The 121,896-nt window shown below is 32.8% G+C and overlaps 6 protein-coding genes, 1 long non-coding RNA gene and 7 other non-coding genes across 19 annotated transcripts in view; 8 read left to right on the top strand and 6 right to left on the bottom strand.

The window, feature by feature from the left end:
• The first annotated feature begins 754 nt into the window (after positions 1 to 754).
• On the top strand, positions 755 to 55,671 carry LOC132757054 (chromodomain-helicase-DNA-binding protein 8-like). Of its 6 annotated transcripts, none has more exons than XM_060748235.1 (44): positions 755 to 877; positions 4,491 to 4,640; positions 4,856 to 6,549; positions 6,821 to 7,129; positions 14,080 to 14,789; positions 15,187 to 15,295; positions 15,954 to 16,073; positions 20,017 to 20,091; positions 22,219 to 22,271; positions 23,153 to 23,261; positions 24,162 to 24,389; positions 24,996 to 25,123; positions 25,667 to 25,855; positions 26,566 to 26,797; positions 27,510 to 27,671; positions 28,201 to 28,281; positions 31,030 to 31,186; positions 31,598 to 31,802; positions 32,228 to 32,423; positions 32,891 to 33,052; positions 33,739 to 33,918; positions 34,187 to 34,294; positions 34,847 to 34,973; positions 35,360 to 35,495; positions 35,750 to 35,837; positions 36,230 to 36,332; positions 38,036 to 38,201; positions 38,873 to 38,962; positions 40,230 to 40,448; positions 41,258 to 41,507; positions 42,055 to 42,331; positions 42,682 to 42,895; positions 43,312 to 43,451; positions 44,228 to 44,784; positions 45,151 to 45,237; positions 45,955 to 46,188; positions 47,195 to 47,273; positions 47,767 to 47,930; positions 51,120 to 51,191; positions 51,843 to 51,978; positions 52,393 to 52,541; positions 53,477 to 53,599; positions 53,754 to 53,858; positions 54,300 to 55,671. In XM_060748235.1, exons 2-44 carry the CDS (start codon positions 4,571 to 4,573, stop codon positions 55,569 to 55,571), a joined length of 10,065 nt encoding a protein of 3,354 aa, XP_060604218.1. In that variant the 5' UTR covers positions 755 to 877; positions 4,491 to 4,570; the 3' UTR covers positions 55,572 to 55,671. The 6 variants fall into 6 exon arrangements, with proteins under 6 accessions (XP_060604218.1, XP_060604217.1, XP_060604219.1 ...); XM_060748234.1 differs by having other exon boundaries at positions 15,954 to 16,082; XM_060748236.1 differs by having other exon boundaries at positions 15,954 to 16,094; positions 47,767 to 47,864.
• LOC132757068 (small nucleolar RNA U6-53/MBII-28) lies at positions 40,547 to 40,651 on the top strand. Its single transcript, XR_009629400.1, has one exon. It is a non-coding gene; the product is annotated as a small nucleolar RNA U6-53/MBII-28 (small nucleolar RNA).
• Positions 40,756 to 40,860, top strand: LOC132757070 (small nucleolar RNA U6-53/MBII-28). The gene has a single exon (XR_009629402.1). It is a non-coding gene; the product is annotated as a small nucleolar RNA U6-53/MBII-28 (small nucleolar RNA).
• On the top strand, positions 40,996 to 41,099 carry LOC132757072 (small nucleolar RNA U6-53/MBII-28). The gene has a single exon (XR_009629404.1). It is a non-coding gene; the product is annotated as a small nucleolar RNA U6-53/MBII-28 (small nucleolar RNA).
• LOC132757069 (small nucleolar RNA U6-53/MBII-28) lies at positions 49,275 to 49,379 on the top strand. Its single transcript, XR_009629401.1, has one exon. It is a non-coding gene; the product is annotated as a small nucleolar RNA U6-53/MBII-28 (small nucleolar RNA).
• On the top strand, positions 49,513 to 49,617 carry LOC132757071 (small nucleolar RNA U6-53/MBII-28). Its single transcript, XR_009629403.1, has one exon. It is a non-coding gene; the product is annotated as a small nucleolar RNA U6-53/MBII-28 (small nucleolar RNA).
• Positions 49,712 to 49,816, top strand: LOC132757073 (small nucleolar RNA U6-53/MBII-28). Its single transcript, XR_009629405.1, has one exon. It is a non-coding gene; the product is annotated as a small nucleolar RNA U6-53/MBII-28 (small nucleolar RNA).
• Positions 49,911 to 50,015, top strand: LOC132757074 (small nucleolar RNA U6-53/MBII-28). The gene has a single exon (XR_009629406.1). It is a non-coding gene; the product is annotated as a small nucleolar RNA U6-53/MBII-28 (small nucleolar RNA).
• Positions 55,672 to 60,106: 4,435 nt separating the features above from the next.
• On the bottom strand, positions 60,107 to 79,219 carry LOC132757053 (pseudouridylate synthase RPUSD2-like). The gene is made up of 11 exons (XM_060748231.1): positions 79,017 to 79,219; positions 74,187 to 74,286; positions 68,937 to 69,055; positions 68,172 to 68,272; positions 67,176 to 67,342; positions 65,334 to 65,475; positions 64,039 to 64,175; positions 63,186 to 63,239; positions 62,390 to 62,481; positions 61,431 to 62,072; positions 60,107 to 60,245 (listed from the first exon to the last, which is right to left on the bottom strand). The coding sequence occupies exons 1-11, from the start codon at positions 79,152 to 79,154 to the stop codon at positions 60,171 to 60,173; spliced, it is 1,767 nt and encodes a 588-aa protein (XP_060604214.1). The 5' UTR covers positions 79,155 to 79,219; the 3' UTR covers positions 60,107 to 60,170.
• Positions 79,220 to 81,420: 2,201 nt separating this feature from the next.
• Positions 81,421 to 85,607, bottom strand: LOC132757052 (perlucin-like protein). Its single transcript, XM_060748230.1, has 5 exons — positions 85,049 to 85,607; positions 83,388 to 83,485; positions 82,528 to 82,618; positions 81,900 to 82,110; positions 81,421 to 81,560 (listed from the first exon to the last, which is right to left on the bottom strand). The coding sequence occupies exons 1-5, from the start codon at positions 85,092 to 85,094 to the stop codon at positions 81,533 to 81,535; spliced, it is 474 nt and encodes a 157-aa protein (XP_060604213.1). The 5' UTR covers positions 85,095 to 85,607; the 3' UTR covers positions 81,421 to 81,532.
• An 8,450-nt stretch (positions 85,608 to 94,057) lies between these two features.
• On the bottom strand, positions 94,058 to 101,276 carry LOC132757065 (C-type lectin domain family 4 member E-like). The gene is made up of 6 exons (XM_060748253.1): positions 100,362 to 101,276; positions 97,890 to 97,974; positions 97,310 to 97,477; positions 96,745 to 96,830; positions 95,581 to 95,671; positions 94,058 to 94,512 (listed from the first exon to the last, which is right to left on the bottom strand). Exons 1-6 carry the CDS (start codon positions 100,680 to 100,682, stop codon positions 94,286 to 94,288), a joined length of 978 nt encoding a protein of 325 aa, XP_060604236.1. The 5' UTR covers positions 100,683 to 101,276; the 3' UTR covers positions 94,058 to 94,285.
• A 4,278-nt stretch (positions 101,277 to 105,554) lies between these two features.
• LOC132757051 (uncharacterized) lies at positions 105,555 to 111,097 on the bottom strand. Its single transcript, XR_009629399.1, has 4 exons — positions 109,008 to 111,097; positions 107,336 to 107,433; positions 106,487 to 106,577; positions 105,555 to 106,084 (listed from the first exon to the last, which is right to left on the bottom strand). It is a non-coding gene; the product is annotated as an uncharacterized LOC132757051 (long non-coding RNA).
• A 5,401-nt stretch (positions 111,098 to 116,498) lies between these two features.
• Positions 116,499 to 119,243, bottom strand: LOC132757061 (C-type lectin domain family 4 member C-like). The gene is made up of 3 exons (XM_060748249.1): positions 119,229 to 119,243; positions 117,766 to 117,856; positions 116,499 to 117,204 (listed from the first exon to the last, which is right to left on the bottom strand). The coding sequence occupies exons 1-3, from the start codon at positions 119,241 to 119,243 to the stop codon at positions 116,978 to 116,980; spliced, it is 333 nt and encodes a 110-aa protein (XP_060604232.1). The 3' UTR covers positions 116,499 to 116,977.
• The window catches only part of LOC132757064 (uncharacterized), a 4,701-nt gene continuing 1,965 nt past the window's right edge, over positions 119,161 to 121,896 (bottom strand). Inside the window, exons 2-3 of the mRNA XM_060748252.1 lie at positions 119,971 to 120,055; positions 119,161 to 119,539 (exon numbers count right to left, since the gene is read on the bottom strand). Of these exons, the coding sequence (XP_060604235.1) occupies positions 119,286 to 119,539; positions 119,971 to 120,055 (339 nt within the window). The 3' untranslated portion in view covers positions 119,161 to 119,285. The remainder of the gene's footprint in view (positions 119,540 to 119,970; positions 120,056 to 121,896) is intronic.

Below are 121,896 nucleotides of genomic sequence, written 5' to 3'. Positions count from 1 at the left end.
ATCTAATGTGGGACTTATCTAGATCTACTCATACTTTTTCTCAGTACTTGTACTGTAGATCTTTATGCTAAATGATAATATATACCGGTGTCGTTTATTTTAAAAATGACTCATTTACATGCATCCTCTATTGCTACGCCGTTTAAAAATATATCCGAGTTACCCGTGCTCTGCTCTGATAACTTCCGGGATCCACCGGGAATGACCTACTATCTTTGCTTAGTAACAGGGGAAATCCGAAAAATACCTACTTAGTGCGATGGAAATCCCAGGAAAATCTATAAACAGAGCTTGATGAACTGACACTGTGACTAAAGAAGTTGTGCCAGTAGCAAAAAGTTATTAATTACTGTTTAAAATGATAGCATATTTATTGTAAAATGCCTTTGTTCAACTTGTTGTTGTTGTTTAGATCTCAGTTAAGATTTTGCTATTTTTAGTAACGCCGCTCTCAATTTAGTAATTACATACGGGCATTTGTTCATGACCCCGACTCTGATTGGCCAGAGTGCATGATTAGCACTGAAATATTCAATAAAAAATGAATTTTGTTAAACACACTCTGATTGGACAAAAGTGAATGCTTGTATTTTTTAATTTTGTAAGAATAATTAATTGTTTTATGTTGTTCTTTGTCTTTTCATTACGCTTTGATATCAAAAAATATTTCTTATGGTGTTAAGCAGCTAATATCAGTGGAACTTTATGATATTATAGGTTAAACCCTACATTTAATTCTGTTACGGCGTCCCCATATTGACCAATCAAAAATAAGCTTTCAAATGCGGTAATTGTCGATACATGATGTTGAGAATTAGCGGTGTGATCTACAAAGTCATTCTTTGAAAATTACCAAATTATTTAACTTATTTAACAGGTAAAACTTTTTATTTTCTTTTGTTTATTGTTGTGAATACAAAAATGAGACATTATATTATTGTTATATGACAAAAAATGCCGAGTCTGTAAGAGTTTCACCCAGTTTTGATTGAGCTTCTGTTTTGATAATTTTGTCCAAAAAATCGACCGAAATGGCGATCAAATCACACTTTTTGCATAATGCACATTTTGCATTTGAGAAAATATGGTCATAGGATGGTGGCATCTTTGAAAATACTGTTCGTTTTGACTTTATATCCAATATGATAGACTTTCAATGCGAGTTGCACGTGTTTCGGATGGAAACAAACACAGTTTTCAATGTTTTGATTGGGCCAAGAAGTTTGACTCCGTGAGGGCACTCGTTCCGCATGAATGAATTTATGAAAATGACCAATTTTTTTCTTTGTTAATGATTGAAATTTTAAGTTGGTTGCCTGTTTGTCACCGTTACTGTGCTAGACAATAGAGTTGTAGTGAAATATAGAGAATTTCAATTAAAATGAAACAGAAATGTTTCCATGTGCCATTATTTCACAATTTTTTAAGAAAAAACAACTAAAAACCTGGTCATCCATATCAACCTGTAAATTATTGTACAATGCAAATGGTAAATGTATGTTATAATCATCATTGCGGTACGTTATCAACTATTTATATTCAGCAAATTTCAGAAATTCATCTATTAAACAGTGGAAAGAATTGAAAGATAGAACCCCACAGCCAACTGGCAATAAATATATATATATCAATTTTGGAAAACAAATGATTTAAGACAATATGATTATCAAGTATAATATATCTACTCTCGGGCCCATCATCACAACTTTGTGGTTTGTGCGGCCAATTCGGCGGTTTTAGAGGGGGTATGGGGGCATGCTCCCCCAGAATTTTTTTTATTCTAGGATGTTCTTGTGAGCATTTTCCCATGTAAGTGGCACAGTTTACAGTCTGTTACTAGCACATATTATTTCGGCATATGTCACTGATTTTTTTACAAAGATCTGTGCATCGTAAATTTAAATTGTAAGAGGTTGACTACTGATCGCATAACGGACAGACAGTTGTACATACAAAATAATATGAATAATTAATATTTGACAAATGGAAAATAAACAATAATTAATGTTGTTATTATTCTTCATTTTTATCTGATAATTATCATAATTATATATATACGAACCCATCTCGATATCCATTAATGACATTTAAGACAACTTCACACTTGACTTCGTAATACCCGTTCATGTAGCTGGTCAATTAACAGTATCCAGTTGTTTAGCGTCATGTTTGTATATTAATTAATGCGCCTTGCATAAGGGGCCAGTAAAGTGTCAAATTGCTAATCAGCAATGCATGTTTTTGTTTTTGATGTTTTTTGTTATTTTGTTGTTGTTTTTCCGCTAAGAACCAGACTTTTTTTGCCAAAATATTGGTCCGGACCATCGACGACAGCCCTGCTTTCATACTAGTTTTAATGATTTTAGTAAAATACTTGTGATTCTATGAAATTATGAATGATGTGTATTGTTTGTACATATTTTATGCCATATGCGTGTTGTTTTCTTTTCTATATATCTATTGTCATCACTGCTTTGAAATATTACATGTCAATGTCTCTGCAAGTGGTTTGACATTAATAAAAGCTAGATAAATATAAAAGGCCTACCGGTAAATGAAAATACATTGGTGAGAATGTCTGCAATAAGGTTTAAAACTTGTGGCAGGATCACGTGGTTAAAGTATAGATTTGTCACTTGGAATTGGTAATAAAATTATTGTCTTTTGTAATTTTCATTTTGATACTATTGTTCCTTATCAAAAAGTAAAATTTGAAGGGTAAATTGTGACCATTGTTCCTTATCATGAAGTAATCTTTAAAGGGTGAATTGTTTTATATTTGATTATCATTAACTGTTTTTTCAAATCAAGACATTACAAAAGTAATATTTGTAACTGAATTGAAATTCCCTGTCATGCCATTTTGTTCACTTTGGCCGCTGTAGCCAAAAACTTAATTATTGTTAACAGCTGCCAAAAAAATCAAACTGTTTCATTTTATGAGAAAAATTAAATATTTTGACATGTTTCTTAAAAGAAGTAACAGGTTATATGATCATACTCATAAATAAAACTTGAAGGTGACAGGTCATGTAAAACTAAAAAGGGAGTTTTTCAACTTCTCATATGTCTCAATTGCCACAAATTTTTCCTAATATAAGTCGAGTGCCAGCCACCTTTCCCAATTTAGTTAGAAAAAACCCTGCTCTTTTTAACACTGTATGCACCAGCTATAGTATTTGAGTATTCATTCTCATCATTCTTAGACATTTTATACGGTTTTCAAAGTTTAACCTGCCTGATACCAAGTCTATTCACCAATGTGAGAAAATGTGTGAAATTTTCAGTTCCTGAGAATAATAACCTGAAATATGCAATTTCTAAAATAGAAGGTGAAACTTCACATGAATATTGTTGTCTTTAAACAAAAATCCTATAGAATGTCATAGGTGCACCCATACTTTCTAAAAATAGTAACAGGTGAGGCAAATGTACTTTGTAAGGCAGGCCATATGGTAGCTTATTAGTGATATATAATTTTGAAAAAAAAAATATTAACATGTGAAAATGCTTATAATAGCACTTCTTTACTTATCACTTGTAACTTATTTTACCTTCCTTGTTGTACCAAAATGGAAAGCTCTTGAATATGGAAAGATTTTCATTCCTTTATTTTAATTTATGCATACATTGTTGGTGGTGTTTTATAGCAACAATAATTTTGAAAAAAAAATAGTGTCATTTATAAGTTACAATGTATTTACATGTTAGTGTAATGGATATGAGCATTAATTTCAGTGTAGGTCAAACTTAACATTTCTCTTTGAAAATACTGTACATTATCCCCCTAAATTGTGAATGCGTTTGGTACCATGTAATGATGAAATTTGTGAAAATAAGCATTGCATTTTACAGAAGTGTGATTTGTTTTCTTGAACTATGAGTGATTGATAATAACCACTCTCAAGTGTTGTTCCCTTAACATCCTAATGTACATGTAAAGATGAGATTTTATTTTTGTCTTAAAGGAAGTTAGCTTGACGAATTGTGTCCAAAACTAAGCTATAATAAGTTTTCCAAAGAGATATACTATGGATAAGGCAATTTATGACAAACTATGGATAAGGCAATTTATGGAATTAAGAAAAACTCACACTGTGGTTACCCACTTTGAATCATTAACCCTCAAAAAGCTGAATTTTCTGTAATGGATTTGCTTAGCTTTGAATTCGGAACAGTCCATTTAAAATTTGAGGGATTTCAATATAAAGATTTAGCTACCAACAGTGTAGAGTCTAATTAGTGCACAAAGTGGCATCTGAGGTTTTCCTCTGCCAGAAAAGCTGGAATCTCATATCACCTATTCAATGTCAGTGTCACTTGAAACCCTAACAAATCAATAAATAAATTATCACAGATTGTTGTAATATATTTTGTGAGAGACAAATTTAATTATGTTTATTGTTATTGTTAATGTATTGTTGGTAGAATTTCCTTAAATTCTGCAGTACTGTCTGAAAAGTTGTAACTTTATTATTTGCTCTTTTCAGGACAGTTGTAGCTGTGTCCTGTATTTTAATGCTGAAAGCATGGCTTTGTGCCTTTGAGAAGGACAGAAAGTAATAACAGAATGGCCGACAATTTAGGCAGCTTGTTTGATTCAGATCCTGGGTTTCTGGAAGAGTTAGCCAGTGGGACAAGTAAGTGAAAAATTTATGCCAATAACTTACATTACTTTGGAATAATGTGAGATAATGATTCATAATGCATTGAAAAAGGGTTTTGGAAATGAATTCTTACTCTTTCTCTATAAATCTATTACAGGGTGGCTTTATGTTATGTGTTATTTTCATGAATTTAGTAAAATTTTGTCAAACCTTTCATATGAAATGTAATTTTATGTTTAATGTTATAGACGAGTCAGTCCCAAATGTACCTCAACAACAACAAATGGCTGGTATGATGTCTCAAAACTCTGGTCAAGTACCACAAGGCATGATGCAAGCTGGTCATCCCCACTCTAACTATAATATAGGTGGAATGCAGCAACAGCAGCAACAAGGGGCTGGTTACAACAGTATGCAGTTTCAGCAAACTCAGCAGCAAGCCCCTCAACAGTTTAATCAACAAAATTTCAATCAGTATAATAGCCAGCAGACTGTTTATAATCCCAATATGGTATCTACACCTAGTCAAAAACAGGGACACATAAACCCAAATCCAATGATGTCACCAACCCATACAAATCAGTTTGGAAGCCCTCCCTCTGGTATGATGCGTCAAGGACAGGTGATGTACCAGTACAATGCTGCTGCCGCTCAGCCGGGACCGAGACTGCCGAACCCAGCACAACAGCAGCAGATAAAGATGGCTCAGATGCAAGGATGGAACCAGAACACGCAGATGTTCAATCCTCAACAGCAGCAAGCCCAGTCGAAACAACAGCCTCAACAGCAGTACATACCACAGCACCAGTCTAAGGCTAATATACAGGGAATTAGAATGCAGGTTCCATTTTCTGCTGCCCAGCCTGGACAGAATCAGACATTGTATATGCAGAGAATGTCCTCGCCTGGTATACAGGTAAATAGAATGTCTACTGTGAATGCTAGTCAACCAAACTCTATGGGAATGTCCCAGCAGATGTATTCTCATGGCAATCAGAATTTTAACACTATGAATATGCCACATGCTAATACACCGACGAGTATGTCAAATGATCCTATGATAATACAGCAGCCTCAGCAGTATATACATCCACAACAGACCACTCAGCAGTTTCCTCAGCAGCAACAGCAGCAGCAGTATCAGTATCAACAGCCGATGCAACAACAAAGCATGACAGATAATTGCGTAAATACCCCTCAGCAACAACAGCAGAATATATTAAGATTTCCACAGACTAGTCCAACCCTGCCAAATGTTCAGCAACGACTGCCATTTAATAGTATGAACAACATGAATACCATGTCTCAGCCTAGAGCAAATGTGCCAATGCTTTCCCCTCGTCCAACCCCACCACCACAGTCTCCTTCCTTGACATCAGGGATGCTCTCGCCTACAGGATCTACCTCATCGCATCAAGGTGGCTTCAACTCTATGGAGCCTTCACCTAATCACCCACAGTCACAACAGAATAATACAAACATGTTCCAGCCAAGTGCAGAACTTAATGACAAACATAATTTCGGTCAGTTTAATAATCAGAACATGAATCAGATACAGTCACAGACTGTAAATCAGACAAATGGACCAAATTCTAACATGCATGTGTCTGTTAATACAAATACGAACAACTTACAAAATCAAAGTCAGTGTAGTCCAGTGAAGAAAGTTGTATCTCCGAGTAGTTCAGTTACCTCCCCTTCGAACACTAGCATGGATATACAGAGTCTAAACCAGCAGATACAGCAGTTGTATAGTATGCCCCAGACACCACAGACTCAGCAGAAGATCTTAGACTTACAGGAGAAGGTTCAGATGTTAAAATCTCAGCAGTTACAGCAATCTCCAAGACCCAGTCCACAACAACAGCAGTTTCAGTCACCAACTGGTCTACAAGGGATCTCCCAGCCACTGCCTAGTCCAAAACAGGCACAGTCTACAATAGTAAGCAAACTTTTTATTTCAAATATGAAGACGAAATTTAGTGTTTTTGGCTTAAGGAATACAGTTTCATTATCATTTTAATGAAAAGGTATTTTTCTTATGATTTAGAGAAATTCATGTTTATAGATACTATTTTTTTCAAACACAGAGAAGATTGACATTGTGGAACAATTTATTACCTTTTTACCTAAACACAAGTAATTTATTTGTCTTAAAATGTTTATCTTTACTTCTGTTTCATTTCCTTATTGAATGTATTTCATCATTTCAGACTTCCCAAGTCGTGACCTCACTTCCTCAGATGAGTAGTGGAACCAGCAATATACCCGCAAACCAAATGACTCAGTCTGGTTCCCAGGCTAATCCTCAGACAGGTACACAGATTATTCAGCCTGGGTCCCAGTCTGTCCAGCAAATAGTACAGATAGGTCAAAATGGATCACAGATGGTTCAGTCAGGAATGGCTGGCACTCAAATAGTTCATCAAAGACCGCCAGTCGTACAACCGGGTCAGATGGTACGATTGGTTCAAGCCGGGCCAGGGAACCAGAATAGCCAACAGAAGATTTTCATTATACAGGTATGTGTGTAATTGTTGTAAATGTAGCAAAGCTCCTTCTTTTTGTACTATCTCATATTAGTTATGAAGTATTAATTACTTGGGGAAATATTTATTTATTGGTCGGGTTAGGTCACAGACTCGATTTTCTTGTTAAATTCTTGAAAATCAATTTATTTAACACATATAAAAAGTGATAACTGCTTATTTGGAAAAAAAATAATGCATGGCATAATACTTATTCCAGATATGTTGCAACTTCATTTGCTTTGAGCATTAGCAATAACTTTACTTAAATTACTTTTTAGCAGCAATGTAACTTTCAAATAAGATACACTAAATCATGTTGATAGATTTATTTTGAACTTACCTTACAAGGGCTCATTACTTACCACAGAAAATGTGATCCAAAATGGTTTCAGTAAAGAATTTATCCCACAAGTAAAAAATAATTTGTAATATTCATTGAAAAGCAAAATTGTGCTGTTGGACTTAATTCAATGCTTTTAGGGCAGAAATTCACAAAAAGTATATTTACCCCTTTTCTGAATAAGATCCCATTTTACAAGATAAGAGGACTTATTATAAAGGTAGTTTACATTGATAATGATGTGTGTCATTATTTAACAGAAAGTCTGTGTTTTTCTACAAGAATAATCCCCTTTTGGCTGAGGAGCTGCCTTTAAGAGTTGAGGCATCAGAATTGCAGCCACTGTTTATCCCAACATGATCGTAAGAGGCGACTAAATGGGTTCAAATTACTGGAGACTATGCATCTCTTAGCTCCAGCAGGTCAGGTGGTTTTGACGCTGGTATTGCTTCAATTTTGTAACCAAGGTTAACCAAAATCATCTTTCCTGTTTCGGTGCCATATGACATAAATTTTGTTGGTGCGTTGTAAAACTGAACAATACAAACAATCTAAATTTTCACCTATACAATACAATTTCCCCCCTCTTTAAGCCCCTCCAAATTCCCTGAAGTAAAAGAAAATGGTAATGTCAGTAATTCAGATTTTGAATATATGTTAATCCAGTAGTATTGATTGCTGTTGGTTCATGTTTAATTAATTATTTCTGTATTGGATGGTATTAATTTTCCTGTATTTTAGAAATAATGTTACCTGTCTCAAAAAGGGAGACAAAAACTGCATGCCACTTTTGTGGAGTTTACATAAGAGTTAATGGCTGAATTATAATCAATAAAAAAATCATGTGTCTAGTCAGAGACATTCCTGTTATTGTTGTAGATTGATTGGTACATTTGTAGAGAGTTATTTATGGGGATATTTAAAGTACATGATTTCGTTTATTCCATTGTTAAAATTCCTTATTCTTATTTTCAATGCAGAATGATATATGTAATTCAGTGTTTCAAACTGGCATTACAAAATGGAACATTGACATACCAAATTCTATGTCTAGGGTTAATTAAAGGGTGGGTATAGATTATTCCTATTAATGAGTGACAAAAATACACAGGGCACTGCTTAATTTTGTACAAAAATGGGCATGACTTACACAAACCCATGGAAATTTCTGTATCAACTGGACAGTGCAATCATTATTTAACATTTGGGAGATTTGTTTTAAATGACATGTAAAAATGTTGCGGAAAGGTAAAGAAGTGATTGTTGGCAATTCTAGGCAGACTCAAAAGGCAAACAATGGCTCATGGTCAAACAACGTTATTGCCAAAGATCAACACTTTTGGTGTAAGTCATTGAGCCATATATGATACTTTAATTAACGAATTTAACAATGTGTGTTTGGTAAGTTTCTTGGCTGTTGCTAAGTGATAAAAAGATTAAAAGAGGTTCAGTTTCAAGAAAATTCTTGTTGGCGATTTTAGAGTAACAGCGAGAGATGCTTAGTGTGAATTATCACAATAAACAAGTCTCTGATCAGTTTATATAACCCAAAACTAAAAGAGAATTGATAGGTTCACTTTGGAAACTCTAGTCTTCTCTACCATCTTGGAAAGCAAAAGTAAACAAACAAGTCATTATAGAAGGTGACAAAGACTTAAAGTAAGACCAACATCATTATTATTATTGATGTCAAATCACGTTACAAAGTGCTCACCATGCATGTATATTGATAATGCTAGTAGAATTTAGGGTCAGGCCGAATAACTTTTAAGGGAATCTTGGTATTTTTGAAGTGAAGCAATGATAGTTTTAAACACTATAATACATGTATTACTATGAATTTCTAGTAAGCTAGTGTAATAATATTTAAGTCAGTGTAACATTACAAAGGATAGGCAGCCAGAGACATGATTTCATTCTTCAAAGCAATGATTTTCAAAAAAAAAAAGAGAGAAATTTTTGTTTATCATTCACATTTATTTACAAGTTTGCATTACTTGGATTGCCTTGATTTGCACTTTTGTAAATCTACTTGCTAAAATCAGATTATCTATTTAATGTAATAGAGTCTGTTGAGGCAAATGAAAGATTAAAGATAAAACATACACAACCGAAAAAATGGCTGTTATTATTTTTTAATAGTATGAAGAAAAAAAACACCACACATCATAGAGATGTGAAGTTATTTTTTATCTTTTGGATTTTACAGGGTCCTTAAAGATTAGGTTATTCATTATCTTTTAAAATGTGTTGAATTACTGGTATTCATTTACAAACTGCATGTATAGTTGAAGAAAAAAATGCTTTTTAAAAAGGTTAGATAAAAGTGCAGAATACTGATAAAATAGTATTTTTTTTAAAGCTTTTAGATAATGCTGAGAGTTCTTGTGGTACATGTAGGTCAAATGGAGTTAAAACAGAATGTTCGGGATGTTAATGGAGCCAGAGTGCCCTGTGCTTTAAGTATAGAGTCCGTCCATGCCAATCCAAACTGCTCTTAACCCTTATCCAGAAGAAAGTGATTAGCCTTCTTTGCAGGCTCTTTTGGTAGTTTTTATGCTTTCCACTTCTTAGCGAAGTGGGGTGACATATATTTGCCCCAGTTTGTCAGTCCACCTGTTTGTCCGTAGACTGAGGGAACTGGAATGTGGGGACATTTGTGTACTGAGGGAACTGTGAAATGAGGGGACATTGTGTTCTGAGGGAACTGTGGAATGTAGGGGACATCTATGTCATATTGAAACAGTTGTATTTTATATTAAAATCATTTTATCTTCGAATGGACTGTTCTAAAATTAAAGCAGGGTAAATCCACCAGGTAATGTTTTAAGACTGACTTCCCTTGATACTGTTTATAGTATTTCGGTGTCAAATTCCCTTGACAAAGAACATTTTCTTAATTAAAGCAGGACCAGTTCATTTATTAAAGTAGGGAGGGGGTAAGAGTGAAACAGAACAATGTAAAAAATGTTTTTATCAGTAATCCTAGTAAAAGGCTACATTATCAATTAGCTGAAAATGGTTTTATTTCTACATTTAAGATGTTTAAAGGGTGAGAAATTAGAAGATTTTACATTGTGTATGTATGAAACAACCTTCCTACGTTGAGTCATGCATCATTTTACATGTGTGGCTTTTATTATCTCGGTTTAAAAAAACACACACACACAAAATCATAACTCAAACTGAAAAAAAACATTTGAAACATTTGTATTCAGCCTGTCAGGAAATAAGAATCTTCATAGAAATTACTGAGATGGAATTTATTTATTGCTTTGCCTAGATCTAATGATACTGATTTTACAAAAAACCAATAACAGTGTTTTTTTTTATGGTAGTACGCATAAATTGCACACGTCTCAAAGCCAATGGAAGCTATTTGATATATCTTGTAACATTTTAATAATCAATATAATTATGACTGTGGGGAACAAAGATAGTTTGCACTCGACAGATGTACGAGGAAATATTGTGTACAATTTGACGGGGATTAAATGATGGTTGAGAATGTAAAAATGATGATAGGCAATCTCGTGTGATTTTTAATGTACTGATGAAGATTTGATACCAAGTGTCGTTTTCTTTTTAAATTACGGTATTAAGAAAAAAAGGAAATATAAAAATTTAGAGTGTTTTTCTTTTTGTCAAGTGTTGTGAATATGCCTTATGGTTTTAATTTCCTTGTTAAATTTGTTATTGTGTTTTGTAATAAGGAGGTAATTAAGTTTTTGTGTTGTGTACACAGGATATATGTTATGTAATGTCAGGGATTAATGGCGTGTTAACAAAAAAATTGATGCGTTGATTGAAGGATTGGCGTGCACTTTAAAGGGATAAAATTAGATTTTGTAAGTTTTAAATAGCTTTGTTATAGTGGCAGCAGCTGTTAGGTTGTGTACATTTTTCATCTCTCCGATTGATGTAAAAGTTTATTCATGGATTTAACAAAATGATAATTACAGCAACGACTGAATCCATTCACATGAATTTAAAGCTTGGTTTTGTAGGGAGTCAGGTAAAATATACAGTTATTGTTAGCCTTTTCACCCATTCAGTTAATGACATATTTTTATTTGTCAGTAACACTAAAAGTATCGTTATTGCACACAAAAGGACTGGAAATGATTTAGCATTTCTATTGTTGTTAGAAAAAGATGGCATTGAATGGAATTTGAATTTCTTAGCATGACTCAATCTTTTTTCTGAAAGTTTTTATTTTTGTTTTACTGAACTTTACAAATCCATTGTTGAAAGTGGAATAACTCTGGTTATTTATTTCGTTGTAGAACATGCAGTGGTTTTTTCATGCTTTAACAGATAAAAAAAAATATTTCTAAGAGAATGCCATAGAAATTAAAGCCTTGACAAAATATTGATGTTTTCAATGTTATTGGAAAAAAGCAGCTCAGTAAGGACTGGCTTTTATATTGGATATTTATTTTTAAAACAGATAAAGCTATATGGATCCTGATGTTAAACTCTCCAATGAATTAACTATGCAGTGTATTGGTTAATTCAACTTTATATTTTTCAATGGATTGTTCCAATATTGGGAAAGGGGGGATTTTTTTTGAACTGCTGTCAAATTACAGTATTCGAGCCATTTAGTAAATTGTTCTGGGGTAAAGAAAGAGAAAGTATTGATTTTTGTGAGGTTTTTTATGTTTAAATGAAGAAAACCTGAAATTAATCAGATGTTTTTTGTTAGGAATAGAATATTTATATTGGTAGAAGCTGCAGATAAAGTTTCTGGGGAATAAAAATTTATGAGGTTTTAGATGAGGTGGATAAACATGTTTTTGAAGGTTGTTGGTAGGAAAATAAGTGAGGTTGCTAGGTTACAAGTTCAATTTACTAATTAACATAAGTGTTTGGAGCATTAAAAAACTAAACAGATAAACTATAGGGAGGATGTGTGAAGATTCTGTGTTGGTTATATGTGAATTTTATATCTGTAAATTTCAGCTGAAATTATTTGCTAAATTTAATGTTTTTAATAAATTTTCATAACTTATACAGAATAGATTTTGAAAAAGTTGATTGTCCCCCCCCTCCAAAATGGATGCTTGTAGGGTCTTGATATAGTACAGAAGTGATGACTGTAGTTCAGCATTAACTTTAAAATGAAAAATAAAATTGATATTTTGCAATACAATATGTTTTCTGTGATTGATCACTTAAATGTAGTTGGAAGCATTTTGGTAGTAGATACATTTCAGTTTGTTTTCACGATGAAGATCTTATAAAGTGAAGACTAGTAGTTTTTATGCAATAAATGCAGTAAACAAACTCAATGTTGGTCATATGTTCTGCTTTTAGCTTGACTGTTTTTGAAGAATAGCGAGAACTAAGAACTATCGTATGCAGTTTTTGGGGGCAAGTGGGTATCTCCAAATATCAACTAAAAGGAATGGGTTAAAATTACACACTTACTTGAGAGCATAATAGGAGGTCACTGCCCAAGGCTGATAACTACAACATGAATTTTGGCAGAATGATCTACAATTTATCATGAAAATAGAAAAATTTTACATTATCAAAGTTCTTGTTTTACTATCATTCAAACACTGAGGATAGTGGAGCACATTGTCTAACTGAAAGCTCTTGTTATATTTCAGTCGATGAAAATATGTTGGGGTTAATTGAATTGGGTTATATTGTTGTATAGAATTTCATGTGCATGTAGAAAAATTGATTTTTATATGAATCATTTCACTTTTATTGTAAGTTGACACAATGAACTGAATATAGAATAGGAGAGCTTGTAGATTAAAACATTTTATCATGAATAATTTGTTAGGCTGCTCATGTTGTTTTTCCTGCCTCAATAGAAACAGTTGGCTTATCTGCTATATTTTATTGCCTAATTAGAAACAGAAACATAGCCTGTGGGTTATTTTATTCCACTGATAATTTTTTTTATGATATTAGAATGCAATATAGTTTCTCTATATTTTATTGCATTTATTTACATGTATTGTATATACATGTGTTTTGTGTGTAGGTCGGAGGGGGGGGGGGAGACAAGTATGAGTGTTTTTTTTAGTAAATTTTGGATCATTTATATTGATTTAAAAGTTAAAAGGCCCATTGTGCCTCAGAAGTCTTTATTTTTAGTGTTCTTTTATAATTTTCAAAAAGTTTCTCAATGACCTGACCAATTTCCTGAACCATCTTTTACATCTGTTGAGTTTAGGCATAGTGATTTAGTTTTTGAATGGAATTCAGAATATCACTTTGTTTACATTTTTCAACTTTTAGGTCAAATAATTTCACTTTCAGCGTTTCTTTCTTCAGACAATTTGCATGAAACATGCTCTTTATAAATCCATTTTCATTATAATATAAATATACAATAATAGTAAAATTAACATTGCCCTGTCTTAAAAAATATTTGTTTCTGAGGCATAATGTGCCATTTAATTTAGCTTGTTAAAGATTATGCTTATCTTTGCACAGCTTTGATTTATCATTTCATTGATATTTAGTTCATGTAGCAAAATTGAAATGTTTTCAGTGTTATCTTGTAGGGACGTTATTTCAGTAATGATAACATTGTTACTATTAACAGAAAATAATGATAACATTTTGTTTTATTCAGCAACAACCTGGTCAGAGAATGCCTAATCCATCACAACAGCAGCAGCCTCAGCAGCCTCTTATGTCTCAGTCACAGACAGTACAACCCACCCAAGTCCCCACCCTGACCTCTCTACCTCAGCCTGTATTGAATGGCAGCACCCAACCCAGTCAACAAATGTTGATCAAACCAAGCCAGGCAGGCACTGGCAACACACCATTGCTTGTACAGGGCAGCATGCCTATACAGCCTCAAACAAACAACGAAAATAGTTCTGAAAACTCTAGTCTGCAGCAGGAGAAGGCTAATAAAATAATTGCAGAAGCAATAGCTAAAGCTCAGAAATCTGGTAATTCAGCCATCCCTCGAGTTCTCCAACCACCAGAATTGCCTTCAACTTTAGGTGATTTAGATAATCCTGAGCCGGAGACACCAGATGGTAAAAAGGCTAAAAAGAAGCGGAAATATACCCCACGGAAAGAGAAAGGGGAAAAAGGTGAAAAGACTCCAAGGTCTAAAAAGAAGAAGGCAGAGAAAGTTGAAACTAATACAAGTGAGTTGATTCCCTCTGTGGCTGGTGATATAACTATGGATGGTGATTCAACTACTGAAGCAAAGACTGACTCTGATGTCAAAGAAGAAAAAGAGAAGAAGCCAAAGAAAAAGAAAGAAAAGGGTGAGAAGAAACCATCAGAAAAAACTCCCAGGACAGACAGAAAAAGACCTAAAAAGTAAGTTTTTTTATGGGGTTTTCATGCTTTGTTTGACATTGTTTATCTTTTCTATGCATTAAGGAGCAGCTGCATTTGAAAACATTATTTGGATGACTCTTCAAATGTTTATTTTTTATGTCATTTAAGTGGTTTTTATGTGTTAAACACAGTTCTATTTTATAAAAATGTTGATAAATAAATACACAGCGGTATTTCTTTTTATACCTAAAATTAACAATGAACAAAAATTTTACTCCCTAAAATTCAAGTGCACTCGCAACAAATGGTTTTCTTTGTGCAAATACATTAAAAAATATGCTGACAGTACATCAACTGTATAAAGCTGTAGTGAAGTTTTAATAGTCAGATCTGATTAGAAATGCTCAAATTTAACTGGAAAACTTTCCCTTTCCAGGCCACCAGCAACATTCTTGAAGAACAAGAAACGAAAGCGACGAGGTTCTTCTGATGGTTCAGATGTTGAAATTAAAGTTACCCCACCTCCTTCACCAGAAAATGATGAGGTAAAAAATTAAAATTATTATAAATTGTTTGATACTTAACTATTTTGTAAAATGAAGCTTATTCAGCCAAATAAGAAGCCCATCAGATTTGTTTAGTAAGTTTATGGACTTAAGAGTCAAAGGACATTCTTGCATTGAAGATTTGGTTAACCAGAAAATGGCTTATAAATAGTTACTCTACATATTTTGCAAATGATATATATGTGGATCCTTACATAAAAATGGGTTTGACTAACAGTCTGGAGTCTATGCATCTCTTATCTCAAGCAGGTGAGTTGGTTTTGACCCCTGGTGTTGCTTTGAAGTTTGTAATACCTGAGGTTACCCAAAATTATCGTCCCTGTTTTGGCGCCATATGACCTATAATGTGTTTGTGCGCCATAAAATCCCCCCTAACCAAACAAATATGCTTTTACTGCATAGACTGCACTGTTGTTACAGTGTATGACTGTAATGGTAGTTCATTGACACTAAACTGGACAAAAACAAACGGAAATATATTGCTTAAAAGAAGGGAGTGTAGAAGTGAATAGTTTATCACAAAGCATAATTTTATCTTAACTATCCACTGAATTATTTATGGGTTTCATTTTGAGAACAAATATTTGATCCTATAACAGTATCTTTTATGACATTTAAATTTTTGATTCATGAATAGTTTAAGAGAAGATCTGGTCGAAACGTCAAACGAAAAAAGTACATGGATGATGTGGATCTGAATCTCTCGGACGAGGACACGCTAGAGGCTCAAACCCTGGAGAACACGGAAGGAGCCGTGGTAAAACCGGTACTGTTTGTGGTATGCATGGTTGTTTTATACTAACCGGTAATAAAAACTTGTTTCCAGGCAGCATTTGGCATTATCAAAACTTGCCATTGCTAGAAATTTTAAATGTTCAGTAGAACAGGGAAAAATTTATATTTCAATATGTGTTTACAAATTTACTCGAACTACCATAATTTTGTTTGTCAGTAAAAGTAAATGGTTCTCACTGAAAATGTAAATGAAATTAACTGATATTGATTTATGTTTGTGTTTTATTAGTAATAAATAATTACAAGGGAAACAAGTTTTTGTTTTATAGATATTTGTCAGAAAGTCTCCATAGATTATTTATTGTAGTGATGATGAGATATTCTGTTAGTAATTAATTTTGTTACTTTATCTATCTGGTTTAAACTGGTTTTGATATTATTGAAAATTTACTGTACTGTATAGGATTTGAATTGTATTATGTTTGAAATTCTTTTCTTTCTACTTTTTTTGCTTAAAAGAATTTAAATATTAATTTAGAATTGTACTGAAAAGAAAATACATTTTGTATTTGATAAGTTAAAAGATTTTGTAATAATAAAAACATGGCTTTTTTTGTTTTTATTGGGTTTTTTTTTAATGCCCACTCAGTGATAAAGATAATTAAATAAAAAAATGCCTTTTTTTCATCGACATAAACATAATTTCCTATTTTTTAAATACATAGTATTTGGTGATTAAGATATTTAAATGAAGGTTTTTTCCTTCTTTTGGAAACATAACTTACTTCTTTTTTGTCTCTAATTTATAGTTAACTATATATTAATTATTAACAATGGTTTATATTTTCCTTTTGTAAGCAAGGTATCTGATAATTATTACCTGTTCATCAATCAGTCATTCATCATTACACTGCATGTATACCTGTACACCTTTCCCCCTCATTTACATATTAACATAATGCTTTAACTCACTGTTTCCTGGCTGTTCTAACTTATAGTATACCTGTAGTATAATACCTGTAGAGTTATGTATATTTAGATATAGTTATTAATTCTTAGCTAGAAGTTTTGTTTATATGTTATATAAATAATTATTTAACAACATGGTTTCTATAAATTTGAATGTGTTTTTTACTGACAATATAAAAGGACTCCTAGGAGTTTTTTTTTGACATGACGGGGCTGGAATATTTATGTCTAAACCTATTACTTATGTGCAAATTTCAGAACAATTGCCCATTTTATTGTTACAGAATAATCATTTTATGTGTGCAAAATGACCTACAAATGAAAAGCATTTTAGCAGTTTTTAAATCAAATGGGCTAAGAATGGCATTAAATATTGATTTTCAATTTAATTTGGAGTATATTTCTCTATTATCTTTTTCATATTTGTCCAATTAAGTACCCCAGAATGATGATCTTTGTAAGATTTTTCATTTTCATATTAAATGTCTTAAAGCTTTTTGACTTCTTAAGGCTTTTTGACTTCAGAAGAGCACCTAAATTATCGTCTTATTTGACTCTAAATTGTGAAAAGTCTCATAGAAAAGTTATGATTTTAGAATGTACCATTTGCAATACATTGTATGATACCCAGAAAGGGAGAATGAAATGGAAGACTGTGTGAAACAGTGTTGTGCTTTCCCTCTTTAATTTCATTCATATAAAAATACTAGGGCTGGGAACGAATAAGGAATTCGATGTTCGAATATTCGTTTTCCATATTCGAATATATTCGAATATTCGTTTTTACAACATTTGTTCCAATATTTCTCTTTGACGTATACGTATCCGAAATTGATTGCGTCGAATACTATACTACTTTAAAATGCTTGGAATAATCGGCGATTAAAAAGACCTTTATTGCTATGTCGAAGTTTTTTTAATTTATATATTGTAAATCGAGATATATGTTTACTTTTGAAATAAATTCATAATTTGATTGCCTTTTGTTCAGTAAACCCGACCGCTGTCTTATTAACGGGAGGTAACTCACGTGACTTGACTGACAGTAATATGAATCATCGTAGCCATTTATCCCCAAAGACACATAATGATATTGAAACTTAACTTGTATTAAATATTTTTTATTTATAATTTTAGATAAAGTTTAAAATATTCTTAAGATAAGTTTAGCTATAATGAGGTAAATATCACACGGAGTCTAATGTCTACGGAATAAATATATTCTGACAGAATTTAGACACTTCATATGCTTTCGTGTTCGCGCCGAATAATGCGTGCCAATTTATTCTTATTCACAACATTTAAGACAATTATTGATTAATCGGAAAGATTTTAACACAGAAAACAATAAATTAGATAATTAAAATCGGAAAAATTTACATTATAGGCTGTTCAAAAGGTAAATTGCAAACTGTGAAACGGGTGCCCTTTTGATCAACTATACCCCAAAGTTTTCACAGTTAATTGGCGATAATTGTTGACACGCGTCATACAAACATTTGAACACCTGGTGAAGGAAAGGGCAAGGTTTAATTTACGATCTGAATTGAAATTTGAAAGTAATGACAATAAATGAAACATTTCTCCTTTTTTTTCGAATATTCGTATTCGTTTTTCAATGTTCAAATATTCGGTAGTGTTTCGAATATTCGAATGTTCGAATATAATTCCCGGCCCTAAAAAATACAGCATGCTTGATATAATATACTTAGTAAAACTACTGCTTGCCATTTAATGTTTGATTTATAAGCAACCATGATCTAGTTATAACTGTATGAATGTTTTAAAGGCAACATCTAAAATCTGCTAACTTTTCAGCATAATTCTTAATATACGGTTTTAAAGGATTCAGCATGAAAGCATAATTGATGTTACTTTTGTAGGAGGATCTTATCTAATATTACTTAACAGCTTTGCTTAAGTTACACCAGGGCTTTTATATTTGAGCCGCGCCATGACAAAACCAACATAATGGGTTTGCGACCAGCATGGATTCAGACCATCCTGTGCATCCGCGCAGTCTGATCAGGATCCATGCTGTTCGCTTACAAACCTTATAACAAGTAGAGAAACTGATAGCAAACAGCATCGATCCTGATCAGACTGCGCGGATGCAAAAAATTAGCTACCAACAGTATAGAGCCTGGTCAGACAGCACAGAAGTGCCTGCTGGCTGGGCTCTATACTGGTGGCAAAGGCTTATATTTTTTTGGGGTTCCACAACAGGTTAAGTCTAGTTGGGGGTTAAAAAGTCTGAGCTTCCTTTCATGGAAGTTTTGGAGTCATTTACTCCTTGATTTTGGCTTGTTTCTTCCAAAATGCATTGCTTTTCCTTCTTTACCTATATAATTTGTCTTCCAGTTTCAGACATTTTGCAGTCTCTGACTTCCAAATTTTAGAGCTTAATTGAAGCCCTTACTGCTGTGTTGCTTATATTTCAATGCATGTCATATTCTGTATTTTGTAAATGTTTCTTTTTTGTTCTGATAAATAGTAATTAGTAGCATGTAAGAATATTGTGAATTATATATTGTTTGAATGATTATCTGCTCTAGTTTCACGAGGGTTTCTATGGTAATGTAATTACGGCTTTTATATCCCATTCTTTATATAGAAATCCAACCTGACTAGATGATTAAGAGAATAAATGTATCGTCATTTATGAAAAAAAGATTTATTACATAATTTTTTATGACAATGGTTAAAAATATTAAAAAAAATCAAGTTTATTATTTTCTTTGAAGATTCCAACTTGTTTGAATTTAGAATTTTATTTTAGAATGTTTGCATGTAAGATATAGAATGAATTATGGCCTTTGCTTTTCACCTATGCTTTATCAAAGCTTAGCATTGCCATCTTCATATCATAATCATTTATCATCATTGATCTCGTATTTTATTTTACTATTAAAATGATCTTGCGAGAAAAATTTCTGTTGAAAAAAGGCTGAAAAATGGGATCGTCATTATAAATTTATGTATTTAATAATTTGCAGGAAAACCCGGCTGAAGAAGATGCAGTGATTGTTGATAAAATCCTCGGCTCTAGAATAAGGAAACCAGATCCAGATGTAAGTTTTAGAAAATTTTTTATTTGAACCTTTTTATTCCGATGATGACTGGATAAGTTTGAAATTCTGTTTGAAAATTACGTCTTGCTAAACCAAAAGCCCTATTTTTTTACCAGTAATTATCTGATTACGCATGTCTTTGAAAATTTTATCTTTCTCATGTTACGTTCTTATGCCTTGTAATTAATTAGTCCCCTACCGGTTTACCGGAGGGGACTTTAGGTTTACCCTCCGTCTGTCTGTCCGTCTGTCCGTCCGTCAGTCAGTCCGTCCGTCTGTCCGTCCGTCAGTCCGTCCGTCCACAAAACTGGATCCCGCGATAACGCAAAAAGTACTGAAAATATTTTAATGAAACTTGATATATGGATAGATGGCAGTATGGAGATTATGCACGTCTTTTTCTTTTCTTCCTATGTTGAAAATTCTGGTTGCTATGGCAACAAATAGACTGAAAATATGGCAAATTTTACACATAACCTGGATCCCGCGATAACGCAAAAAGTACTGAAAATATTTTTATGAAACTTGATATATGGATAGATGGCAGTATGGAGATTATGCACATCCTTTTCTTTTCTTCCTATTATGAAAATTCTGGTTGCTATGGCAACAAATAGACTGAAAATATGGCAAATTTTACACATAACCTGGATCCAGTGATAACACAAAAAGTACTGAAAATATGTTTATGAAACTTGACATATGGGTAGATGGCAGTATGGAAATTATGCACATCCTTTTCTTATCTTCCTATGTTGAAAATTCTGGTTGCTATGGCAACAAAAAGACTGAATTTCAAGATTTCTGATTCTAGTTTTTAAGTTTTTTCACTATAAGTTCTTTATTTCTTAAGGTATTTTCTTCAAACTTTAAATATAAGTTGCTTGTCATCAACCACATCATATGTGACAAGGTTTACAACTCTAGCACAAAATTTATCAGAATTACCTCCCTTGAACTTAAAATTTTCATGAAAAAAACATTGTTTTTTTTAATAACTTCTTTTTTTGAATGTATCTACTTCAAACTTTATATAAATGTTTCTTATTATCACTCAACATTTGTGAGTGTTCAATACTCTAGCAAGACTATTTCCAGAATTATGCCCCTTTTGGACTTAGACTTTTTTTTTGAGAAATTGGTAATTTTTACTCCAACTTCTTCAATCATGATAGGATTTTAAAAATGTTATATTTTGATAACAGGGATGTTTAAAAAATAACTTTAGAGTGTCCTTCAGTCTGTCTGTCTGTACATAAAAACTGTTTCCTGTGATTACTTTTAAATAACTTTTTTAACAAATTTACTTAAAATAGGAACATAAGTGAATGGCCAATGGCCCTTCAGAATGTTGCTTGGGCTCATACCGGTAGGGGACTTATGGATTGCTTGCAATACTATGATAATTGCTTGTTTTATATGTCTTTTGTTATAAGAACATGAAACGTATGTTCACCAGTTCACTCAAGTTTGGAATTTTGCAGTATTTTGCATTTTTTTTTGCAATTTATGTTTTGAATGGAAGAGCATTTTGCCTATATTTTAATTCTTGTATTTAAGAATTTAGTTTGAAATATTTTTCTGCAGTAAGTTTAAAGGTAGTGTGTCAAAAATTATTCATTCTGTCATTATTAGGTAATAATGTCGAAAGAAACTTGTAAAGAAAGCTGGTTAGGACTTGCACATGTATAGAATCAGTGATTATTTTTGCATGGAATAGAGGCCCAATATAGGCTTTTATTGCAATTGACAGATCTGGTGTAAATTCTTAAGTTTTCTTGATAGTTCCTCAAAAGCTTCCCTCAACCAGCTCAACTTTAGTGAGTCCGTCTTATAATCGAATCTTATAGAATTCACATGAAAATTTACAAATTTCTTCCAATTGATAAATTGATGAATTTTCAACTGTTTTTGCATGGCAGAAGCAATGCTGGTTTAAGGTCTATCAGCAAAAATGTAACTCGTCTTATACGAGGGTGTACATAAAAATCCCCTGTGAGAGGACTGAAGTTGGGGGTGCGTCTTATAAGCCAGTGCGTCTTATAAGCAGGCATAGATACTAGGTAATCTCTGATACAAACAGGTAGTTGTGTTAGAAAGATATATACAAGATATTTGTGATTTCAGGAGGAGACGGACATGGAAGAATGTGAAGAATTCTTTGTCAAGTATAAGAACTTGTAAGTCAATTTTTGTACTATTGTGTTTGACAACTAAAAAAAAAAGGGAAAACAAGGGTAAAGAAATATAGATTTTGGAGGTTTTAAAATCCATCCAAATTTCACCATTTCTCATGTTTGTATTGTAAATTATCACAAAGGACAACAAATTTATTGATAAATCTAATTGCTACTATTGTATAGATGAAAACATAGCATTTGTCTGAAAAATGAGCACTTTACGCTGTGATAGCGGTATTTCCTTACAGTTGACCGTTAGACTGTCTGTCATCTATTGCATATATAGCATTTCCTTGTCTGGATTATTTCTATATTAATCTATATGTTTGTATATTATTGAATATATAATTGGAAATATTGATAAATAATCTAGTTGTTCATAAACTTCATTGATTTCCTCTGGTACTTTTTGTTTTGCGCAAAAGGCCTTTTGTACTATTGGTAGGCATATGCCAGGTATAGGGATGTGTATTGTCATAGATATATTGTATTGTTTTACACAGTTTAACTGGGAGAATTTTATAATGTTTAAAGAATGGTTTTACAGAATGTTAGATGCTTAATACCTGAAGAAAGTAGGGATAAATGTGAAATAATTTGTCATAAAAGTAGCAAAATGTAAACAAAGTGGTATTTTGACAGCCATACAGAAAACTGATTCACTTGAGCTGTATGTGTTTCCAAAAAGCAACACATAAAAAAGATAGTATGGATAATTGGCCAATGAGTAACTATAAAAGTACATCAAAATTAAAAAAGCTTTTGAGAAATAAAAGTAAAAGCATTTGTGGGGCATAATGGGCCTTTAATATAAGCATTAAAGAAATATTAATTAATGTTGAATTATCTAGGAATATTCACAATTTGCGGATATATTTCAGTTCATATCTACATTGTGAGTGGAGGACAGAAGCTGAGATACGAGACAAAAGAATACAGGGCAAAATAAAACGTTACAAGATGAAGCAGCTTTCCTCCAATGATGTATTTGTAAGTGTACTTATCGAAGCAAAAGTGTTGAGCCTTTGCCACCAGTATAGAGCCAGGCCAGCCTGCACATCCGTGCAGTCTGACCAGGCTCTATACTGTTGGCTGACTTACTTAAAATTTCAATCTTGATATCTAAATGGATAAAAGACAGTTCATAAAATTGTAGCTTGACAAGTCAATTTAGGAAATTCAGCAGGTTAAGGGTTAATTCTTATATAAATGATGGTGATATTAATTCACCTTTAGATGCCACTAGATTAGAGCCTGGCAAGTACATCCATGCAATCGGGCTTTATACTTTTGGCCTACAGTAGCTTAAATTTTTCACCTTGATATTTCTTAAGTTAAAATGAAAATGTAAAGTTATAAAAATGGAACTTGGACAAATTTATTTGGTAATGGGTTTACTGTTGTATAGTTAGTGGTGCTATAGATGCCACTTCTAAAGAGTCGAGCCAGGCTGTGCATTTCATGCAGTCGGTTTACCTTGTCAGTTCTAATATTTTGGAACTGAAGTTTGTTGATCAATTAGTTAACTATTTAGAATTCATAGTAGGGCAAAATCGTTATTTAAATTGAATAGGGTGAGTGTTAAAGTTAAGAAAAAAGAGAGCACAATTTCTACTAGAGGAGAGGCTACAAATGAACATTGATTTATCTTTGCTTATAGAAAGGTATTGAAATAAAGTATATATAGCCTATTTTACACTGACATTTAATCTGATACAATACAATATGGAAAGTTTGGCATTTAAATTGTAATCTGAGATTAATTGTGGTAACTTAATCTATGAAATTCCTCTTGTATAATGTGGAGTAGACTTTCATTATCATTATATATTTTAATACAAATGAACTATATAAAGCCATATTATTTTAACCATTTGTCATCTTTTGAAGAACATGGAGGATGAACTCTTCAATCCTGATTATGTGGAGGTAGATAGAGTGCTGGAGGAGTCGCACACCATAGACCCTAACACCCAAGAGGCGGTAACTCATTATCTTGTCAAATGGAGATCTCTGCCATATGAAGACAGTACATGGGAACTGCAACAAGATGTGGATCCTGAGAAGGTGAAACAGTTTAAGATATACAGAGAATTGCCACCAGAAGATGAAAGAGGGGTAAGAATTTGTGTATATCATTCGTATTGGCCAAAAAAACTTTCCCTTAAAATTTTTTCTTCATATTTCTAATGGTTGATTAAAAAAAAGAGCACAGTTTTGTTCTAAAGAAAATTTTAAAAAAAGGCAATATTCTTGTTAGGTTTAAGTGCATATTTTCAGTTTTACATTAATTTTTTTTCTTAGTGAAATAACATGCAATCTTTTGTTGCATAAGTGAATTGAATTTTTACAGTGTATCAGCCCTGTTACCTAGTGATGTGTGGCGGTGGTGGTAGGGAGTGTATATGTTAGCAAATAATTATATATAACAAAGTAACTGTCATGATCAATTGTTACCAGAATGGATATTGATTTCGATCAAGTAGGATTCATAACATAGAAATCAAGTAAATACCCAAGATTTAGTTTAAAGTAACAAAAATTTGCAGTGGCCTTCATTGCAGAGTGGATATAGTTGCTGACCTGGAAACTCTTGTTACTTGTACTTAACCAATGGGTTTAAATTTTGCTAGGAACTCTTTCATGTGAGCAAACAATTCAACATAATTTGCCATTTTTATACCATGATTATTTATGTTGTTCTTTTATATAATCAAATTTCAGTATGTTGACAGACCTAAGTCTTCTGAATGGAAAGCACTGAAGGAAACACACACCTACAAGAATGGTAATACTCTGAGAGAATATCAATTAGAGGGTGTTAATTGGCTTACCTTTAATTGGCACAAAAAGTAAGTTATTACTATCTATTAATATTTCTCTTTATCTTAAGGAAGTATTGGAATAATTTGAAATTGACAAAAGAATTTAAAAAAGTGTCTTGAATGAAGTTTTAATAGAGTGTAGAATTTTAGTTGTCTGTTTCAAAGAAAAAGCAAAGCTTTTATGATTGCTGCAGAGTAATTGACGTTCTTGTTGTTGTTGACGTGCAAAAACTTTAATGTATCCAATTTTTCAAAAGTTTTGTAGCTATCAACACGAAACTTAAATACTTGCTTATCATGACAATTTGAAGTTGTTAGACAAGGGGCATAATTCTGAAAGTAATATTTTTGGAGTTATGCCCCTTTTCAGAATTTTAACAGATTAGGGTTAACACCACATGCTGTGCTCTTGTTATATTTTTTTACTTGATATCTGGCATTTACTACAGAATAGTGTTTCAAATTATTTGTGTTTCAAATAAGTATCTAATTTAGGCGTACTTAAAACTGTATTTCCCTGATTAGTAGTATGCATGTAATGTACTTAATATCATGTCAATTTACTTCCAGGCAAAACTGTATATTAGCAGATGAAATGGGTCTTGGAAAAACCATTCAAAGTATTACTTTCCTTCAAGAGATCTTCTCGTATGGTATGAGAGGTCCATTCCTTGTTGTGGCCCCGTTGTCAACAATTGCTAATTGGCAGAGAGAGTTTGAGACTTGGACAGATATAAATGCTATTACATATCATGGAACGTAAGTTGTGAAAATAAGTAGTTTATCTGTATAGACCAGCCAATTCAGCAATGAGTTGTACCTATCAAACAAAACAAATAAGAGCTTTTTGTATTGCACATAAAACGTATCCCCCCATCTTTTTATGAACATGGATATCAAATGATTCTCATTGTTTAACAAGGAGAAGCTCTAATATGAAATCCGAACTCAATTTTAAGTGCAAACAGTTAAAACAATGTAATAATCATAATGATCCTGTCTTTTCTGCTTCAGCTGTCTGATATATAAAATGTAGAATTTACTGTGAATGTGTATATTTAAATACAGAGACTTTGACAGAATGGAGTAGATCTTTCTTATACTATGTTGTACTAATGATCAATTATTCTTCATGAATAAATTCTTTTGAGTGATGATTTAGAAAAAGAGTGCCAGAAGTGTTTTGTTAATAAAAGTTCTAATATAAATCAATAGAAGTAAAAAACTTGAGGCTGCAATATTTGGGTTACTTATAACTTAGTAACATAATCCGGTCCCCTATGTTTGAACCACAGATTAGGCCCGATAATAAGCAGTGTACATAAAAAGAACACAATTGCCTTAGAATTGCCAAGAGAACCTCACATTCTTAAATTTTAGAGGGTCAATTTTTCAATTGCCTATTCCATCTGGAAATTTGATGATTAAGTTATGTTCTAAACACTGATGTTAATAATAACACATTACAGGTCACCGAGTCGGTACATGTTACAAGAGTATGAGATGTACTATCGGGACGAGGAAGGCGGAAAGATTACCGATTGTTACAAATTTCACGCCCTTATCACGACATATGAAATCATCTTGACTGATCTGGAGTTGTTACGATCCATTGACTGGAGGTGTATTATTATAGATGAAGCTCATCGTCTGAAGAACAAAAACTGCAGTCTGATTAAGGGTCTTAGAATCTTTGATTTTGTAAGTACATTTAATACTGATCATAGATTTGTATACCATATTATCTATTCATCTCTATTGAGAAGTTTTTCAACATTGTGTTCCATTTTGAAAGGTAAAATGGGTCACTTGTTGGTGGTTCTACACAGGTGCCCTTTCGTGCCTGAAATAAGGCACAAAAGGGGCTCCTCCCAGTAAACCTGTAAAGCTTCTATATGACCTGTGCTGTGTTGGTGTGACGTACAAAACCCAACCTTCCTGTAGAAAACTTTTAAGTTAAACTGCTGTAATTTATTTCAGGAACATAAGGTGCTGTTTTATTTGATTTGCACTTGTAATTAGTATTAATTGTTGGTGAATGATTTGAATAAATTATGACCTCTACGTGGATTAAAGTCTTTGTAGGTTTTGAATTTATTACAACACAACTTTGTCTAAATTTGGGGTGTCTGTGGCTGAGTGGTGAAGGTTCTTGACTTTAAGCCACTTGCCCCTCACCACTGTGGGACTTTTTCTTTCTTGTGAGAAACCTATCCAACTAGCTTATGGAATGTTGGTGGTTCTAAACGGGTGCCTGTTCATAACTGAGATAATGCACGGAACGGCACCCGAGTTCTTCCTCCACAAGTAAAACTGGAAAGTCGCTATATGACTTATACTGTGTTGGTGCGATGTAAAAAATGCAACCTTTCTGTAGAAAAATTTTAAGTGAAATTGCTGTGATTTATTACAGGAACATAAGGTGCTGTTATCTGGTACTCCACTGCAGAACAATGTTGAGGAGTTGTTCAGTTTGTTAAACTTTCTTGAACCTAGTCAATTCTCATCATCAGATGCATTTCTTGCCGAATTTGGAAAACTTGAGACTGAAGAGCAAGTGGATAAACTGAAAGCTGTAAGTAGGAAGTCTGTATTCTTATGAATAAAAATAAAAAAGAAAAAGTCATAAACCCTTTTTCAGCATATATGTTTTAAATTGAAATACTGAGGATATTGTTAAAAAGTTGGGGTCAATCAACAGGAAATAAGGCCTGCACAGATTGTAAATATTGGTCCCATCACTATATGGGTAAAAGCACATGCATATAAGATATCTGGTGAATGCTAGCACATTTCAAAGATGATTTTCAATATTCTGTTTATCTCATGTATTTACATTGCTTGAAGTAAAGTCTTAAATTCTTATTTGCATAAGAAATTCCATTTATATATATAAAAGAATTCTTTAATATACATAATGCCATGATTTCTTAAATTCTATAATAAACTTTTTAAAATGCTTTTAAGAACACATGGACAATTTTTTTATCATGAAAATTTTGTGTACATGCACATTTACATTATAATCAATCCAACATGATCATTTAACATGTAACAGTCTTGATGACAAGTTTGCAAAGTTGATATTTATCTTCACCCATTAGATCCTCAAGCCAATGATGTTGAGACGTCTGAAGGAAGATGTGGAGAAAAATATTGCCAGGAAAGAGGAGACAATTATTGAGGTAAAAATTCTTTTCCTAAAATACATAAATTGGTCATCTTGATGTGATAAGCAATATAAACTGTACCTCATTATTTTGAAATTAAGCAGAAAGTTTTCTTCATTTGTTAAACAAAATATGCATGCACTCAAAATAATCATTTAGGGAAGCATAAAGGTTTGAATGGAGATTTTCTAGCCGTTTCAAAATGATGAAATAAGAGATCCAACTCTGACATTAAGTTGGAGATAATCTAAATAAATTTCTGATTTGAGAATTATGTACAGTCTTCCTCCACCATAAAAGCTGGAAAGTTGCCATATGACCTTTACAGCATTGGTACTACATAAAACACAACCAAAGATAGAAAGAACAACTCAAAATGATGAAATAAGAGATCCAACTCTGACAGCAAGTTGGAGATAACATTTGAAATTTCTGATTTGAGAATTATGTTGAATGTATTTTATTCTAATTCTAATTAATGAACATTTCAAAGATTCTGTTGATAGAACAAAGCATGTTGTTCTCACAAAATGATGAAATAAGAGATCCAACTCTGACATTAAATTGGAGATATAACACGTAAAATTTCTGATTTGAGAATTATGTCCTTGTATGTATTCTTATTAATGAATATTTCAAAGATTTTACTTAAGGTTTGAAGCATCCCGCTATAGACTTTGGATTCTGTCTTGTGAAAAAACTATCTGGCTAGCTTAAAGAAAGTCATTGGTTCTAAACGGGTGTCCTTTTGTGCCTGAAATAATGTTCAGAAGGGCACCTGAGGTCTTCTTCCACCATAAAAGATGGAATGTTACCATATGACCTTTATGGTATTGGTGCTAAAATAGAACACAACCAAAGATAGAAAGAACAAACATATTGTTCTCTCAAAATGATGAAATAAGAGATCCAACTCTGACATTAAGTTGGAGATAATCTAAATAATTTTCTGATTTGAGAATGGTCATTTGCTTATATAGTACTAAATTATTATTATCCGCCATTTATGATAAAATAGTGTATGTTAGCAGAAAATGATGAAATAAAGAGATCTAACTGTGTGCGAGAGGTGACTTCAGAAATTTCTGCTTTGAATATACAATGTACATGTACTTTGAATAGTTGAATAAAATATTTATTATTAAAATGTCTATGCAGTATGTGGGTAGTGCTAAATGATGCGATGTAATTATTCAATGGAATTAATGAAGCATTAATTTATGAATTATTCTCACAAAATGATGAAATAAGAGATCCAACTCTGATTGTATGTTGGAGATAACATTTAGAATTTCTGATTTGAGAATTGTGATGTTAAACTTATACACATAAAAATGAAGAAAATTATTCTAATAACTTTTATGAAACATATATAAATTGTTTTCTCACAAAATGATGAAATAAGAGATCCAACTCTGACAGTATCTTGGAGATAAAGTTCATATTTTCTGATTTGAGAATTAATTCTTTATATGAGAATAAAATAGTTTTAGATAACTCAAAATGATGAAATAAGAGATCCAACTCTGACAGTATCTTGGAGATATCATTATAAATTTCTGATTTGAGAAATAATGAATTATTTAACCATTTTTGGCCGGGTTGCACAGGTGCAAACCCGGGTTATAGTATGGTGAATGTCGGGCGGCGGGCGGGCGGGCAGGGAAAAAATTTTCGTAACAGTTTTCTCAGCAACTTCTTATCACAGCCTCTTGATATTTGGCATACAGCATTGACACATGGTCCCATACTGTGGGATTTGATTTCAGGTCTGTCGCTCATTCACTTCCTGTTTATCCACTTAGTGAAATTAGTTAGATTTTTCGACATTAATGGTCAATGGTAGGAAATTTTGGTAACAGTTTTCTCAGCAACTACTTATCACAGCCTCTTGATATTTGGCATACAGCATTGACACATGGTCCCATACTGTGGGATTTGATTTCAGGTCTGTCGCTCATTCACTTCCTGTTTATCCACTTAGTGAAATTAGTTAGATTTTTCGACATTAATGGTCAATGGTAGGAAATTTTGGTAACAGTTTTCTCAGCAACTACTTATCACAGCCTCTTGATATTTGGCATGCAGCATTGACACATGGTCCCATACTGTGGGATTCGATTTCAAGTCTGCGGCTCATCCACTTCCTGTTCACATTAATGGTCAATGGTAGGAAATTTTCGTAACATTTTTTTCAGAAACTACTAATCACAGCCTCTTGATATTTGGCATACAGCATTGACACATGGTCCCATACTGTGGGATTCGATTTTAGGTGTGTAGCTAATCCACTACCTGTTTACCTACTGAATTAAATTTTCTACATTAATGGGTCAATGGAAATTTTTTTTCGTAACATCACAGCCTCATGATATTTGGTGTACAAATGCAACCCGGCCTTTTCTGTCTTTGACCCATTTTTTTGTTTTGAGCAATATTTTATTTTCTTGATTTCAGATGAATTTAGTGTTTATCATTAAAAAATTATGTTTATGCATGGAAATATTGTAAATTTTTTCTGGTTTTACAGGGATTGCTTTGCTGTTTATTGTTATGAGACAAAAATCTGTTAAGAAATTAGCCATAGTCGTAGTTATTCTGAAAATAATACTATTTTGCAGAAATGTTCATAATGATGAGACAATGTGCAAAAAGGTGCAGGTTTGAACTTTCTTAAAAATAATATCAAGATGTATTGCTTCATTTGTAGAAATCATAGCTTTTGTAACTTTTATGTATGTGGTATGTCCTATATTATTACAGGTCGAGTTAACAAACATACAGAAGAAGTATTATCGTGCAATATTGGAGAAGAATTTCTCGTACCTATGTAAGGGAGCTAACTCTACAAATGTCCCTAGTCTTCTAAATACGATGATGGAATTAAGAAAATGTTGTAATCATCCGTACTTGCTCAATGGTAAGCTTATAGCATTTTTACATATCAAAACTTATCTGTAGTTTTGAATGAAGTAAAATACAGGTGTCCCTAGCTGAGTGGTTAAGGCCGTTGACTTCAAACTTCTTGCCTGTCACCGCTGTAGGTTCATATCCTGGCAGAGACTTTGGATTCTTTCATTTTATCCAGTTAGCTTACAGAATTTTGGTGGTTCTACTCAGATGCCTGTTTGTGCCTGAAATAATGCATCTTGGTCTTCCTCCTTCAGTAAAGTCGCCATCTGGCCTTCGTTGTTTTGATGTGACACAAATTCCGAAGAACAACAATGAAAATGAATTTTATCTGATAAATAATGTACTTTTATTTTGTTACATCATAGTGGAGATGAGTTATAAGTTTTGAATATTAATAAATTGGCTACATTTTTTACAGGTGCTGAGGAGAATATTTTATCTGAGCTACGAATGAAGGAGGGCAGAGAGCCGGAACATATCCAAGCCCTGGTGCATGCATCGGGAAAGTTTGTATTGCTGGACAAACTGTTGCCGAGACTGAAACAAGGCGGACATAGAGTTCTCATCTTCTCTCAGATGATCCGAGTGCTAGATATCATTGAAGACTACCTCATTAATAAAAAGTAAGGCTGAAGATATTAATGATATATTTTAACCTTTTGCTATAGGAGAGCAAGAATTTAATGTCATTTTTAAAAAAGATTTGGTAAAGACGGTAATAAATTATGTTATTTTGGAACCAGAAAAATGACAAACAAGGGCACCTTTGTACTTGTACCTTGCTATGATTGTCCTGTATTGCAAGACGACTGATAAAATACATCACTTCTTTGTGATGCATGAGTTTTGTTCTTTTTCAAATGCTATCTAATAATATCTTCAGCTTATGTTTTTGTTATGTTTGTCAAAAAAAAAAATGTTGATTGTATTGCATTGGAGTTTAGCTGTTGTGTAATATTTCAATGTTTAATGTATTGCATTGAAGTTTACCTATTGCTGAATATATTGTTCATTTGCTCATGAATGAAAGTTGTTTATTTGTCTGCAGGTACCTATATGAGAGATTAGATGGGCGTATCCGAGGAAATCTCCGTCAAGAGGCCATTGACAGGTACTCTAAGCCTGATTCAGACAGGTTCGTTTTCCTCATCTGTACTAAGGCAGGAGGACTGGGCATCAATTTGACCGCTGCCGATACTGTCATTATATACGACTCTGACTGGAATCCACAGAACGATTTACAGGTAAATATTGTATGATTAACTTTTCCTCGTACCATTTGTTGTTGGTTTTTTTTGCATGAGCCATTTTAAGCTTGAGAAGATACATTATACTTTAACTGTTTTACAGTTTTTGTTTGACTTTATAACATATTTTTCTCAGAATGATGAAATAAGAGATCCAACTCTGACAGCATTTTGGAGATACTCTTTTTATTTTCACTGACTGAGACCCATATATACTTTCTGATGGACTGTTTTATATATCAGAAAAATCATTTTGTTAATTCATACTTTTTAAATGGGAAACTTTGTTAAGTCTATTTCTACATTTATGCATTAAATGGGAAATTTACTTTGTTAAGTGTATCAATTTTTTTTTTCAAAGAAATATTAATGTTAATTTTTGATATGTAATACCCTGAATATTGAGTTATTTGAATGTATCTGTTTTTGTGAGTTGATGATATAATACAATGTTTTTGTAACAGGCTCAGGCCCGATGTCATCGTATAGGACAGAGTAAGATGGTACAGGTATATAGATTAATCACGCGTAACTCGTATGAGAGAGAGATGTTTAACAGAGCCAGTATGAAACTTGGTCTAGACAAAGCTGTCCTGCAGTCAATGGGTGGCGAGAAACTCAGCCCTGTAAGTTTTATTTAAAGTTTTCCTGATTTTGTTTTGATGCTTGTATTTTAATGACATTTTTGAAGTTAACACTGTATCTTGGTTGGTTGTGTTTGAATGTAAAAATTAATACACAAATAAATTAAATATGAAAATCAGTTCTTTTGTATGAATGTAAAGGGAAAAGAAAGATAATCTGGGCAAATAAGTGAAAGTTTATTGAGCGAACAAATGTTTTGGTTTTAATTTGGTCTATTTAAAATTATTATTTAACAAGTTGAATTAATGGACAAAAGTGATAGCTTTGAAGGATCAGATGATGAAATAAGAGATCCAACTCTGACTAAATATTAGGTTGGAGATAAACTTAACTATTTCTGATGTTTTAAGACTATAATGTGAACTTTTCATTGCTGTAAAATCTCAATGGGAGGGGGTTTTGTCAAACTGTTTGACTGATCATAAAATGATCATGTTGCTTATTCAGGCCCGGCAAAATCTGATTTTGACTAGCTTGTCCGTTTTAATCTGAAGCATTTCTAAATTTGTCTATGATATTTATATATTAAAGTCTAGAAAATTTTTACTTGTCTGCACAGGCTGTGGGACAACCTGAGCAATACCGACAATTAATTTTGTAGCCCCTATTATTGTATATAAAATAACTGGAGAAAATTTAAGTTAATCGTATTTTTTGGTTACTATAGCAACAAGCATTGACAAAGCGTGAGATTGAGGATTTGTTACGTAAAGGAGCCTATGGTGCTTTAATGGACGACGACAGCGCAGGTGACAAGTTCTGTGAGGAAGATATCGAGCAGATTTTGAAAGGCAGAACTCAAGTTATACAGATAGAAAGTGAAGGAAAAGGCTCTACTTTCTCAAAGGTAAACTGTTAATAACAAGCTTTTGAAATGATTAACTGAATATTGTTTTAAGGCCATTTTAACAAAAAGATATTATTTCATTTTGATATATACAGTCATGTTAAGGGGCAAAATAGTAAATCTTCCAGTGTTCCTTGAAGTCTATATAGGTTCATCCTTGATCCTATATACGTACATAAAATCATAGAACTTGAAGCATTTTGGAGATAATTTTTAGTAAATTTTTAGAGTTTATAGGGTAAATAACTGTTTTTTTGTTTTTTTTCAGGCAAGTTTCTCAGTGACATCGAATAGAGATGATATTGATATCAATGACCCTGAATTCTGGCAGAAATGGGCGAAGAAAGCTGATGTTGATACAGAAATGCTTGATACTGTAAGTGCTCAACATAATACTGTATGCCAAAAAAAGTTTTTATTTTATTTTAAAACAGATTTTGAAATAATTTGAGAATTTAAAAGAATGATTAAGTTAAAACAAGAATTTTAAGATGCAAGGTGAATTTGAATATAACCATGCTAACATGGGTTTTTTTTTTAAAAAACAGATGACATATCATTTGATTTAAAAACAATAATGAAAAATGAAAAAAAAAAGGGTCTGGCTAAGCTATATCACTTGCACAGTGATTAGTATGCTGCAAGTGTTATCAATTTAATTTTATGGATAGAACGCATTATTTCACTTAAAAAGATCACATAAAATAAAAAGCTATAAAAAAACTATAGTGCATAAACAAACATTTAAACAGTTATTTTGCAATGATGATAAGAGTTATGCTGATTTAACTTCTGTGTCTGTGTATTATATCTTCTCCCAGTTCTGGAAAATGTTAAAATTGTCAAGTAAGAAACACTGACGTTGGATATATTTTGCAAAAACATGCTGCAGGTGTATTAAGATTATATATATATTCTGGTTTTACAGCGAGAGTTAATTGTTGACGAGCCTCGTGTACGTAAGCGAACAGCTCGCTATGGTAACAATGACAGCTTAGCCAACATGTCAGATCTCGGCTCTGAAAGTGACTCAGATGAGGACGGTAGTAATAAAGGTAAATGTTTTCTGTTTTATATTTCTACATCTGTTCTACAAGATTTCAAAATTACGCAGGAAAATAAATAAAATTGAAAAACTACTTTTAAAAAAGTTTATGAATCGAAAATACATTGATACCTTGTAAAGATTTTGTTAATATCATTGGTGTGAAAGAAAGACTTCAAATATCTACTGATGGAAAGATCAAAATGGAAAGATCAAAAGTTCCAGGTTATATAACACTTTACTATAACTGTAGATGTTATGAGGATTTTATGCTTGATTAACTTGGTTGAATTAATGTAAAAATATAAGTTGAATTAAAAAATAAGATGGACTTATTAATAGAATTATCAGTCCCAATAAAACAGTTGTTATCTTTCAATTTGTATATTTACGTAGGTAAGAAAGGTCGACGAGGAAGAAGAGGGGATGATGATGAAGACTTTGAGAAGGAACGGCACCGTGCCAAACCTGCCGGTACCGGGTATGGTCGATCGGAACTGTTCAAAGTTGAGAAAGGATTGTTGCATTATGGGTAAGTCAAAATATGTCTGTTATTTCCTAACTGCATTTATTGGTATCTGACTTTGATGCTAGTCATTTGCTGCAAGTGTTACTGATTAAAATGATGGAATCTCAAGTAAAGTGCCAATGTTGCTTGTTTTCTTGATAAATCTACTATTGTTTAAATAAATTTGTTGCCCAATTTCACCCAAGTTATGATATGTTTTATATCTTTATCTTAATTATGAATTTCCAGTGTTTTAGTATGTTGTCATTTGTTTTCAGTTGGGGTAGATGGTCGGATATTTTGGCTCATTCAAGATTTAAGCGACCAATGGAGGAGAAGGATGTGGAGAATGTTGCCAAGGCGATTGTAAGTTTTTGACACTTGTCAGCCATCTTTTTACAAAAGTATTATTTGTTATAAAAACATAAATCATGTTCCAGTAATTTTGTTAAATTCACAAACTTCAAATTTTATGTTAATTTGAATAAACAAATACACCTCTATGTTTTATTAGAAAGTACAGATTTAGAATATCTAACGAGATACAATACTTTGTGATTGCTTTTAAAAGAAGTCTTGCTTGTGCATATTATATTGTAAGCATGACATTATGCAGGTATTTACTTAATACTATTACTTTTAATGAAATTGTCAAAGAAAAAACAAGCAGTTACGGTATATTATATTGTTTGTCACGTAGTAACCAATGTATGATTAAATTAGAATTGAGATAAATTACTGTAATTTGTATGTTTTAGTTGCTTTATGGACTACAGTATTACAAAGGAGATGAAAGAATCAAAGAATTCATATCTGATCTCATATCACAGGAAAAAGAGGGTGGACTTAAAAACCATTCAGGTTAGTTTCTTGTACATTGGTAAACATATATAAGTGTATAAACTTATTGTCAGTAGTGAAAAATCATCTGATATTTACCTCATGCAACAATCTACATTTCATTCAGGAAGTTTCATTTTTGCCTTGATTCTTCTGTTCATTGTTTGAAATTAGACAAAATTCTGCAACTAGGGAATAATGAGATTTTTAGTTGGACTATTTTTCTAAGAATAGGGAAAGCTATTGTACTCACAAAGTGTTGGCAGGACACTTTGGTTAAGTTTTTACATGTCAGTTTGTATCTCTAAAATTACTGAAGGGAATGGGTTGAAATTTCACACACTTGAGGGCATAATAGGTCACTGTCCAAGGCCGATAACTCTCATAGATTTTGACAGAATAATGGTCCTTTTTAAACTTAGACAATTCTACATTATCCAGGCTCTTGGCTTACTATCAAGTACTGAGAATAGTTAAACATTCTGTCATTAGCAAGCTGTGCTACCGACAGCTATTGTTTTTTGTACAGTTGTATTTTTACCAAATCCTTCACTTTTAGCTCGACTATTCGATAAGAATAAGTAGAGCTATTGCAGTCACCCGAGCGTCGGCGTCGGCGTAACCACTTATGTTAAAGTTTTTGTAATAGTTCAAATATTTTCAAAGTCCATTGACATATGGCTTTGAAACTTTGCACACTTGTTCACCATCATGACCCCAACCTGTAGACAGGAGGAGGTAACTCTATCAAGCATTTTGACAGAATTATGCCCCTTTTTCGACTTACAATTTACGTTAAAGTTTTTGTAATAGTTCAAATATTTTCAAAGTCCATTGACATATGGCTTTGAAACTTTGCACACTTGTTCACCATCATGACCCCAACCTGTAGACAGGAGGAGGTAACTCTATCAAGTATTTTGACAGAATTATGCCCCTTTTTCGACTTAGAATTTACGTTAAAGTTTTTGTAATAGTTCAAATATTTGCAAAGTCCATTGACATATGGCTTTGAAACTTTGCACACTTGTTCACCATCATGACCCCAACCTGTAGACAGGAGGAGGTAACTCTATCAAGCATTTTGACAGAATTATGCCCCTTTTTCGACTTAGAATTTACGTTAAAGTTTTTGTAATAGTTCAAATATTTTGAAAGTCCATTGACATATGGCTTTGAAACTTTGCACACTTGTTCAACATCATGACCCCAACCTGTAGACAGCAGGAGGTAACTCTATTAAGCATTTTGACAGAATTATGCCCCTTTTTCGACTTAGAATTTACGTTAAAGTTTTTGTAATAGTTCAAATATTTTTAAAGTCCATTGACATATGGCTTTGAAACTTTGCACACTTGTTCAACATCATGACCCCAACCTGTAAACAGGAGGAGGTAACTCTATCAAGCATTTTGACAGAATTATGCCCCTTTTTCGACTTACAATTTACGTTAAAGTTTTTGTAATAGTTCAAATATTTTCAAAGTCCACTGACATATGGCTTTGAAACTTTGCACACTTGTTCACCATCATGACCCCAACCTGTAAACAGGAGGAGGTAACTGTATCAGGCATTTTTTTACTATCAAGCACTAAGAATAGTCGAGCATGCTGTCCTACCGACAGCTCTTGTTGATGTCCTAGATGAATTTCTGCAAAGGCAAAACTATACAAGATTTTTGTTAACTATGTTTATTATAGACATTGATATGTTTATTTTAAAGGATTATCTGCCCCTGTACCACGAGGAAGGAAAGGAAAGAAAGCTCGGGATCAGGAGGTACATTTTGATGCTAATGAGGAGATAGAAAAGGCAGGGATCAAAATGGACAGAGATATTGTTTACAATAAAAATGCCTATAAAAGACATATACATAGACATTCCAATAAGTAAGTTTTATTTTGTTTTTGTATAAAGGTGTTTAGTTATGGAGAAGTTTGAACTTTGAACATCAGTGGAAGTTTTAGGCTTTATATAGAAATGTTGACTTTTAGAACACATGAAGGTTCTGATTGTTATTTTTAAAGACCATAGAATATGAAAAGATGTAAATTTTTTTGTAACAGTATGCATGTTTAAATGATATACAAATGTATTGCCTTAAGAGTGGCAGTGTGGCCCGAGTGGTTAACATGTTGGACTAGTTATCTAAGGATTACTGGCTCTGTGGGTTCAAACCCAACAAAGGACAAGTTGTTCTCTGAGCAAGAATCTTTACACTCATTCCATAGTACTGGTCGGTTCCAGGAATTGATTTTAAGTGTTTCAATAAGCTCATAGCATCCGACACATCAAACTAAAATAAATTGGTATAAATTAAGTACACTGCCTTTATCCCTTCTTGATTTAAATTCCTAAAAATTAGTTTATAAAAAGATTTTGCTTAGATTTATTACTTTCCTTTTGTAACATGATCCTTTGGGTTCTTAGAGTGAGGACAGTGACATGTATAACACCCAATGAATGTGATAAAATGTATAAACATGTATTAGATGTCCAAAGTTTTCTGTGGAATGTCTTTGTATTTGTTATAATGTATGAGTTTATTTTTGCTATTCAGGGTATTACTGAGGGTTCGAACTTTGTTTTACCTGAAGCATGAAGTATTGGGTGATGCTGTGGACCAGATTGATCAGGGAAAACATGTCAGGTATGTTGAATACATCATTATTTTACTGATAAGTTTGCTCCTTATTGTGTCGCCTCTACGGAGTAGTGGCGACATATAGGGATCACTTCTCCGTCGTCTGTCGTCTGTCTGTCTGTCCGTCCGTCCGTCACAAAACTTGTCCGGACTACTGCTCATAAACTACTGGTGCAATTTCATGCAAACTTTACAGGAATGATCAGTACCAAGTCTAGTTGTGCATATTGTCAGCATTTTCCAGTTCAATGATTTTTGTCAGAGTTATGGCCCTTTAATAATTTTTAATTTTAAAGTTTGTCCGGACTACTTCTCTTATACCACTAATGCAATTTCAATGAAACTTCACAGGATTGATCTGTAGCTCAAGTCCTTGCGCATATTGCACGGGTTTTCCGGTTGAATGATTTTTGGCCGAGTTATGGCCCTTTGACAAAAAGGTGTTTTTTTCTGTGTGTTGCCAGATACACAAAAGCTTGTCCGGACTACTCCTCATAAACTACTGGTGCAATTTCATCCAAACTTTACAGGAATGATCAGTACCAAGTCTAGTTGTGCATATTGTCAGCATTTTCCGGTTCAATGATTTTTGTCAGAGTTATGGCCCTTTAATAATTTTTAATTTTAAAGTTTGTCCGGACTACTTCTCTTATACCACTAATGCAATTTCAATGAAACTTTACAGGATTGATCTGTAGCTCAAGTCCTTGCGCATATTGCACGGGTTTTCCGGTTGAATGATTTTTGGCCGAGTTATGGCCCTTTGATAAAAAGGTGTTTTTTTCTTTGTGTTGCCAGATACGCAAAAGCTTGTCCGGACTACTCCTCATAAACTACTGGTGCAATTTTATCCAAACTTTACAGGAATGATCAGTACCAAGTCTAGTTGTGCACTGTCCGTCTGTCTGTCCGTCTGTCACAAAATTTGTCCCAACATGAAATTGGCCATCATGAGGCGACACATGTGATTACTGATCGCTCTTGTATTATTTATGCTTGATCTTTGCTTGAACACGAAATATGACCATTTCTTTTTTGCTAGCATATGATAGATTTATGACACTATTTTTGCGTATTCGACTGGTGTTTCTGTTCGTTTAACCCATGCCAGAAATTTTATCTAGGAGCTTGGCAATGGGCGGATAACTTTAAAACAGTATTCAGATCTGAACCGCAGCATATGACATATTAAGATGGGTTATGTGTTGTTTAAAACCAGGTCAGGGATAATTTTTGGCTATTTCTGATTAGAAAACTAATTGTTTTATTACAGGGATATATCATTATCGGCACCTATTGCCGACAGTGAACCGCCGGCATTCTGGTGGGACGAACTTTCTGACAAGTCTCTTCTTGTTGGAGTATACAAGCACGGGTATGAGAAGTATAACTTGATGAGACAGGATCCCATGCTGGTCTTCCTCGAGAGATGTGGACCCCCTGACAATGCTGCCCTTGCGGCAGAAATGAAAGATGATGACGATAATGATGTGTAAGTGTAATTTACAGATTGCTCTCATGTTATTGATAAGTTTTTATACATGTTTATTACTAAATTTTATGAAAATTTTCTGATATCGGAAATCGGCATTCCAGTGATGAGGTACCATGCTAATACTGAGAGTGTGTCGCTGGTAGACTTAATTGTCCCAGCCTCTCTTTGAGTACAAAATATTCTCATTATCCCTGAGGAATGTTGAAAATTTAAACTGTGAAATGAATTGGAGAGTTGGTTTATTTCATATCTCTATGTTAACAAGCCTATTAACGAGATGGCAGTATGTAAAGAATTGTTTTTATTCCAATGATGAGGTACCATGCTAATACTGAGAGTGTGTCGCTGGTAGACTTAATTGTCCCAGCCGCTCTTTGAGTACAGAACGTTCTCATTATCCCTGAGGAATGTTGAAAACATAAATATAAAACAGTATAATTAATAGACCTTATTACTTGCATTTAGTTAAAAGATTTCATTTCTCCGCTTCTTAGAGCTAGTTAGTGAATTAACAAGATGGCAGTATGTAAAGAAATTGTTTATATTCCAATGATGAGGTACCATGCTAATACTGAGAGTGTGTAGCTGGTAGACTTAATTGTCCCAGCCGCTTTATGAGTACAAAATGTTCTCATATCCCTGAGGAATATAAAGAAAGATAGCAATATAGCTGACAAAGCAATAATGAAAAAAAATATTTTCATATAGATTTCTAGAAATGTTTTGTTTAGATTACATATATGATGTTATATGAACTGAATGAGCATGTTAATTGGTGTTGATTGATATTATATTTTGGTTGACAGTGATGACATGGATGAGTCGAGTATATTGAAAGATGATGAGGACGATGAATCTCTATTGTGCGCTTCTGACGCAGCTTCCACGCCGAAACGTATGACACCTGCGACGGTGGCTAAAGACGGTCAGGAGACAGAAGATGGAAAATTACCTTTCCCAACTGTATCCGAGATGAACACTCGTTTGAGACGTATAATTACCTCATATCAGAGAGACTTCAAGAAACAACAGCTGAAGAAAGAGCAACAAGCTAAGGTATGTATACAGATGAAATTGTATATGAAATTTTTACTGGCTAATGTTGTGTTATGTTGCCCACCTTTGAATTGAGAATTGTCTGTTGTTAAATTTTCTTTGAAATCACATTACTTTAAAAAAAAACAGGTAAAGTTTCAGTATCTGAGTCATTTTAACAAAATGTACTGTCTGAAAGTATTGACCATTATCAACTCAATCATTATTTTAGGATTAAGAAACTAGCTTTGATTTAAATTAATGTAACCAGGATTTGCTTGGGAAGACTGGTCATGTATAGTGTTTCAATGATTTTTGTTTAGGTTTTTAATGTCAGCATTTGAAGTGGGTGGGGGATATAGAGATTTCCTTCTCTGTCCATCAGGTTGTCTATCCATAGACTGACATGTTTTGAATGTGGGGGCATCTGTATCTAGTTTTTAGTATCTTCCAAAAAGTCTCTACTTCACTAATAAGTTGACGTAAACTAAATTAGTTTGGTATAAAGTTCATGCATTAAGGAAATGAGCTAATATACCTTTCAAATTACATGTATTTTGTATTATAGAAAATGGAAAAGAGAGAGAAGCTGGATGCAGTCTTCCGAGAAAGAGAAGCAAGGAGACGACAGACTCAGATGAAGTGGACACGTAGAGAGGAGACAGATTTCTACAGAATTGTCTCGACGTACGGCATCGAGTTTGATCGTCACAAGGGTCGTTATATCTGGGACAAGTTCCGAATTATGGCTCGCCTGGATAAGAAGACTGACGAGCAGCTTACTGAATATTTCATATCATTTTATCATATGTGTCTCCGAGTGTGCCGTAAAATCAAAGAAGAAGGTATAGTAGAAAGCTATATTACATTGTGTGATAGTAAATAAATAACAGAAGTGACAGATATAATTCGGTTTGAACATTTGCATATAGTGAAGCTTTTTGTATGTTTTAGGGATAAGCACATAACATTTTGATTGAAAAGTAGCAGAAATTTTCACATAGTATAATATATTTATTTGTGACCATGTGTGAAATAATGACATTCATTAACATGAAGAGTTTTAGTCACATATAGATAGATATTCTTTATTTTGTCCCAATTTTTCAAATTTGTCTGCTTAAACATTTTAGCCCATTTTAATAGAAATACCTTTAGATTGTATATTTAGATTGGAATTTGTTATCTCTTCCAGCATATCCCCCAACTCCTGTTTACATTGAACCAATCACTGAAGAGCGTGCCAATAGGTGTATAGCTCGTATAGACTTGCTGAGCAAGATCCGTGAGGAAATCATCGTTCATCCAAAGATGGACCAACGAATCAAGTTGTGCCAGAAGTCCCTTGATCTCCCGTCATGGTGGAAAAACGGCAAACATGACAGAGAACTTCTTGTTGGTGCTGCAAAGTAAGTTATTAATTTCATGCCAGTTTTCAGAAAATACTAGATTTGTCTTGGATATTTTAGTCTAGGTAATTACCTCCTGCCTCTTCACATGTAAGCCTGATTTCAGTTATTTTAATCTTTGGTGGATAATGTATTTGAAATGAAGAATTCTCAAAAGGCATTTCTGCCCTTTTACTTAGAGATTTATGTTTCTGAACTGGTTTAGAGTAATTGTTACTTTCTCTTGATGATTTCAGTTCTATTGTGTTTAGGAGCACATATAAGCTAAAAGTTTTCATTTTGAATTATGATTTCATGCTTAATAGACATGTTATGTTTCTTATCTCCTGTTGAGCTTATGTTAAACTGGATTTTATGAGACATTGAAATGACAATTGTCTATGAAATATTAACACAACATTGTATATGTTTTTCAGACATGGTCTTGCTAGAACAGACTATTATATCATGAATGATGAGAAGCTGACATTCCTTGATACCATTAAATCATTTATCAAGACACATTCCAACTCTCCCGTAGACTTCAAACTCTTTGGTAAAGATCTCAATGATAAAGGTACCCTGTTTCTGTAGTTTCTTAACCTAGTATATCCTGCTGGAACCAAATGTGATTTTGCCTTTGCCACCAGTATAGAGCCTGGCCAGCCTGCACTTTTGTGCAGTCTGACCAGGCTCTATACTGTTGGTTGAACAACTTTTAATTTTCATCTTGATACCCGCAGATTTGATAATAGCCAGTTCCATAAATGGAAGCTTGAAAAGTCCATTTATGACATTCAGAAGGTAATGGGTTAAACCATTATCATGCTGTATTTTTGTGATGGGTTTGCCTTATTTTGAATTCCAGAACTGCCTTGCGTATTGAAGTAAGAGCTCAAATTGAACAATCTGTGATATAGAGCCCAATCATACTACATGGATGTACAGGCTGCCATGACTGTAAAATTGTTGCATAGGCCTTAAATAAATTCTGTTAAATACATTTATTGAAATTTTATATAAATCAAAGTAAACTATAACTTTAAAGCATGACTTTTTAAATGGTTTATATGTCAATTGATAAATGTAATTCTTAATTTTGTCTTTCTATTTTGCTCTATAAGCTAAGTATAAGGTCTATAAAATTTCAGTTTGAAAGTTTGAGCCTTGGACACGATGATTTACTAGAACACTATATTTCCAATTTCAGTGGCCCTCTACTGCTTAATTATATGTTTGTAAAGGTGAAAAGTAGACTTGTAAATTTAAATTTTATAGTGAATATAGCTGATCCTCTTTAACAAAGGAACAAACCCTTCACATGAGAATAATATTGTCTTACTTTTACTTTAGATACCAAGGTTGTTAAAGATGAAAAGGTAAAGGACAAAGATGAAAAAGAAAAGACTGAGGAGAAAAATGAAGAAAAAGATGAAAAAGTTAAAGAGGAAGAAGTGACTTGTGATAGTGCTGATGTTGATGCTAAGAAAGATGCCAAAGAACCAAGTAAAAAATCTAGTCCGAAAAAAGATAACAAAAGTGCTAAATCATCTGAGAAAGGCGACGAATATGATTCTGACACTGACACAGAAACTGGTGCTGATGTTGATGATATGGAGAAGAAATCTGACAAAGTGAAAACTGAAGAAAATGAGGATGAAGAAAATATGGATGTAAGTGAAGAAAAGGAAGATAAAAATGAGGAAAAAGACAAAAATGAGGAAAAAGAGGATGACGTTGAAGAAAAGGTTGATAAAAGTGAAAATGTGAAAGTTAAAAAGGAAGATAGTGAATCTGCTGATGCAATAAAGGCTGAGGATGTAAAAACCGAGAAAGTTAAGGCAGAATCATCTGAAGTAAAGAAAGAAGTGAAAGATGAAACTCCTGATGTAAAAGATGACCCTGATGAGGTAATGTATTCAGTTATATTTTTTAGAGAAAATGTACTTTATATTGGTCAGTGATGAAAAAAAAAATGAGAGAAAGCATAGTAGTTTTGACCCTGATTTTTTTTCTGAATACTTGGTCATTTAATGAAAGCTAAGACATTAGCCTTAAGTTTTCATCTTGTAAGATGTTGAGTTTTTATTTTTCGATAAATTTTCTTCAGTAATGAAGAAATTGTAGATGGATATGCTTTTCCCTTTACATGTATTTTGTTTCTGGGCTAATTGTACTACTAGTGAAAGATCTTAATAATAATAAGATGGGGAAATAGGGTATGACAGCAATTTGTCCTACTGCTGTTAATGATAAGAAATGATGTATAATTTTAGGAGGTGAGACAAACTTTAGAAGGGGAGGAGTCCCAGTCTGATCTACTAAATAGTGTATCACAGACCCTGCTGGCTCAATGGCCAAAGGTATGCTAGATACTGTTCTGATACTGTTCTGTATTGACTTAAAACCCAGCCCAAAATAAGTGGTGGTCTTGATGACATGTTGGTGCCACCAGTAAGGAGCTTTGAGCTTTGTCCAGTTTACAATTGTTAAAAGGCTTACTTCTCTTGGCTGCAACTTATTTAATAGTTTAATTGAAAAATTATATACCTTATATTAGTTTCTGACTCTTCCAAAGTCAAAGAGAAGTATATAAGCAGGTCGAAAGTTAAAATAGCATTGTCTTTTGTGTAAAATTATCAAGAAGAAAGGGGTGTCCGTGGCTGAGTGGTTAAGGTCTGCAACTTCTAACCACTTGACACTCACTACTGTGAGCAAAGGGACATCAGATTCTTTCATGAGCTGACTTATGGAAAGTCAGTGGTTGTACACAGTAAAGCTGGAAAGGTGCCATATGACCTATACAATGCAACGTAAAACTCAAACCAAAAATAAAAGTGTTAAAAAAAGTAAAAATCAAGATGAAAGTAACAGATCTATGAGTGAGTTTTGTTTGTGTTATCTCCTCATAAAAATTTTGTTAGTTAAAACTATCTGACACTTGCTGTTGAGATGAGCATTCAAACCGTAACTAGCACTTTTGGTAGGGATCTAGGCAAATAAGTCATCAAATATTACAGGTTTTCAATGTCATCGACTTATTTATTTAACTGAAAAAGAAATATTTTGATCTCATTTAGGATCGTATAGTATTCCATAGACTGGAGCAGATCTGTTATTGTGTGGAGACAGGTGACTGGCCATTCCCACCGAAGATGAAGAATGTACATATCCTTGGTATAGACTCGAGCAGTAACACACCCACCAGGTCTCTGACCCCACACACCCCCAAACTGGAAGAGGAGAGTAAAGACAATACTGCCAGTGATAAACCTGCCAAGAAGGAGAAAGATTTTGAAGTACAAATGGCAGAGGTATGTTTTGATTCTGCTCTATAGTATTTGATATATTGGATCAAATATACAGTCAAACCTGTGTTAGGTGACTTTTGTTCACAGGGTTTACTGTATTCATGATACTATTGAAAGTGTCATTTTAGAATAATAAGAAATGTCAGGGTACTGAAATCTAACCAGGATTGGATGGAAAATGTAATTAATGTCGGTTGTCATACGATCTTTAATAACTTTTTTCAAACCTTTGAAATGATAAAGGTGGAATAAACTTTTAACAAATGTTTGTTTTTACATTGCAATTTGTATGTTGAAAATCATTGTTCTCCTATATTATTAATTTATTTATGCATAATTAACTTATACCAGTAATTATTTAATTTTACCCATGAAATATGGTGCTATATCAGTCAAATATATTTCATATTTTTTAAAAATAAATATGAAATATAAATATGAAAGTAGGCGGAGTCAAAACTCATATTTATTTTAACGGACTTCTTTTGACATTCTGTTTGCAAAATCTGAAAATACAAAACAACTTTTTGTTGAATTTTGTTTTGAAAACTATCTAGAATGATACAAAATGGTCTAACTAAGAAAATAAATCCGAACACCAATATCTTTAATTCAGTCATTAACGCTGTACAGACGTTTAAAGAGTTGTTTACGTGACGTCACAATGTAGCGCTAAATATCGCGCGCAAAACAAGACAATAATTTTATTACTGCGCGCTGTACAATTGCAGTTGCGTAGCAAGCAAGGGGGTTCGTAACCATTTTCTTTGATAATGAGATTAAATAAAAAGGTTATTTTTTCGTTTTTCGTGAAATATGGTATATATTTTCACTCAACATGATAAAATGCCACATATTTTCACTCGCCGTCCCGGCTCGTGAAAATATGTGGCATTTTATCATGTTTCGTGAAAATATATTCCATATTTCACTCAAACGAAAAAATATCCTCTTAGTATTGAAATAGATGATATAAAGGTAAATACAATGTGAATGTTTTTACGTACAGGGTGAAGGTCTCAAGATGACATTCCATAAGAAAGCTGAGAAGAACAAGAGGTCAATAGATGCTTTAGAAGCAGAGAAAGGTATTTATATATTATATTTATATATTCTCTGTTTATTTGTTCATGAATAGTATACATGTTTATGTACATTTTGTTGATAGGTTAAGTATTTGATAGATTTTACACATTCTTTGGTAAAGTATTTGTAAGATTTTATATTTTGTTAAGAAAAAGGAAAGAAAAATGAATTAAATTTGCCAGCAATTTATTTTATGTGCAAAGTAATATTTGCAGGCAGTTACTTAAAATTTAGAATATAGAATCTGTAATAGCATTATTGCAATATTAAATGTCACATCTCTGTACATAACACAAGGTTATGTTAGCCTCTATTCTTTCAATTTATAAAGATCTAAAATTGTTTATTTAGTATATCTACCTTTCCTTAGTTGTTTATGTGGAAAAAAAAATAAATGCAATGATTTTACAAAAAATAATGAGGAAAATGGATAAATTTGATTTTGTTCCTATTTTTCATAGAAAATAATTAATAAATAAACTTCTCATATTTTAGCGGCAAGAATCCAGGCCATTCTAGCACAGAGCATAGCAGCATCACAGGCGTCGAGTGACGACAGCCAGCAAGATTCTATCTTATCATCTACGTCTCAGGTATCATGGCCGCCCCCATGGCTGCCTTCCCCTCCTCAATTCCAAATGATGGTGCCGCCCCCTCAGGTTGGTGACGTTGACAACAGTCTGCATGACATCAGCCTTCGCTTTGACTTCCTCTGCGCTTTGTCTTCCTTCGGAGGGCTCATTGCGAAATCAGCATAACTATGATAATTAATAGAGAAACAAATCGCTATCTTCGCATTAAGCCCTTGCCAAAATTATTATTATATTAGGTTTTATAGAAGTTTCTTGGTTTTTGTTTGAGTTTAGTTTATTTTTGTATTTTGCTTAAACTTTCATTTGAAAAATGGCTTGTAAAAACTGAATTTTCAACAAAAATATAAATAGCAAGGTTAAGTATAGTAAAGAAAGAATTGGGTTAAGAATGAAAATGAATGATTTGTCAATTTTTAGTCACTATTCTGTTAAAGTAGGAAAACACTGTGTTTATAATGGGGAAAGTAGGGCAGGGTAATGCTTATAAGGTTTGAAGAGTATATTTTTAAAGAGGCTAGTAACAGTGAAACAAATTTTTGCTTGCAATTCTCTATGCAATATTATTAAAATAGGCTAGTGTCATGTGGTTAGAGCAGAAGACGATGCATGGAACGATAGAAACTAGTAGTAACATCAGTGCATTACTTCTCTTTGCATGGCTTATTTTAGATCATTACATGTGAAAATATTATACCTTTCCTTTCTTGCTTACAAGATTGGCTATATGTGTTTTATATTCCTTAACATATATCTTTTTATGCCTTAGTGGGGTGGGGGAAATAGAATTGTCCTCGTCAATCTGTCCCAGTGCCGCGCTGTCTCAAAATGGTAGAATGACTGTGTATCTGTGTCTTGTGGATACATTTCTAGCTTTATGTGATGTTAGTGCTTCAGTTTCACCAATTTGGTTTGTTCTCAATAGATTTGTCTTAAGATGCTTGTATTTATTGGCTTCCAAGGATTGAAAATGCGATGTCTGGATTCTTGTTGGCACTTAACAACTTCCTTTTGACTAATGCAATAGTGTCTACATAATTTGTATTACATTCTTACTTTTTACTCGAAATTGTTATGTGCTTCTTACTTCATGGTCCTAATCTTTCTTAGGTTGTAATGATGTCAAATCTTTTAAGTGAGGTTATTTTGTCGTGCTTGGATGAGATATTAATTTGATGTTGATGTAACTTGATAGTTGTAATACATCTTTAGCTTGGTATCTCTGTAAAAGCCTCGACTTATGTTAGTAACACCCCAGGTTAGCAGAAATCATATTTATTGTTTCTACCCCATGTGACCTTTAATTGTGTTGGTGTGCCGTAAAACAAAAAGAATATAAACAAAACATTGACATGAGATAAAATATTGACAGTCCAAAACTGTCAAGGCAAATGTTAAGTCATTAAATCAGCATTCCAGTGATGAGGTACCATGCTAATACTGAGAGTGTGTCGCTGGTAGACTTAATTGTCCCAGCCGCTCTATGAGTACAAAATGTTCTCATTGTCCCTGAGGAATGTTGAACACATAAATATAAAACAGTGACATGAATAGGCCCTATTGCTAGCATTTCGTTCAGAGATTTTCAATTCTGTATTTCTTAGAGCTGATAAATGAAGTAAAAAGATGGCAGTGTGTAAAGAATTGTTTATTCCAATGATGAGGTACCATGCTAATACTGAGAGTGTGTTGCTGGTAGACTTAATTGTCCCAGCCGCTCTTTGAGTACAAAATGTTCTCATTATCCCTGAGGAATATTGAAAGTTTCAATTGTCAAATGAATGGGCGAGATGGTTTATTTCATTTCTCCAAGGGAATATAGAAGATGGCAGTGTGTAAAAAATTATTTATTCCAATGATGAGGTACCATGCTAATACTGAGAGTGTGTAGCTGGTAGACTTAATTGTCCCAGCCGCTCTTTGAGTACATAATATTTTCATTATCCCTGAGGAATGTTGAAAGTTTCAATTGTCAAATGAATGGGCGAGATGGTTTATTTCACTTCTCCAAGGGAATATAGAAGATGGCAGTGTGTAAAAAATTATTTATTCCAATGATGAGGTACCATGCTAATACTGAGAGTGTGTAGCTGGTAGACTTAATTGTCCCAGCCGCTCTTTGAGTACAAAATGTTCTCATTGTCCCTGAGGAATATTAGTTCCGAGTTTCTGTTAGTGCTTACGACTACTACTACTTAATTCTGAAAAACTGTTTCAAGTAGTTTAAACTTTATGTAGTATATATATTGTAGTAATGAATGCAACTTGAGGGTTTTTAAAAAGAGATGCAAGATTTTCATGATGATTTTGTTGAATAAGTTGATGAAAATTAATTTAAATTGGTAATTTGTATTAACTTGTTTATAATATAGTAAATCAATGAGAAGTCTTGTGAGAATAGCTGTTGGGGGCAGCTAAAGTAAAAGAAGTAAGGGCAGATAAAATGCCTGGTATTGGGGTAGAAATGAGTAGGAAAAAAGTGCAATGTTCTGTTGAGCTCTGCTTTTATTGTTGTCAAGAGTCCCCAAACCCGAGCATACATTTGTTTCACAGTTAAGCTGCATTTTTATACTTAGTTATTTAGAAAATTGCCAAAATTTATAGAAATTTAAAATGAAAGAGTAGTACAGCAAAAAAAAAATTTAGTTTATTAAAAAAAAAGCTTTTTTGTCAGTTTTGCTCAGTAAATGAACTTTTTGTAAATAAGTCAGGCAGCTAAATTGTGAAACACAGCTTTAACTTTGTCTTAGAAATTTTAATTATAGCATGATATCTGGCAATCAGGGGAGATAAATTTAGCAAAAGGTTTCTAAGGATACAGATGCATTCAAATTTTAGGATTTAATGGTTTTTGTGAAGGAAGAAGTCTTATTTTGTCTCATTAATTTTGCTAGTAAATTCATTCTTTTGTCCACTGATTGTCAGAGTCTTGTTTAATTTATTTTATAGTTATAATTTGTTTTCTATATAAATATTAAATTTTCTTCAGTACATCTAGAATTTGCATTTTTAACATAAAAAATTCTAAATAATGAAGATTTTAATAACTATAAATATTGTGATTTATTATTTTCTTTCAAAAATCGTTCTTACAACAATGTAAATGAACTTTTTGTTCACAAATTTGTAAAACAATGTCTTTTTATAGAGTGATTTTGAATGATAAAATAATCTTATTTTGAACAAATTGACAAGTTATATTGTAGTGATGTGATCAGAGGTTATTTTTAGATTAACAAACTTAATTTTATTGTATAGGGAGGTGCTGAGAGTCCATTCCTCAATGGTAGCCACATGTCAGAGGAGGAACTCCTGATGAACAGACATCTTGTAAGTATGACATAATGACCTAGTGAGGCTCCCAGGGGGGTTTCATTATGACCTGGTCTAGTAAGATACCCAAAAACTTGTTATGAACTACATGCCTACTTTTGGTAAATTCTTTTTAACTTCTTTTCTGGCAGTTACAGTCTAGTAAGACCCCGCAACATGTTATCCATAGGCTGCACTGCCTTTTGGTTATTTCTTTATTAATTATTTTCTGGCAGAAACCCTACTCCAGCTTCTTTTAAATGTAATAAAACCCAAGGGAACAATAATGATAATATAGTTTAAGAAGTTAGTTCTGAGAATGAGTTAGTTTAAAAGTGATTATCAGTTTGGTGCTCACTTTGTCAATCTGGCCTTTAAATTGTATGGCCTGTGTGATTCTTTACAAAGAAAAAAAGAAAGAAAAAAAAACAAAACGAAAAGAAAAAAAAATTCATATAAAACACATTTAGGGTTAGAAATTTTGATTATGAATAATGGTCACTTCAACTTGCTATTTAGAATGAACAAGATGTTAACATTTATTCAGAGACCACATGAATTCTGTTATAATATTCAATTCAATTATCTGGACAGGAATCTTGCATTATTGATATTCTTGTTTTACATTTTTGTTGTGAGATATACAAGTTATAAACATTGTATTTACAGCTAGAACAAGGGCTCTTGTTCCCAAGACAGGGTCGTCGTGGTCGCAAGAGAAAGGAAGAAAAAATGGCCGAGATCGCCATGGCTGAAGCTTTAGCTAGAAGACAGACTGCAAGAGCTTTAGCCACACTAGAATCTGGTAACTTTTTATTATGCTACATATTCTTTCTGTACAAGACTTTTGTTACTAGTATAACGGTATTATTAGGAATATTGTAAAGAAATTTAATTTTGATAAAAATAAATTTTTCAACAACAAAATCAGTAGTTAAAGTAAGTTTCAGGATTTTAAGATGATTTTGAATCTGATGAGAATTTAAGCATAATGATTGGGATGAAATTTTATATGTACAGTCAATGTTGAAGGGTAAATTTATGTTTTGATTGAAATTCATAATCTGTAAAAGGCGATGTAGATTCTAGACAATTTAATGAAAACAAAGGTGTTGTCAATGTAAATTTTATGATTATTTTACTACTAACAAACAAGTGTTTAGATCTAATTTTGATTTAGTATATGAATTTCTATAATTGTTTTAATTTTATCGTTCAGATTCTCGTGTTCCGGTGATCAACCTCGAGGACGGAAGTAGATTGTCGGGAGACGAGGCTCCACTGAAAAAGAATCTGGAGACCTGGCTAGAGAAACATCCTGGTTATATGGTAGACAGTCGAGTAGAGGAGCTGGAAGAGGGAGAAATTGTAAGTGTACCAGTCTAACAGTGGAAGATTCTGATTGGATGATATAAAATTTATTTTGTTGAAATGACCAATCAGTTGTTAGATAACAAAGACTGGTGTGTGTGTATTTGCGTTTATTTATACTCGCCACCGGTTGCCCATATGGGCGAGTCCTCCAGAAGAGTATTAGTCATTTTAGATTTTTGGAGGATAGTGCAATTACAGATACAGAAAGATGCCCCAATTCCAGAAGCTTCTCCTGGTTCTTTAGCGTGCCAAGTGTTTAAGCACCCATACACGGGACCTCGATTTAAAGTCTCATCCGAAAGACTGATTAGTAATTTTAGTTGGCCAGCCCGGGAATCGAACCCACAATGTCGAGATTACAAGTCTCGCGCTCTAACCGATTGAGCTATGCGGGCTGGTTGAAAGACTGGTCTAAATTTACTAACTTATGTTATGAAGTCAGACGGAAAGTATTTTTACGTCAACCTTAGATTGCACAAATTATTAAGTATTAATATGTAATGTATAGAATTCTGATTCAGGATTTTAATGACAAGTGTAGTAAATTTAGCTTGAAAAGATTTTGATGAATGAACTGATAAAAAAATACAAAAAGAATCAGTTCATAGGTAACATGCCTTATAAGTAGTAAACTACTATGTCCCTATATACCTGTACATCATCTTTATTTCGATCATTATTTTGGTTTGGTTTTTAATTTGCATCAACACTGTAAAGGTCATACTATGCCTTTTCAGTTTTACTGATGGTGGGAGACCATTGCTGGCTTTCCATGCATTATTTCTCGGTCACAAGTGTCACCAATATGAAAAAAATGTAAATAAGGTCAATGTTGTGATAATGTGATTTATTTCTTCAACAAAATATTGATGTGTTCCTCTCATATTATTTACTGTAATAAAATATTAAAATATTGACTTGTCTTACAGGTATCTGACTACCCAGAGAGAAGGAAAGGACGTAAACCAAAGTTTGATCCGGCCTTCCTAGAGGTGGATAAACTTACAGGGGAGGAGAATGTATCGGTGATTAATCGGCTGACTGGTAAAAAGGTAAGTTTTCAAATGTTTTGAGACGGGATAAATTCTAGATTATTGTACAAGTTATTTCTACAACTGGATGGTAAGAACAGGATAAATTCTACATTAATTGTATAAATTATTTTTGGTAGGAACAGTTTTAAAAACTATTATTCATACTTTGCAGATAACCGGAGCAAAAGCACCTCCATTAAGATACCTGGCCGAGTGGTTGGAACAAAACCCGATGTGGGATGTTGATCCAAAGTGGTCGGACCTAGTCAGAGCAAAGGTATGGCATCTGTTTGTGTGGTTAAAATGGTTAGATGAGTTGGTTCAAACATAGAATTGCCATGATGCATACAAAATGTAAAAAAACATGTGAAAAAGTGAATAATAATAAAATAAAATAATAAAAGTGAATAGATCTCTACTCTGACCGTTAATTAGATTAACAATAGATTTAACCACAAACATTGACATGTGCTCCTTACTTAACAAATTTGTTGTGGTGAAATTCTTATTCAGTTAATGTAATCCTGTAATCAGATAATTAAGATTATACAGGTTAGAAATCTATGCATTGCAAATGGGTTCAAAGTGTCTTATATGTGAAAATTAGTGTAACATTTTCTACAATTCATTTAATTCACTTATCTCATTTGTTTTATATGCGAACCAAAACGAGTTTATATAAATTTATTAAATATGTTTGTTATTCCTGTTTTTTTAGGGTTCATTACCAAAGACCTTACTGCCAAGAATAGTGACACCTTCAAGACGCGGCCGAAAACCACGAGACAGTCCATTGTCACATCCTATGCTTGGAACCAGTGATCCTCACCAAGCTGCGGCCATTGCTGCCTCCATGGAAGCCATGAATGCTGCCCAGCTTATGGCAGCAGGCTTCGGGAAACTACCTCTTCCATTTGGTTCAATACCAGGTCTAGGACTTAATCCTATGCTCGGACTTCAGGGTTTCGGTTTTCCGGGTTTGTCTGGCTCCCCAGTTCATGAAAAGTCTGAATCTAAACATAAGGACTCTAAAGGATCGAAAGAAGATGGTGAAAAGTCAAAGGAGGATGAAAAGAGTTCAAGTCCACACCCATCTTTCCCTCTCATGTACAATCCTTTATTGTTTAATCCTGCGTTGTTAGCTGCTCAAGGAATGGCAAACTTTTCTTTGCCAACTAGTCTGGCTGGTATGGAATCAAGTCTTATCAACGGTCACACTCCGTCGTCTAAAGAGGAGACTGCTAGTAGCAGTAGTGGAAGTAGTAGAAAATCTCGTCATCTGTCCGAATATTCTGAACAAAATGTCGTTGAAGATCTCAGTGTTAAGAGTAAATCGAAACCATCTAAACCAGTTGTAGAAAATACAATCGCAGCTCACAGTAGTGGGATATCTAAAAAATTTGACAAAACTGTAGATAATGATGATATGCCTTGTGACCTGTCCATGAAGCCGAAGGCAAAAGAGGAAAAGTCCAAACAAAAGATCTGCAGTTCAGATAAACTGAGTAGAATTGTTGATACTTTGAAATTCAGAGTGAACAAAATGGACGAAAAGCCACAGAAAAGTGAAAGTGATAAAGATAGTAAAAGACACAGTATAGATGCTGTATTGAATCTGTCAGATAAAAGTAGTGCTAAAGAACAATCGGAGAGTGGTTCTTCTAGAAAAGACTCCTTGAATTCACTTTCCTTGAAACATTCAACCTCATCATCGAAATCATCGTCATCATCAAAGTCGTCATCATCATCATCAAACCATTCTAAAGAACCAGTACCAAAAATTGTCCAAGAACTGTTGGCGGCCAAAGAACAACGCGAGAGGGAAGAGTTGATGGTTGCTAAGCAGCAGAAGTTAGATGCTATCGCAGCAAAGCAACAGAGATTGCTAGAGGCTGCAGCGATCAAGTCGAAGTCATTGTCGAGTTCTCAGGGATCGGAAGTCGGTGGTGGGTCGGACAAAGATACTGAAAATGACAGTGAAAAATCTTAGCGAGTGTAATCAGTCATCCCCATGACATTTAGACATTATTCATAACATGAACTGTGGTTGTGAAGTGTGAAAATTATACTGGAGTATTTGAATTATATACGATTTGATGTGCTGTGGGAAGTATGTGTGAAAATTCATTTAAAAACGAATGATTTTTTTTTTTTGAAGAAGAAGTTGCTGTTTGATGTATATTGAAAGCATGCTGCTGATTTTCAACAGGGGGCATTATAATTCTGAAATACAGCTGCATAGAAATGGAATTGATCAGCTTGATTGAGTAAACTTTTATATTTGCCGATGTTGTACGTAAAATTTCAGCAATTTAAAGTGAATATAATGTAGATTGTGTTGATATGACTGGAAGATATGGTTTGGATTGCCTGAAGAAATCTGCTGGTCAAATTATAGATATTATGATATTATGATAATTTAAGTATTACTTTTTGTCAGCCACTTGGTGAAAATATGATCTGATTTCCGTACCAATACACAATGTGTAGTGACAGGTTAACAAAAAAAAATCATGGACAGAAATGATTTTGTTAATGTATGACCGATCTCAAGATTAGTGTTCTGTTGTATTGCGATACTTGATGCAAAGGTCAAGGTAGAACTTGCATAAGAAACTGTATTGGTTAGAACTAGTCATATTTTCACGAAGTGGTTATTGTAAAGGAATGTTGTGCCATTTGTATATGCATATCGCCTTGCTGCTGATGTCTTGAACAAGTAAAAAATATTAAAATAACTGTCAAATGATTTGAAACAAATTTTTTATTGTAGATGAATGTAGGATGTAGACATACTTTTCTATATGCAGTAAACTCCTCTTAAAACGCTATATAGCTTATAATGATATACCACTTGTAACGATGCTGTTACCGCGGTCCTGACTCGTGATTTTAAATGGGGTTGCCTTTCGGATATTACGATATAAATTCGACCGTCCTCTGAATATGGTTATAAGCAGAGTTTACTGTAACTATTTATTATAATTTTGTTTTTGTTAGCAACAATCCTTTTGATTTTTAAAAAATGATTAACTTCGGATGAATTCAAAGTTACTGCAGATCTGGTTAGTATACGGCAGTTTGTAATGGTTTCTTTTTTTTGGCTGTTTTTTTTTTAATTCTTATTTTTGATATATGCTGATGTTCTTACTTTTTTTTGTATTGAAATTATTTTTTAAGTACGCATAGCATGAGCTTAGTTTTCTTATTCCTGGAGAGTTATAAATTTGTTTTATTCTGTCCATACTGTCGTCATTGTCAAATGAAGTCTTGCCACGAGTTTGACTATTAAATAGTGCATGCAACTTATTTATAATTATTTTGTTTATTATAATTAAGATAATAAAAAAAGAAAGATAATAGTTTGATTATGGTAAGAAATTAAATGAAATTTCATAAATGTTCTGGAAGAAGAAAAGAATCAGTATTGTAACTTTTAACAGCGAAATATAAAAGATTTTTTCTACATTTTTTTGTTGTCTTTTTTTACTCTGTATATTTGTTTTCACTAGATATATTAGCTTTCCCATGATAGATTAAAATGCTTTGTATCGTTCGAGATAGCTTAATTCATTTGTAAGTAATTTTCATATCTATTTATTACAAAATTTTGAGAGAAAAATAAATCTTTTAATGTTTTTCATTGCCAGTAATCAAGCAATAGGGACTCCCATTTGTTTTTTTGTAGTGAATTTGTAAAGGCAGAAAAAATCAGTGTACATGTATTTATTTTTTCAAATGGTGTATAAATGGAGTGAGAAATATTTAAAAGCAATATGTTTGTTGTTTTTTATGTATATAATTCATTATGTGTATAAAGAATGTGGCTAATAGTGAAGTCAGATTTGTAAAAAAAATGCCTGATTGTAAAGTTCTGCAGTTTGAAGACCCATCTTGCAAGATAATGTCTTGTCATTGGTCAATGTTAGAAAAATTGTTTGAAAATTTATCCAATCAGATGCGAGGGTATGGTGACTGGTTTTCATATTTGAGTTTTCAGACTGTACGCCCTGACTTGTATAAGGATTTTGTAGTGAATTAACATTGAATGAAATGTTTGTGAGATAAGAGCGAAAGTTAATGTAGTTGTTAAAGAAAACAAATCTGATTGTTGGTTATTGGCAGAAGTCACACCAAAAAAAAAAATTAAATAAGGGTTCGATTCATGTAAAATAATCTTGTCCTAAAATTTTAACCATAATTTATTTTTGTTCGGGGGGAAAAAACAGGAAGGAAATTTAAAGAAAGAGAGTGCAAGAATCATATATTTGATGAAAATTTATTTATCATTAACAAAATAAGCATCTTAGGTTCTTTAAAATATAAGATATTGCCATGACCAGTATAGATATGATATGATAAACTGACAGTTTGTAGAATACTTATCAATCCCATGTCATGTAAATGAGAAGTATAGATCCGACGTGATAACCTGGCAGATAAAATGTGTCGTTGCACGAGTCTGATTTTATCTCTGATTTTCCATGACTTGCTATATAGTAAAACAAGACGTAAAAGTTTGACATTGTGCCAATCAACGTTCAGAATATCATGTTTCTATACTTATTCCATTGTATTTATAAACATCATACACTCAGGGAAAGCTTTGATGACCATTGTAAAGTTTTAACAAATAAAAAGAGATTTTTTTTTGATAGTTATCATATTTTTTTTTTGCTGTAATGTACATTTATCATAAACATTTAAATATTCACTCTGTTAATAATAATGATAATAAAAAAGAATGTCTTCTCTTTTTCAGAAATTTTGTTTAAATGAAATAGAATATTTATTTTTTGCCTTCTTGCCTCAAGTTCTGAATAATTTATGTACATTTCTAATTCTAAAAAGCATTTTTTTTCTTTCAGAAGACATTTTGAGAATTTGTTTTAACAAGAACTTTGTATCAGATGAAAACACTTTCAAGTATAATAAACATTTTGATAAATGAATGAGCTGTATTTTCTAGTTTTGTATTTGATAGCATTTTTTATCAAATAGTTCTGTTTTTGTTGTAACTAGATATCTTAAGATGTGAGCAAATTAATCCCTTCTTTTTTATAGAAAATTTTGATATTGATCTATATATGAGGTTATTTAAATATCCTACTGTTAATTTGTTTCAATTAAAAACCAAAAATATATATATATCAGTATTAGTATGCACTGACCATTTATTATGAAAGTGCTTGGAAAAAAAAGCAGAGTGACCCCACCCTCCCCCACAAATTGGAAGACATTTTTGCTATCTCAATTTTTGATTGTCCCCCTTATTTTTGTTGCGAAAGTATTTCACTACATATAAATTTGTTTCCTTTTTGTAATGTCACGTTTGTTAAATGTATTTTTTGTATGTAAACATTGTCTTTTTTTTTTTTTTGCAACAGATTTGTAGAGAAAAGAAAATTAATTGAATTAAAAATGATATGCAAAGTACAAAATGCTTGTTATATTTTATCTTGCACATTTTTTGAGCCACGTCATGACAAAACCAACATAATGGGTTTGCGACCAGCATGGATGCAGACCAGCCTGCGCATCCACGCAGTCTGATCAGGATCCATGCTGTTCACTTACAAACCCTATTACAAGTAGAGAAACTGATAGCGAACAGCATGGATCCTGATCAGACTGCCCGGATGTGCAGGCTGGTCTGGATCCATGCTGGTCGCAAACCCATTATGTTGGTTTTGTCGTGACGCAGCTCATTTATTTATTTTAGTTTTGATTAAAAAGCAGGCACCCAAGTACAAATGTAGTACAGTCGACATTCCGTAAGCTAGCTTAATAGCTTCTTCACATGATAGAATCCAAGTCCTTTGCGGGATTCAAACCCACAGCAGTGTAGGGCAAGTTGTTTTATTGGGTCTTAGCAAGTACTGCTCTTCTTGTATTAACGTCGTATGACTTTTGATGTTTTAACAGTCTTTTGATTAAGTTATTCACAAATTTATAGCAATGAACTTATCCTGCTTTATTTTGAGAATTTCATTAAAAAATAAATAAATTAAGGAGATTTCAGTGTAAGAAAACTTGTAGGACAACAGCATAGAATTGGATGCATTGATGTGTAAATAATGGTAAAGGCACTACATTACCACTAGTATTCACAGTATAATCTCAACTGCAAGTTTTAACTAGGGGTCCCTGCCCAAGTGGTTAAGGTCTTCGACTGCAAACCACTTGCCCCCCACCACTGTGGGTTCGAATCCCCAACAGGGACTTTGGATTCTTTCATGTGAGGAAGCTATCCAGCCAGCTTACGGAACGTCTGTGGTTCTACTCAGGTGCCCGTTCATGCCTGAAATGATGCACAGAAGGGCACCCAAGGTCTTCCTCTATGGATAAAGCTGGAATGTCGCCATATGACCTTTGTGTCGGTGTGATGTAAAACCCAATCAAACAAACGAAACAAACAGCAAGTTTTGATAAGAGGGGCTAGTAGCTTTTGTCAGCATGTAAACAAATCCTAACATTGGCAATAATCATTCAACACACAACCACAACAAATAATAAATAACCTCATAGTGTATAATAATTTATTGAATTATACAATAATCAATATACAATGTACGAAGTTTACAAATTTTCATGTAAAATGTTCATCTCCAAAATCTTCACTTGCCCAGTCTGGTAGGGGTGCACTATAGTCAAAGGATGGACCCTGTAAAAAGAAGGATAGAAATCATTACTTCAAAGTACAGTATTATTCTACATAAAAAAATAAGAAGAACACTTAAACAATTTCTTAAATCCAACACTAATATTAAAACTTGTTACAAGTGATCAAAACTGGTAACATATAATGAAAAATGTGAGTATGGAAAATAAAACTTTTTTTTCTATTATTTTACCTGAAGTGCATACGAGTTCCTCTATACATAAAAATTCTCAGAGATTTTACTCATTATTTCAGGTAATTGAGGGCACCTGAGTAGAACCATCCAGCTTTCAATAAGCTAGCTGGATAGTTTTATCATATGAAAGACTCCAAAGTCCCTGTCAGGATTTAAACCCACAGCGCTGAAGGGCCAGTAGTTTGAATCCTGCAAGCTTATCCACTCGAGCACAGAAACCCCTCTTGTCATTAATTAATATATACAGGAATACAGATTCTTCAAGCTCTATACTGGTGGTAAAGGCCTGTCCAAATAACCACTATTATTTAATTTTATCCATGAAATATGGTGCTATATCAGTCAAATATATTTCATATTTTTTAAAAATAAATATGAAATATAAATATGAAAGTGGGCGGAGTCAAAACTGATATTTATTTTAAGGGACTTCTTTCGCCATTTTGTTTGAAAAATCTGAGAAATACAAAACAATTTTTTGTTGAATTTTGCTTTGAAAACTATCTAGAATGATAGAAAATTGTCTAACTAAGAAAATAAATCCAAACACCAATATCTTTAATTCAGTTATTAACGCTGTACAGACGTTTAAACAGTTGTTTACGTGACGTCACAAGGTAGCGCCAAATATCGCGTGCAAGACAACACGCAATAATATATTGCTGCGCGCTGTACAATTGCAGTTGCTCAGCAAGCAATAGGTTTCGTAACCATTTTTCTTTGATAATGAAATGAAATAAAAAGGATATTTTTTCGTTTTTCGTGAAATATGGTATATATTTTCACTCAACATGATAAAATGCCACATATTTTCACTCGCCGTCCCGGCTCGTGAAAATATGTGGCATTTTATCATGTTTCGTGAAAATATATTCCATATTTCACTCAAACGAAAAAATATCCTCTTAGTATTCTGTTGAACTCAGATCTTTGTCTAGTCTCAAGAGTGAAATACTTAATCAAGAAAAAAAACAACAACAAAAAATACTTGCCCTGTATCTAACAGCATGTAGATATATAATAAGTTCCTCTAGCTTAGGCTCCTGGTATAAATATTTGCATTCTACACAAAGCTCATCAATTGTCATTTTACTTTCAACAAGTTGTGCATCTGTCACTTTACCAACCATTTCAACCTGTGCAATATCACTACCCTCTTCTTTAACTGCTGAACAAGATGACGTTCCATCACACTTATCTATATTACTATCATCATTCTGGACATTCTTAGAAGTATCCGAATCATCAACGGTACTAACAACTTCTTTTATATCGTCTTTAGACTCATCCGTTTCAATGACATCACATTCTGCTTTAACACTAGATTCATCTGATGTTTCTGAAGCATCTGAACATTTAGCTGAACCATCTTCAAGTTTAACTCTTTTACAAGGTTGTTCTGATCCATTGTCTATATTTTTACCACAAGATTCATTACATTCTTGTCCCTCTTCAATCACTTTATCAGAATCTGCAGTTTTCTCAGACTCCTGATTTGCAGAACTAGTTCTTTCAACACCTGATGAAACTAGACTGTCTTTGCCAATTTTATTACCAAATTTCTCTATGTATTTTGGATTGTCACCAATTTTCCACACTCCAATATTGCTTATTTTCATAATATCTTGAGCAATCTGTAAGTAAAGATAAAAACTTTAAACTAGAAAAATGTCCATAGTACATGGATGCCCCCCAATTCCATTGTTTAATCAGTTTTCAGATGGATTGCCTGGCAAAAGGACGATCATGAGCAAATTTATATAAAGTCAGTAATTCATAACCAAGGTATATGTTTAAATTTTAAGTCAATAAAGAATAACATGGTGTAATATTATACTAGATAATTCTTGACCGAGAAAGTTAAAAGTTCTAGAAGTCATCATTTACTGGAAACTCATTTTTAACCTCATTTACTTTTTTCACTCTTCTATACAATATATAGAAGCATTACCTCTTGATCAGTCCTTTCTAACATTCCACCCTTTCCTCTGTTTGGACCAAATGCTGGACTGTTGTATAATGGATCATTACATATTGGATGACCTGAATGTCGACAGAAAGAAGCCAATAATATTAGCAACATACATAGAAGATATCTTAAAGTGTACACAGCAGGTTTTTTTTATAATTCTGTAGTACTCTACAAATCTAGGGGTTACAAGTTAGATCCCCAATTACTCCAACTAGAACTACCAAAGTCTTTTCGATAAGCTTTAAACCTTTAACTTGCAAATTTTTTTTCAATGGAATTGTTCAGCTTCCATTTTTCAGAAACTTTCGTTATCAACTTTGGGAATGTCAAGATGAAAGTATAATGTTCGTAAGCAAACAGTGTAGAGCCTGTTAAGACTACTCAGATGTGTAGACTGACCTAGCACTATGCTGACGGCAAATGCTTATTATTTTTGGTCCAAGCAATTTTAGAGTTTGAAAAAGTTGACCTTTGTAACAATGGCTCAGATCTTGCATTAATGCAAGTAAACTAGAAGTTATTTCTGTTCTGTAGTTATTGCACTTCCTTACAAGATATAACATGCAGTCCTCTGTCACCAGTATGAAATTCTCGTGGCCATTTTATAGAATTGGAGGGGTTGATAAGTGTGAAATGGTTGTTAATCGTAACTATATTGCACTAAGCCCTTGATATGTACATAATGCAGCACTGGCAATGGACACCATGTAATATACAGTTTCATTCTGTATCAGTTATAGTTTGTAATACTATTAGTATATTTATAAAGGTTTACCCAAAAACTGAAGGTGAACTCTTATCTGATGGGTCCTACCAGTATGTGGAACACCTAGAACAATAGAATAAACACAATAATTCATTATAACACACTTAAACAGAAACAGCAAAATCATTATAATAAGGACAGGCATCTAGCATTAAAGCACTATTTTTTTTGTGTGACTCCAGTAAGGTTTTTTGACATGATGGGACTGGGATTATTTTTCCAAGAATTGTTGTTTTTTGGTTGTTTATTTTTTTTTGAAGGGGGTGGGGGGGGGGTGGGGGTGTATTTGGTTTTACATCACACCAACAAAGTATAGGTCATAAAGACTTTTCCAGCTTAACTGGTGGAGGTAGACCTCATGTGCTCCTTTTTGCATTATTTCATGCACAAACGGGCACCTGAGTAGAACCATCAATGTTCCGTAAGCCAGCTGGATACCTTCCTCACATGAAAGTGTCCAAAGTCCCTGTTCAGATTCAGACTTGTTCCCATTTTATTGATCTGAACCATTTTCAGATTGTTCCAATTCCCCTTTTTTCCAAAATAATAATTTTAAATGTGCATAATGACCTCAAAACAAAGTGTTGTCATCCTTAAACTTTAAATTGGACAAATAACTGCACTAACTATTGATTTTTAATTTCATTCCAAGTATATTACTTAATTATCCTATGCAGATTTTTTTATTACTTGATCTATATAAATATTTCAAATTTTTAGTTTTTAGATTTTTTCAACACAGCACATGCACATTTTTTTATCTTATTGTACAACATCTGTTATAGTTTCTAAAGATATCATTGATTAAAACAAAAGTTCTAAATGATAAAAGTTTGACATAATACTAGATCAAGGTACATACATTTCACAACACTTGTTTTCCCATTATAACTTAGTCTTGTAAAGGTTGTTGAACTTTCCTTTCCATTTGGATCCACTTTACATAAAGCTATTGAAAGAGACATACTGCCTAAAGGCTCATTACATACAACTTCCCCACTGAAAAGAATACACAATAAACCTCCTTGAGTAGAGCAATTCCCTTTTCTCCATTCTTTAGGAGGAGATATTTACATTTATTAAATATTTTTCATTTTACCTGAATTTTATTATTTATGTGGGTCTTTTTAACTATTTAAACTACATTTGATTTGAATTTGTGACTTGAGCAATATTGATATTTTAATTTTTTTTCTTTTGAATATTGTATCATTTATTTGATTATATTGTACAGTACTTTTGAATGTGTCAATGTGAATGAAAAAAGTGCTTAAGAAGTTTGGTATATAATAATAATAATAATAATTGAAATATTGAAAAATATTGATGAAATAAAATGTGTTTTTTTCATTTTCTGTATTTTCACAGTAAAAATATATTTTTCACTGCAGTGAAATATATTTTCCGTATTGTTACTGGTGTCTTGCCGTACTACTTTCTTCTAAATTCAGCCAATACACAAATTTTAAGAGGAAGCCTTTCAACCTTCAATTCTACCTTAGGTTAAACTTCACTCTAAGTTTCAATTCTACCAAAAGTAAACAATTACTCAAAGTTTCAATTCTACTAAAAGTAAAACTTTACTCTAAGTTTCAATTCTACCTTAGGTAAAACATCACTCTAAGTTTCAATTCTACCTTAGGTAAAACTTCACTCTAAGTTTCAATTCTACCTTAGGTAAAACTTCACTCTAAGTTTCAATTCTTAACACATGTTAAACTTCACTCTAAATATAACCTCTTCAGAGCAATACCTCTCAGCAACAACCAACAAATTTGTCTCCAAAAAGAAAAGGTGTTGCTTTGCAAAGGTTATACTGAATATTGGAAGATATAGCAAAGTATACTTAAATCACAAGACCATCCAAATTCAAAAGATAATTTCATTGGTTATTTTCAAGTAAACATGCAGGAACAACAATAGTATCACATATCTATAATTTGTGTATGAAAAATCAGCTAATACAAGCATAACCAGCAAGGTGTATGTTAATCAACACAAACTTAAAATTATAAGTTAAAAAATAGGAAAGAAAGTCATATTGTTACTCTGGGTAATATTTTTTCAGATGTCATTCCATCTACTTTTTACTTATTTGTAAAGTTTGTAAGAATGTGATACAGTAACAAAATATTATCCTTAGCATACAAAACTTACTCGGGAAATTTTCCTACCACTCTACACACATATTCCTTATGTAGTTCTTTATCCTGTAACTGTTTCTCTAATTTCTTTGACACTGATGTGGTTTTAGGAAATATCAACACCCCTGAGGTAAGTCTGTCCAGCCTATACAGATCTGAAATATATCATAATAACTGTTTTTATTCCATTTGTTTTTTAAGTCCTTTAGGTAATGTTCTGTAAAATCAACACTGCCAAGGCAATCAACAGTACCAAGCACACAAACACTGACAGGGGCATCAACACCACCAAGTCAATCAATACTGCCTAGGACATTCTGTGACATTTCATTTATCGTGGTCACAGTAGACTTGATCCATCACATTTAAGTGGGTACCTATGTAGAACCACCTACTTTTTTGTATTACAAACATTAATATCCTCCTAAAATAAAATATTCAAGCACATGGTTAAATTCTGATCCATCTCATTAAAGGCAGAAGATAACAAGAACAAGTTGATGCTCCCCGAATAGGTTTTGGACACAGGAAATTGTAGTGTCAGAGTTATGTCACAGACAAAGTTCAAAGTTTAAACATGAACAAAGGGCCATAACTCCAAAATGAGGCAAGGCAGAGTTAAGGTTCTTTTTCACTGCACTTCTATTTAATGAGATCAATCTACCTACAAAGTTTCATGTTGATACCTCTAATCCTTTCATATATATGTCCCGTATGAAGTTTAAAAATGCAGAAAGTAAAAACTAGTATAAGTCATTGGAAAAAAAGGGTAATAACTCAACTAGGAAAAATCACTGTTGTTAAGTCAATATTGCTTCCTTTATTTACTGACTGTTTTACAAGCCTACCTACACCTAATACTGCTTTTTTGAAAACACTTAATGACTTATTTTATGTTTTATACGGGAAGGTAAGGCAAAATAAAACAATCTGTAATCATTAAAAAATACAAAGAAGGTGGCCTTAACATGGTAGATATTAGTAGTTATGTTCATTCTTTGAAAACAAGGTCATGCTGTGACCTTGACCTTCAAGGAAGCGACCCAAATGTTGCACGCAATACGTCATCTCAATATGGTGATCATTTCTGTGAAATAGTTGTAAAACCCGACTTCAAATAACGAAGTTATGGGCCGGTCAGGATTTTGCTGCAAGGTCATGCTGTGTCCTTGACCTTCAAGGTAGCGACCCAAATGTTGCGCCCGACACGTCGTCTCAATATGGTGATCATTTCTGTGTACTAGTTGTAGCATCCGACTAAAATAACAAAGTTATGGGCCGGAGACGAATTCGGGACGAACATATGGACCAACTGACTGACGGACTGACAACCCGGCGACTATATGAAATATAAAAATGTCAGTGATTTAAACAACTGCACCAGTATGATTCTCTGAATGAATGATGGACGGTTTTGAAATATTTATTCAATTGGTCATTCTAAATAAACTTCTAAACTGATTAGCATGATCATTATGACTTTTACATCCTGTCATCATACAAATCTTAAATTTGGCTTTCGTTTCTTTTCTCTATTACCATGACCTTTGACCTCAAAATCAATCTGGATACCCTATAGTAATGACCCAACTACAGTAGCAAAGACAAGCTTTAGTTTCTTTGTTTGTTTGCTTTGTGTTTAATGTCACATCAACACAGTATAGGTCATATCACAACGTTCCAGCTTTACTGGTGGAGGAAGACCTCAGGTGCCAACACGAGCTTTAGTAGTGAAGGTGACGGTAACATGGTTTGTACAGGCCAGACTTTATTCTGACAGACAACAAAAGACTTCCCATTATCACCACAAGAGAAAAATAGAAAGAAGGTAAAGATGTTAAAGTAAGATAAATACTCCTGAGATTGTCATATCCATATTCATATTTGAGCAGCATAGTGATAGAGTTGTATCTGTATCTACCACACGGGTGAACCGGGATCGAGGCTGGTTTATTGACAACAACAAGTTCTTCGGTATCGTCAATTATATCTATAGGTACGTCTAACACTGGCATCTCATGTCTACAATGTTTCATAAATTATAGATGTACTTTTGTACATTAAAAGTCCAATTTATTTTACAATAATGATTTTATAATACTGTAATTTTGTAACATTGATTTTCATTAGACCAAGGTGATATCAATATTATGATATCTATACACCAATATACAATGGCTGCAGTACCATTTGAACCTATTGGTTTGAATCCCAACATGGACTTTGGATTCTTTCATTTGAGAAAGCTATTTAGCTAGCTTACAGAAAGTCAGTGGTAATACTCAGGTGCCCGTTCGTACCTGAAATAATGCACGGAAGGGTAACTGAGGTCTTCATCCATCAGTAAAGCTGAAATGTCGCCATATGACCTATACTGTCTTGGTGTGATGTTAAACCCAATCAAACAAACTGACAATGGTTGCAGTAAAATTATGTTCCTTTTTTTATTTTTATCAATGAAAGCATTTTTCTGCAGCATGAAAACTTTGTTATGAATACTTTTGAAAGATTAAACTAACAGTGTTCAAATGATTGTTTGCTACAAAGAATACAAAACTAAATAGCCGATAAGAAACAAGTTGTAGTTATAATAAAGTATATATGAGCCGCGTCATGACAAAACCAACAAAATGGTTTTGCGACCAGCATGGATCCAGACCAGCCTGCGCATCCGCGCCGTCTGATCAGGATCCATGCTGTTCGCTTATCAACTCTATTACAAGTGGAGAAACTGACAGCGAACAGCATGGATCCTGATCAGACTGCTTGGATGCGCAGGCTGGTCTGGATCCATGCTGGTCGCAAACACAATATGTTGGTTTTGTCATGACACGGCTCAATTTTCATTTACCTGTGACATCTATGCTCCATCCTCATGCCATTTTTTAGAACAAAGTCTACCGGAACTTTTTTCCCATTCACAGTTAAATTTCCATTATCAAACTCTTTTACCTTTAAACAAAGAGAAGTTGCTAGTGTTAAGTTATTATCAAGTTTTACTACAAACAAGACTCCTTAACCAAACTTTTAGACCAATGAAACAAAGGCCCTTGTCCTGCTGAATTTCTTATGAGAACTTGTCCAGCTACTAATGTTGGTACTGTCAAAAATGAAAAGGAAACTTGATTTTTGTCCGCTACAATAGTATAGAACTGCATGGATATGCAGACTGATCTGCCTCTATACTGGTGGTAATATATTTAAAGTTTGTTTCCTATATTTAAAGAATAAACTTATTGCTACAAGTAAACAAATTTTTTTTGGCTTAAGAACCATTTCAGTTATTTTTTAGTGTTAATAAATTCTGATTACTATCTAGTTTTACTTCAAGTAAATGCAGACCACACTAATCATCTTATTCAATGGAAGACATACTGTGGTTTTAAAAAACAAAGAATGAAATTTGTCATGCTACAGACTCCAACTCACTGATCACAGATCTACTAACCTTATGCTCTTTAAATACAATTTTATGAATTTTTTTTGTATCATGACATATATGTATGCATTTGTGACCATGATAAAACTATATGCCACCCTTTAGGGTCATAAAAAAATCACTGCATATACTCATATGTCTAATTTCTATACTGATATAAACAGATATACAACTTACAGGATCAACTCCGGAAGTATAAAATTCTGATTTATAAACTTCCATTACAGTTTTTCCTATCCACCTCCCCTTGATGAAACTACCAAATGAGTAATAATATGGGTACACTTTTCTTAAACCTGTAAAATAAGACAATAAACAATTTTTGATGACCGACCTGATTTTCTACAAAAAATAAATAAATTTTAAAAAAATCCCCCTAAATAAAACTGGCACACACTTTCAAATGATTCATTGCATTTTATTTACTGAGGTGAACACAGCCCAGATGTTCTTGAATAAATGATTAGGCATGCACTGACATGACAGACACACTTAAAAGTAATGATTAATCTTTAGTAGACAGTACACTTATGCTAATCAGGTCACTTTAGGAATATATCTGTAGAGTTATAAATAGTCTTAGATTTTATCAAACATATTTAAAGATACAGTTACTGATGCTGTACTATGCACTGACCAACATGCTGTGATAATAAAGGTAACATAAGCTTTACCACACTTTCCTACACTTGTGTTAACCCTTACCACCCTAGATATTTTTAATGAAATAGTCCATCTTTTAATCTGGACTAACCCATTCATAACTTTTTGGGGAAAACTTCACGATTTGTACAGACTGAATACTCAAAGGTGCAGACCATGATAAGGCAGCATGGGTGACCATGTGCCAGCTTACCTTGGTCTGCACTGGATGCACAGATAGAGGCAGTTGCCACTAGCAGGTAAAGGAGATTATTTATAGAATAATTTGAATGAAAGGCATGAGAAAATGACCCTTAACATCAATTTTACAATTTATGATGTCAAAGACGTTAACATAAAATAACAAGAGCTGTCGGTAGGACAGCACGCTGGACTATTCTAAGTGCTTGATAGTAAAAAAGCTTTGATAATGTTAAATTTTCTAAGTTCACAAAAGGGCTAATTTTTTTTTATAAATTCATGTTATAGGCCTTAGAGAGAGTCTAATTATACAGTATTGGCTTGACTATTTGGAAGGTAATGTCACAAGGGTGTTTTATTAATTAATTAATAATACTAATTACCTATGAATACATAAATTTGACAGAAAAGGTACAAAGGCTTGTTATTAAGATGTTTTATCAAGTAAATCACTGCTTTATTATTATGAATGCATAAAATTGTCCATAAAAAGGCACAAACCCTTCAGTTGTTATGGAGATAACAGCTTACAAGCAAAACTTTACCATGAATTTCTAAGTTGAAAAAGGGGAGAAAAATCAGCCTAAATGCAAGATAGAATTATGGATCTTTGTCAGTGACCTACAATTATGACCCTAAATGCATATGTCAAGTTTTAAATAAATATCTTTAATAGTTATTGAGATATGTAAAACTTGCATGTAAACATTAACCAAGAGACTAAGTAGAAAAGGGGATATGAATCAGCCTTAATGCAAGATAGAGTTATGGAACTTGGTCAGTGACATACAATTATGACCCTCCAATTATGACCCTAAGTGCATGTGTAAAGTTTCAAGTAAATATCTTTGAAGACCTTTAACCTTTAACCAAAATTTCTAAGTTTCAAAGGGGCAAATAATTCTGCAAATATTGCAAGCAGAGTTATGCAATTTTGAATACTGATGTACATTGTTACTATAAAAAAGTATTTCAAATTTCAATTGAATATCTCAAACAATAATTGAGAAATTTGACTATACAAAAAAACTTTAACCAAAATTTCTAAGTTCCAAAGGGGCATAATTCTGTCAATATTGTAGGCAGAGTTGTCCAACTTGTCAATCTGATGTACCTTGTTACTATAAATAAGTATTGTAAGTTTCAATTGAATATCTCAAGCAATAATTGAGATATTTGACTTTACAAAAAACTTTAACCAAAATTTCTAAGTTAACAAGAGGGCCATGATGGCCCTGAGGTCGCTCACCTGTATATTTGGTCCCCCCCCCAACATTGCAAGGCCAATTTAACCCAAGGGCTTTTATTTGCACATCCATAAGAAGATGTTTCATGCTAAACATCTCAGCTTTAGCTCATTGGGCTTTTTAAAAGAAGATTTTTTTTAAGTTTTTACTATAAACATCTAGTTAAAAACAATGACAACCCTGGGGCCGGGCCAGTTTTGACCCCAGGGCTTTTATTTGAACAAACTTTCTAGACACTTACTAGAAGATGTTTCATGCTTAATATCTAAACTCTAGCTATTTGGGTTTTTTCAAAGAAGATTTTAAGTTTTTGCTATACACATATAAAGAAAATCAATGACCCCCGGGGTGGGGCCAATTTTGACCCCAGGGCTTTTATTTGAACAAACTTGGTAGACACCTATTAGAACATGTTTGATGCTAAATATCTTAGCCATAGCTCTTTGAGTTCTTTAAAAGAAGATTTTTTAAGTTTTTACTATATGCATATAGGGAAAATCAATGACCCCCCCGGGGCGGGGCCAAGTTTGACCCCAGGGCTTTTATTTGAACAAACTTGGTAGACACTTATTAGAACATGTTTCATGCTAAATATCTTAGCTCTAACTCTTTTGGTTCTTTAAATGAAGATTTTTTAAGTTTTTACTATATGCATATTAGGAAAATCAATGACCCCCCGGGGCGGGGCCAATTTTGACCCCAGGGCTTTTATTTGAACAAACTTGGTAGACACTTATTAGAGCATGTTTGATACTAAATATCTTAGCTCTAACTCTTTTGGTTCTTTAAAAGAAGATTTTTTAAGTTTTTTACTATATGCATATAGGGAAAATTAATGACCCCCTGGGGCGGGGCCAATTTTGACCCAAGGGCTTTTATTTGAACAAACTTGGTAGACACCCATTAGAACATGTTTGATGCTCAATATCTTAGCCATTAGCTCTTTGAGTTCTTTAAAAGAAGATTTTTAAGTTTTTACTATATGCATATAGGGAAAATCAATGACCCTCTGGGACAGGGCCAATTTTGACCCCAGGGCTTTTATTTGAACAAACTTGGTAGACATTCACTAGAAGATGTTTCATGTCAAATATCTAAGCTCTAGCTTTTACGGTTCTTTAAAAGAAGATTTTTTAAATTTTTACTATATGCATATAGGGAAAATCAATGACCCCCCGGGGCGGGGCCAATTTTGACCCCAGGGCTTTTATTTGAACAAACTTGGTAGACACTCACTAGAAGATATTTCATGTCAAATATCTTAGCTCTAGCTCTTTGGGTTCTTTAAAAGAAGATTTTTTAAGTTTTTACTATATGCATATAGGGAAAATCAATGACCCCCTGAGGCTGGGCCAATTTTGACCCCAGGGCTTTTATTTGAATAAACTTGGTAGACACTCACTAGAAGATGTTTCATGCCAAATATCTAAGCTCTAGCTTTAACAGTTCTTTAAAAGAAGATTTTTTAAGTTTTTACTATATGCATATAGGGAAAATCAATGACCCCAGGGCCGGGGCCAATTTTGACCCCAGGGCTTTTATTTGAACAAACTTGGTAGACACTCACTAGAAGATGTTTCATGCCAAATATCTTAGCTCTAGCTCTTTGGGTTCTTTAAAAGAAGATTTTTTAAGTTTTTACTATATGCATATAGGGAAAATCAATGACCCCCTGGGGCCGGGCCAATTTTGACCCTAGGGCTTATATTTAAACAAACTTGGTAGACACTCATTAGAAGATGTTTCATGACAAATATCTAAGCTCTAGCTCTTACGGTTCTTTAAAAGAAGATATTTAAAGATTTTTCTTTTGGTTGCCATGGCAACAAGAGTTCTGCATGAAATGGAATTCTTTGAACAATCTTGATAGAGCTTCATACAAAGAGTATTCCTGCCAAGTTTCATTAACATTGGCCTTGTGGTATCATAGAAGATGTCTTTAGAATATTTAAAATGTGGACGGACGACTGACGACGGACGCCATTTGGTTGGCCATTCTAAAAGCTCACCTGCACTTTGTGCAAGGTGAGCTAAAAAGGGGCATAATTCTGTCAATATTGTAGGCAGAGTTATCCAACTTGTCAATCTGATGAACCTTGTTACTATAAATAAGTATTGTAAGTTTCAATTGAATATCTCAAGCAATAATTGAGATATTTGACTTTACAAAAAACTTTAACCAACACAGATGCGGACGCTGACTCAGGGGCGACTACAATAGCTCTCATATTCTTCGAATAGTCGAGCTAAAAATGTGAATTACCCTTGAAATGTTAAAGATAAAATATGAATAGGTAACCATAAGCAAATTTCAAAAGTTTTTTTTTTATTTATTTCAAGAGCTAAAGAATTGAATTTCTTAAAGAATTCAATATGACAATTTAAAAAAGTAAGTGACATTAAGGTATTAGCATCCTAATGCATTACCTCCGCATTGAAGAGTATTCAAATAGGCTAGAACTACTGTTAACTACATTGAAAATGAGGGCCATGGGTTCAATCCCTAGAAGGGTTAACTTTTTTTTTCTTTCTTTTTTTCTTTAAAATTATTTATGTATCTCTCATGTCCTATTTGGAAAGAAAAAAAGTGTTTAATTTTGATTTTTTAATTTATATAGGTATTTATTGGCTAAATTATGCTAAATCTAGCAATAAATATGGTACCTGATATTTTCAAAGTGTAATATAATCAAAACTAGACGGTAAAAGTATTTCATATTTTACAAGATCAACCAATATACTTCTTTAAAAATTTAGGGAAACTTTGAAAACAGGCACTCATTTGGGTAAATTTTAAGATTTTTTTAAATTAGGCTCCCGAAGTAGAAAAATGGTCAGACATGTGGTAAAAATGGGTGGGGTAGGGTAACATTTTTATACAGATTTCATAAATTTTAAGTAGAAACCATAATTTTGCTTATGTGGATTGTTAGCTGAATGGTACTATTTGTTTCTTACCAAAAATTAATGGGAAAACATTTTTCATTAGAATGTTATTGCAGATTATTTAAAGGTTCCTCATTTCTAAAAAAGGACCCTCATAACATCCTAGCTTGAGTTCAGAAAAGTGGCCATAACTTGATTTCCGTACGGTAAACTTTCTTTAAATCTTGCATACATGTGTACTTTAAGGTATACATCTGACCTATGATGTCAATTTTTTAGTTCCTGATAGTGCCCATTAGGGTCCTAATACCTTAAGAGTCGTTTTCTGATGCCGGCGTTCATTTTATTAGAGCAATTATGGAAAGATCATATACAATACATGTAACCATGAATGTTTTACTCATGAAAAATTAATTTATTTATTGGCAAACACAGAATATTATTATTCTACCATTTTCTATATAGTACGAGGTTTCACGTTCCAAGTCCGCAGATGTTTTCCATACTTTATCATCTTTATGTTGCTTGCTGTATAAAACAAATGCTCGTTTCTGAAATATACAAATTTACTTATTAGCTTGTACATGTACATTGTATTTTCATATGAGTCTGCCTATCTCCATGATGGAAATGGACTGCATTAAGCTGGTAAGTACTTGTAAACAGTGTACAAAAATGCAATATTTTTAAGCCAAGCAATATATAGAACAATTACATTATGGTAAGAATGTCAATGTTTATTTACACTTGTGGGAGATAATTGTGCAATGTATACATGTGGTTTTCTGTATCTTTACAAACAATGAAGAATATGAAAAAAACAAGAACTGTCGGAGGACAGTAAGACTCGACTATTCGAAAAAATTGTCACAAGGGTGTTTTAATAATGCTTACCTATGAATACATAAAATTGACCGAAAAGGTACAAAGGCTTGTTATTAAGATGTTTTATCAAGTAAATCACTGCTTTATTATTATTAATGCATAAAATTGTCCCAAAAAAGGCACAAACCCTTCAGTAGAGATAACAGCTTACAAGCAAAACTTTACCATGAATTTCTAAGTTGAAAAAGGGGAGAACAATCAGCCTAAATGCTAGATAGAATTATGGATCTTGGTCAGTGACCCACAATTATGACCTTACATGCACATGTGAAGTTTTAAATAAATATCTTTAATAGTTATTGAGATTTGTAAAACTTGCATGTAAACATTAACCAAGAGACTAAGTAGGAAAGGGGAGATAGATCAGCCTAAATGATAGATAGAGTTATGGAACTTGGTCAGTAATATACAAGTATGACCCTTCATGCATATGTGAAGTTTCAAATCAAAATCTCTGACAGTTATTGAGATATGTAAAACTTACATGTAAACATTTACCTAGAGACTAAGTAAAAAAGGGGGAGATAAATCAGCCTAAATACATGACACATATATGAGTGCTGTTCAGTGATCATTATTTATGACCACAAATATACATATGATCTTGAGATGTGACCTTCAATCATGACCCTAAGTACATGTGTAAAGTTTCAAGTAAATATGATATCTTTATAGACCTTTAACCTTTAACCAAAATTTCTAAGTTTCAAAGGGGAAAATAATTCTGCAAATATTGCAGGTAGAGTTATGCAACTTTGCAAACTGATGTACATTGTTACTATAAAAAAGAATTGTAAATTTCAATTGAATATCTCAACAATAATTGAGATATTTGACTTAACAAAAAACTTTAACCAAAATTTCTAAGTTAAAAAGGGGCATAATTCTGTAAATATTGTAGGCAGAGTTATCCAACTAGTCAATCTGATGTACATTGTTACTATAAATAAGTATTGTAAACTTCAATTGAATATCTCAAGCAATAATTGAAACTTTAACCAATGCAGACGCGGACGCCGGGGCGACTACAATAGCTCTCATATTCTTCGAATAGTCGAGCTAAAAAATGATCATGATCATAAGATATTTGCCAACTTGAAAAGTCTTAAATTGTAAAGCAGAAATAAAAGTACAAGTATAGAGATAATTGCTATTATATCAGAATAACCTTGAAAGATACACTTTAAAAGTGCTAGAGAAAAAGGAGCTTACATATAAAGTATATTAAATTTCTGTTCAATTTCACTATTAACTCATTCTTTTTTAATGAACCTTTCTACTCTAAAAGTTTTGACAAATCTATCATTATAGATATTGTATCTCTTAAGTAAGTCAATGAGTATAAATGGGTATAAACATTACAAGTATCATGTCAATAACTTGAAGAATTAGGCTGAATGGTAATGACAAAGTCATTTTGATAAAATAAGTCTCTAATATCAATAAGGCTCCCACGTTTACAATTTTTTGTAAACGTTTACACAATTGTTAAGAACCGAAACGATACCGTTTAAATGGTGGTACTTCTATGTACTATACTACACCATGTATTCAAGCTGCCAATTGATGATATATATTTTTAATACATGTACAAATAAATAGTGTTCATGCCTTCATGGCTCATCATGATTGAGTCGGCACACATTTTCTGCATAGTATCCCCATTTCACTCTTTTGAGCAACAAATGTAAATCAACTTTACCAAAAATGTATTATATCACGAGCGATTATTGCACTGTGATGCTGTCTAGATGTTTGTTACCACCCATTTCCCATTTTTTACTTTGGAATAAATCAATTAGAATTAATAGAATTCATGATTACAGGCAATGATTAATATTTTTTGTATGACAATAATATGGTCATTTCGATGAAACGGTAAAACATTTCGTAAACGTTTACAAATGAAAATCGAAACGGATCTGTTTAAACATGTAACCGTGGGGGCCTTAATTATCAAGTAGATATATTAGAATAGAGATAAAAAAAACAACAACAATGATGAAATAACATTCAATATAAACCTTGTTTTACTTTTAGGAAATTGACACATTTGTTACGGCTCATGCTTTTACCAATTTATGAATACTCCTGTTTTTGGAGTGCTGGTGGAGATGGCGAATTATTCGACACCTGGGACAAGTACGAAGATGTTGAGATGACTATGGCCTTGTGGGAAATCTGAACAGTCATTTTGGGAATTTTCACATTAGAAATTGGGAATTTTCATGTGTCTTTTTTCCATTGGGAACAGTACCTTTTTCGGGAAGTAGTTATATAAAGAAAAAAAACACTGTTTTGTAATGTGTTATGCTTTTATTAAATATAGCTATTATACTAAAGAAAATAATAGGTTCAAATTTTCAATATCTTGTCTTTCATTGCGTGAAAATGTGTGATAAACCACACATTAAGACCCACGATAATTGAACGATGTGCCCATTACACAATAGATTTAGATATTTTTTGCACTTTATAATACTGCAAGTTTGTAACATCATTTTTCATTGGAAAATCGTGACGTTTATATAGTTTTATATACATGGCTGCTGTCGATTCATGAAGAAATATAAATTTTTTTCTCTAAAAAATGATGCTTGCTGTATTATAAATTCGTTATAAAGATAGTTGACAGGTTATATGGCCGTACATAAACGGCTGTTTGCAATATAACCCTTGCCTAACGGCTCGGGTTATATTTACAAACAGCCGTTTATATAGGGCCATATAACCTGTCAACGATCTTTATAACTAATAATATAAATTAAATTTGACGAAACCAAAACCTGTTTTATTATTAAGATTAGTTTGGCGAACCGGTAGGTCGAGGCAACTGTAAGATTTCAATGACTAAAGTATATAGGTTAAATCACAGGCAATCGGTGCGTGGCTTGGATAGTATACATGTACATGACCACGCCCACTTACTTTTTTATAAATTTTTTTTTTTTTTCACTAATAAAATATTTTTTTATTCAAAATATTTTTAAAATATCTTATTTTCAATAAATCAACAAAGAAAATTTGTTTTTAAAAAATTTCATCCATATATACTATTAATATAGTAAAGGTAGAAAGGTTCGCCAGCGGACCTACCACCAGGCCTTATGTTACCTCCCAGATCTTTGTTAATTGTCAACCAATTTTCACCAAATAAAGTGCAATCTACGCAGAAATGATTTTTCTTTCGAAAAATGTACAATATTAGAACAGTTGGTACGACAAAAGATGGAATTTTAAAGCAAAAATGCACTTTTTGTCTAGGTCGGCCATCGCATGACCGAGCCGAAAGTAGACGATTTTGAACATAAATCGATCTTTTTCTTAAGAACAAACTAATGTCAGTACATGCAAACAGTTGAAATAGAAAAGGCAGCTATAAAACTATCGCTTACCGGTCCAAAGTTAATCCAAAACGTCTGCAGGTACGCACTTTCGGTAGTTATTTGCACTAACTTTTTAAATTTCCCGACATTGTACATGTATACAAATTCTGATCCGGATATTCAAGGTACGCATGCTCGGTTCCCGCTGGTACCCAGCTTCGCTCAATTTTTATTATGCGAAAAGGGGTACGCATCAGATACATCCGGGTCAGCATTTGTATACATGTAATGTCAGGGAATTTAAAAAGTTAGTGCAAATAACTACCGAAAGTGCGTACCTGCAGACGTTTTGGATTAACTTTGGACCGGTAAGCGATAGTTTTATAGCTGCCTTTTCTATTTCAACTGTTTGCATGCACTGACATTAGTTTGTTCTTAAGAAAAAGATCGATTTATGTTCAAAATCGTCTACTTTCGGCTCGGTCATGCGATGGCCGACCTAGACAAAAAGTGCATTTTTGCTTTAAAATTCCATTTTTTGTCGTACCAACTGTTCTAATATTGTACATTTTTCGAAAGAAAAATCATTTCTGCGTAGATTGCACTTTATTTGGTGAAAATTGGTTGACAATTAACAAAGATCTGGGAGGTAACATAAGGCCTGGTGGTAGGTCCGCTGGCGAACCTTTCTACCTTTACTATATTAATAGTATATATGGATGAAATTTTTTAAAAACAAATTTTCTTTGTTGATTTATTGAAAATAAGATATTTTAAAAATATTTTGAATAAAAAAATATTTTATTAGTGAAAAAAAAAAAAATTTATAAAAAAGTAAGTGGGCGTGGTCATGTACATGTATACTATCCAAGCCACGCACCGATTGCCTGTGGGTTAAATCTGTAGAAAACATGTCATTTTCATAACATAACGCACAGAATTTGAAATTAAGGCTTCATGATAAGATTTTCTAACAAGCCGCTTAATCGGCCATTGGAGCAAGACTTTCTTGTTATAAGTTATATCCGAATTAATTCATATCCGAAAACACTATTCGTGAAAATGGTTACCCTTCTCTGTGCTCGGAGGGATATTCCCTCCTCGTAGTCTTTCTTCCGTTGTTTTACATTCATACTCTCAGAAGACATTCTTGTGACGTTAAATGTTGGAATATTACGTAAATTTAAGGATGTTCTTTGTAAAATCATCACGTTTACATGGGCGCTGCCATATTGTTAACAATACAACCCAAAGAAATAAAATGACGAAAAAGTAATTCTTGGTGAACACTTGTATATAGTAATCTCCTAGAAATTTTGTGCTAATGAAGCATTGGATTTTGTTTATTTTTTTGTGTATATTTTTCTTTATTCCGGTTGTAATATGTTCACAATTTTGTATTTTAATTATGTCGCATGTTCTAATGAATCATGTCAGTACAGTATTGAAATAAATCTTGTAAAAACTTGAAAATCAAATCCGTCTCAAAACGTAAAAAGTATTTCATGATCTACCCTGATTTAAACCACACACCATTCGCCAACTTTGGAAACGTGGTCGACTGTACATTCGAATACCTCCTCCCAAGAACTATTAGTTTTTATTTAAAATGCTATAGAGGCAATATACAAAACGAAATAAGGAATTCACACTCACCAGTTGACACTGACCAGTTGTAATTAGACGAGGTCATTGTAATATTTATATAGTATATTTGCATGACTTACTAGCACACAAACTAAACAAGTCCCGAAGGTATTATATGTGTTGCATCCAAGTGTAAACTAACAAACTCCCAAACATCAAGTAAACATATATACAGTAACAATAACGATATTTGATATTAAAGGCGTGGCTTAATCTAACATGTAGACTTGCTTACTACAGTCATTTTTTCTGAAGATTCACAAGAATAAGAAGAAGTTATACTCTTTCCTCAAATCAATAAAAACATGGAAAAAACACAACAGAGGATAGAGTGAGGACACTCCTAATGGTTTAAATCCGTGCAAAGCATCAGACTCCGACCAAATCTCCCTATTATGTGGTTTAAATGAACTTCACATTGAAGTTCTGTTTTCATCCACCTCTTCCAAATGTCCTTTTAATCTGGTATCGCACAAAATGACTAGCATTGCCCCTGTCTGTAAGAAAGGCCCAAAATGTAAATCCGCTAATTACAGACCGATCTCATTAACATATATTGCCTCTTATAGCTAATGGAGCAAATAAGGTATCCGCTATCATGTTTTTCTATGACAAATTGATATCCTAGAAACCCTTTTTTACATGTTTCAGGTCAAATAGAGCTGTGAAAGCTGTCAAATTTTCTCAGGAATTCGAAGTTCATGGCAATATTGTGCAAAGCCAATAGACAGATATTATAATCATGGGATTCAGCAAAACATTCCATAAAGTTGTGTCTGTTTTGTTGCTGGGAGTATAATTATAAAGTAGACTTCAGAATCTCCTCCTTGAACTATAATGACTAGGTGTTAACTCTGAGAATGGACCGGAAGATTTGAAAATCTTACATAAAAGACAAGCACTTTTTCTCCACTAGGGGAAGAACTAAATCACATCTTTAAAACATTTCAAAACAACGGGGATCAGTACGAAACGACTAAAACAAAGCTAGCAGAATAATTTGCTCAAAATTAATGTCAGGAATTTATAGAATTCTGACCAATCAATTTTCTAAACTATATCATATGAATGCTGTTTGTACGTACAGAAATGCTATTAGTCCACCGTTGGAAATTTTAAAAAGCCATTTCTTCCCATATATATAGTCCTTTGAAAAGTCTGGATATAAAAGGTAATTATAAATAATTGACTTTATTTAATGCTATTTTAAAAAAAATTCTTATCAAATTAAAATCTTAAAAATTTGTCCGGGCGGAATTTCATGTATTCCGCCCCGAATTATGCTGTCCGGGCGGAATTATTTAAATTCCAATTTGATTTTTTCCCCAACATTTTTATTTATTCCAATAGCATGCGATAACAATATGACACTTTTGCTCTATCTTTAAATACCCCCTCCCTACAAACATGCAAACTTATGAAACAAAACAAGATATAGATATTTTACAAATGATTTACGTTGCCTCAATCATTAGGCCTATGTTAAATTGTTTTTACTACTGATTTCGTCCAGAAATAAGCAAACAGCCTGTTTTTGAACAGTGAAGAATTTCCTCAACTTTTAGAAAATGGTAGTTGGAGCAAAACATGTATTGTTTCTTTGTTTCAACTAAACTTATTCAAAGTTAGTAGTCTTTATTTAAAGTAAGTAGTCTGTGTACTTGTTTTGTTTCAGAACTGTTTATTCACACGACGATTATTGTATTTTGGCTTTCTTCTAATGATATCCTGTCGCTAGGGTATCTAATTGGTACTGTGGTATTTTCTTTTGTTGTGCGGGGTTGCACTTTAGCATTTCAATAAAGAAAAACAGTTCAAATAAACTAATACGTTTACATTTTTAACTTCTCGTTTGTTTATTTACTAGTTGTAAGTCAATGAATCTCTAAAATATTTTGATTTTAAAATTCAACAATAGTAAATAGGGACTCGGTAACGCCTATCCGATGATATCCACATTTCCAGTCCTAAAATGAAAGAAAACATATAAAAATATATGGTCTGGGTAACTCTGTGATATATGACGAACGCAAGTTGCAAATTTGTATTAATTAAGATTTGAATACACATTTGTAAGCAATCTGGTTACTTTCATATTACTGTTTACACTATATGAACTTTTATAATGTATTTATTTGGTGCTCAAGTCTTAATCAGATCGTGTCTATAAATCAGATCGTATCTATAGACGTAAGTTTACAGCAGCAACTTTGTTGCAAGGAGTCTCTGTCAAATACAAGTTTATTATAAAAGGGAAAAGTTATTTTTTAACCCTTTATCAAACATTATTTAATACTGATACATACGAGATTTCACATAGTGCCTTCCTGTCTGTTGCACATTTAACGTCAGCCCATTGATAATCCAGGGTGTCGCCAAATACTGCACAATCCTCATTATTTACATTCTGAGGTTCTGTGGGTCCCCAGTCAAAATATTCCACATCCTCATTATTGCTATACCATTTCCAAACACCTTCTACGGTTTCGTCAGTCATGCCAATCCAGTAGTCAGCCACTCAAATGGCATAACGAAATTAAAGCATATTGTTTATCATGTAAAACATGCACGTCCAAACACACGATTACATTTAGAGTACAGGGTGCTAAGAAAAATGAAGCATATATTACGAATATATTAACAATACAAAAAAGAATAAATAAAAACTACATACAATAAATAACGGGCATATCAGTTCTGACAGAGAACGAGAATACCAATTTAAGCATAACTCTTATTTGAAAGTTCATTGTGTCATTTGCTTCTATCAAAACGCCTCACATGGTTCTAGATGTTGAAGATATAAAACTAGGGATTCATTAAAAACTTAACATTATTGCACAGCTCTAAACGAAAGAATATATAAGAGAAGTCAAGTGTGTAAGATATTTTGTGCATAGTTGTGTAAGGATGAATACTGAAGGATAAGCATACATTTAAAGTCTCGAAGAAAATCCCGTAGGAACATGTTCTCTGCTTTGGTCTCAACTTGTACGAGGTGTGCCGAATGATGACGGCAGTATTCCTGATGAATAAAATAAACCATACTAGTTGTTTTTATTTTAACATGTGTAAATTATATTTCATTGATACCGAAATTTTTACTTTTTGAATTACAGTATGAATTTTTGAAGACATTTTGCAAACTATATGCGACAAACAGGAGAATTCGAAGTAATATCTGGAATTACGAGATATATCGTATATTGGTAAAATTAAATACTATTACTAAATAACATTTATTTTTTTATGTATATAAATAGAAAATGGTCATATGGACGAGGCATGATGCAATCATCTTAACTATATAAATAGCTTCCATACCAAGCAGATCAATCCGTACATATTTATATATCCATTATATATCAATTAAAATCTGCCATTAATTTCTGGATTTTTTATGTATATATTTGTCTCATAGAACAGGATTGTTGTCTTTTACAGTTAATATACCATAAACTTCACATTGAACACGTATCGATATAATTTCATACATGAAAGATATTGTCCCAAGTCACTGGGTGGATATTTGTTTAAATTATTTGAAAATATGCAGCACTTTGATTCAGATTTAAAAAAAATGGTAATTTTATGATACTGCTGAGCCCGAGAGTAACATAAAGAACGTGGAAAGACATTGGAAAGTTTAAATGTAATTTAGAACATTTTCTTCCAAAACACAACGTTATGGTTTTATGTTTCATCCTAAAAGTTATTACGAAAATGTTAATAGTTAATAGCCGGATTTTGAGTGTGAGCAACAACACCTCCCCCCATATATTTCTCATATTTACCTCAGCTTCTGTAAAGTGAATCAAGTCATGCCCAAACAGATAACATGATCCTTCAAACGCAACCCACCTGTCCTGGCAATCGGTTGCATTTACCGTGACTGGAAATAAGAATCATTATGATTTCATTCATTTAATATCCAACTAAATATATCAGTAGAATATCATTTTATTTTCTGTTACTGAAAGATTTTTTTATCCTGCATTTTATTTTTCATTTGCATATTTTTTATATTCTTAATAATGATGTTCTGTATGATGTACTGGTAAAACTATTTTATTGTTTTACATATTCGATTTTTCTACGTTCTTTTTGACATTTTTACTTTGAAGTATTCATCTATAATGTATACTAGTATAGTTATCACAACTTAAGCAATAAAAGCATTGTCCATGTGTCTATAACCTGTTTTGATTTATTCATCCAAATGTTTCATTACAAGTAAAGATATTATCATATTAATATTTTTGTATACGGTATTTAAAACAAATTGACTGTGACTGTAATATTATATATTTGGCCTGACCATAATTAGTAACAAGGCATTTCAACATGGTTCAAATTAAAACTGTATTTGAATCACAGGAATATCTTTATAAATTAAAAGTGACAAATTAATTAAACTGTTTGCATCCTTTAGGTTAAGCAGTCATAATCTAGCTATAGATAGGCAGATGTGTTAACATTGTACAATGCGTGTTGTTGAAAGTGAACATCATTTTCTTTTAATCTGTACACATTATTCTGAAATTCCTTAGAACTATTTTCCAAACACAGAATGACCATCTTTACCTAAATTTTATAGTTGAATGTTAAGAAGAAAACAATCAACTTTACTGAATGTATTGAAATTTTTAAATGAAGCATTTTTGAAAAGAAAAGAAATTAATATGTAAGTTAATGCATGTCATATTCTTTGCTGTTTCTCCACATCAGCTTCGTAATGATGTAACATTTATGTAACAGTTACATGTCATTTGGTGCATATGTGATTTGTATATTGTAGTATGTCAAACTTTGCCATAAGCACTTTGTATGCTGATTATTGCAAATGAAATATTGAATTGTATGGTATCTATTCTTACAAAATCGAAGTTTGTTAGATTGTTTTAAAAATGTATTATATTGAGATAAATTGTTCATTTCTCACTTCTTCTCGGTACGTGCACATTGATAAGAAGGCACAGGACATCGGCAGAAGATTTAAAGAACTTGCGACGACGAGAAAGAAAACCGAAACTTGTACCTTGCGGACCAGCTGCCGAGGTTCTGACTTAAGTTGAGGGGAGTGGTCCTGCAAAGTAGGCAGAGACGAGGAAAGTTTGCTAGGGTGAGTGAGTCAGACAGGCCCTTTGCTGGCATAACAGCCCTTCTTAGGGCTATCTCTATTTAATATTTTGTCAGGTTACTGTACATTTCGGTTTAGTGACCCCCCAACACACCATTAACTTATTTGCGCAAGTGTGTATAGTGAAAATAAATAAATGTAATACAATATCATGTCATCTATATTTATTGAAAATTCTACATAGTCCCCTAATATTTGTACAAACATTTGTTAAGTTTACATGACAACATTAAGTTTTATGAAAAAACCCTGAATGATATGTTAGGATAGGTTATTCATATACATTTGTTACGACATTATATAAAGTCTACTCACCGTATATCAAGAAGCTAAACAGACCACTGATTTGACCAAACTTCATTTTAAGTGGCCAAATTTCAATTCTTATCTATAAGACGTACATGATTATGTCCTTATTTTTGACCGGTTGAAGGAATGTGCATGTTTCACCAAACAGATTGCAGCTACGTTATAAAGCACCGAGTTCGACACATGCATTGATATTGGAAATTTACTAAGATGGTAACTTCCCAAAATACGTTTTAGAAATAGTTAAGGCTCCTGGCATATGACAGCATGTTTTTAACGAACGTTTAGGACGACACAAATGCTAAGAGTCTTGCTTTACTTCTTAATAATTGACACTTAAAGAGCAAACTTAAAAAAAATGATAGGAATTTCTATTGTATTTGTTTTGAATGCTCTTGTTAAACAATCTAACTTCGGCTGATGTGAGATGACCATCAGATAAAGTAATAAAAGTTGATAAGAATTTGCCATATCTTTATTAAATTTTTGATTTATGCATAACCAAAGAAATGACAGTTGATTTTATTACCACATTACTTGTTTTACACTTTTTAAATTAAGATATCAATGCTTTAAAAACTGAACGACTGAACTCGGAGTAAATGGGCAAGGGAAATCAAAATACGCAATTTTTATCAGTTTGGAGTGGCCAAAAACGCAATTACAGATATTTTGAAAACTTGTGCACAAACAACAAACCATTTGCTCAGCAATATCAAGGACATTTGACACACATTAAACAAAACAGAACAGAGATGTATAATAACTACAATATTATTTTACATATTGATCTATACATGTATATATTATAGTAAGCAAATATATAAAGTCAAAACGGAAAAAAGTACATTATTACTAATTTACAGTTTTTTGAGGAGTGACATTATGCCCACCCAACCATAAATGGTCAGTGAACAAGTGAAAATAAAAATAGCTGAACATTTGTCATTACTGTTCAATTTTATATTTTACTATGAAAAAATAATTTAATAATCAATGTGACTAAGACTATGAAAAAAAAATAAATTAAATAATCAATGTGACCAATTCTAAATATCTTCCATTATATGTATTAGTAAGGATCAATTCTTAAAAAGAGTGGCGCAGTCTTTTTTATAATAAAGGTAATTTTCATATCGTACCACTACCATTTTTTTATTATCAATTATTGGGTCAATCAGCATTATAATAGCCAATCTTTTGGAATATATATATTACTATTTAAACTCAAATTGACAGTGAAAAAAATGAGCATAATTTCAGTGATAATGTTACATATTTGAGAAAGCAATGTAAAATATTATAATATATTTATAATTGTACATTAGTGATAATTATTAAAGTATCTTAGTGTGAGACAAGTACACTGCTGGATATATGTACGTATTACTTAGGCTCCAACGAATCACAGAAACGCAGGCTGTGGAGATACGTATAGAAATTTTGGATCAAATTTTGTACAATAACTGGTTTTCATTTTTTTTATTTACTCCCAAGAAATGTGAGCGTCATAGATGATTACAGTATAATTTGAACAAACTGGTATAATAGATTTATATAAGCAATATCTATTTAAGTAAATATCAAACAGGTCAGTCTGTTTCAGTAATATTTTGATATAAAAGTCCGATTTATTAATACAAAATGTATATTTTCTGACGCCATTTCATAATCCAGTTTCAAAGAATAGGCAATCACTATAATCGTTAAACTTTAATTATTAGAAAACACATCAAAACAACACCTAGCGCTGTATTATAGCCGACTCTTAAAGCATCACTTCCATTTATTTCAGACATCTTAATCCTTTTGCAAGTAGTCTTAGTAAATAGATTTGATATCTCTGCCTCACCAGTTGATCTTCTCATCCTTATATTAAGTATTATATATACAGTGACCGCCTACTGAAATTCCGTAATATGTGATAATTTACAGACCAGGGTGACGGCAGGACGCTATTGCCACACTTTTGATCCTCAGAGTCGAAACATTCAATGTAGTCGCTGATAATGCTCATGTCTGCCCCGTAAAAGATCTCCCGCTGATGATGGTACGGACTGCTTGACAATGGAGTCATTGCCGGTAGTTTTGGAACAACATCTCTAAAATGAACAATCCGCCAACTTTTCTGTACGAGCTTATCGAAGTTTTCGGCGTATGTGCGATCACCGGTTCTTGGCATTCCAAATGTAAAGAGCGTAGTTTTTTTATGCCCCCGCCATGTAATGGCCGGGGCATTATAGTGTTACCCTGTTCCGTCATTCCGTCCTTCCGTCATCATCAGTTTCCGTTCATTATCTTAAGAACGGTTGCACACATTCAACTCAAATTTGACATATGGATATGTCGTGAGAAAATAAAGGTCAAGTTCGAATTTGGTCATGGTTCGATGATTTTTGGCAGAGTTATGCCCCTTTTACTTTGAAAACAATATGAAATTTTCAGTTTCAGTTCATTATCTCCCCAAAGGTACAACACATTCAACTCAAATTTGACATATGAATGCGTCAAAGGAATGCGCAGGTCAAGTTCAAATTTGGTCATGGTTGAATGATTTTTGGCAGAGTTATGCCCCTTTCACTTTGAAAGTAATATGAAATTTTCAGTTTCAATTTATTATCTCCCCAATGGTACAACACATTCAACTCGAATTTGACATATGGATATGTTTTTGGAATGCGCAGGCCAAATTCGAATTTGGTCATGGTTCGATGATTTTTGGCAGAGTTATGCCCCTTTTACTTTGAAAACAATATGAAATTTTCAGTTTCCGTTCATTATCTCCCCAAAGGTACAACACATTCAACTCAAATTTAACATATGGATGCGTCAAAGGAATGCGCAGGTCAAGTTCAAATTTGGTCATGGTTCAATGATTTTTGGCAGAGTTATGCCCCTTTCACTTTGAAAGTAATATGAAATTTTCAGTTTCCATTTATTATCTCCCCAATGGTACAGCACATTCAACTAGAATTTGACATATGGATATGTTTTTGTAATGCGCAGGCCAAGTTCGAATTTGGTCATGGTTCAATGATTTTTGGCAGAGTAATGCTCCTTTCACTTTGAAAATAATATTAAATTTACAGTTTCTGTTCATTATCTACCAACAGTGTTACATATTCAACTTAAATTTGACATATGGATATGTCAAAGGAATGGGCAGTTGGAATTTGGTCATGGTTTAATGATTTTTTGACAGAGTTATGTCCCCTTCACTTTGAAAATAATATAGATACATCTTAGGAATAAGCAGTTTAAGTTTGAATTTGGTTGTGGTTCAATGATTTTAGACAAACTTATCTTTCCTGAATGATGGAAAAATTTTGAACTTACAGTTTCAGCACTCATACTTTTAGCCATTATTTTGGCTACAAATATGCAATATGCTATTTTTAAAAGGTTAAGACTGAATAATTTCAGTGCCTTGAACATTGAATGAAAATGATTTGTGTTAACATTGAAAAGTTTTAAGGGCTTTGAACTTAATTTTTTTTTTTTGAACTTAAAATGAAAAAAATAATTTATGCACCATCTGAAATTTTGGCTGAATGCAGCATCCGTGGCATGATGACACATTTCTAGTCTTTATCAAGAACTTTATCAACTATTAACTGCGATGTAGCAATAGATGCAACTGCCCCACCAAGATAATGTCTTGTAACCACTACTTTATATTTTGGATACTTTTTGACAAGATCCTCCAGACTTGCCTTTGCGCATGGGTAAAGCTGATCATTTGCGTTACTAAAATACTCTTGTACATTGCCACCGACTTTAGCAGAAACTTTAAATTTGCCGAGAACCGTTCCAAACTCCTCATCAAGCTGGGAAGCACTTGTTGTACCTCTGTAAGCTAGGGTGATCTTCTTCAAACAATGTGATACTACTGCGACTGCGCAACATAGCCTATATTTGAAAAGATAGTTACACTTTTTCCCTATAAGTTCAATTATTTCAAATTCTTCAACTTTGAACATCTTCTTCGCACAGTCTTTTGATCTATTCGAATATGCAACTGCGGAATAAAGAACGGCGTTATAAGCATCGTACGGTTCAAAGTCTCCACTTTTCGATTCGTTTTTATTGTGTCTGTCGCATTTTCCCGGCTCTGTAACACTACAAAGTTTTGAAATTGAACTGTCTGTACATCCTTTGCACGTATTCAATAGTGAGCCTGGTGTATGGCAGGTTTTTGTCATTTCACACCATCGACAGTTTACGAACAAGGTTGTTGAACTTGCACACGAAACGCAGTCTTTGTAATCGCCACACCAGCTTTGCACGAGCGGCAAAATAGTTAAAACAATTACAAAACTTGAATGCATTCTAAACTTTAGGTTTCAACTTTGAATTATTCAATATTTTGTTTTTTTTATTAAAAAAGAAGAAGAAAAGTATCCTTTAAATGTTAAGCATTTATTCAAATGTGAATGTAATTGCAAATTAAAACTATATATGACTATCGTTGTGAACGCGTTTGTAAATATTTTACAAGTTATCATTTTTCATCTTTTGAAATAAGTTAGTCAGGCGTTAACCAATAATTTGCTCACCTGTGCTATTTATTTTAAATATCTACACACACCCGCAAGTACAATGTTTTAAAGATGTTTTAAATAGATTGTAATTTATTAGTTTGACTATCTTAATTCTGACTAATGTGTGGAATAATTCTGTTTATCATATGATATTGTCATACCCGAGAAAGAATTTAAATCGTTTTCACTGTCTAAGACAAAGTGAGCAATATAAATTTGATATACATATAAAACGTTTGCATAATTACTGTTACGTCACAATATGAAAAAGATGTCTGAAGGACTGACGCCTTGTTTTGATGAAGGACGTCATTTTATGAAGGACGGCATTATATGAGGACGCCGCTTTAAGAGAAAGGACGTCGCTTTATGAGAAAGAACGTCACTTTATAAGAAAGGACGTCACTTTATGAGAACGGACGTTACTTTAAGAGGAAGTACATAGAGGATATTGAATGAGTGTAAGTTCAATACTGAATTTATTGCACGAGTTGAATAAAATTATATTATGCGAGCCTCTGTCGAGCATAATATTATTTTATTCAACGAGTGCAATAATTTTAGTAATGAACTTACACGAATTTAATATTCTATTTATCACATACCCAAAATAAAGAAAGTTTAAAGTGAAATAAGGGTAATTTTTCATTGACGCGCCTATAGTATAACGCTTACATTTAGCGCGTCTTCACACTATGTTTGTATATCGCTAATGACGTCACGTCAAAATATATGCACGGCCGTACAATACCATATTTACGGAGTCGCAAAATCGGCACGGGTGTGTGATAAATCACTTTACGAGGAAGGACGGCATTTTATGAGGACGTCGCTTTAAGAGCAAGGAGTCATTTTATAAGGAAATGCGTCACTTTTTGAGCAAAGACGTTACTTAAGAGGAAGGACGTCACTTTATGAGGAAGGACGGCTTTATATGAGGACCTCGCTTTAAGAAGGATGTCACTATATGAGGAAGGACGTCGCTCTACGAAGGAAAACGTCACTTTATGAGCAAAGACATTATTTAAGAGGAATGGCGTCTTTTTTTGAAGATGGCCGCCGCTTTATGAGGAAGGTCGTTACTGTTAAAAGAAGGACGTCACTTTATGAAGAAGAACATCACTTTATGAGCAAAGACGTTACTTAAGAGGAAGGATGTCACTTTATGAAGAAGGACGTCACTTTATGAAAAAGGACGTCACTTTATGCGGAAGGACGTCACTTTAAAAAGGAGGACGTAATTTTTATGTAGACGGACGTCACTTTAATCTCCATGGCATAATTACAGTATGAATACACTTTTTACATAAATTATCGATGCTTTTATTTTCATTTTGGACCTTTTTTCATTTTATATAAAAACATGCTCGTGAAATAAACTTTTCAAAGGCCAAGTAAATGGAGTTATCTCATTGTGGATTTTTGAATAGGTCTTATTATTCTAATGAAAAATTGATGTCATTTTCTTTTTAAATTTATGAGCCAATAATTTGTTTTTTTATCTGACTACAACAAAAGCGCATGTTGAGCTGCCAGCGCCCGCATATATAAATAAACAACTTTTGTGTTCTTTCTTACCTTAAATTTAGGCTAGTATTCTCACAAAATAATTTTCTATGACGAATATAAGCATTCTTTCCTTTGTAGGAAGGTTCATATACTTAAAATCATTTTAAGATTCCTATGTTATTTTATTGACTTACATGGATTCACAACAAAATTCTTTATAAAACATTTTACCTCTTAATTTACTTACTGTTTTTTTTGGGTGTTTCCTATTTACGAAGTAAGAAAAAGATATTAACAAGGATGTTTATCGGGTGAACTTATTGATTCAAACATGATCTCTTTTTTCCTGGAAACGCGGAAAAGAGAATATTGATTTTCAGAATTCATAATATTGCGAATGTCATTTTGTTTTGCTCTAATAATCTGGGTTGTGATTATAGAAAACACCGGTAGGGTTTAGCTACAATAAAGGTATATGGAACGTAGCATTGTGTGTATTATGTATATTTTGGTTTGTTTTTTTCCAATGGTTAATGAATAATGTACCTTATATATCATTGAATTACCGTTTTATAAAGTAAATAAAGTGTTTTATGTTTGAGAATCAATATATTGACTTAATCTTTCATGCTAATTTTTATGAACATTAGAGGTAAAATATTGTGTACCGCACATAGAAAATAATTAACAAATTGCAAATGTCATTTACAATCCGCGTAAATTAAAAGAGGTTAAAATATGCAAAAAGCCCTTACTGCGTTAGTCACACAAAAGAAATATTGTGAATGATATTGAAAAAATCGGTCATTAATTGCACGTAATATGCTAATTGAATCTACATTACTCTCAAGTTTTGATTCTCTTAAAATGTTTTGGCTCATCTGGAGGCATGAAGCTTTAAAGGATGCAGGCGTCTGAAAAAAACACTAGTCAAAATTTAAAAAAGAGTAAGTTTTTTTTGTTACTCAACTGCAAAGTTTCATAAATATTGTACGGAGTTTGAACAATAAGTAATACATGTATAGTGTTTCAAATCATCATATCGCTGTGAAAATAGATACCCGTGTATATATGATACATTTTGTCCAATCCTCGAGCAGACAGGACGGATACGGTGTTTTGGAAGAAACTTAACATGTAAACTACGGTGCCCTGTTAGGCACATCGCGACACACATATAACTCGAAACAACGAAAAAAAAGCCAAAACACGACGAACGTGATGAATAGTCGAAAGTATCATTGTGAAAAGTCCAAATAATGAAACCACAACATATTTGGTAAAGCTTACGATGGTGAAAACACCGTGGTAAACAAAATTTGTACATTTTTATATGCTTCTTATTATTGTTGTAGAGACCGGAAGTACATAAATAAAATGCCTACCCGTTAACAATAACGCAGATAAGATTATAGGGCATTTAAAATTGATAATGATTGTCAGACAAATTTTCAATCAGAACTTTGAGCTATGTTCTCACTGCCGATCAGATCAACTCGATCGTCCCCATCACATAAATTTCCCGATAAAGCCCGACCAAGCTGGATTAAATGCAAATTCACGATCAAGTCCACCATGTTTACGACTTTATTCTCGACGACAACCCGACCGACATCCCGACTTCTTCTCGATCACCCAGACCTATACGCGATTCATACACGATCTCAACTAGACAAACTGGACCTCTGCTTGATCGTTGCCATATTTCCACCCGACCAGATCGGATAATGCTCGAGTAGAAGTCGAGATGATCGTGTACAGATCGGGTAAGAGATGTATACCCGATTTATACCCGACCAAACTATATCGTTACACGATTTATTCTCGATCAACTAGATCTTCTACTCGATCACTATACGATCACTTCACGACGTCTTATCTACTCGATCGCTAATCGAATTTTTTGACATGTCAAAAAAATTCGGGTAGGAAAACCCGAGCCAGGCCGACCAAGGTTGACCGCTCCGACCACCCCCGATCAAGCATGCAGATCGAGCTAGACCGGTACCCGATCGCTTGATCGTGCTTGATCGAGTTGATCTGATCGGCGGTGAGAACACAGCATTACCGAAAAAGACTTTATTTTCCTTCGGATGTAATATATGTACAGTACATTCGTTACACATCAAAGATAACACCCTCTGTTTAATTTTTTACCTAAAATCACTTTTTAAAGAGGTTATTATGAATAATAGCCGAGATGTTCAGATTGATGATACTATGTGTGATAATGATGTACGTTTGTACGCGTCTTTTCATTGGATGATCATGACGTTTATATAATTCATTCACAGGCTGCAGTCCAATAATGAATGTAAATATCTTGCTCTAATAAGGGAAGTATGCAATATTATAAATTCGTTATAATGATTCTTAACAGGTGATATCGCCTTATATAAACGGTTATTTGCAAAATACCCCTCACACGGGGCCGAAAACTCATAATAATTTTCTCTGGTAAACGGCCAATTCAATCATGTAGGTCATACATTTGATGGATGTTTCAGGCTTTTTGTTCAGGGACGAAGTCTAAAACATGTTCTGTTCTGTCGAAAAATATATATAAAAAAATACATTGCCGCCGGAAGTATGTTAATCAAAATCATAATGCGTGTCTTAGTTTTCTCTGATATTGAGTGGTGTTTAAAGAAAAAAGCTTGTTACAGAGAAATTTAATCATTTATTCAGAGCAAAATGCCGTTCAGACTTACATTTTATATTACATGTATATCAAATAATCGAAACCGAAACTGAACATTTTATTATTTTCACCGTGTTTGGCGACTTTTCACGTTCCCATCTCATTTGTAACACACATCTAGAATGTATACGTAATATACAAAGTCAGTCCCCAAAAAAGTGTAGATTTATTTCAATGACACTATGCCTCAACTTGAGTTAAAAAGGGAGACAACTATGTTCAAATTGTAATATTCTAGTTATACAAGTTTTCTCCCCTTTCAATTCTTCATAATCAGTCAAAGGAGCTCCACTGAGGTCAAAAAGCCTAAAAACATAAAATTCTTTTTTTTTCATACATCAAGTAAAGCACTTAAAATGGAAACATCTGCAAAGGATAATTGGACGTTATCTTCTTAGACAGTAAAACGTTATAAGGGCTGACTTTTAACAAGTATGCTAAAATACCAAAAATCGGTCTTTGTGTACAGTTTAAAGCATGCATATCACCCGCTCATTTTGCTAAGTTTTCAATTTCACATAAAATATTTCTTGTCGAATAACAACGTACATCTGCCCATCTATACCCTTTGGTATCGCCAAATACGACACAGTCCTCATCATTTCTATCCGGTTCACCAGGGGCCCAGTCAAAGAACGTCACATCTTCGTCGGTTTCTGACCATTTCCAGCCTTCTAAAGCTGATGATGAAGAAATCATTCCTATCCAATAGTCGTTCACTTAAATCATAAATAAAAGATAGTTTCCGTTTTTAACAGTAACTACCTCCCTTGCCAAAAGTGGGTCAATATTCTTTTTCATATCGGCCTTACTCATAAAATGTGAGACAAATCGTCATTTAACCGCCGATTTACTGTACAATTCTTTTATTCATATGAATTTAAAAGAATTTTATCAGCCGTCATGACGAGATATTCTTATAATATTTTATGCATTAGATACATTGGAAATGTCCCTCAAAATGACTAGCCAGTGGAGGTTACATGTGCTATGACATTTGAAAAGCATCTATAGTCAAGTTTACAACATTGCTAAATGGATAGATAGGATATAAATACATGTGGTTGATATACGGACTTAAAAGAATTTGAGAAATGGCACGTACGGGATGTAAGCATTCAATATCATTTCTGAATTATGGCAACTGCATTTCTTAGTGGAGCGAGTAAATGAACTTTTGTATAAAACAAAAATCCTTTGGACTTAAGTAACCACATTAATTATTGTTATGCATTAAGATCCATACTTTAAGGTATTAGAAATAACGTGGATGAATTACACCAAAGACCGTATCAGCTAAAATGAAGATGCTTTTTTATTTATAATATGTACAGTATAAAAAGGGTCCCTCTGAATACATGCAGTGGTGAAGGGATACAATTACCATCTATTTCTTTCTTCTCTTAAAGGCCCAATATGCCGAAGAAAAAAAGAAATTCCATTATTTTTACTTCTAAAACCTTTTTTGAATATTATTTTTGGTGCCCTGTAAAGGTTTCCAAAAACTTACTTATTGGCAATATACCTGAACCATGTCTTACTTCTGTTGCTTTTTGGCAATCAGTAAATCATAGTTCTTTGGAGTTTATAAGAGAGTCAAAATACTACTTTGTTTACATTTTAATACTTTTATAACAAATTATTTTCTTCAGGTTATGTAAGCAAGAAACATGCTCTGAAATAATACCTAAACTTTGTAAAACTTGTATTTGCAATTCTAAACCAAAACAAATATTGTATATTGTGCATTTAATTTTGGTATAATAACCACAATGTATGATACTTACTTGGACGGCTACTTAGTATACCACGTAAAAACCTATTCTCTTCAGCTGTTTCCACAATAACCAATCGAGCGCCTTTCCTTTTGCAGTTTTGCTATAAAATAATTGTTGTCAAGGCTATATTCGATTTATTTATTTATTTATTTAGTTAGTTACTTAGTTTCTATTTATTTATTAAAGTTTCATCTTTTAATTATATAATTAAATAAAACATAAATTACAAACATAAAATGCATCAAAAGCCATTCTAAGAGTTACAATTTGCTTCAAGGGGGGACAACTCCACATTGTTTCACAGCAATTTTACCGTTTTATGCACTGAAGATTGGTCTCCCCTAGCAACACTTATATTTTTCATAAATATGATTCATTAAAAGGTATTGTTATCGATATCATACTAGAAACTCAATCATAGAATATTGATATTCCTACAGGAGTCGTGTAAATATATTAAAATTTACTCTTAAATGTTCAAATTGATTGTGTCAGAACAAATAAGATAAATATAAATTGATTTTGATATTGCATGTACTTATGGTTATTCTTCGGAAGAAGTCGAATATGGAAATGTCATCAAGATCTATATTGCAGCAACTTTTTAAGATATAATTTCAAAACTATTATGTTAACATAACGATAAAATATGCATCATTTAAATATACTCTTCATCATGATTTTAATCTATTTACCGACTATTTCGTCACTTGAATGCAGTAACGGGTTAAGTCCATCTGAATTTAATAGGAGTTAAACAGTTATTGCACTCAAGTGATTTAAGATATTCTCGTCTGCTTAGATGCCTCAACTCTTACGCTGCTGGACCCTAAAGTGATAAGCCTTTGTCACCAGTATAAAACCATACATACACATACATACATACATACATACATACATACATACATACATACATACATACATACATACATACATACATACATACATACATACATACATACATACATACATACATACATACATACATACATAATACATACATACATATATACGGATGGGTTCAAGTTCAAAGCAACACAACCTCCAAAACAACAATTAACGGCTTCCAAAAATGTCGAAGCAGACGATAACAATTAAAAACATTAATTCAACTATCAATAAAATATAAAGCTGTGATTTTAATCTGAATTATTTGGAAAATATTCTTTTTACCTTTGCCGTGTCGAAATTTTCGTCAATATCTTGAAATAGGTAGCACGAGTCTTGAAACTGGATCCAGCCATCCTGGCACTCGAAAGCTTAATTAAATTACATAATTAAATACGTAATGATTTAATGATATATACACAAACAAGCAGAATAATGTAGCGCTACAATGTCTTGTGAACACACGCACATGAATTTCAAATGGTAGATGGAATCAATAGAAATATATCATTTTTATATTCTTAAAAAAATATATATATCTTTATAAAAAGTGTTGATATATATAGTTTGAGTAATTTAGTAGGAACATTTTTGAGAAATTGAAAAATTAACTTTTGATCTAAAACAATTAATTACCTGTTATATACAATGTACATGTATATGCAATCTCACACTCGCGGTTTGTTGTAATGTATGATAATACTAAAAATTCCAGCATCATTATTCATGGTATTAATCACTTTCAAATTCGGACCAATTCACTTTATGTTATGGCATTGTATACATACTTTTAACGTAAGTTACTGATAACAAAATACTGATCTGAATAAAATAGATAAATTTATGATACCTATTGGACAAGTAAACTCTTGTAGTGACCACTGACCATCAATATTACATTCTGACATAGCTGTAACGATCTCATTATCTATGCATTTATACTGAACCACTGACCCAACATAGAGCTCCGAGCCAAGGATCACGCTTGTAGTGTCAAGTATAGGAGGTTGACCACATTCTGAAACCATGTAACGATATAATCACGTTTTAACAAAAGACACATGTAATATTTATAATAATCTACCTAATAATCAAAATTACCAACAAGTCCAAAAGTCATCATTTATCTACATGAATTTTGATGACAAAGTACAACAATAAACACATAATGCGACAATTAAGCTTTGACAAATAGAATTTGGTTTTTATCATTATCGAACCAGTTTTGATTTATCTTTTCTTAAATCTTTCCGACCAAAACTGCAGTATCGATTTGAAAATGGTATTTTGTCAACTATTGGTTAATAAAACATGATAAATGATTTGCATAACAGGTTCGCTATTGTCCTTTTTCAACAGCTTTATATATCACTGAATTATTTACATGGATACATTGGAGGTTTGATAGGAACAAAGTCAATATTATTTACCAGTTATTGCACAAATGGTTGATCCATTTATGAAACACATCTCTGATGAAGAGCAGGCAGCAAGACATTGGCTGTCGATAGTCACCTGAAGAAAAACAAGATTATGTTTACCCATAACCTGACACCAGAATAAGAGCCAGGTCAGCCTGCATATCCGTACAATCTGTCAATGCTATATTCTTTTGACGTAAACTATTTAAACGATTTCTTTGATAGTCACAAAATGGGTTTAAATTTTACCAAATTCAAAAATGTCTAACTGTATACAGCGTGAACTTTCATCAATAAGAGTTTATGAATTTAACCATTCATTTTAACGTCGAATCTTTCTTGATCCAACGAAAAGGTAAAAACCAAATTAGTTCATAAGTGAATGTGGCTGTTTAGAATTTTACCTCATATATACGCGAAACAGCGCACTTTCGACCCCCTCCCCCTCTTTTAGGCCGCAAGTAGTGAAAAAATGTCCGGTATGAGCCCCAAACACAAGTTTTCGTTTGAGAAAAAAAAGTGAGCACTTTTTCGGCGCCGCCCCCCATCCAAAAGGTGCATCAGGGGGTTGCCAGAAGGGGGATGTGCCCCCTTCTGTTTGGGGGGTTTGAAGGGGGCGGCAGTCCCCCTCGTCGCCAAGAAAATTTGGACTTGTGAGAGGCTTAAAATTACCCTCGGTCGATCATAAGGTAACGTGTAACCAACGCTGAAAAGACTTTGACTCTATCTGAATCCATTGAGAAGTTGCAGCACTTTGAAATCTATTTTGATGGAAAAAATCAACGCAAAATAGTGATTTTTGGCAATTTTGAGATGTCCCCTCATTGCCATGGTAACAGGAAATTTAAGACTGAGCATTCTGTTACAAAGGCAATTGTCCATTGAAGAAGTTTTATAGTTTTATAGCAATTTGAACTTTTCAATGAAAACAGCCATTTTTCACAAAATGCTCATGCAGTAATGGGTTAAGACGACTTTTTCTTTAAAAGCATCTAGCTAACTTAGTGTGTGTTTTGTATTTTCCTAGGGATGATGTTTTTACCGTTATCCAGAAAGCAATGTGTTATTTATATACTAGCACACTTGCTAATTTTGGGCTGCTGCCCCCACAACCTCGCCATGTACCTGCTTATTTTGCTTTAGCACATGCTAATTATCAAACCTACAACAAAATTCAGAATAAAACTAAGATTACAAAATAAAAGCATAGTGACAAAAACGCATGCACACTGGGGTCCGCTTAACTAAATAGCAAAGAAACAACAATTCTTTATATTGTATTATAATGATTTTGTCTGCAGTTATATGAAAAGGAAAAATCATAAATCGTATTTAAGATGGCATAATCTTAATATGTATCATGACATTGTATATAAGACAATTAAGTGTAGGAGTGCTAATGCAAATGGTGTTTCGCTTATAATGCCTGTAAAAATTTTTGATACTGTGAATGCAAATTTTGCTATAGACACTGGAGCTTGTTGTACAATATTATCATCTAAATTTTATTATAGAATTTCAGAAGATATTCGACATTTTTTGTCTGTTGTAAATCATTCAGTGCGCTTTGAAATCGCAAATGATTGATTATTAACTATAGTGGGTCAGTGTGAATTTTCTTGTACAAATGCAGGTCAAATTTTTTGAGTATACCGTTTTTATTGCACATATTCATGAAGATGGATTAATAGGGTTAGACTTTTTAAATGAAAATAATTTTGAACTAAGTGCTAAAAAAGGATTAAAATTAAATGGGAGAAAATGCAAGACATTTGTAGAGAAAGTGCCAATAAGAGAAAGTGAAAATTACTACACGGTCAAAGGTATCAATTCCAGCAAACTCAAATTGTTATACCTGGCAAGGCAATAAATCTTGGAACAATTAACTCATCATTAGGCATCATCTGCCCTTTGGAAAATAAATGGCCAGTGAATAAAGTTTTTATGGGAAGTGTGCTAGTATCCCCAAGGGAACTTCAAGGCAATTCAATTCCTATAAGACTGATTAATACCCCTGATAGAAATGTGAAATTAACCAAGGGGTCATTATTGGGTCATTATTGGGATATTTGCATGAAATAAATCAAGAAGATTTATTGAAAGAAAATGTGAACTTAGATGACTGCAAATTATCGGCAACTTTCGAAATAAATGAGAATAAGTTCTTTCCAGAAACAATTTTGCAGGTCACACGTGTCGTTTACTAATGGTTATCGGAACTTATTTTAACGGTACACCTTAGTCATCATAGGTCCATTTTGTGTGGTCCGACTTAAAATCAAACAAAAAATAAAATACGTTTTATGAAAATTGGCAATTAACATTACACACATAGGCAGGACAAAAACTTGAGAAAGTTTTTTTGTCGGCCGATTACAACATTTCAATTTTGATATGAGATAGAAATATTTCAAAAACAAAAATTACATGAAATAATATGCACGTGGTTGAGTTTAACTGATCTAATTTCCCAAACCTTACCTTGTCCCAATGCCTTTTCTCGCCAAGCCATACACCTGGTTTCCGTCTTAGCTCCACACCATTTGATAATATATTGCTTGAAAACATCCGGCATAAATGGAGACGAACCTCCATTTCTATGGAAAGGCATTTGGACCTCGCTAAACAAAACTCAACGCACTGTTCCCATGAAACCGACATATATTTTGCAATTATAACGCTTCCTTTTAAATAATACCCGGGTAAAAAGGCATTGTGAGAAAATAGTCCTGTGATTTTTAACAAACTAGCTGATAGTAGGATAGCACATGTGTAAATAATTGTCATGCAATGAGCTGACATGTTGATGTGATATTCGTAGTCAGAGGAAATGTGAAAAAAATAATCAAGTTTGTGCACAGATTTATGATAAAAACACCATTGACCCTCGTTTTGTTTGTGTATTTCTATTTAAGTCTGGCATTAAGTCAATCTATCTAATAAAACAAAAGCCGACACTTTTTAAAGTAAACAGTATTTAATACTGTTTATCTACAGTCTGCTAGTATTTGTTCCGCTTGACGCTTAACAGCTTCCTGTATCAACGAACACAGTTATGCCCATTCTTTGATCCAACGTCCAATTTCAACAAAATGTATTATCTATACCCCATTCTATCAATTGATAGCCGTTCCAGAAATGAAGCTATTGATAAATGGCTTTCTGCAAGATTGAAAGCCCATTAAATAATCACCTGTTCATAATTGATACAGACATATGTTGAACAGAATATAAAATTAAAAGATCAAATACTAGCTCCAAAGGAAGATCCCTGGATACAATAAAAGCAATGAAAATCCGTAAAACGAGCTATGGATTCTTTGATTCTTTGATTGTTGAGTCTCAAAATAATTTGCCTCGCAGAACAGAAAACAGCTTGTGATAAGTCTAACGGTAGTTGACATCTGTATAATAGGAGATGCATAATTCTGACATTTTCAAGAGCAAATGAAATGACTTCATAAGATATAACATTTGTTTTTGTTATACAAACATTTTATTTCATACTAATTCCTTGCAATTCGGGCCTTTTTTATTAAGTAAATACACAAATATCATGATAAACTTTTCAAATTTGAAACACCGATTTCGAAACGAGTTTACTCAAACTAAGTTGTGCTTGCTATGCAGGTTAAACATTTGGTACAAATTTTATCAAATGTATATTCTATATACATTGCAAAATAAAAGGTTATTGCAAAAGTTATTCATTTTTGCAAAAGAAGTGTAAGCCCCTAGACCTGTAACAATCTACTTTCCATAGCTGATTAACTGTTATTTTGGAAAGCCATTAGAGGGAAACAAAGGAATACTCTGGTCTATTCAGACTGTTCAATATGCTTTAACAACTACCGCTAAATATTTAAAATGGACTCGCTTATCTTTTTATCTGGATAAAACACTCATCATTGTTGTGCAAATTTTAATGGATAAAGCAGATAAAACACGATTGATTGTTTCGAATCCTCGATAAATATGTAACCAAAAAGAAAACAAATAAACCGGTCAAAAGTTGATTGAAATCGAAGAATGGTGTTAATTATTCAATAACTCGTATCGCAATCGGCTTATTTCTTAAAAGAACTCCACCATATCAAAAAGCATATACACGTACATTTCAATTTCCGGTGTAATACAATAGGTAAAAGTATTTTGGGGTTAAATTCTAAATTATTGAAAAAAAAAGATTCTATGAATAACCACCTTTTCAAAGCTGGAACATTTTGTTTGAAAAAGTTCAAAATGGCCGTCGTTAAATAAAAAAAAAATAACTGAATTTTTCTTAGCCCAGATATTTTTCATACAGATACTTGCACATATATATATTAATTCTAAAAAATGTGTACCATCGTATAGAAGCTCAGCTGGTAAATTAACGTCATTTGCTCTTATATGTTTGAACCCTTTGCTCTGCCATGTTATTATGTTGTTGTTGTTTTTCTCCCTTGTCTTTTGTATGATCATTTGAATATACATGTATTTGGTTCTTATAAATTTCTATTTCTATGTTATGTTTCTTTTTTATTTCATTTTTGTTACATTCTTTATAAAGAAACTAAGTACATTTCAAGTGATCTTTTAAAGTTTTATTTAACATTTTCAAAATCAAACAATTTTAAAAACACTACGATTACGAAATATTAATAATTTGAATATATGGATAAATATATATCACATTTCATTACATTTCTGATAATGTTTTTTCCTGATGTTTGACGTTTTCCCGAAACTTAACACAACTGCATATCAACCCTGTGTACAAAAATAGTTTCATGCATATGTAACTATTTGAACCAAAACTGGTCAAATAAGAATAAGATACATAAAACACTCAAATGTAATGGTACCTAACTATGATAAGACCATCTAAATGCATGAAACAACACTGACACGGACGCGCTATATATTTGACTGATATAGCACCATATTTCATGGGTAAATTAAATAATAAGAGGATATTTTTTCGTTTGAGTGAAATATAAAACGAAACATGATAAAATGCCACATATTTTCACGAGCCGGGACGGCGAATGAAAATATTTGGCTTTTTATCATTTTGCGTGAAAAAATAAACCATATTTCACGAAAAACGAAAAATAACCTTTTTATTTAATTTTATTATCAAGGAAAAATGATAACGAACTCCCTTGCTTGCTATGCAACTGCGATTATACATTGAACAGTAATATAATTATTGTCTTATTTTGCACGCGATATTTAGCGCTACGTTGTAACGCCACGTAAACAACTCTTTAAACGTCTGTACAGCGTTAATGACAGAATTAATGATATAGGTGTTCGGATTTATTTTCTTAATTGAACCATTTTCTATCACTCTAGATAGTTTTCATAACAAATTTAAACAAAGAATTATTTTGTGTTTATCAGAATTTTCAAACAAAATGGCGAAAGAAGTCCCTTAAAATAAATATGAGTTTTGAATCCGCCCACTTTCATATTTATATTTCATATCTATTTTTAAAAATATGAAATATTTTTGAATGATATAATACCATATTTCATGGGTAAAATTAAATAAGAAGTTCTACTCTTTCCTCAAATTAAACAAACAGAAAAAGTGAATCTGTCTTTTCCCGTCCTCAACCACCGAGTCTTTCCCAGTCTGTTTACTTAAAAAAACTATCCTAAAATGTCAAATGTCAACCTAACAGAGGATAGAGTGAGGAAACTCCTAATGGTTTAAATCCGCGCAAAGCAGACTCCGACCAAACCTCCCTATTATGTGGTTTAAATGAACTTCACATTGAAGTTCTGTTTTCACCCACCTGTTCCAAATTTCCTTTAAATCTTGTATCGTCTTAAAATGATGGCATTGCCCCTGTCTGTAAGAAAGGCCCAAAATGTAAATACGCTAATTACAGGCCGATCTCATTAACATATATTGCCTCTACGGTAATGGAAAAAATAATGGTCTCCACTATCATGTTTTTCTATGACAAATTGATATCCTAGAAGCCCCTTTTAACATGTTTCTGGCCAAAAAAAGCTGTGAAACCAAGCTAATCAAATTTTCTCAGGAATTCGAAGTTCATGGCAATCTAGTACAGATATTATAATCATGGAATTCAGCAAACCATTTGATAAAGTTGTGTTTGTTTTTTGTTGGTAATTATAATAATAATAAAGTAGACTTCAGAATCTCCTCCTTGAACTATAAAGACTAGGTGTTAACGCTGAGAATGGACAGGAAAATTTGAAAATCTCATGATAGGCATGGACATAAAAGACAAGCACTTTTTCTCCACTGTGCAGGGGAAGAACTAAATCACACATTTGAAACATTTCAAAACAACGGGGATCAGTACGAAACGGCCAAAAACAAAGTTGACAGAATATTTTGCTCAAAATTAACGTCAGGAACTTATAGAATTCTGACCATAAATTTTTCTAAACTATATTAAATGAATGCTGTTTGTACGTACAGAAATGCTATATGTCCACTGTTGGAAATTTTGAAGAGCCATTTCTCCCCATATATAAAGTCCTTTAAAAGTCTGGATATAAAAGTTAATTATAAATAATTGACTTCATTTAATGCTTTTAAAATTTTTTTCTTATAAAAAAATTTTCCGGGCGGAATTTCATGTATTCCGCCCGGAATTATGCTGTCCGGGTGGAATTACTTAAATTCCATTTGGATTTTTTTCCTAACAATTTTTTTTATTCCAATAGCATGCGATTACAAATATTGAAACAATATGACACTTTTGCTCTGTCTTCAAATACCCCCTCCCTACAAACATGCAAACCTAGGAAACAAAACAAGATAAATATTTTACAAATGATTTACGTTGCCACAATCAATAGGCCTATGTTGTTTTTACTACTGATTTCGTCCAGAAATAAGCAAACAGCCTGTTTTTGAAACATAGGGGAGAATTTCCTCAATATTTAGAAAATGTTAGTTGGAGCAAAACTCTATTCACACGACGATTATTGTATTTTGGCTCTATTCTAATGATATTCTGTCGCAAGGGTATCTAATTGGTATTGTGTTATTTTCTTTTGTTGTGCAGGGTTGCTCTTTCGTATTTCAATAAAGAAAACAGTTCAAACAAACTAATACGTTGACCATTATATTTTTTAATTTCTTATTTGTTTATTTACTAGTTGTGAGTCAATAAATCTCTAAGATATTTTGATTTTAAAAATCAACAAAAGTTAATAGGGACCCAGTAACGCCTATCCGATGATATACACATTTCCAGTCTTAAAATGAAAGAAATAATTGAGTCGCGTCAAGACAAAACCAACATAGTGGGTTTGCGACCGGCATGGATCCAGACCAGCCTGCGCATCCGCGCAGGCTGATCAGGATCCATACTGTTCGCTGCCAGTTTCTCCACTTGTAATAGAGCTTGTAAGCAAACAGCATGGAAACTGATCAGACTGCGCGAGGTGGCCTGGATCCATGCTGGTCGCAAACCCACTATGTTTGTTTTGTCGTGACGCGGCTCATATATAAAATATAAGGTATAAGTTTCTCTGTGACTTATGACGACCGTAAGTTACAATTTTTTATTAATTAATTAAGATTTATCTATCATTTGAAGACACATTTGTAACCAATCTTGTTACTTTCATGTTACTGCTTACACTATATGAAATTTTATATTGTATTTGAGCCGCGTCAAGACAAAACCAACATAGTGCATCTGCGCAGTCTGATCAGGATCCATGCTGTTCGCTATCAGTTTCTCAACTTGTCATACGGTTTGTAAACGAACAGCATGGATCCTGATCAGAATACAGGGATGTGCAGGCTGGTCTGGATCCATGCTGGTCGCAAACGCATTATTTTGGTTTTGGCGCGGCTCATTTATTTCGTGCTCAAGTCTTAATCAGATCGTATTTACAGACGTAATTTTACAGCAGCAACATTGTTGCAGGCTGTCTCTTTCAAATACAAATTTATTATAAAAGGAAATTTATTGCAAGTTTTTTATGAAACATTATTAAATACTAATACATACGAGATTTCACATAGTGCCTGCTTGTCTGTCGCACATTTAACGTCAGCCCATTGATAATCCAGGGTGTCGCCAAATACTGCACAGTCCTCATTATTTACGTTCAGAGGCCTGTCGGTCCCCAGTCGAAATATTCCACATCCTCATTATTGCCATACCATTTCCAAACACCTTCTACGGTTTCGTTAGTCATGCCAATCCAGTAGTCAGCCACTCAAATGGCATAACGAAATTAAAGCATGTAAAACATTCACGTCCAAACACACTATTACATTAATAAGAAAAACGCAGCATATATTATAAATATATTAACAATACAAAAATGATGAATGAAAAACTACAATACAATAAATAACGCGCACATCAGTTTTGACAGAGAACGAGAATACCATTTTAAGCATAAATCTTATTCGAATGTTCATTTTGTCATTTTCTTCTATCAAAACGCCTCACATGGCTCTAGATGTTGAAGATATAAAAATTGGAATTCATTCAATACTTAACATTGTTGCACAGCTCTTAACAAAAGAACAAATAATTAAGAGATGTCAAGTGTTTAAGATATTTTGTGCATATTTGTGTAAGGGAAGGATGAATACTGAAGGATAATCGTACATTTAAAGTCTCGAAGAAAATCCCGTAGGAACATGTTCTCAGCTTTGGTCTCAACTTGTACGAGGTGTGCATAATGATGACGGCAGTATTTCTGATAAAATAAACCATAAAAGTTGATTTTATTTTAACATGTGTAAATTATATATTTTGTTGTTACCGAAAATTTACTGTTTGAATTATAGTATGGATTTTTGAAGACATTTTGCAAAATATATGCGACAAACGGGAGAATGCGAAGTAATATCTGGAATTATATTGGTAAAATTAAATACTATTACTTGATAATATTTATTTTATTATGTATGTAAATAGATAATGGTTATATGGATTAGGCATGATGCAATCATAACTTTATTCGTAGCTTCCATACCAAGCAGATCAACTCGTACATATTTATATATCCATTATATATCAATTAAAATATGTCATTAGTTTCTGGATTTTTATATATATATTTGTCTTATAGAACAGGAGTGTTGTTTTTTACAGTTAATATACCATAAACTTCACATGGTACACATATTGATATATTTTCAAATGAAAGAAATTGTCCCAAGTCACTCGGTGGATATTTTTTTTAAATTATTTGAAATTATGCAGCAGTTTGATTCAGATTTTAAAAATGGTAATTTTATGATGCTGAGCCCGAGAGTAACATAATAAACGTGGAAAGATATTTGAAAGTTTAAATATAATTTAGAACATTTTCTTCCAAAACACAACGTAATGGTTTTATGTATCAGCCTAAAAGATATTACGAAAATGTTTGTAGCCTGAACGAATAATTTAATAGCCTGATTTTGAGTGTGAGCAACAACATCTCCCCCCACACATGTTTCATATATTTACCTCAGCTTCTGTAAAGTGAATCAAGTTGTGCCCAAACAGATAACATGAGCCTTCAAAAGCAACCCATCAGTCCTGGCAATCGGTTGCATTTACCGTGACTGGAAATAAGAATCATTATAATTTGCTTCAATTAATCTCCAACTAAATATATCAGTAGAATATCATTTTATTTTCTGCTACTGAAATATTTTCTTATCCCGCATTTTATTTTTCATTTGCTTATTTTATATATTCTAAATAATGATGTTCTAAATGATGTACTGGTTAAACTATTGTCATTGTTTACATTTTCGATTTTTCTACGTTCTTTTTGACATTTTTACTTTGAAGTATTCATGTATAATGTATACTATAGTATATAGTATAGTTATCTAAAAGCATTGTTCATGTGTCTATAACCAGTTTTGATTTATTCATCTAAATGTTTGATTACAAGTTAAGATATTATCATTAAAATATTTTATATACGGTATTCAAAGCAGATTGACATTGACTGTGACTGTAATATTATATATTTGGCTTAACCATATTTAGTAACAAGGCATTTCAACAAGGTTCAAATTAAAACTGTATTTGAATCACAGGAATAATAATAATAAATTAAAAGTGACAAATTAATGAAACTGTTTGCATCCTTTAGGTTAAGCAGTCACAATCTAGCTATTGTTAGACAGGTTAGATTGTGTTTACATTGTACAATGCATGTTGTTGAAAGTGAACATCATTTTCTTTTAATCTATACACATTATTCTGAAATTCGTAAGAACTATTTTCCAAACACAGCATGACCATCTTTACCTAAATTTTATACTTGAATGTTCAGATGACAACAATCAACTTTACTGAATGTATTAAATTTTTTAAATTAAGAATATTTGAAAATAAAAGAAATTAATATGTAAGTTAATGCATGTCATATTCTTTGCTGTTTCTCCACACCAGCTTCGTAATGATGTAACATTTATGTAACAGTTACATGTCATTTGGTTTATATGTGATTTGTATATTGTAGTATGTCAATCTTTGCAAAAAGTATTTTGTATGCTGATTATTGCAAATAAAATATTGAATTGTATGGTATCTATTCTTACAAAATCGAAGTTTGTTAGATTGTTTTAAAAATGTATTATATTGAGATAAATTGTTCATTTCTCACTTCTTCTCGGTACGTGCACATTGATAAGAAGGCACAGGACATCGGCAGAAGATTTAAAGAACTTGCGACGACGAGAAAGAAAACCGAAACTTGTACCTTGCGGACCCTGCCGAGGTTCTGACTAAAGTTGAGGGGAGTGGTCATGCAAAGTAGGCAGAGACGAGGAAAGTTTGCTAGGGAGAGTCAGGCAGGCCCTTTGCTGGCATAACAGCCCTTTTCAGGGCTACCTCTATTTAATATTTTGTCAGGTTACTGTACATTTCGGTTCAGTGACCCCCCCCACACACCATTAACTTATTTTCGCAAGTGTGTATAGTGAAAATAAATAAATGTTATACAATATCATGTCATCTATATTTATTGAAAATTCAACATAGTCCGCTAATATTTGTACAAACATTAAAGATTTGTTAAGTTTACATGACAACATTAAGTTTTATGAAAACAACCCTGAATGATATGTTAGGATAGGTAATTCATATACATTTGTTACAACATTATATAAAGTCTACTCACCGTATATCAAGAAGCTAAACAGACCTCTGATTTGACCAAACTTCATTTTAAGTGGCCAAATTTCAATTCTTATCTACTAGACGTACATGATAATGTCCTTATTTTTGACCGGCTGAAGGAATGTGCATGTTTCTCCAAACAGATTGCAAATACGTTATAAAGCACCGAGTTCGACACATGCATTGATATTGGAAATTTACTAAGATGGTATTTAACTTCCCAAAATACGTTTTAGAAATAGTTAAGGCTCCTTGCATATGACAGCATGTTTTTAACGAATGTTTAGGACGACACAAATGCTAATAAGCTTGCTTTACTTCTTAATTATTGACACTTAAAGAGCAAACTTAAAAAAATGATAGGAATTTCTATTGCATTTGTTTTGAATGTTCTTGTTAAACAATCTAACTTCGGCTGATGTGAGATCCATCAGATAAAGTAATAAAAGTTGATAAGAATTTGCCATATCTTTTAAATGCATAACCAAAGAAATGCCAGTTGATTTTATTACCACATTACTTGTTTTACACTTTTTAAATTAAGATATCAATGCTATAAAAACTGAACGACTGAACTCGGAGTAAGTGGGCAAGGGAAATCAAAATAAGCAATTTTTATCAGTTTGAAGTGGCCGAAAACGCAATTACAGATATTTTGAAAAATTGTGCACAAACAACAAACCATTTGCTCAGCAATATCAAGGACATTTGACACACATTAAACAAAACAGGACAGAGATGTATAACTACAATACTACAATATTATTTTACATATTGATCTATACATGTATATATTATATTAAGCAAATATATAAAGTCAAAACGGAAAAAAGTACATTATTACTAATTTACAGTTTCTTGAGGAGTGACATTATTCCCTACCAACTGTAAATGGTCAGTGAACAAGTGAAAATAAAAATAGCTGAACATTTGTCATTACTGTTCAATTTTATATTTAACTATGAAAAAATAATTTAATAATCAATGTGACTAAGACTATAAAAAAAATTAAATAATCATTGTGACCAAATTTCTATAAATATCTTCCATTATATGTATTAGTAAGGATCAATTCTTAAAAAGAGTGGCGCAGTCTTTTATAATTAAGGTAATTTTCATATTGTACCATAAACATTTTTATTATCTATTATTAGGCCAATCAACATTAAAATCTTTTGGAATATATATTAATAATTCAACTTAAATTGACAGTGAAAAAATGAACATAATGTCACTGATCATGTTAATGTTACATATTTGTATATAAAGTAGTAGCATCCATGTTGGAGGTGCCTAATGGCCTTGCCATTGTTTTAGCTAACATCCCTCGATGTTGCTCCAGCCAGTGTTATATCTTCGTAACTAACTCGTTTCATATACTATAACTATTACATAATTATCATAATAATAATAATTACTGCTTGGATATATATTACTTGGTACCACAGAAACGCCGGCTGTGGAGATCCGTATAGAAGTTTTTGATAAAATCTTTTACAATAACTGGTTTTTCATTTATTTTATTTACTCCCTAGAAATGTGAACGTCATGGATGATTACAGTCAAATGTGAACAAACTGGTATAATTGATTTATATAAGCAATATCTATTTAAGTAAATATCAAACAGGTCAATATCAAACATGTCAGTCTGTTTGAGTAATATTTTGATATAAATGTCCGATTTATTAATACAAAATGTTAATTTTCTGACGTCATTTCATAATCCAGTTTCAAAGAATTGGCAATCATTATCGTTTAACTTTAATTGTTAGAAAACACATTAACACAACACTTAGCGCTGTAATATAGCCGGCTCTTATAGCATCACTTCCATTTATTTCAGACATCTTAATCCTTTTGCAAGCAGTGTTAGTAAATAGATTTGATATTCCTGCCTCACCAGTTGATCTTCTCATTCTTATATTAAGTATTCCTTCACAGTGACCGCCTACTGAAATTCCGTAATATGTTTTGTGATAATTTACAGACCAGGGTGACGGAAGGACGCTATTGCCACACTTTTGATCCTCAGAGTCGAAACATTCAATGTAGTCGCTGATAATGCTCATGTCTGCCCCGTAAAAGATCTCCCGCTTGACAATGGAGTCATGGCCGGTAGTTTTGGAACAACATCTCTAAAATAAACAATCCGCAAACTTTTCTGTACGAGCTTATCGAAGTTTTCGGCGTATGTGCGATCACCGGTTCTTGGCATTCCAAATGTAAAGAGCGTAGTTTTTTCTTTATCAAGAACTTTATCAACTATTAGCTGAGATGTAGCAATCGATGCAACTGCTCCACGAAGAGAATGTCCTGTAACCACTACTTTATATGTTGGATACTTTTTGACAAGATCCTCCAGACTTGCCTTTGCGCATGGATAAAGCTGATCATTTGCGTTACTAAAATACTCTTGTACATTGCCACCGACTTTAGTAGAAACTTTAAATTTGCCGAGAACCGTTCCAAACTCCTCAGCAAGCTGGTAACCACTTGTTGTACCTCTGTAAGCTAGGATGATCTTCTTCAAAGAATGTGATACTGCTGCGACTGCGCGACATAGTCTGTATTTGAAAAGATAGTTACACTTTTTCCCTATAAGTTCAAAAAAATTAAAAATTCCCTTTTAAATTAAAATTCAAAAATTTTAACATTGAAAAACCATCTTTTTTTCGCACTTTTCCTCAATTTTTAAAATTTAATTTTTAAATTTCGAAAATATGCCCCCAAAAGTTTCGCGGGAATAAAGAACGAACGGTTTTCACGAGTGGCAAAAAAAGTTAAAAACAATTACAAAACTTGAATGCATTCTAAACTTTATTTTGTGTGTTTTTTTCTAAAAAAGAAGAAGAAAAGTATCCTTTAAATGTTAAGCATTTATTCAAATGTGAATGTAATTGCAAATTAAAACTATATATGACTATTGTTGTGAACGCGTTTGTAAATATTTTAAAAGTTATCATTTTTCATCTTTGAAATAAGTTAGTCAGGCGTTAACCAATAGTTTGCTCACCTGTAATTTTTATTTTAAATATCTACACACCCGCAAGTACAATGTTTTTAAATATTTTTTAAATAGATTGTTATTTATTAGTTTGACTATCTTAATTCTGACTAATGTGCGGAATAATTCTGTTTATCATATGATATTGTAATACCCGAGAAGGAATTTAAATTGTTTCACTGTCTAAGACAAAGTGAGCAATATAAATATGATATACATATAAAACGTTTGCATAATTACTGTTACGTCACAATATGAAAAAGATGTCTCTTAATTAGGACTGACGCCTTGTTTTGATGATGGACGTCGCTTTAAGAGAAAGGACGTCGCTTTATGAGAAAGAACGTCACTTTATAAGAAAGGACGTCACTTTATGAGGAAGGACGTTACTTTAAGAGGAAGTAGATCACTTTACGAGGAAGGACGGCAATAAATCAGGACGTCACTTTAAGAGCAAGGAGTCATTTTATCAGGAAGGGCGTCACTTAATGAGCAAAGACCTTACTTTAGAGGAAGGACGTCACTTTATGAGGAAGGACGGCATTATATGAGGACCTCGCTTTAAGAAGGATGTCGCTTTACGAGGAAAGACGTCACTCTATGAAGAAGAACGTCACTTGAAGAGCAAAGACGTTATTAAAGAGGAAGGGCGTCCTTTTATGAAGAAGGCCGCCGCTTTATGAGGAAGGTCATTACTGTTAAAAGAAGGACGTCACTTTATGAAGAAGAAGTCACTTTATGCGCATTGAGGTTACTAAAGAGGCAGGATGTCACTTTATGAGGAAGGAAGTCACTTTATGAAAAAGGACGTCGCGTTATGAGGAAGGACGTCACTTTAAAAACGGAGGACGTAATTTTTATGTAGAGGGACGTCACTTCGATATCCACGACATAATTAGAGTATGAATACGCTTTTGGTAGAAATTATCTATGCTTTAATTTTCATTTTGGACCTTTTTTATTTTATATAAAAACATGCTCGTGAAATAAACTCTCCTTTTCAAAGGCTAAGGATATGGCGTTATCTCACTGTGGATTTTTGAATAGGTCTTATTTTTTTAAATGAAAAATTGATGTCATTTTCTTTTTGATTTATGAGCTAATAATTTGAGCCGTGTCACCACAAAACCAACATAATGGGTTTGCAACCAGCATTGATCCAGACCAGCCTGCGCATCCGCGCAGTCTGATCAGGATCCATGCTGTTCGCTATCAGTTTCTTTACTTGTTATAGGGTTTGTAAGCGAACAGCATGGATCCTGATCAGACTGCGTGGATGCTCATTTGTTTTTGATCTGACTACAAACCACTTGCCCCTCACCTCTGTGGGTTCGAATCCCGACAGGGACTTTGGATTCTTTCATGTGAGGAAGCTATCCAGCTAGCTTACGGAACGTCGGTGGTTCTACTCAGGTACCCGTTCGTGTCTGAAAAATGCACGGAAGGGAACCTGAGGTCTTCCTCCACCAGTAAAGCTGGAACGTCGCGATATGACCTATACTGTGTCGATGTGACGTAAAACCCAAAACAAACAAACAAACACCAAAGGAGTATGTTGAGCTGCCAGCGCCCGCATATAAAAATAAACCATTTTTTGTGTTCTTTCTTACCTTAAATTTAGCCTGGTATTCTCACAAAACACTTTTCTATGACGAATATAAGCATTCTTTCCTTTGTAGCAAGGTTCATATACTTTAAATAATTTTTAGATTCCAATGTTATTTTATTGAATTACATGGATTCACAACAAATTCATTTTTAAAACATTTTGCCTCTTAATTTACTTAAAGATCCTTTAACACATTTTTTTCATGGATTTATTTCATATTTCATAAATGCTCAAATTAAGATTTGTCAATATTGTAAGTTCCAATAAGCATTATTTATAAAGATATTATCGAATTTAACATTTTATGTAAATAAAGTTAGGTAATAAGAAATTTATTTTCTATAAATTCTAGGTCAAATTTGCTAATAAGAAACGAATGCATATAATTTATCGATTAAATATAATGTGCACAAATATTTGCAGTTCACATTTCACATATTCTTCGATGTTTGAAAATTGTTTTATTTGCATAATTATATACATGTACTTATATAAATTTGCAAGTGTGGTATACTTCTCCCTTTCTCTCGGAGCGTGTACGTCGCTGAGAAGGCACAGGGCATCGGCAGATGATTGAAGTACCAATGCTACGTTTAAGGCGGCAAGTTCGCATGTTTTCTGCAGCTCGGGGTATCGTTTAAGGCGGCACGACTTAGCTTGCATGAAGTTAGCTGCCGGTGTCCTGACTAAAGCCGAGGGGAGTGGCCCTACGATGTAGGCTGAGACGACGAGGATAGTGTGCTAGGGTGCGTGAGCCCCTAGTACAGATAGACATCTTGTAAGGCAGCCCTTGTGCTGGCACCAACAGCCCTTTTCAGGGCTAATCTTTCATATTGTCACAGGTTACTGTACATTTAGGTTCTCATTGACCGCCGTACAGTGACCTACTTTCGGCTCAAAATTCTTATCTTTGGCTAATACTCCGTGGAAATTGCACGGAGGTAAATTATCACAATTTTGTGCTTCAAAATTAACTCTTTACGGGCATGACTGGTGACATGTCCGGGGTCCGTACTCTGCTTTTTGTGCCCTTACAGGCGTTACAAGCATTAACTACATACATACATACGTATACACACATTTACAATATCAATCACAAAACATACAGGATCTTTAATAAACTGTTTTTTTTTGGTGTTTCCTATTGGCGAGGTAAGAAAAATATATAAACAAGGATGTATATCGGGTGAACTTATTGATTCAAACCTGATCTCTTTTTTCCTGGAAAAGCGGAAAAGAGAAAATTGATTTTCAGAATTCATAATATTGCGAATGTCATTTTGTTTTGCTCTAATAATCTGGGTTGTGATTATAGATAACATCGGTAGTGTTTAGCTACCATAAAGGTATACGGACCGTAGCATTGCGTGTATTATGTTTATTTTGGTTTATTTTTTTCGAATGGTTAATGAATAATGTACCTTATGTATCATTGAATTGCCGTTTTATAAAGTAAATTAAGTGTTTTATGTTTGAGAATCTGATAAAGGCGGTCAATATATTGACTTAATCTTTCATGTTAATTTTTATGAACATTTAAGGTAAAATATTGTGTAGCGCACATAGAAAATAATTAACAAATTGCAAACGGCATTTACAATCCGCGTAAAAAAGCCCTTACTGCGTTAGTCACGCAAAAGAAATATTGTGATTAATATTGAAATATTCGTTCATTAATTGCACGTAATATGCTAATTGAATCTAAATTACTCTCAAGTTTGATTCTCTTAAAAGTTTTAGCTCATCTGGAGGCATGCAGCTTTAAAGGACGCAGACGTCTAAAAAATACTGGTCAAATTCAAAATTAAAAAAAAAATTTTTTTTAATCAACTGCAAAGTTTCATTAATATTGGTAGTTTAAACAATTAGTAATACATGTATAGTGTTTCAAGTCATCATATCGCTGTGAAAATAGGTACCCGTGGATATATGATACAGTTTGTCCAATCCTCGTGCACACAGGACGGATACGGTATTTTGGAAGAAACTAAACATGTAAACTACGGTGCCCCGTTAGGCAAAAACACGAAGAATGTGATGAATAGTCGAAAGTATCATTGTGAAAATTTGAAATAACGAAACCACAACATATTTGGTAAAGCTTACGATGGTGAAAACACCGTGGTAAACAAAATTTGTACATTTTATATGCTTCTTATTATTGTTGTAGAGACCGGAAGTACATAAATAAAATGCCTACCCGTTAACAATAACGCGGGTAAGATTATAGGGCATTTTTCAAATTGATTATGATTGTCAGACATGTATATTTTCAATCATAACTTTACCGAAATAGACTTTATTTTCCTTCGGATGTAAAATATGTACATTCGTTACACATCAAAGATTACACCCTCTGTTCAAGTTTATATCTAAAATTACTTTTTAAAGAGGTTATTATGAATAATAGCCGAGATGTTCAGATTGATGATACTATGTGTGATAATGATGCACGTTTGTACACCGTTTTTTCATTGGATGATCATGATGTCTATATAATTCATATACACGGCTGCAGTCGATTTATGAATGTAAAAATCTTTCTCTCATAAAAGAAGAGTGCAGTACTATAAATTCTTTATAATGATTCTTAACATGTTATATGACCGTATATAAACGGTTTTTTGCAATATAACCCACACACGGGCCGAAAACTCATAATAATTTGTCGTAAACGGCCAGGTCATATTTGATGGATGGTTCAGGGACGAAGTCTAAAACATGTTCTGTTCTGTCGAAAAAAAAAAAATAAATAAAAAATTGCCGCCGGAAGTATGTTAATCAAAATCATAATGCGTGTCTTAGTTTTCTCTGATTAAAGAAAAAAGCTTGTTACAGAGAAATTTAATCATTTATTCAGAGCAAAATGCCGTTCAGACTTACATTTTATATTACATGTATATCAAATAATCAAACCGAAACTGAACATTTTATTATTTTCACCGGGTTTCGCGACCTTTCTCATTCCCATCTCATTTGTTACACACATCTAGAATGTATACGTAATATACAAAAGTCCGTCCCAAAAAAGTGTAGATTTATTTCGTAATTGACACGATATCCCTCAACTTCAGTTTAAAAGGGAGACAACTATGTTCAAATTGTAATATTCTAGTAATACAAGTTTTCTCCCCTTTCATGTGTGGTGAATTCCCCATAATCAGTCAAAGGAGCTCCACTGAGGTCAAAAAGCCTAAAAACATATTTCATCAAGTGAAGCACTTACAAAGAAACATCTGATAATTGGACGTTATCTTCTGTGACAGTTAAACGTTATAAGGACTGACTTTTAACAAGTATACTAGTATATAATATAACCTTTCTTTGTGTACAGTTTAAAGCAAGAATATCACTGCTCATTTTGCCAAGTTTTCCCTTTCACATAAAATATTTCTTGCCGAATAACAAGATACATCTGCCCATCTATACTCTATGGTATCGCCAAATACGGCACAGTTCTCATCATTTCTATTCGGTTCACCAGTGGCCCAGTCAAAGAACGTCACATCTTCGTTGGTTTCTGACCATTTCCAGCCTTCTACAGCTGATGATGAAGAAATCATTCCTATCCAATAGTCCTTCACTTAAATCATAAATAAAAGATAGTTTCCGGTTTTTACAGTTATTCCCTCCCTTGCCAAAAGTGGCAACCTTTTTTTTAGCGTCAATATTCTTTATAATATAATAACAAAATATGAAGAAAAGAAACGTCAATATATAACAGCTGATTTAGTTGAACTGTCAAATTCTTGTATACGGATATTTTATTATAGCAACATTATGTAAAATATTTTTTATCAGATTTTCAGATTACAATAGATCTAGTAGAATTATTAGAGATTTTATCATGTCTCACGCATTACATATGGAATAAGTCCACAGTTATTTGCCTTTCGTTGACCACAATAAGGAAGTTAATTCGCATAAATTTAAAAGGTGCCTGTGTTTAATGCAATATATGAATAATTGAATGAAAGAGATAGAAAAAAGATATTTAAAGATTATATAAGCAAGTAACATGCTCGGAAATATTTTGACGTTATAAAACCGGTGTTTGCCATTCTAGACAAAGAAACAAATATTTGTTTTTAAGACATAATGTGCCTTTAATTGAGGTATTATAACCACAATGGATGATACTTACTTGGACGGCTACTAAGTATACCACGTAAAAACGTATTCTCTTCAGCTGTTTCCACAATAACCAATCGAGCGTCTTTACTTTTGCAGTTTTGCTAGAAAATTATTGTTGTCAAGGTTATATTCGATTTATTTATTAATTTATTAATTAAGTAATTAATTAATTTATTTATTTACTTTCCATTTATTTATTAAAGTCTTATCTTTATATATAAATACATATAAAACATAAATTACAAACATAAAATACATCAAAAGCCATTCTAAGAGTTACAATTTTGCTTCAAGGGAGACAACTCCACAACTATATCAACACTGAAGATTGGTTTCCCCTAGCCACTCACTATTTTTCATTAAAAGGTATTGTTATCGATATAATACTAGAAACTCAATCATAGAATATTGAAATTCCAACAGAAGTCGTGTAAATTTATTAAAATTTACTCTAAATGTTTAAATTTGAGAACACTTTGTGCTGCGTCGGGACAAAAAAAAAGATAAATATAGATTGCAATTGATATTACATGTACGCATGGTAATGCTTAAGATAAAGTCGAATGCGCAAAAGTCATAGATCTATATTGTAGCAACTGTTTTAAGATATCATTTCAAAACTATTATGTTTACATAATAATGATAAAATATGTATCATTTAGATATACTCTTCATCGTGATTTTTAATCTATTTACCAACTATTTCGTCACCTGAATGCAATAACGGGCTAAGTCCTCCTAAATTTCATAGGAGTACACGGCTATTCTCGTCTGCTCAGATGCCTCAACTTTTACCTACATACATACATACATACATATAGATATAGGATGGGTTCATGTTCAAAGCAATACAACCTCCAAAACAACAATTCAACAATTCAGCAGATTAACGGCTTACAAAAATGTCGAAGCAGACGATAAAAATTAAAAACATTTATTCAACTAGATTCTATCAATAAAATTTAAAGCTGTGATTTTAATCTGAATTATTTGTAAAATGTTTTTTCTTACCTTTGCCGAGTCGAAATTTCCGTCGATATCTTGGAATAGATAGCACGAGTCTTGAAACTGGATCCAGCCACCCCGGCACTTGGAAGCTTAATTAAATTACATAATTTAATATGTAATGATTTAATGATATATACACAAACAAGCAGAATAATGTTGCGCTACAAAGTCTTGTGAACACACGCACATGAATTTCAAATGGTAGATGGAATCAATAGAAATATATTATATTTGTATTCATAAAAAAACATAATTATATCTTTATAAAAAGTGTTGATATACATTGTATATAGTTTGAGTAATTTAGTAGGAACGTTTATGAGATGAAAAATTAACTTTTGATCTAGAACAATAAATTACCTGCTATATACAATGTACATGTATATGCAATCTCACACTTACGGACAAAACCTATATATACATATTTCGCGGTTTGTTGTAATGTATGATAATACTTAAAATTACAGCATCATTATTCATGGTATAAAGGAATTTCAAATTCGGACCAAAAATCTTTTAAAGTTATGGCATTGTGTACTTATAACGTAAGATACTGGTAACAAAATACTGATTTGAATAATTAGATAAATATATGATATCTATGATACCTATTGGACAAGTAAACTCTTGTAGTGACCACTGACCATCAATTTTACACTCTGACATAGCTGTAACGATCTCATTATCTATGCATTTATACTGAATCATTGACCCAACATAGAGCTCAGAGCCAAGGATCACGCTTGTAGTGTCAAGTATAGGAGGTTCACCACATTCTGTAACCATGTAACGATATAATCTCGTTTTAACAAAATAATATTGATAGCAATCTACTTAATAATCAAAATTTAGAGCAAGCTAAAAGTTATCATTTTTCTACATGTATTTGATGACAATGTACAACAATAAACAACAATGCGAAGAGAAAGCATTGGCAAATAGAATTTGATTTTTATCATGATCGAACCTGTTCAGATTTCTGTTTTTCTTATATCTTTAAAATAAAAACTGCAGTATCGATTTGAAAATGGTATTGCCAGCAACTGGTTAATAAAACGTGACACGATGATGTTATTTGCATAACAGGTTCGCTATGGTCCTTTTTCTAAAAGCGTTGCATATTAAATCAGCAGCTCGATATATTGCACTGAATTATTAACATGGTTACAATTGAAATGTGAAAGGAACAAAGCTTATATTATTTTACCAGTTATTGCACAAATGGTTGATCCATTTATGAAACACATCTCGGCTAAAGAGCAGTCGACAAGACATTGGCTGTCGATAGTCACCTGAAGAAAAAAAAGATTATGTTTACCAATAACCTGACACGAGAATAAGAGCCAGACCAGCCTGCACATCCGGCGTAACCCATTCTTAAACGATTTATTTGATAGTCACAAAATGGTTATAAGTCTTTGTCCATTTTTTTCGACCGAATATTCGCGTGAACTACTTTCTTTAATAAGAGTTTATGAATTTAACCATTTGTTTTAACGCCGCACCTTTCTTGATCCAACGAAAAGGAGGTCAAAACCAAATAAGTGTATAAGATGCTAATAAGAAAAAAGTGTAATTGTTAAAAAAAAAATTAAACGATTTAAACAGCTCAACAGAAGCGATGTAGTAGTGAATGTGGCTGTTAAAGACGATCTTTCTTTTATTAGCATCTAGCTAACTTAGTGTGTGTTTTGTATTTTCCTCGGGATGATGTTTTACTGTTATCCACAAACTAACGTGTTATTTATATACTAGCACAATTGCTTATTTGGGGCTGCTGTCCCCACAATCTCGCCATTGTATATGCATATTTTGCTGTAGTACATGCTTATTTACAAAACTACAACAAAATTCAGAATAAAACTAAGAAAACAGAATTAAAGAATAGTAACAAAAACGCATGCACACTGGGTTGCGCTAAACTACATTTCATAGAAACGATATTTCTTTATATTGTTCGTATGTTATGCTGTATTTTTTTTATTTGATTCTTTCAAAATACTTGTCGTAAAATTATTAAATTTTCTTGTTTATGTTATGAAAAGTTTTTAAGTTATTGCAATTAGAAATATATAAATTATCAATTAGCCAGACCCCTGGCATGTTTATTGCAATTTACTTGTCTGACACATTTATGTTTATTGGAGAGGTCATCAGACTGATTGCTGGCGGCATCCATTTTTGCGTATCTGATTGTAGTGAATGAATCTCATTTAAAGCGTAAAACCATTAGGAGCAGTCTACAAAAATTGTTTCGCGCATTCTCCGTTTCAAAAAACGACTTAATTTAAACGAAAAATTCAAATCGAAATGAACATATCGGTACATAGAAAAATAGGAAAATATCATTACTTAGCGTTACGTGAATGTTTCATTCCGTTTTAATCTATTATATTGTATAAATTCGATTACCGTATTGTTTTCTGAAAAAGCGTTTTACTATTTCATGTTCCGATAAATAGTAGCAGTGAACATTACATGTACAATATCACCATGCACTATTATATGACCGAGTGAACCGTGTACCGAAATTGTGCTTCTCCTTTGAACCGGTATGACTAAATAACGCAACGGAGATTTTTTGGCGCACATGGCACACAATTTACTCAAGATTTTCCTCAAATTTTGTTGTTTGAGGCATGAAGCTTTATATACTGTTTATTCCAATCAAATGTTATAAACATTTGTATGTAAATCTGGGACTAAAAAGTGTTTGATTAATAAACTTTATGTCCGTTTTGGAAAATGTATAGGAAATAGTTCCATATACTTACCATAACATTTACCGAAAATGTGCTTATGGAATTTAATTAGACTTTTAATATATATACATGTTTTTTTCATTTATTTTAAATTTAGTTTGATGACATAACATAAATTGTTCCCTTTTAGAAAAAGTACCCCCAATGCGCCGAGAAAAAAAGTCCATTTCTCCCGCATATAATCATTCAAAACATTAAAACAAAACGAAGTGTAAAACAAACTTTCATTATGATACTATAATAAATATATATAATAAATTCTATTTTGTTAAATGATTGTAATTTATAACCATTCATTGTGTTTATGCAAAAATATCCCCAAATATTTTCGATTTAAACAAATCTATTACAGCAGCAAAAATACCTCTCGT

The sequence above is a fragment of the Ruditapes philippinarum genome, unplaced genomic scaffold (assembly GCF_026571515.1).
Source record: "Ruditapes philippinarum isolate M1 unplaced genomic scaffold, ASM2657151v2 ctg109_1_1_1_1, whole genome shotgun sequence".
NCBI classification, from domain to species: domain Eukaryota; kingdom Metazoa; phylum Mollusca; class Bivalvia; order Venerida; family Veneridae; genus Ruditapes; species Ruditapes philippinarum.
Note: the sequence above shows the minus strand (reverse complement) of the source record. Positions and strands in the feature narration are given on the sequence as shown.

Excerpts from the sequence above, each read along its gene's own strand:
- LOC132757052 (XM_060748230.1), bottom strand. The coding sequence starts at position 85,094 with ATGAAGTTTGGTCAAATCAGTGGTCTGTTTAGCTTCTTGATATACG. Across the intron at positions 82,619-83,387 it reads TTCACTTTACAGAAGCTGAG|GAATACTGCCGTCATCATTC; the intron begins GTAAATATGAGA and ends TTTATTCATCAG. Across the intron at positions 81,561-81,899 it reads AAGGCACTATGTGAAATCTC|GACTGGAAATGTGGATATCA; the intron begins GTATGTATCAGT and ends CTTTCATTTTAG.
- LOC132757065 (XM_060748253.1), bottom strand. The coding sequence starts at position 100,682 with ATGTCAGCTCATTGCATGACAATTATTTACACATGTGCTATCCTACTA. Across the intron at positions 97,975-100,361 it reads AGAAAAGGCATTGGGACAAG|GTGACTATCGACAGCCAATG; the intron begins GTAAGGTTTGGG and ends GTTTTTCTTCAG. Across the intron at positions 96,831-97,309 it reads AGAGTTTACTTGTCCAATAG|CTTTCGAGTGCCAGGATGGC; the intron begins GTATCATAAATT and ends AATTTAATTAAG.
- LOC132757061 (XM_060748249.1), bottom strand. Across the intron at positions 117,205-117,765 it reads TATACTTAGTAGCCGTCCAA|TGAAGGACTATTGGATAGGA; the intron begins GTAAGTATCATC and ends TTATGATTTAAG.
- LOC132757053 (XM_060748231.1), bottom strand. The coding sequence starts at position 79,154 with ATGATTTTACAAAGAACATCCTTAAATTTACGTAATATTCCAACATTT. Across the intron at positions 68,273-68,936 it reads ATACTTCCGGAGTTGATCCT|GTAAAAGAGTTTGATAATGG; the intron begins GTAAGTTGTATA and ends CTTTGTTTAAAG. Across the intron at positions 62,073-62,389 it reads TAGAAAGGACTGATCAAGAG|ATTGCTCAAGATATTATGAA; the intron begins GTAATGCTTCTA and ends CTTTACTTACAG.
- LOC132757054 (XM_060748232.1), top strand. The coding sequence starts at position 4,571 with ATGGCCGACAATTTAGGCAGCTTGTTTGATTCAGATCCTGGGTTTCTG. Across the intron at positions 26,798-27,509 it reads GTCTTAGAATCTTTGATTTT|GAACATAAGGTGCTGTTATC; the intron begins GTAAGTACATTT and ends GATTTATTACAG. Across the intron at positions 51,192-51,842 it reads TCCTGATGAACAGACATCTT|CTAGAACAAGGGCTCTTGTT; the intron begins GTAAGTATGACA and ends TTGTATTTACAG.